The sequence below is a fragment of the Chlamydotis macqueenii genome, chromosome 14, assembly GCF_036417535.1.
Source record: "Chlamydotis macqueenii isolate bChlMac1 chromosome 14, bChlMac1.mat, whole genome shotgun sequence".
NCBI lineage: Eukaryota > Metazoa > Chordata > Aves > Otidiformes > Otididae > Chlamydotis > Chlamydotis macqueenii.
In genome coordinates, this window is record NC_141569.1 from 19,877,684 (window position 1) to 20,019,449 (window position 141,766).

At 50.0% G+C, this 141,766-nt stretch overlaps 3 protein-coding genes and 1 long non-coding RNA gene across 4 annotated transcripts in view; 1 reads left to right on the forward strand and 3 right to left on the reverse strand.

Annotated features, from left to right (window-relative positions):
- Nucleotides 1–28,011: 28,011 nt before the first annotated feature.
- Nucleotides 28,012–37,259, reverse strand: YIPF5 (Yip1 domain family member 5). The gene is made up of 7 exons (XM_086759205.1): nt 37,180–37,259; nt 36,808–36,918; nt 35,060–35,232; nt 33,945–34,090; nt 31,732–31,913; nt 29,178–31,069; nt 28,012–28,262 (listed from the first exon to the last, which is right to left on the reverse strand). The coding sequence occupies exons 2-6, from the start codon at nt 36,906–36,908 to the stop codon at nt 30,907–30,909; spliced, it is 765 nt and encodes a 254-aa protein (XP_086615331.1). The 5' UTR covers nt 36,909–36,918; nt 37,180–37,259; the 3' UTR covers nt 28,012–28,262; nt 29,178–30,906.
- A 9,116-nt stretch (nt 37,260–46,375) lies between these two features.
- Nucleotides 46,376–113,890, forward strand: KCTD16 (potassium channel tetramerization domain containing 16). The gene is made up of 2 exons (XM_086759204.1): nt 46,376–47,226; nt 112,663–113,890. Exons 1-2 carry the CDS (start codon nt 46,395–46,397, stop codon nt 113,112–113,114), a joined length of 1,284 nt encoding a protein of 427 aa, XP_086615330.1. The 5' UTR covers nt 46,376–46,394; the 3' UTR covers nt 113,115–113,890.
- Nucleotides 113,891–130,010: 16,120 nt separating this feature from the next.
- LOC147599018 (uncharacterized) lies at nt 130,011–133,695 on the reverse strand. Its single transcript, XR_015260153.1, has 4 exons — nt 132,796–133,695; nt 131,746–131,978; nt 130,349–130,675; nt 130,011–130,255 (listed from the first exon to the last, which is right to left on the reverse strand). It is a non-coding gene; the product is annotated as an uncharacterized LOC147599018 (long non-coding RNA).
- A 1,771-nt stretch (nt 133,696–135,466) lies between these two features.
- The window catches only part of LOC147599019 (uncharacterized), a 21,300-nt gene continuing 15,000 nt past the window's right edge, over nt 135,467–141,766 (reverse strand). Inside the window, exon 10 of the mRNA XM_086759250.1 lies at nt 135,467–136,158. Within this exon, the coding sequence (XP_086615376.1) occupies nt 136,037–136,158 (122 nt within the window). The 3' untranslated portion in view covers nt 135,467–136,036. The remainder of the gene's footprint in view (nt 136,159–141,766) is intronic.

Genomic DNA, 141,766 nt, shown 5'->3' on the forward strand with positions numbered 1-141,766 from the left:
TATGTTAACCCCTCTCCGCTTTCTCATGGAGTAGAGCTGGCGGTGCATTTGCAGCATACCAACACGCCTGAGGCGCACGCGCATCGCCACGGGCGTAAGACAGAACCCTCAGCTCGGCTTGCACCAGCTTTTTTTGCTGGGAATAAAATAGAAAAATACCAGTGGTGAGTAAATCTAAGTTGGCTCCAGAGTCCAGGAGGGTTAATCTGGCTTTCCTGTGGTACAGCCAACATAAAATAACCTTATTTTCTAGCTAAGTACAAGAGAGCCTGGTGCCTGGCACCTCACAGAGAGTCAGAGACTGTTTATTGAACGTTCTTTCCTAGAGCGTTATTCTGTTCATGATGATCCTAGCAGGAATGTCCTGCCCTTCTACACAGACTCATTTTCTTTGTTTTTGTTCCTCTGATGTCTTACAATATGCGTTACTTATGAACGGAACAAAATCTGGCGTTAGCAGCCTGTTGTAACCCTTTCCTTTTAACTGGCCAAAATCCCACCCAGCAAACCCCTAAATCTGTCCTGGTTGCTGGAACAGAGTAACAGAGAGGGTGCCAAAACGGGGCCTGTGGTAAAGCTGAGCAGCTCTCCAGGGGCAGAAAGGGCAAACATGCATTGCTGTAAGCCTTAAATCTTCAGCCAAAGCCCTTGTAGTTCTTTTGTATTCTATCGCTAACTATAAATTAGATTTTATTACGCTTAATGGCTACAGCAGTTGTGTAGATTCACTACCGTCTCTTTAGGTCATAATAGCCTGTAACGCAGGGTGAATTCTTCCTCCATTTCAGCCAAGAGCAGGTAATGACTGCAGGTCTGGACTCAGGAGGTGCTCTCTGAAGAGATCCTCCCTCTCGTGCACTTCACACTGCAAGCAGAGCTGTGTTCTTTAGAAGAGAGTTGTCTGGGGCTCTCCACTCCGTACCTTTCACTGTGGCACAATTAGTGTTTGTTACTCGTTATAGGAACCTAGGTGTTCACTTTGCCATCAATGCATTTATTGTTGTGCAAATTTCACCTGAAGTCTGAAGAATCGGACAAATGCTGTGACCAAGCAGACAATTAAACTGTCTGATATTTCCCCTTTCCAGAAGGAAATTGCAGATGGCACAAGGAAGGTGAGAATTAGGTCCCCTTGGTTAAGAGCTATCCTCTGCGGAAAACATACAGATCCTAAAACATTTATTTGCAGCAAAGCTTGGCTTTTCAACATGATGAGCTTTGTTTGCTCCTCAGTCCCCACTTGCCTACCTGTGATATGCAATAACATCTACCTACTTCAAAGAAAATTATGATGTTTAATTAAGGACTGTTAAGCCACTTGAGAGGCTTGATGGCAAAGTTTATTCTTTATTATCAGAATAATCAGCCCTTAATGAATAAAAATGCAAATTCCTACCAATAAATTCACATATGCAAGTCCATCTAGCTTTCCTTTGAGGTGATTATTCCATACTAGTGCTGGGTGCAGGCTCTTCCACCTGTTGAGTTCACCTACAGCCATCGCTACCCCAGAGTGTGCACGCATCCTCTGTACCCAAACAACTGGTCATTGCAGTGACGCGATATTTAGTGCATGTTTTCATATTTAACAACATATTATCTTATCAGACCTGAGAAGCTTCCACCATCCTCACACGCTTGAAGTGACCCAACAAGAACAGCTCGAATTCAGGCAGAACTGGCTAGGACCAAAGAGGACACACACGCGTTCACTTTGTGGCAGGAGCAGGCGACTGCAGCACACACAACCAGGGTGCCTTGGAGTCAGGATCAAAGATGATTTCACCTTCCACAGCTGCAGAAATCTGAGCGTGTTGTGCTCTGCCTGCCTTTAGACTGAACACAGCCCAGCCAGTTTAGGAAGGGACAACAGAGAAGGGGCTGTCAAGGGCATCAGTACCCACTGACAAGCTAAGATACAGACCCAAAATACCCACCTACGTTAGCTGCTCAATTCCTGCTGTCAGAGGCTCCCTCACCAGTTATACAACCTGTGTGAACAGTGTACCACTAAATTATCCCTGCCAGCACAAATACTGATCTAGTTAGCTGAATTCAGTAGTCCCACCTAGTCTAGAGGCGCTCCTTGGCAAGTCGAGCCACCGCCTCAAAGGAGCAGACTGCCCTGCTGAGGCTAAATGGGGGTGGGTACTGCACAGGAGATGGGATTAACAGCTACATTTTAATTCTAGCAATGCCTGTAGACCTCCACAAAAGACAAGACCCCAGAGTCAAGTCATGGCTAAGTGTGTGCTGAAGGAAACAAAGCGTTTGCCAAAGACGAGATGAGCAGAGCAGGGAGCAAAGCACAGCTCTGAAGGGCATCGCCTGGGGTCACGGGGCAGCCGCCGAGCTGGAGTGGAAAACAACATCTCCACAATATGTTCTCGTGTTTTACAAGCTGGACCGCAGTGCCTCACACGGTTCCTTGTCACTTGCTTGGTAGTGGGCCAGTACAACTCAAATCACAGCCTCCCTCTTTCCTCTCTGTTTTTACTCTTTTCTTACAGCCTAACACTTCACAGATCATTACCACCACTATTTGGTCACCTCCATCTTCCCCTCAGCATGCATACATCACACATGTACTGTTCTGTACACGCTATTACGGTGTTTAATCACAGAGAATGAACATAAATTCTTGACACTACTCACCAATGTGAACGAGAAAATACTTGCAGACCTGCATGTGCTGCTGCAGATTTAGACCTGGCAGAGGCACTTTGCTGTATTTTCCTTGCATTTGGTGTTGGTGGGGATTCACAAGCAGCACCAGCACTGAGGCAGACAGGGCACAGACACTTTGTTCCAGTTCTGCACTGCTGTAAAGCAGTTTTCTATCGACTACAACACAATTTTCCTTAGCGCTTACTGCGATGAAGCTATTGGAAAGGCAAGGACTTGAAGAAACAAACAAACAAAAAAAAATCAAAGAGTTAAAGATTCTTTAGTTACATTAACTGCACCAATTTTCACAGCTTTTAGCTATAGAAGGAAGACACAAGAAGGAACACTCATCTCCTTTAACTTCAAGGGTTGGGAGGGCCCGCAGTCCAGCTGGGATGATGGGAGTCCAGCGGCACCGACGGAAATCAGCGCCTATTCAAGCACCGAGCACACGGGTTTCAAACGCTGGCATTATTGTTTATTTCGACAGCTCCTCGGTTTTGTTTTTAAAATTCTAGGAAAGTCTCAGCACAGATATAGAAGCATCTGCTTCTGAGCCAAAAGCTAAGAAAACCTGTCTTTGTAGGATGGTCCAGGCAGTGAGAGTCTGATACCTGGTATACAAACAATTAGTGCAAATGCATGTCCCAGAGAATAAATTATTCCCCCTTTTTCCTCCCATCTCCCTATATATAACACCCTCAATTAAAACCCATGCTATTGCAAGAGAAAGTCCAGCTCTCATTTACCTACAGACTTATGTTACAGATTTAATTTGGTTTTAGCTGTACAAAATAAAGTAGTGGTGAACAACGGTTGCAGCTGACATCTTAGCATTGTTGATGGCTTTGCTGTGCGGTCACGCGTCCTGATTACCACAGGAGCACCCGCAGGGCCCGAGCAACAAACCACGGCTGCGCACAACCCCTTCCCCTCTTGGCCCTTGGTAAAGTTCAAGTGTCTGCATGAAGATTTGACAGAAAAGAGTAGAAACCTTAGCTCACATCCCTAGAGCATCTGCAGCTGAGGAGCCAATCATGTCTGGAACTGTAGGCTTAAGCTTTACATGACGGCAGGTACAAAGATGGACAGTTTTTGAAATAAACAGATGGGGCTGTAAAGTGCCCACTGCAGCGAGGCTGTGCCAGGAAATCCTCAAAACAAAGGCAACAAGTAGTACCCTTCTGCTTCCCCCAGCAAATACCCTGACGTTTTCCTGCGTTTGATCGCTGGATAGGAAGGTGTTCCTACAGCAGCCTTCCTGGGCAACATCTCACCTGCTCCTGCCACACACACTAAAGCTTCCCACAACTGATTACGAGCATGCTATTAGTTTTCTGATTGAAGATTTCACTTCCTGACCGCATTTTGCCATTACCAACCCAGCATTCTTCATCAGCGCGCCCCAGAGCCCGATCTAGCCCTGACCACAGGAAACACAAGGGCTCTGCAGACATGGGTGACATTCTGGGTCAAACGCATCTCGCCAAAAAGGACAGAGCAGACTGGCAGAAGTGAGTGGCACGCTTATCCTGCCCCACGTGTGTCTGGACACAGCTTTATCCAGCGCACCGTTAGCCCCCAGAGCACGACCGCCTGCCACCCTCCTCTTCCCCCGCCGGTGGCTAAGGTCTCCAGGACAGGCTGCAGCAGGAGAGGCTTGCTGCACCGCTCTCAGATGGCGTCAGTGACACACAGCTGATGGAAACAGCTGAACATCAAGCAACACCACCAGCCCCTGATATAAAACCCCCTAACAACCATTTGCTGTTTAATTCGAGCCATCACCGAAGGGGCAGACCTGCCTGCGCTCACAGCAACTGCTCAGCATGCCGGCACAGGCAGCAAACAGCCGCCAGCCCACCGCAACAGATACAGCAGCACACACAGCATTTCCTAATTAGCTGTTTTCCTAAGATTGATTAGCTGAGGCAGATATGCAATCAACAGGAATTTACGGAAAGCTGTTTTGCAGTCAGCGCGTGTGGCACTGAAGTCATTCAGATGTTGGGACATCAGTCTTTTGCAGCGACCAGCTCTGCTACGAGTGCCCGTGGCCGTGCGAGACCCTCGCAGGAGGCAGCGCCGAGGGCCCTGCCCCTCCCGCAGCCGGGCGGGGGCACAGCTGGGCCAGGCACAGCTGGCTGCTCCCCTTCCAGGACAGCAGCTTTTTCCCCCAGCATGCTGTTCAGCAAGGTCTCTGATTCTTCTGTAACCTCAAAGCTAATCAAATCAGGCAAAACGAAAAGCTCGCTGTAGGGTTTTCTTTTGTTGTTTTTGGTTGGTTGGTTTTGCTTTTACTTCTTTATTACTTTTCTTCTTGCTTTCCAAAGAACTTCAATTCCCTTTAAAACACAAAGGCATTCCAGCCAGACCTCAGGACTCATGTTTGTCGTTGTAAAACCCTGTGATGAATCCTGGCTTTCTCATTCCCGAGACCTCTTGCCAAACTAGGACTTGCTCTGCGCAGCAGCTGAAGCTGGCAACCACAGCTTTCAGAGAAACCTCAAAGCTTCGCGGAGGCTTAGCTAAGGTGACATTGAGATTCAGCGGCATCGTAGCACCATCTGTTCCCTGATGCAAACCTCCTAGAGGGGAAAAAAAATGCTCTAGCCAATTTTGTGTTGACCTTGGTGCTCCTGCCGCCGGGCAGCCCTGCAAGGACCACTGCAGGGGCCCGGAGCAGGAGATGGGGTTTGTTACCTCTGCTGGGAAAGGGGCATCTCCCCCAGGCTTCCGGATCTTCATCAGACATGTTTGCAGCCTCAGGGGAACCTAGGGTCTTCCTTGTTTTTTTCCAGGCAGTGTTTAGATCAGATTTTATCATTTTTTACCATTTTACCATTCAGCCATCCCACCCCAGACACTGGTATCACAACTGCAGGCTCTTTGGGTCTGTGTTGTGACAATATCACCTTCACCTGAAGCTCAAATTATTTTCGTCGCTCTTGGGGAAAATGCTCAGATGTAATTGTTCTCTCTCAATTTAAAAATAAGTCTGGTTTGTTTTCCTCTGTTCTTGCAACCAGCTCTCCAGCCACAGCAGAACCACTCCTGTCCAGCAATTTTCCCTTCTTACCAATCCCCATACCAATGTGGAAGGTGAACAAAATCTCTGTAAAAGGCACTAAAACTCCATCTTGAGGTGCCTGGTCCAGCCAGGGTCCCCAGCCGCAATCTGTGCCCACCCTGGACCACGGGTCCCTGTGCAGGATGGGGTCCCTTCCCCGGGGAGAACCAGGGGGATCAGCTCACGCTGCCGCAGCCAGCCCCTCTCCCCTGCAGCGAGCCGAGGTCCTCTGCTCTCATGGGGTGGGGTTTTAGGTGGTGGTTTGCTTTTTTTCAGAAGTTCAAAGGTAGATAGTAAATAGCTTGCAAGTAGCAGCATTGTGGGCTGGAGGAAAGCGGTGTAGTTAACAGAATTTCAATGATTAGCTGAGCTCAGGAGATCCAGCCACCTCCTAAGTGACTATGAATATTCAGGTAAATATGTTTAGCTGAAATATTGAGTCATCAGCAGACACCACATGCACAAAATGTACTCCTGCCTATTTTTCATTAATTTAAAACACAGTACTGGCCAGCACTCCTGACAGCTTGCTGTGACACTTCTGTAATATTTCAGGTGTGTTATCTTTTAGGTAGGTTTGCTTTCTTCAGAGTAAAACAGCTTGGCATACAGCAGCTAAATCTGTATGGATAAAACTCGAATCTGGGGTGTGTGCAAGTATAGAAAAATGAGGTAGTATTTGCGTCCTTACCGAGAAAATACATATTTACCATTTTCTCCTTAAATGACAAGCCTCAAGGATTTCCAGACAGCAAGATGGGAATCTGACCCAAGGCATCCACCCTTTCCTAGCTCACGTGTACGATACGGGCAGGCACAGAAACGGCGGGTCAGAGCAGGATGCAGCAGAGCATCGCCCTGCACCTCCTGCGACGAAAGGAGCAGTGGGAACTGCGCAGGGTAAAATTTAAGCAGCAGGCAATGCTTGAGGATTAGGAAACAAAGCTAAAACCAGGCAGGAGGGAGGCAGAACAGCGTTTTCAAGGTAATATTTTTCATTACTTGCCGAGGAATGGGGAGAGATGGACTAGGTTGAATGGAGTTCTATACAACAGCAATGGAATAAAGACAATACATTTCTGGGATGCTAGCAACAGGGAAAACCAGGCAAAGTTAGAGGAGGAGCTAAGCAAGGAAGAAGTCTGAAACAGTGGTCCATAGCTGTTATGAGCACAGTGGAAAGGAACTGAAAGGAGCACAGGAGGAAAGTCGAATCCTCAGGTCAGCCCGTGGAGAGCCAGTTGGCAGCTCAGTACTCTGAACGGTACAGGGACCAGCCGAGACACGCTCTGTGAACTGGCAAGAGGATCTGCCTCATGTATTTCACTAAACTGTTTGAAATAGGCTCTGTATTCTTTTTTCCAAGACAGCACTTTTTACACATCGTTGTCCTAATGAGCGGTTTTGAGTCGTACATCATCTGATCCCTTGACACGTCTGCCCCCAAACAGATGCAACCAATTGCAGACCAACACAGAGGGTTGGGAAGATGATGACTAGAGGTCAACTGCCAGCACTCCACTGAGCTTTGGAAATCTACAGCAGCCCGCACCAGGTGAGAGATGGGTGCTGCAGTGAGTTTTATTTGTTTGTTTTAAAATAGATCATTCCTGGAGAACAGGACCAGGTGCAGCTCCTGCGCAAGCCCCTGCTGATGGTCCGGCACTGCAGGGCTGCTGAGCAGGAGGCAGGGCAGCTTGGGTCCCGCACCACCGCCCCACGCGCCATCCCCAGTGACCTCTCCCACCAGGCAGCACGACATCAGCTTACAGCAGTGGCATCTTGTAGAGAAAAAACATCACTCTGGTGACTCCAGTGCTTGGCCACCCGCATCCCCGCCATTCTGGTTCGGAGCGGATGCTCAAGCTGCAGCTTTACAGCCCGCTCTGAACAGAGGCCAGTATAACTCTGGGACAGCACTAGGAAGCTGGAAAAGTAAATCAGGAGGTCAAGATGTGGCTCAGATCTCAAAGGGAAAGTGTTTAATTCCTTTCACTCAGAAGCCACACTCTCCCCTCAGAGTCTGGCAGCAGCTCGGAGGCTGAAGCTCAGCGAGGCTCTGGCAGTCGGCGCCAGCATCTCTCCCCCTCTCAGCACACCCAGCGCTGGCTGAGGGAAGGGGCATTTGCATTTTTTTTCCTAAGTCACTCTGTTCTTCTAGAAGGGTCTACAGCTACCACATCTCCCCTTGCTCTGTGTTCAATTTGGAAGCCATGCGCTCAGAGCTGGAGAAATCCCTGTTCCTGAAGGACACAGCATTTGCCAACATCAACAAATGGTTTGTGTTTGTTTCAGCAAACCCTGCCATCTCATATTTTTAATGTGCTTATGGACTAGGACCAAAGCTTTCCTTACTAGCTGGTGTAGACTTCAGACTGCCTGGGATCTATTTCTATAGCTTGGCTGCATTAACTTTTCCTCCCAAATCTCTTGTTTCTGTTGCACAGAATTTTTGCTTTTGTTCAGCTGTCGCTGCACGACTCCAGTTCTTTCCAAGGCTGCGTACAGCCTTTGGTCATTCTGTGCTCAGTTCCTTGTAAGAAAACTATCTACTGTACAAAGCCTACTTTGTTCTGGAAGAACATTTTGAGTACTACAAACCCCAAGCTGTCTGCTGCCACTTCTCCAAGGGAATGTTAAAAACACGTGCTCTGCATTTTCAGAGAGGAACTCATCAGAAAGTCACCACTATCAGAACCAAACCTATTTACCTGGTATCGCCTTCTAACCCAGAACTTACTGTCTCACATGCAGCAGCAGGTGTTCCCTGTTTTGGGAAGGAGCAAGATGAGGAGAAGAAAGACGATGAATTGTGCTGACAGGTCTGTGCCAGAAGATGTGCCATGGAATTTCTTTAAAGTCTCCTTTGGCATCTTGAGAGAACTTTATCTTGAAATTTGTTTTATCTTACCAACAGAACACAATTCACACAGAAGCCATATTTACTGTTGGCATTAAATCAATGTCTTCACATCTTCCCTTGTTTTAACAAGGGGAGGTCAGTGTCTATTTAGTGCAGATTTAATGTGTGTTAAACATCTGAAAAGTTTTGTGATGCTCCTTAGTATTTCTTGAAGTACAAGTCATGTGAATACACTCAAACCACTGGCATCCCCTTGCCGATTTAAAGAAATCTTCTGAAGATGAAGACGAAAGGACCTCCCGCTGACATGGAGTGGATGGTGCCTCAGAGTGGTGAGTGCGCAAGGTAGATAAGGCGAGGAACCACAACACAGATGTCTGCCTCCTGATGTGTTTCTCAGAAGTACAAAGAAAGCAAACGCAGACATGCTAAGCAACTGCCGCTGCATCGCAACCCACGAGATTCAGCGGCATCACGAGAGAACGAAACCCCAGACAGCTCCAGACAAGCCGTACGGCCCAGGAGGAGACAGCTGCTCCAGTGGGTCACCTCCTCCGTTCAAACCAGCTGCTCTGTGCCGTGGTTCAAGTGCTTCGTACAACTGACATCCAGGAGATGCTGGCTTGCAAGAACCTGAGCTTAAAACCGTTGCAGGCACCCAGCAACAGGGAGTAGGTGGTGAGTAATAACAAAAGCAAGAGCAAGACGCAGAGTCCTGGTAACTGCGGAGAAAGGGCCTCAGCGCTCGAGTGGGACAGCTCGGAGAGACACGCTCCGCTCCCACAGCCAGAGTCCCAGAGACACCACGAACGCGGTGGGGCAAAAGAGAAGCTGAACTACAGACAGTGGTGAGCACCAACAGCCCTCAAGAGCCAGTGAGCTACTATGCCTTCCTATTAATTACCATTTATTAAGAGTGCAAGCCTCAGAAAAGGAGGGCTTCAGCATTTCCCAACACTCATGCACTTCTCTGCCCTCTCCATATCCCAGGCATCTTCCTCCAGCTCAGCACTTGGAGAACCACCATCTCCTGAACACCCACAGCAGTGAAGCCTCTCCACGGCTTCCTGTGGAAGCGCACCACACTAGGACAGTGATCCCACCCTCCCCAAGAGGCCGTCAGCCTTAGATGTCCTTAGGGCCTGGCCCCACAGCCACTGTGGTTTCAAAGACCTCGACAACCTAATGATGCAAGAAGGCTTGAGGTAAAGTTTTGGCAATAAAGAAAAGAAAACCACACAAACAAAACACACTACCCTTAAATGAAGCTTTAGCATGCATAGGTTATCTTCTCCTGGGGCCTATAGAGCTGCTAGGTATCTGCAGCAACACAGAAAAGCTTGTTTCAGAGGAAGATCACCTTTCCCCTCCCCTTGGGGCAGGGGAAATTGGCACAAGATGCTCAGCACCCTAAAAAGCAAAGTCTGTGCAAGCCAGCCGCTTCCTCACTGGCCGAGGTATCCCAGACCCAAGACGCTCGGCTCAGTACCAGCATGTTCGTCACAGCCTCTACACCACGGAACCTTTGGGGCCAACAGTCACGGCAAGTTAAAGATCCCAACAAAGGTTTAAATTACTGCAAAAAAAGCAACCTCAATTGCATACTGACAACTCTTTGCAGGTTACCTATGTTCATCCTGCTGCATGGGTATTTCATCCCCAAGATTACAAAAGAGAGAAAACTGAGTTCTGCAGTTTCCTTAAAAAGAACCCAGCCCTTCCTCACTAGCTGTGAGCCGGGGGTGCAGAATATCTGTATTACTGACTGCAGAGAAACAGCTGGGTTATCTCTAATCTCCGAGTAAGCCCTGTTGTAGCGCTCCGTGAACATGATCTGCAGAGTCCACAAGCTCCTCTCACTTCACTCAACACATGGATCTTATTTAAACAGGCTTAGTGGTACAAGGAGTAAAGGAGAACTGGGAATAAAAAAAAAAAAAGTAGTGAGGGGGAAGTTCAGAGAACAATAAGTAACAAGTTTCCAAAAATCTTACATTTACAAATTTCTAGCAGTTTCAGGTCTGCAGGGTACAGCAGCGCCTTGGAACACCAGCCTGCAGAAGTGTCACCATTAAGAAAAATGGTTAAACAGCAAACTTGCAACAGAAGAGCAAACCCAACAACTAAGTACATGCAAATTTCCATTAACTTAAGAAAAATCAGGATCTTGTCCAACAGTTAGTAGCTATTTAGCCAATAAGGTGGCCAAGGAAAACAAGGTATAGTTAGGAATGCCCGTAGTCTTCCAAGCACTGGTTTAAGTACAGCGTATGGATGATACTGGGCTTACTTGAATCTACTCCCACTTGGCAGGAAAGCTAATATTTTTTCCTCCCACAGCTGTCTCTATAGATGTCCTGTCTTTTTTTTTAATGTCTGACATCTGATTTAATGCCTATTAAGTGTTCTCAATCAGATATCATTTCTTTCATTTTAGGGGGGAAAAGAGCTATCAAATGTACGTGTGGGTTCGCTCACACCACAAGAAGACCTCAGAGATACTCATGAGAAGTTATTAACACCAAACCAGTTCCCAAGGAGAGCTCCTGCCAGGCCAGCTCTGTGCCAAGCAGCACGATATCGTGGAAGCTGGAGATAGAGCAAATGGAGGGAAGCCCACCCCAGCCGTGGGCAGCGAAGCGCTCTAGGTCCTGGAGCGCTCAGCGGGCACTCTGCGCTTCCGTAGATATGGTAGCACCTACAAAATGTTGTAAGCAGCAGATATCTGAACTCATTTTGTAAAGGACAAGCAGTGGGTTATACAGCATCACTGTGGGAAAAAGCTGGTCCACTTTTTTTCTGATGGGTAGGCTAAGAGGGTAACTCAGAATGTCTCATTACAAACATTTTAAATGTTTCTCTTAATTTTCAACCTTTTCCTTTTAACTTTTTCCAGTGTAAGTTAACTATGTTTTCAAACAAGATGTTACTCCCAGCCTAACAGGTCATTTTGGAAAAGGTCCTCTTCTAAGAGATTAAGTTAGAAGACTTGGAGGAAACAGATCCTTTTAACGAACAGTTTTTGTTTTATAAATGAATATTTTCCAATAAAAAAAAAGAGGTCTTCAAAACTTTCTAGACACTGCCATACACAAAGTAAATGTCCTGTTCACTTGGTAATTAGAAACATAACTACTCCTATCTTATGTTCCCTCAGATTCCAGTAACAGCATGCTGCTTTTCTGTATTCTCCCCGTAGCTTTAAGGCCTGACAGCATCGTTCTGCCCTGCCTGTCCCAAACAGCTGAGCGTATCCATAAAACATCCAAACTGCCTTCCAGGCTGCGGGAGGCGGAAACTCCTCTCGTGTAGAAAATGAGTCTCGCTGAGTCCATCCAGATCAGACACAAATAAGGCCAATGTTATTTGGAAATGAACATAAAACCAGTAAGACTGTGCTGCTTGTTCTCCGACAAGGCTGGAGGGGATCGAGGGCACCTTGCCCTGCCCGGGCAACAGTAATTCCTTTTGTTTCAGGTATGTTTAATAATTTTATTTACATGACGTTCTCAGCAAAAGCAGCTAGCAAGAGGCTAAAATTTGAGGACATGATACAAGTTAAAGGAAGCAAAACTTACCGGAGAGATGTGAATATATCCAGATGAATACACTGAACGTAAAGACACACCCCAGGCTACAAAATACATCAGCATAGCTCACAAAGCGTGACAGAGGAGAAACTCTGCTGTTCTGCTTTTCCAGCCCTGTCTCATAGTTGAAACATGAAGTTGGAGACCCTGGAAAGTCAATCACTTTCCAAATCATGCCACATGTTTTAACTGCCAGCGAAGATTGCAAGATCCTTCTGGCACAGACTTGCCATGTAAGTGCGAAGCTGCAAACGCCTGTACGGCCACCAACAGCGGTAACAGCTTTGGCATATCCATAGAAAATGCTGAAGTGCTGCTTTAGGACAACCCTATTTAGGATAATGTACTTTGTAGTGAAGGTTCATGGTTTTAAAATAGAGGGAAGTAGATTCAGATTAGACATTAGGAAAAAAATGAGGGTGGTGGAGCACTGGCCCAGGTTGCCCAGAGAGGCGGTGGATGCCCCATCCCTGGAAATATTCCAGGCCAGGTCGGACGGGGCTGTGAGCAACCTGGTCTGGTTGGAGATGTCCCTGCTCCTTGCAGGGGGGTTGGACTGGGTGGGCTTTAACAGTCCCTTCCCACCCAGACCACTCTGATTCAGACCAAAACTCCCAGCAGCCACAACACAAGACAAAGGACAATCCCCTGGTTTTCACACTGGGGTATCCGACCGCTCATCCCCCAGTAACCACCACTGGGAGCACAGGGGGGTTCGGCAGCATCAGGCTGGGTTCTCTCAGGGCACCACCAGTCCCCAGTAGGTTTGGGTTTCCCATTTAACAGCAGCCCCAGCAGGCTGGGGGGCTCTTACCCCTCCCACAGCCCTGAATCAGGCTGCAGCGACCCTGGTTGGGGTGCCTGTACCTGCAGCGATGTGCCTGCTCCCCAGAGCTTCTGCAAACACCGCTGCCTTTTGTGAAGGAGAAAGGACAGAAGTTACAGGGCATCAGGAAATAAAATGCTCCGGAGGCAAGACCTCCTGCTCCAGCCCAGCCCTCCCAGCCCAGCCCTCGCCCACAGCGCTGAGCCCACCTCTCTGCGCCCCTTCGTTCCAAAACAGTGATAGAAGAGGAGATGAGGGATGAAGACAAACAGAGCAACCGTGTAACTGCAGAGACATCCTCAACAGTAGATTTTAGAACCTCATGCAGAAATCACAAGTTTTGTTGTCTATTACCCCAGAATGCCACGTCCCACCAACGAGGGAAACGACTACGACAGCCAGCAGCCATTTGCCACGGTCTCCGAAGAGCAATTGAACACGCACAGCATCGGTGACGGCTCAAACAAAACCCAAACCAGAGCCCAGAGTGAGGGGGGGCTCCCGGGCGGGACAAGGCACGCAAGGAGAACGCGCAGAGGTGGATGAAGCCCGGCTTCTGCAGGCACCGCACCACTCCCAGGCCACGCCGCTCTGCGCTCCCATCAGCAGCCTCTCTCCTCCGTATTTTCAATTTTTCACACTGTTGCAATATAAACAGCAATGGCCAAGGGTAAATGTTAGCTCTCAATGACAACCACTGCACATATAGATTTCACACAGTTTACTTTTTGTGTTTTGGTTAAAAGGTCAGAGTAGTGCTCAAATATTTGGAAGAGACATGAAATTTATAGCACCTACGAAATTACAGCGCATAGTAAACACACGCACCCAATTTATTCGGCTGCACACGTAAAGCAAGCCAGCGCGGCTCCGGCAGGTGGGACACACGGAGCAACCTCGTGTGCACAGCCTCGCCCCTCCTGCTCCTTGGAAGCCCCTCCGTCCTCCGGCACAGGCTAAGCTAACGCATGTTTCTATTTACATTCGCTTTATTTAATTAAACGCCGCTTTTCATACGCACATGCTATTTAGCTGACACTCACAGCTCTCCCTCTGAATTGAGGAATGTTTCCTTGCTGCGGCCCCTTCTCCAGATGTTTGCCATTGAGCAGTGATGCGGGATTAGCCCAGCTGCAGGAGAAGTGAGCGGTGTCCCCAAAACCATCCCCACCCAGCTCCAAAGGTGCCAAGGAGGCGCGTGTCCCTGTCCTGAGGCCGGGAGGATGGAGGTGGCAGGGGGGCTTTGCTGCTTGCCCCCCAGCCAGCTCCCACTGCGGGCAGCCCCCAAACCCTCCCTCCAAGCCCCACTCGCAGTGGGGCAGCCTGCTCCCCCCCTAGAGCTCACACTATTCCTCAGCAGGAAGGACACAGGTTTTCCAGTTTCCACAAGGCAGCTTCCCAGCCTACAGCCTGAGGGGACACCGGGAAAGGTTTGCAGCCTCTGACCCTCCTGCGGGGCCATGGAAATGTTCAATCACAGCGTCGCAGCTCCAGAAACCCCAGCAGCAGCACGCAGCCCCGCTTTCCTGTTTGCGCTGAATCCCCAAGAAAGGGCAGGCGTGAAACCCGGGAAAACTGGGGAAATCTCTCAGGGAGCCCAGGGGATGCGCTGCCCCCACCCGTAAGGCACCTACAGAACGGGTGCCCAAGGGTCGGACGGGCAAAGCACGCCGAACGGCCCTCTCCAAGCGCAGCGAGGCACGAAGGGCACTCGCCCAGCACACACGTGAGCGCGGGATGGGCAGAGCTGTGTCCTGCAGCACGGAGCTGCGTGCTCAGCCCTCGGGATCAGCACCGGCCCCGGGGTCTCCCCTTGGGTCACCGCCATGTGCTGGGGTGAGGATGGGCACCCCATTCCTTGGCGGGACCCGGCTGTTTTGGCACATACCACAGCCCAGCTCCCTCCCCGCAGTCCGTCTTCCCCCATGGGCTCCGCAAGGGAGCCGACCTGCCCGGCCTTGCTGGCGCTCACATCAGCAGCTCCAGGAAAGTTTAATTATGATCAACAAAAGGATTGCAGCTGCAGCTTGGATTTTGACATAATGAAAGTCATTTCCCCAGTCGTTCCAAGAATGACTTAAGTTCACCGCTCTTGGCAAGCCCAGCACCGGTTCCCAGGCAGCACCCGGCGTAAGAGAGCGGGCTCGTCTTCCAACGGAGCAGAGCATTCAGACTTAACAGTGTAAACCAGCTCTGCTGAGCTAGTGCACCAAAGCCAGAATGTGTTTATTATTATTATTATTAAGAGAAAAGAACACACTCTGTTTCAAGAATTGTCTTTCACTGCACAGAACTAGCAGCAAAAGCAAAAAAGGAAAAGCTCCAGACCCGGGTTACAAGGAGCGGGGAAGGCAGCCAGTCCCAGACAAACACAGCACACAGAATATGAAGATTGTCTATAAAGCCACTCGGTCATGAGGCCAACAAATGCTTATTAGGATTAGCCTAATTATTGCTACCCTTTGCCCCTACAACAGCCAGCCCAGCAGCCGTAGCCCCCCCCCAGACCTGCAACCACGAACCAGCACCACAAATCCAGCTATAGCATCCCCCTCGGAAAGGTTTCTCAGTCACCCCAAAGATGAAGCTCCAGTTTCTCCTCCCTCAAATGGGGTTTATGACTACGCACTCAAATTCTGAGCAGGGACCCCTAACAGATTCAGGCTCTCTCCGTTATATCCCAGTTCGGCAGCTGCCACCACGGCAGAGCCACCGCAGACAAAGGCGCGTTGGAGCTGTCGCTCCGCAGCCTCCGCAAACGCTTTTCCAGTACCTGACTCCTTCTAGTTACAGAGCAAAGGAAGACTTAAGAATAAACTTCTGAGCTCTCTGCACACAAAGCATTTTAAAAACCCTCATAATTGAAATAAAATGTGGTCATTTTGATGTACATTGTCTCTTTTCCCTTGGTTTATTTTTAGAATTTGAGTTGCCATAACAACATAAAGCGTTTTGCTGTACAGTATATGCTGAAATGAGTGGTTTTCCCTCTGGTGCGCAGCAGAGCCCTGAACCCCGTGCCCCAAAGGGCAGGGGTGCTCCCCGCTCCAGGGCACCCCGGGTGCCGCAGCCCCAGCACCGACCAGCCGCGTGCCACGCATGGCCAGCGCAGACAAACCCACGAGCTGGGGCTGCATCTACCGTAACCCGGGCACACACAGCAGCGGGCACTCACAGAGCAAAGCCACGAGAGAGGCAGACACAGCAGTCCGGCAGAGCCATCCCAGCTGTTTTCTGGGTTGCAATAGCCATGGCACAGCCCCCAAGGAGCCCACCCCAGCTCCCCCAGAAAAGCCCTTACCTGCAGCCAGCACCCTCCTGCAAGCACAGCGACCCTGGGAAAAGGAAGGGGGGGGTCTGGCTGGCTGCACAGATAAGCAGGGCTGGGGGACGGGGCACACCTGCGTGGACGGGGCACACCTGAAGGGGGTACGCAGGCAGGCAGCTGGATCAGATCATCGTTGTGGGTCCCTTCCAATGAAATGGCATGGGCTGGGCTGGGCTGTTCACCTGTGTGGATGGGGCACACCTGCAGTCCTGCCCCTTTTAATCATCAAATCCCAGAAGGGTTTGGGTGCAAAGGGACTGTTGAAGCCCACCCAGTCCAACACCCCTGCAAGGAGCAGGGACATCTCCAACCAGATCATGTTGCTCAGAGCTCCGGCCAACCTGGCCTGGAATGTTTCAAGGATGGGGCATCCACCGCTTCTCTGGGCAACCTGGGCCAGTGCCCCACCACCCTCAGTGTAACCCCACACCCTGCCCAGCCAGTGAGATGCTCTGTGCTGGCCGAGGGCAGGCAAGCCAGCCCCTGCCCTTGCCCGCGGTCTGCTGCCGTCGCCGAGGGGCTGAGGGGCAGGCGGTGCCGCATCTCCCTGCTGCCGTCCTGCCTCGCTCCCAGGCCCCGTCCTCCCTGTTTGCCTGCTCGCCCTGTGTGGGACCCTTTCAGCCCGGGTTTTTGCTAGTGAACAGCGTTGGTGCTGTAGCCACAATGACCTAAGACTCCCCTGCGGGAGGGGAGATGCAGGAGCACCTTTCGCGCTGATGCCGATTGCGCGCGGCTGGGGCCCCGGGGGCTGGTGAAAACTTGTCCTGCTGGACACAGAGCTCCTGGGTGCAGGGAAAGGAGGACTCGGGAGCGGGCAGGGGAGGAGAGGAGGAGGCAGAGCCTTAACCCTGTCACTGTGTGTGTTTCTCCCAACGCAACGAACCAGGAGGGCTTTGAGGGGCTCTGCTGCTGCCGCGCTCCGGCCACCCCAGGGCCCCCGCAGCAGGCAGAGCTGCCTCGGCGTTAGTCCGTGTGTAAACTGTTTATGGTTTCAAAACGTGTTTTATCTGACACGCATTTCTTCTGCTTAAGCAGCACTTTGCTTCCCAAGAGCTGCCGGGTCACCAGGGAACTGAAAGAAGGGAGCGGGGGATGCTGCACCCAATTCAGGTGGCCGAATGATTGCTAAACCGTTTTTAAGTGTTTGCAAACATTTACTCTCTTCTGCATACCTTTGTGCAACCAAAATGACAGTCTTGTTTTCAAACAAAACAACCCAGAGGCAGTGACAGCAGGTTCACGCTCCCGGATGCTCCTGCCATTTCCAATCAGAACGGAAAAGCTCCCCAGCAAAGCAGGCTCCCCCCCGGCCCCCGCGGCGTGCGATCCACGCAAGCACCGCGCGCGGCTGACGAGGGCGCGTTCCATGTTCAAGCAACCGAAGGAGTTTAATTAAAACCAGTGAAAAGAGTTTTAAGTCTAGAAAATACTCATCTTCTCCAAAATTATTTGCTCTGCTTGAAAGCTAACGTTCTGCTCTAAGTCTGTTTCTGTACGTCTCCTGGACTTGAATTATGGCACGTTAATTACGGCCAGAGGCAACGAAGGAGTGTTATTCCTTTGCAAAGAAGATGGAGAAATTCAGTTAAAAATAGATTATAAGACTGGGCTGTCAGGCACAGGCATCCTTCTGCCTCTGCTGGGTTTCTGTTTTCCACAGACCAGGGAGGAATTTGCTCACAGAACATATGGAATTTTTATATTACTCAGCATAATTAAGTGCAACCGGTTAAATGAGCGCAGCGACTGTGGAGGTCACTAGAACAGCCATTAACTTTTCCCTGCTAAGTGAAGTGGCAGTTGGCCAAAAAAAATCATTATTTTCCTCTGCCCCTTTTTTTTTTTACCGTCATTACACAGAATTTTTAGCTTCTTTTGGGAAGGACGAGGAGAAGCTGTGTGCCCGTAACACCCGAAACACTCGAATGTGCCGTAGAACTGTGTTTGCAGTGTGAGATAAAATCTGTTGCGAGCTCTGAAATCAGACCTGGAGCACCAGACCCAGGAGATCCGCTGAGTTCCTGTAGGAGCTGGTGCCACCTGGAGACATCGCCGAGCTTTGTTCGACAGGAAAGGAGTTCAGAAACAACCAAGGCCTGCCACCTCCTTTGGAAGAGGAATGGAGTTTTCTTTAAAACTGCAAACCACACAGCAAATGGAAACTTTTGCTAATTCGCAGATCAAAGGGAGGATTCCTTTCCTTATGCTCCAACATATTAGAAAGTATTCTAAAAATGGCATCACCACTTCCAGTATCTATTTGCTGGGCCACACAGGCGTCCAGCGCCGCTGGAGAGGACGCTCTGCCTTGTTGCCCCCAGCCCTTGTCCTCTCCCGCGGTGTTCGTGTTGCCCTGCCACGCGCCTAAAACCAGAGAACCGATTCAGCTGAGAATCAACCCAACCAAGTTAGAAGAGAGGCAGTCCTCGGCAGGAGCAGTGCCTTGGTCCAGCCCCGCGCCCCGGCACCCTCCGGCCAGCGTCGGCCCTTCCCAGGAGAAGGCACCCGGCGGCCCCGGGAGTGGATCCCATCACGTAGCGAACGGCACAGCAGCTAGGAAAAGTCGGTATACGCAGATTGCCATCTAGTGGCATGTGAAAGTGGGTGTTCGTAGCTTTGGTCCCTCAAGGCGCGTTGACGGTGATGTTGATTGAGTCTGTCGCTGGAAGTCTGCTCCGAAGTTGTCCTACCCTTCCTCCCGCTGCCCGCAACGGTGCCCCTGCCACTGCGATCAACAGGTTTGGAGGGCAAATGACATTTGCTCTGCTTTCCTGCTTTAGCAATCCTGTGGTTTAAATTTTCAGGATGTTTTGGCTAAGAAGTAAGGCCAAAGAGCGACTCCGGGGAGAAGGTTCATTACTGGCGCTCCTTCTGGGTGAAATACAGACTGGAGGTCAGGGATGCTCTGGCTGTGCTCCTACCTGGCGCCAGGAGGTTTAGGGAAAGCCCCGTGGCCTTCTCAAAGCCCTCATGCCTGTGGCCAGTGAGCGCGAATCCCAAGGACGCCGCATTCTCAAGCAGCCAGCTTGAGTTCAGCGACGGCACTGGGTCAATGTGCTACCGCCCGGCTTCCAGTCTGCTACGGAGCACGAGGCTCCCGCTCACCCGCACTGCCAGGTATCGCTGACGCCGCCGTACTGCACCGGAGGAAAGCTGGCCGTGTGCTCTACGTGAGGCAGCCTTGCTAGCCCACCATCTCCATACCCCCTCCCACCTGGGAAGGATTCATCTCGCAAGGTCTGGTGTGCGTGTCTGAGTCACCCCGGCTTGCTGTTACGGTCAGAGTGTGACTCATCTGACTTATTATGGTAGTCTACTTCGAGATAAGAAAAGTGCCTTATAAAGCCTACTTCTGCCCACTGCCTGCAGAGCCTCGGATGATTTACTCATCTATCTTGTGTGCGTTACAGATATCCATCTGATCGGGCGAATCCCACAGCAGACGAGTTGAAATGAAGGCTGAAAACAGTGAGAAGTCTTGAGAACCACAGCAATGTAAACACAGCAGTTAAAAGGAGTTCATTGGTTCAGAGCAGATAAGTTGCTGATAATGGGATAGATTAGTGAGCAAAAGGTAAAGATACACTTCTGTTCTGGTTTTGCTTTCCCATCAGAACTGGGGACTTAGGCTGCGATTCTGCCTTCCCTGCTGAGCGTCCTCCACACAAATCATTCCCCTTTTCCATGTCTCAATTTCTCCTTCTGTGAAATAGAAATGGTAATAGGTAACCCATATATTTGTAAACTGGACTGGCTGAGACTGGTAAAAAGGGAAAAAACATTTTATAGTAGGAGGAACCGAACAGAATTATAATCCACGAAGCGTTGTTGCCGTTCTAAGCTTCATCAAGTGTTGCATCCATGGGTTGGTTACTCTTGTGCTTTAGAGTCAACGCACTTCTCACGACACATCGGCTGAAGACTTGCCACCTTGCTTAGCTGCAGGCTGTAAAGAAAATGAACTCGATGATAACAGAACAACGCTGCAAGGGCCCGAGCTGGGGAAAGACATCAGCGTTTTGCGTTGCCCAGCCCGGTCCAAGCCTGCCATGCGTGTTGTGTGAGGTGCTCGCCCCAAGCCATGAGCAACGGCCACCTCAGTTTGCACGGGGCTGGAGCTGGGAGCGCTGGACGTGCTCCATGTCACAGGCAACTCGGCCGTGAGCAGGCTCCAGCCCTGAGCAGTGGGGTGGGGATGGCGGCTGAATAAAAAATCTGGCAATGAGAAATCTTGGCCGCGGCGCAGGGGGGATTGAGATAGTATATAAGCACAGGCCAAGGCTGTTTATGCTGCCAGAGTTTCTTGGAAGGAACTCGCCACGTTCCTGCATCTAGCAAGCCCATCTACCCAGCGCACTGCACGTGGGGTGTTCGTGTACCAGTCCTCAGCTCCCTGCGATGGCTAGGGTGTCAACCAAAGGTTATATGAAAAAGAACACAGGGCCATGGCAACCAGACCAACACAGCCGGTGGTATCTGCGTCTTGGGCTCATGTATGTTGGAGTGAAGTGAGTTGTTTGGGGGATTACACTTCAGGTTTCCATGGAAAAAACTCCCATCGAACACACTTCCAGCCGCATTACTGTGTGAACTGAAGAGCGGTTTCAGAGCTTCAGCTCGATGTTTTCAATGAGTGTTATCTAGCTGCTGCCAGCACTTCACAATTTCAAAATTTAGCTTAGCTGTATTTTCTCCAGGGTCTAGAGTTCTGCCTGTATTTGCTTTGAAAGTAACGAAGGAACAAGAAATGGCCTCTGCAGTTATTCAATCATCTGCGTAGCAATGCAGAGAGAAAACAAGCAAACAAATGTGCGGGAGGCAGGAGCAGGGAGGGGGCTGAACGTGAATGCTCCACAGCAGAAAAACGTCGGTATCTCCTCAGAGGTGCTGCACACACAGAGCACGCTGGCTCGCTCGCACAAACAAAATAATTAGAAAGAAATAGGAGCAACCCCTCCTAAAAATCAGTGATATATCAAACTCTGCTGAGTTTTAAGTGGTGATATTCTCCAGGTCAGTAAAATTAGTTTTCTCACCCAGAGCTGGACTCCAGGCTGAGAATAAAATTTTGGGTGTCTTGTAAAACTATCTGAAAGATACTACATGCAAAAAGTACAAAGAAGAACCAAAGAGGTGTTTATTGTGGTGGTCTTGGGGGTTTTTCTGCATCCCGTTCATAGGCACAGGCAGACGCCTTGCTGCCGCATCCCCCACACTACACCCAGGCTCGCGCTCCAGCCCGGCATCGTGCCAGGTTTGGCACTGCAACGGCGAGGGGAACACGGGGCGAGGGGCTTTCAGGGTAGGATTTACTACACGTCGCCATGGCCACTATGTACCTGTGATGACTTATTTATGCAGGAAAAAGCCAAGAAAATACTCCTGACTGAACAGTGCTCCCAACATTTGAACAACTTCATAGCCAGGGAATGTGTTTTTCCTCTCCTTCCCTGTGATTTTCATGATGATTTGTTAAATAATTACAACCCACTACTTACCTCTGAAGCTCGGAGACCTTTTGTGGCTTTATTCCCTCCTGGCATCCTCTAAATAAATCACTGTATATTTGCAGGAAATCGTATGAGAAGGGATAGGAGCAACACATGGAAAATGTAACCCCGTTCCACTCACGCGGATGTTTAAGGGATAAACGACCCCAGCAGGCACAGCAACACGCGGGCACGGCGGCACTGCGTCCTCTGTCCTTGTGTGGAAGTCTGAGCCTGCTAATGGAAGTGATGACTGGGTGGGAAAACCATCGCTAGCGGATATGCAGACAGGAGGATCGCTTTCAAATTTACGCTGGGACCAATCAATCATTTATAATTATGATCTTCTTGTCTTTTGTCAATATGTGTATTTAAAATGTAATTCTGATGCTTTATTCAGATATGACAGTGAAATCACCAGAGATTAATGAGTGAAACGAGAGAGGCCAGTTCAATTTAAAAAAAAAAAATCTCCCATGCAAACCTTGATATTTAAAGCAGATAATGTTATTTAAACATTAAATAAATGAACAGAAATAAACTACTCCATGGCATCAGAATTGTTACCTTGATTGAGTAAATATGTGACTAAATAAATGCATTCAGTCCAAAAGATACTGAAATTGAGTTAACAGAAACATCTGCGTCCCTCAGAAAGCTGTTACTGACACAAAGCTGCAAATTCTCAACCTCCAGACCAAACCGACTATTACGGGATAGTTAAGGACCTCTAGTTTAGATAAAAGGATTTACATTACAAGAATTCCTGCAGAGTATAAAACAGCCGGAGGAGACGCGAAAGCCAGCTGCAGCTAATCCGGCAGATGTTCCTGTGGCTGAGTCCCTGCTACTGGAATCCACACCCAGGGCACTCCTTTTCCACAGATTATATTCGCAGAGACCTTTTCGTTCTTTAGCTTTCAAGAACAATAAAAATGCTATGCCTTTTATTAAAGTAAAATGTAATTAAGTGATTTACTTGCTTTACTGAAGTGCAGGCTTTTACGGGAAAAGCCCTGGACTGACAACGCGCACCAGCGCATCCCCCTCGGAGCACCGTGCTCCCCTTCAGCTGCGGCTGGAAACGCCGTTGCGCTGTTTGCATTTCTGCTAGTTTCTGCCGTGCCTTCAAACACCCCGCGCCCCTCCGCAGAGCGCTGCGGCTCCAGAATTAGCCATCCCATGTTATAACTGCTTACCTGAACTCAGGCCAGTTAACTCCCAGATTTGTTTAACTCAGGGCTGGCTACCAAAATCAGCGGCCTGATTTGCAGAGGACTGAGCAAACACTCCTCCACACAACCAACCATCCGAAGGAAACAAGGACCCTCTTCTCGTGTGTTGCGCAATCAGAAGCGCCCAAAGCCACCATCTTGCACGTATTTAGAGACTGAACTAGACCCAAAATACTCGGTGGTGAAATTGTATGTCTGAAAGGCTCTGGGAAGGTTAAAACACAGAGCGCTATTTTTCCAATACTCCAGCCTGGCTATTTCAGCTGCTTCTGCAAATAACATCTCCATGGCTGATGGCGGTAAATGAGGCCATCAAAGAAAATTTGATGCATGTTCTTCTAATAAAGGTGATGAAAAAACAGGCAGCCTATGCTGAGACAAAAGGAAGAGTAATCTGTGATCAATAAACAAAGCTGCAAACAAGACTAACAAGAGTTTTTATGCTTACATTAGAAGAAAAAGTAAAAGCAACGCATGCGACCATTACTTAGCAGGGAAGGAAAGGAAGTGCTGCGTGACGATAAGGAGGTTAACACACCCTCTTTGTGTGAGCCCTCACCAAAACACCAGCTTAAACCCTTAAAAGGTTAAGACTATTTCTGTAAATGGTGTGTCCATGGAGGGTTATTAAATGATGCCAAAAGATTCTTGGGAACCGGATAGAGCAACTGCTCAGCCACCTGCAGTCATCCTGAGAGCATGTGCGGCAGGCGCAGGGACGGGGCCACAAACGCTGTAGTCACAGAGCGACAAATAAAGCACTTTTTAAAGAGGAAGGCCTGAGGAAAAAATGGTAATGCCTGTAAGGAGGCTGGAAAATAATTAAAAGAATCAGTCTGTAAATACACAGAAGAAAAGTGAAGTGATCTCAGCCAATATGGGACTGTAAGAGAGAAAGCAGGTGAAGAAAACCTAGTTATCTTATTCCGCAGGTAACTGGTCTTATTAAAAAGAGAAGGAGCAGGTGTGATATTGTGACTTACTCAAAACACAGTTCAGAAAAATTTACTATAAAGGTTGAAATGTGAGTGCAAAATTATGACTTCATCGCTATTAAATGCAGGTGATACACTCCACGCTCAGTCTGCGCTACTGACTATTTTAGTCAACTTGGGGCATGAAATTTAAAGATGAGAACAAAGTGGAGGGCACTGCAATCGCTTTGGAGATGGGACTAGAGTTCAAATTGAGCTGTAGGAGCTGGAGAAATGACCTGAATTGTTAAGATGGAATTCATACAGCGCGCAACGCTATTGTAAAGAAGAAACGTCAGTGCCTGTAAACAAGGGGGTAACCGCAGGCTCAGTGGCATTTCTGTAGAAGACGATTTGGGGATTGCAGTGGACAGCCAAACAGTTTTTTCAAGAAAAGACGGGAATGACAGGGGAAATTAGAATGAGTTCTCCATTATGTAAGAGGCTGCTGCCAACAGGAAGAGAATAAGCTATCTTTCATGTCCATTGTGGATAGAATAGTAACAATAAAGTGCATTAAAGGGAGGAAGAAATAAGCCTGACATCATGAACCATTTTCTAATCACAAAGTTAGCAAAGCACTGACAAGGCGTTCAAGGGAGATTGTGCCATTTCCCTCCAGCTGGAGTTGTAAAGGACAGGTCAGGCCTATCTGTCAGAAATGGGATAATCTGGCCTTTACACCAGGTGATGGACTTCTCTGGTGCCAGCCAGACCCAACGTCCCCAGCCGAGGGCAGAGCAGGGTGTGGGAACAGGCAGCCTTCACGGCGGGCACTGGAGAGGCAGCCACGGAGCTGGCGCCGGGAACAAAGCACAGGTGTTAATCCGGCGGGCGGCATTAGAGAACTGGTCTAACACTGGAGGGCTCTGTGTTCAGCCCCGCACGCCGGGTCCTGCCTGCTCTCCCATGGTGGAGAAACGGGCCCTACTGCCGGCTGCACGTGCCCACCCCAGCCCCATAACGGGGACCCGGAGGAAGGGGCTTCCCCCAGGGAACCACCCTTAAGTGCTCCCAGGAGGGTGATGAAACACGGCATCCATGTGACTTTCAGATATCAGTTCTGAGGCCTCACTTCAGAAAATCTGGATCCAATTCCATGAGCGTGGCCACTAGCCTGATCCGCCGAGTGCGACGAGATGGTGACAAGCCAGCCAGAAGCTTGCGGTTCCACGGTGTGTCTGCTGTGCAGAGAACCCCATCTCACTTTCCTGGAACACTCTATTTCAAAAGATAAAAATACTCTTTGTATCCTCAAGGGGAATGTTAAAATTTCTCAAATCCCATGCAAAACGATTAAAGGTAATTCTGTACCTTGCAGGTTCAGGGCTTTTAAAATAAACCAAACAAGTATTTGGCAGAATTTGGCTAAATTAATCTGTAAGAAAGCAGAGTGGCAAGTAATGTAACATCTGCTGTTGGCATTAGCTAAGTGCAGACATTGCCTTCTTTAGATCTCCTAACCTTGTCTGAACCAGTAATTTTTAATTGGGATAAACACTGGAATGAGAAAATCATCCTGAATTTAAATGTTTCCATCTGTGAATCAATAAAGCGACCACACTTCCAGCAGAACCTTGCCAAGAAGCTAGATTATCTTTTCCTATTGACAATTAACATTTGAACTAGCCACTAAATCAATCAGAAGATGGATTCATATTAATAAACTGAAGATTAAATAAGGAAAAAGGGACTGAACTCATTAAAATCCTCCTTAACCTGTCATGAGTCTTTAGTGTTTGTCTTGATGGTAAAAGGACAACATGAGCTTCAACTTTCCTGGGCAACTGAACGTAAGCAGGTTAATACAGTAAGTGTTTAAGATGGATTTTCATTTCTGCAGATTGTATCTTTACCAAAAGTCCTCTACGAGCATACTGTTCAGACTCTGCATTTCTGAGGTAAGGAGCTGGCATCAATCTATCAACACTGAAATCCTTTTCTCTGTGGAAGCGGCTCATCCAAGCAGAGGCTCGGGAGACTGGGCACCGCTTGGGTCTGACGTTGACGGGAGTAGCGGTACTAGCCAAGTGTTGTAGCCTGTTGGGTTTATTTGTAAATGAGGATATTTGTCCAGCTTTGCCTGACATAATTATTGGCCAAATATTCATCTTGTTGATTCAGCTAAGCCTCCTGTTGAGCTAAATAGGAATTTTGCCTGAAAGAACTGAGGAGCTGGCACCCACCCGAGCAGGATAAATCACGCCCCAAGTAAGAACGTCTGGATTTTACCCTGAGGCCCAAATGGCCTCGAGTTTGGACTCACACAAACTGCTGGAGATCAGCCTTCGCTGGTGCTTGCTGCCAATGGGCCTGGAAAGACTCTGCTGAAAAGTTCTGGGACCAGCGCTCAGCTGGACCATTAAACTGTGTATCTCCAGTGACCTCCCTCTGACAGGCTCACCAGCGGACAGGCTATGTGGAGGAAACCCTGCGCAGATCTCGGAGGTGAGGTATCCTCCTGTAATGCATTGAGTAACGTGAGATGCAAACCTTGCACTCACAAAGGGGGAAAACACGCCCTGTGCCACAGGAGCCACCTAATGCATTGTGCTAGGGTACGGGCAGTCCAGAGAGAGGGAATCTTCCCGACTCCTCTTTTAGGAGAAGAAAACACAGGAAGGTAAAGAGTGCCTTTGGCAGGGTCTGCTTCAAAGCCTGATGGTGACTTCACATCACTACGGTGGCCGCACGCAGGAGAGACTGGCTCACGGGAACTGGGGATGTCTTTCTGATGGGAGCACAGAATGCTTCCTACCTTTGGCTTCAGCTCTTGCACAAAAGCGGATGCAAATTTCGTGACTGAAAAGCAAATAGGTCAGGTAGATCAGTAGGTAAGGCAGGGATCAAAGAAGATTAGATTTTCCAATGACAAGTAGATTGTAATTCCAAGAACGATTGGAGTTTGTGTAAAGAAACAAGAGCAACGCCCTTCTTCCTAAAGACAAGTAATTACAGTACAATTTTTGAAAGAGGCCTATTCCAGAACTAATGTCTAATTTTAGACAATCTTCCACTTCACCATTCCTGATGAGGACCAGAGAATCCTCGCCTTTCTAATGTCAGTACTTCCTGCAATAAGGCAAAGAAATAATAGGAGAAAAAAAAAAAATGCCCTTAAGAGCACAATGCTTGCAGTCCTTCCGAAAACATGGACTGTTGTTTGGCTAATGGCCTGCTGGCTTTGATTAGGAAAGCACAGAGCTGGCAAACACAATTGACGGACTTTTCAATTACAAAACCTCCTCCCACTGTCAAACTGTGTCCCAGAGAGCTGGTCTGAGAATTCATCTGTGGAGAATGACCCCGTTATGTTTTGCTGGAATGAAGATTATCAAATGCAGCCGGACTCACACAAATTACAGATGTCTCCTTATTCCGTTCCTCACCTACAAAACAGGACAACAGCATCTCACAGAATGCTCAAGGATAACCACGACAAAGAATATGAGCTTCTCACATCTTGAGAAATTAGGGGTTGCAACTCCTGAACAACAAAAAATATTTTAAAAACTTGTCTAATCCCATAGATTGTATAAATAATTTGTTTCTGTTCTGAGAGGGAAGCTACGTAACTAAATTTTAAAAGCACAGCAAAGAACATGTCAGCTTACACAGACAAAAGGTGCCCATGAGACAGTGCTACAACACAACACAATCCACGCTAGAGAAGAACTTGCCCGTCTGTATCAGCCAACAGCTGGAAAGGCAGCGTATTACCCAGAGAAAAATAATTGTATGTGCTTTTGGACTGTGTACAGAAAATGAAGGGACCTCTGGTAACGTGAAAAATAAAAGCTGGTCAGGAATATTACAGCTTTGTACAAAGAATGAGATGTAGCAAAGGTTTCCCATTGCCAGGAGGGCTACCCAGCGCACACAGCATCTCCGCTAATTTGACAGGCCGTGACTGAAATGAATCCCTTCCCCACTAAACGAAACAGAAACCCAGCTTGACAACATCAGCTGTCTGGCTCTCCGGGAATGTAATTGCTATTGATGTTGTGGGAGACAAGCAAGGAGGGGAGGAGGAGGGGGAAGGCTTCCTGACGCTGAGCTGCGCCAGCCCGGAGTCCTGCCTCACCGTCCGTCAGCAGCACTGCGGTACAGCAGAAGCATCCTTGCTCATCAGATACGTTGCAGGCCCACCCAGTGGAGAAGCAGGAAACAGCAAGCCCCGGTTACTCCACTCCTTCATCTTCTGCTAAAAGACTCAGCACCTAACATGAACAGCAGGCACAGAAAGCTTCTCCAGCTAAATCAACAGGCACAGTGAAAAGATGCGCTCTCTTTTCCAACCCCGTTTCAGGGGTATGACACGTGTGATACCATACCCCAAAGCACTGTTCTTCTAGCTAATGTGGTTCCTAAAAAACATTAACAAACTTCCAAAAACTGGTATTGATACAGACTTGCACCATGCATTAGTGAGCGACTCACTTCCACTGACTGCTCTCGGGCTGTGACGCAGCCCAGCCTTCAGGTTATTACAGGCAATCAATAGAATTGATTGTGGAAAGGCAATAAACAGTCAATGGAGCACATTAATTAACGTACCAGAAATGTGGGATATTTAAGACTCCCAGTCTAGACGTAACATTGTGTTTTTATAAAGTCCTCTATGAATTAAAGCGTTTGATTTTCTGCTCCCACCCACTTCTCTTCTGCCCCCAAGACACCAATTAGAAATTCACTGCTAAATTCTTTGCAATGTGAGCTGAAGAACACAAAATGGTCCTGAAACTCACTGCTCAAACCCCACTGCTGGAGTAGAGCATGCAGCATCCTCCACTGCCAGAACAAGGACTTTGTGAACATATACAGCTAAACAAACACCTTGCCACACGGCCTTCCCAAACTCAGCAGTTGCACTGCCAGCGCTATACTGAGACAATCTAATTTTAATGTTTTTCCTGCACACTTAGTTTACTCATGCTGTGCTGACATACGAGGTTATTTTAACAGTTTAACACATAAATCACCCTGGAAGCTACCTACAGAATCAGTGCAAGCTGTAAGAAGTGAACCACATTTGTATATGCAAGGTAAGCTTAATTAGCCTGCTTCACAAAAATACAATATTTGGATATTAGAATCAGATGTGCTCAAGAAAGTATCTGAGCTTTTATACTTACCAGAGTAATTCTGTATTTAAACAGGCCTCATTAGCAAAGGAAATCACTGTAATTTATTTGCACAAATACAGGACATCATGCTCCGTCAGCAGGTAATGTTCTTCACTAAAAGGAGTAAGAACTTTGTGCGCCAAGGCAGATGTGGTCTACTAATCCAAAGAAAGCAGAACTGTGAAGTACAGAGTAAAACTTTTTGCTAAATAAAACCAACTCACCACTTCTATTTAGGATGATAATTTGTAATAAAACATCAAAGCAGAAAATTATCTGGGCTCTAGAATTCACTTCTGGAAGGAAATGGAAGTCTGTCTACGAACAGACCATTCCACGGGCATGACAGATGAACATCAGACTAACACCTGCAGTAAATTCAACGCAGTGAAATCCCTTCGATTAAATCACTGAAGAAATGGTAGTTATAAACCAGCACTTTCACTTTGTTACAGTGCTTGTGTTTTTCTTTTCCAGGGCAGAGAATTACTATCTACACAGTAACCTTCCCTCCCTAGTCTGAGCTAAAATATGTCTGTATCCTTTTCTTGCTTATTTTAAGAACTAGCAACTGCTTATTTGAAGAGCAATCATTTTGGCTTTCCCAGTTCTTACATTTGTAATGCTTCTTGTAAGTGCCTAACATCACAAACCAGATTACACTTCTCATGTAAGAGTATTTGTGACTGAAGCAAGTACCAAATCCACTAACTGAACACCATTTCAAGTGATTCCCCTTCAATACTGAAGTTTCTATTTTAATAACTGAACTCCATTAAAAAAGAAAGATTAGAAAAATCAAACACCTTTTTCAAAATTTAAGGAAAATTTAATCAATACACCTTAAATTATTTTACAGTAACTACAATACTGACAAGCATAACATTTTCAAAATGGTGTTTTTCTTGGAAGTACTGCAAAAGAGATTACTCTTCATCTACTAGTATGTGCACCCTTGGGAGAAGAAACTCTAATTGAAATTATCTTCAGATATCCAAGTTAACATAGAGCTACTTAGACATCCAAACGCAGCCATATTTCAAGTGTGGCAAAATTACAGATCCCTTTAACTTTTAAGCATCTGTTTTCTAATTCATAATTTAAGCCTCGTAAGTCCTGAAATACTATCACATTGAATGAACAAATAAATGAGACGAAAGAGCTTAAGAGTATATTTGCTAAAATATAGAAAATACTCTAATTGCTTTGTTCATTTGTGCATTTTGCTTTTGGTAAGAGGGGACAAGAAACAGGTTCTTTTTTATTGCAGATTTATTCAGAGAACCCCAAATCTACGTCATCTGCAGTTAACTTTTTCTGATAAAAATCTATCAGTCTATAACTGCAATCCTTCTCCCTCCCTCCCCTAAAAAAACCAAACCAAAACAAAACAAACAGAACAACAACAAAAAAAACCCCAAACAAAATCCCCTAACCCTCAAATAAACAACCAAAAGTTACTTTTCTAAAGATACAGGAATGGGAAAGAAATTGCATTAACCTGATACGCATACTTATTAAAGCTATAGACACCTCAGGTCAATTGAAAACAGTATTCAAAGTCCCAAGAAAGTGAACACGAGACATTTGCTTTCATTGTTCCAGATGATTCAAAACAGGTCTAGGTTTCATGACAGCAACACTATACAGTTGTTTGCAGCTGTTTCTGGTCCAACTAATGTTCCAAGTTGATGTTTTCATTTTGGCCCACTGGAGTCCAACAGTTTGGACAGTTTATTCAAAACACAGAAATGAGAGCAAAGACTCCATACAATAAAGCACAGGGGTATGCTACTAGAAGTTGTTGTCCTTCCATTGCTAAGGCAGAAATAAAGATTTTGGAAGCAGAAAAACTGCACCAGCCAATGATGGCAGCCGTGAGAATAATCCCCATCATCCCCCTGTAAAGACAGAAGTAAAAAGAGAATTCATGTAAGACTTGTGTATATATGCTTACAGAAGTCCTAACTGGACTCCTTCTAAGATCTTTTACAGATTCTAAGATGAATTTTAGCTTTTATCTTTGATTGTTAAAATTAATTAGTTCCAGTAAAGACTTCAGAATGATATTGTTCAATTATGACAACATAACACCCCCCCTCAAAACTAGCTTTGTGCATATGAAATGTAAAAGTGGCGAGTACTGTAACTGCAGCAAGTTACTTCTTTTCAGTTCCTAATTTCATATAGTTAAGAGTAATCACACTAATTTTCTTCTGTTTGTCAAATTCACATTTGCACCTTAAATTGATTACTTTTAGACTTTACAGGTACTGAGACTTGTCAGCTTTGAATCTGACTGAAAACAGACTTGATAGTTATTTTAGTCTATGTATTTAAAAGCTGTTAGCTGACTTATAGATAAAACCAGTATTCACCTATCTTTCATGCAGCAAACACCTGAAGACTGTTGACATTTATGTTTTCACACTTACTACAAACTCCTGTCATATTCAAATTATATGCAGCTTCATCACTGAATAGGAAAATTCCTTTTAATAACTTCCTTCACCATCTCACAGGGAAGAAATCTATTACCAAATTATAAAAATTATGTACTCACTGCAATGAAAATACAATTGCGAAAGTGGAAAGCAGGATCATAGGAAGAAGACAGTATCCGAGGACACTGGCAACACAGCCAAACGAGACTCCCGTCATGCTCATTAAGTTCAGGAGACAAAACATCCCTAAACATCCGATTGCACTTATTCCGTACACATAACCAAACTGAATTTTACCAGCCTGAAAGTCAAGCAGAGTAACGCAGGTTAGTTACCAGAACAAGCAACGCCTCCCACAAACAACGGGAAAAGGAAAGTGTTTACAGAGCATCTTCACTTTCTCCATTGTCCCCCTCCCCCAGTTCCAATATTCCAATTCAACAGGCAGGATTTTCCCACCACCTGAATGCCAGACACCTGCACACTCCAGGCACCCAGGAGGTACATTTATCCTAACTTTACCTATCTCGACAAACACATTTTGATCAAATTGTTATTGTTTGATTTGGGCTGCAAAAAGCCTATGAATTCTTTACAGTTTAATCAACTAACTTCTCCTGCTGATTGACTACTTGCAATAATATTCACAGAGCTACTGTATAACAAAGACCAAAAAATTGTAATTCATTAATTTCTTGACAAATCCAGAGCTACAGTCCTTCAGTTTGTGATAGACTCCACAAAGTTACAGCACAACATAAATTATAAAAAATCCCCAGAAACAGCTGAAGCCGAGCTGTACAGCACTGTATATGAACGGCAGAATTAACTCATGTAGATTTTTAAAAGTCAAAATCAGAACTTTGCTTACTAGCAAGTACGTAGAAAACATGCATGCATTATTCCAAAATGTATCTTATGTCATCATGTGTTTTTCCAAGGATGAGACTGATCTTCCCTTGTAACATCTGTCAAATCGCGCACAGTGCCCGGTGTCCACCCCTGCAGGAACACAGGGCCACACGGCCACTGAAGCTACGAAGGTGTGCAGCTTCAGGGTCTGTCTTCCACTACTAACTTCCAGAATAAGGTTACTTATAACCCAGCTCTCTTGTTCCTCAAGCGCTACAGAAAACAATCATGTCTCCTTTCATCTTTTTGCTAGGCTAAGCTTGTTTTCTTTCGCTACATTCAATGTTTTTAAAGAAAACAAAGCACACAGAAGAAATTGATAATTTCATAGGAAAAGAACATTCAAACATATCTATTATAAACATGCTCATTAATTCCAATAGCCTAGTTTCCATGAATAAAGGTTACTTATAAAAGTAGGCTTAAATTCCCCCTGGTACCAAACCACTGTTCTAAGTGCCGCAGCGATGTGAAGTTCTAGTGCCTGAAGTCATTCAGAGAGAAAAACGGCCTAAGAATATTGATGCTTTCAAAGACAAGGAAGATTGTTTGCTGCTACTCTGTCATTTCATAATTGACACTTTTGAGTCATTACAGCACAATCTTATTCCAATTAAGCTCAACTAAAACACCACCAGGATTCAACAGCTGCTGACCTATTAAGAAGTATAAACAATGTGAAAGCAGGTTTACTTTAGAAGTGTTTTTTTTTCACCAGACTGACACTTGATGCTGAAAGTTACACGTAATGTACTGGTGCTTAAGAAATCACTTTTTAAACACGAATTTCGAGTTTCCTTGCCTCCTGAATATCAGTAAAGAACAATGAATAAAGAGTATCGAGCAAAGAAATACAAAGAAACAAATCAGAGAAATAGACTCAAATATCAAACACAATAAGAGTTAAAAAATAAAATAAACTCCTAAATGAGTAAATGAAATAAATATTCAAATATTTAATGTGTTCATTGTTCTGATTCCTGTAAGACAGAAGATAACAGAGACACTGCAAAAAGACAAAGTATGATTCCAAAAGTAAAACATCTCAATCTACAAAAACCCCCCAAACAGGTAAAAATCTGAGAACGTGGGTCACACCCATTCCTGTGACAGAAGGGAGCCATATTCCCCAAAAGCAAAGTCTGAAAAGAAGTGTGAATTACACCGAAATAACTGCCATGCAACAAGGAAGCACAAAGCCTGGGATGCTCCACTGAAGTTAAGTGATCATGAACTCATTAACTTCAATCAGCGGTGTGTGAAGTTCCAGCTCCTCTTCCATGCAGCTACAAATTCTTGGTCAGGATGTGTTTGGCCTCCACGCCAAGAAGTCCCTTCCAATAAATGTACAGGTAACCTGGCTTTTTTCCCAGTGTTTCCAAGAACATTAATGCACACACAGTGACAATCAGTATCTTACCAGCAGTAACGTGGCTCCAAAAGCCAGACAGAAGACCATTGGCCCAGCCAGATCAGTCTCATTCATGATGCTGCCGTCCGCCACTTTTAACGGGTGTAGCACTGTTAGTGTCTTCTGCCAGATGTGGTCAAAATTGATCCCCAATTCTACAAATTACATCAAAAGAATTATGCACATTTATTTCATTTTTTCCCTTCCTATTGACCCCATTGCTTCACTCTTAGTTTTCCCTGCCTCTCCACTTCTCAGTCTCCTCTAGACACCATCCTATGGGGACCACAGGAACGAGTCATTCCATCCTGCCCCTAGCTACTGAGTGTGCTGCCTCCACAGATCCCACATCTCGAACGCTCAGAACGACAAAGTGGTTTCCAAAGGACCAGGTAAGAGCATAAGCGCAGTGTTCGGGGCCAGCTATCACTCGCCTACCTGAGGCTCTGGGAAGCATCTATGTAAACAAAATAATTTTTTGAAGAATACAAAAAAAGCACAGGAAGGTGGAAGGTACGTTAAAAGGTACAGGTGATAGGTATCACGAATACCTCTCTCTCTAACCAGTAACAGTTGAGGGTTTCGTCAGTTGTTAGGTTCTGAGCAATGATGGATATAAGCTGGAAACCGAAACCATCGATCCAGACACCAACTACATCTCCATTCTGGCATTCCGCACGGGCTGTATTCTACACAGGCACTTCCACAGTGCTCGGCATTCCTCTTTAGCAATGAAAGATTTCAGTTCTAACCAAAGAATCAACTGAAACTAACTGCGTCGATTTAGTTCTTAAGAAGTGTGCAATTTAAGCATTATTTGCAAAAAGAGAAATATGAAGTGTTTTGTCTCAGGTGCTGTAGGAAATCAGTTCACCCATTTAACTGATTACATCTTCCACAGACCAGCTGGTATGAAGTAATAAAGCACAAATTTAAAACTGCAGAAGTTCACACAAGAACCTGTGTTTCACATACTGAAATACAGTTAAATAAAAAAAAAAAAAAAAAAAGAGAATTTCAAATCAACCGTGCACTTCCAGAAGTAGGGAATACACACCCTGCTATTCAACTTCTTCCCAAATTGGGAAGAGTTTTGGATTTTGGCCATAAAGCAGAAGTTATACCTTCTAATAGAGGAGGCTCATCCTCAAAATTACTTCCATAAAAAGACTGTGCTGAAGTTGGAGTGTATGTCTGCGTTGGCTGGTAAATCTGCCCTGTGTAAGGCTGCTGCTGCTGCACCATGTCTGGAGGGACAAATCCGCTCTGTTGAGAGTACTCGTAGCCTCCATACTGCCTGCAAAGAACGACATCGCATTACGGACAGATACAGACTTTCACTGTAAACACCTCCCGGCAAAAGCAAAGCTTATTTTCAGAAAATAAGTTGCAGCAAACAATCCCTTCTTTCTTCTTTTATAAAAAGCCACATTAGATGATCCCCACATGGCCCCCTACTCAGATCCAGGCCATTTAGGCACACGGCCACGTCCATCAACTCAAACCCTTATAAACAACACGCTGTGAGGCTAAACAACAGAATTCTTGCTATACATGCTAGGATTGCTTTTTCATTTTAAATCAGAGGCCTGGGGAAATGAGCGTTATCCATTGACTGAATTACTGCTACAGGCTGTAGAGCTGTAAAAGAGTAGGAAAATTTTCCATTTCAAACTTGTTCAAATATTGTCCGTTAATTACTACGGACATCTGGTTTGATGCAGGCAGTAGTCTGCTCTTTAGGATGTTTATTTGCAAACTCACTAACAGAGAACCAAGTTGTTCATACTATCACTTTTGTTACCCTTTATATTTAAAAAAAAAATAGTTTAATTTTTAAAAAAACAAACGCTGTTTTCCCCTTCACTTTGGCACCATGTGTACCAGGCAACACTATGACCTATCAGGAGTTACGATACAGACATTAAACACATTATGACACCTACCTACGGGACATGATGCAGAGGAAAAAAAGGGTGACTTTTCAGTTTCTATTTCACATATTCACAATTATTTACTATCAAATAAATTTATACTGACTTTAGAATACTTTCTGTTATAATTTTTACGCATACATATGTATACTACTATCTTTAAAGAAAATAAATAAATCAAAGCTATTCTCTGTTCCTAAACAAACTCATAAGTTATTCTTGACAGTAACCATTTCCCAGTCTGACTACAAAGATTTCAGTAAACATCTTCAAAATATTTAACTATGGAAACCTGACATAAACAAGGAAAACTCAGAACTCCTCCTTTCGTCCCTTGTGTTAGTAGATCTCAGCCTCATCACAGCCCTGCGATCCTTTTCGGGACGCAAACAGGCACCAGCCTGCTCCGTCTCTGGCAGGGATCAGAGAGGTCACGCAACCGACCAGACCCTCAGCCTGGGTACGGACAAAGGGCTGCTCAGAACTCCCCTGGCCCAGAAACGCCCGCGACACTTCCCCACCGGAGCCCAGGAATCGCTGCTGACATTGCAGGCTCACTCATGTGACACTTCTACTGCCTGAGTGACTGGAGACAAGCTTACAGAACAGTGGTATTTGTTTTCCCAAAGATGTGAGCATTATTCACATAATTTAAATTACTCATATAATCGCTCTTTCAGTTTTCTAATCTTTGCTTTAAAACACAAAAGGTAGCCAACGTACAACTGCTTTATACCTCCATTTACGGGATGTACCCTATGCTCTTCACAGAGCAGAGCAACGGGAACTCAATTACAGCATCAACAACCGGCGGACAGGCCAGGCACGTTGTGCGCAGCCAGACTGGCCCGGGCGCGGCCGGACGCGGGCCCGGCGGCGGAGCAGCGCGGCTCGGGGCTCACACCGGCCCCGCGCGGCGCAGGGCACGCCCGAGGTACCTGCTGTACGGCCGCCCGCTGCAGTCGTAGGCCTGCGTCTGGTCATCGATGCTGTAACTCGTCTGGAAGAAGTCGGTGTTGAAGCTGTCAAACCCCGACATGGCCAGCTACCTGCAAGAGAACAGCCCGGTTTGCTCGGCTCTCCCAACCCAGCGGGAGGGCTCGGTCCCTCTCTTCGGGGAGACCCAGCGGCTCCGGCCGCTCGCTTCCCCGCAGGGCCCGGCGCCGGGCCCGCCGCGAGCTCCCGAACGCGCAGGAGCCGTATCGGGAGGTCCCGTCCCGTCCCGTCCCCTCCCCGCCGCCCCCGCTCCGGCCGGCCCCGGCCCCGGCCCCGGCCCCGCTCGCCCCGCGGGGAGGCGGCGGGGGCCCCACCTGCAGCCCCTCCGGGCCGGCCCCGCACCCGCCGCCGCGGCCCCTCCGACGTGTCACCCAGCGCCGCGAGCGCTTCCGGGGCCAGCGCGGCCGCGCATGCGCACGGCGAGCCCAGCGCAGCACCGCCCCCGGGCACGCACCGCCCCTTCCCTCCCGCCCCCGCCCCCGCCCCCGCCCCCTGCCCGCGTGGCGCCCGCCGCCGCCCCTGCCGCGCATGCGCCCCGCCGCGTTGCCAAGGAGACGGGGCGCGGGGCGGCGGGAAGATGGCGGCTGGGAGCGGGATGGCGGCGCGGGCGGCTGGGAGCCCCTGTCCGCACCGCTCTGCGGCCGCTGGCGGGGCGCGGCGGCCTCGGGCCCGCCCTGCGGCAGGGCTCGGTGCCCCTCTCAGCGCTAAGGGCGGCCTGGCGTCCGCGCAGCCCCCTGCGAGGCGGAGCTGGCATGTTTCCCGCCATTGTGAAGCCTCCCTGTTAGAATTGAGGCTTCGGCGCTTCACGGCTTGTGCCTGCCTTTGTTTGGCCTGAAGGAAAGCGAAACGTTCGCTTTAAATACACGTGAAGATTAAACTTCATATTTCACTGGGCATTAAAGCGTTAGTGGTCAGTAACTCCTTTTAATGCCGTGCCTCATCTTATGTGTTGAGAGTCAGATACGCCAGAGTCACTGATCCGTCGTGAGGTGAAGCTGTAATGCATGTGTAACTGCAAATTATTAGTTGTTTTCACTGCTCTCTCCTGGTAAAGCCACCAATGACATGCAAAAAAAAAAAAAATTGTGGTTGTAAATCCTTCCATATCGCCCTGTGTGAAAAGCCTGCAGGAGACCAGTCGGCAAACCTTGCTGTGGTCACGTGGAGCCGACGTGATAGTGTAAAAACATTTCAGAAAAGCTGCCCTTTTCTTCAGAAGGCACAGAAATGGACAGACAGGGCTCTGGTGACAGCGGTAACGGTCACATGTCCCTCTAGTCTCTGTCACTGCTGCGTTTGCAATTAGTGCTTCATCAGTCCGGGGGAGCTACTGGGGAGCAAGGAGAGAGGCTCAATTTAACCGGCACAAGTAGAGCAGGAGCCCCGAAGCGATGCCCACTCCGTGCTGCGGCCTCGTGCCCGGGCTCGAGCTTGGTCCCGCTCAGCCCCGCGCCTCCCTGCCACGCCACGGCACCTTCATTACAGTTTGTGTACACAGGTAACATCAGAAGTATTTCAATAAGAGTTTAGCATTAAAGCATTTGAGGTCACAGAGGAATTTATTACTAAGCAACCTTTTAGTTGTCAAAAATATCTTTCTTTTCAGGACTTTTTTTCCTGTTATTCATTTAAAAAATGGTGTTGTGAACCCTTGTATAAATGTGGAACAGAGCAGGGATGAAATGCCGTTTGCACAATTAAGACAGAATTCTTGTTGACATCAGTGAACGTAAGAGAGTAGATTTTGGCCCTAGAGATACTATTTTGCATGATGTTCACTTGAGATGTTTTTCTTTTTCTCAAGGCCACAGCTTAGTTACATGAAGTGGTTTTGCCTGCAAGTTTAGCACCTTCCCCTATGCTCCGTCTAGATCTCCTGACGGGAACTGCGGGTGCTCTGTTCTCTGCACGGGTGGGAGAGTTTATGTGGAACTGAAGGAAATGGAGTAGGTGATGGTGCTGCTGGCTGAAAGGTAAATCACTGCTGCCATTTTATATTAGACCTTCATACTCTTTCACATGTCCACATGAAATAATATTTTCCTGAGGCTAGACAAAAACTTTGCTGGAGCTATGAATCTTCTTGTCCAGACCAAGTTAGCCTGTCCCTCACAAATAAGCTGCAGGAGCTGGGGATACTGTGGAACTGAGAAAAACATGACTGGGACTGTGAAGACGCTCTCATGTGAAGATGCTCCTTTTCTTCTAAATCCTCTTGTCGCTCTCTCTGTTTATCCCTCTAGTTTCATAATTTTGCTCCCCCTCCCTTTTTTTTTTTTTTCATGTAGGGCCAGGGGAAAAGCTGTACTAGAACTGATAATTGGAATTTGTGTTTATTAACTTCCTGAGGTCCTGGCGCTGAGCTCAGGAAGAAGTGAGTGTGCACTGCTGACTCAGGTGGGCTTTGTAGTGGGCATAGCCAGAGAAAACACCGGCTGAGGGAGTTTGTCTGAAACTCCAGAGTGAAATGAATCGTGATTGCCACTCTCATTGTCACTGGATCGGTACGCGGTAGTGAGGGCTAGAAACGTGCTAGCTGCGCACACCTGAACAGTTGCAATCCCATGCCTGATGTAGCCTGACTTCTTAGGTGCATGCTGGAACCTAACGCTTGCTGCTTGGCCACACACGCTTCTGCAGGTGTGAGTCCCTGTTTTGAAGCATGTGTGCATTTTCTTTTTTTTTTTTGTTCATTTTGGCTCAGGGCATGATTACAGTTATTTTGTTACAAACTCTCATGTATGTAATCTTCTAGTGAGATTACTTTATTTAAATTACAGTCCTGTTACAAGCCTCTCCTGCAAAACGTATCTTGTGGTGCCCTGTGCACGGTATCTCCTGAGAACAGCCTCCCAGGAAACGTGTGTGTTTGTGGAACTGAGAGAAATAATGGTGGAGGAATTGTAGTCACAGGTAATACAGAGATCAGTAACTGTGGTATAAGCTGCTGCTTCCAAATTTATGCTTTAGATAAACGAGTGTTTGAAGACTGAGAAGATCTCAGCTTTCATGCACGACCTGTAGAGTGTGCAGGCTGCCTCTGATGCTGATGCCTTAGTGCCACTTTGCTGAACTGTGTGCCTTTGTTGCAGTTCACTGGGCAGTAAAATGAGACCCAAATCCCAGGCAGCGGGCTGTTTAATTGTCATCTGCTGGGGCAATGCTCTTTGGCTAGAAATCTATTTGGATTTGCTTAGATTATTAGAGTTTACTCACAGCTTAGGTTGAGCTTTCATTAATTATTTCTCTCTGCACTAAGCATCTCAGCATTGCTTTAGGGTATCAGCTGGTTCAGCTTTGCAGGACGTCTGTAGCAGCGTGCAGTTTGAGAGAGGCCGGTGGGTTCAAGAGAAGGCCAGGCGTTGCGGCTGCGCAGTTGCTCCTTCCTGCACCACCTGGACAGGCCATTATGTGAGCAGCCGTCTCGCCGTGCGGGGGGGTACAGCCTAGGGGGGCACCGACGCTCCCTGGCAAACACCATCCCTTTCATGAGGGGCCAGCTCCGGCTGCACCTGTGGTTACCTGGACAGGGGATCTGGTTTTGCAAGAGGCCTTGAAATGGCTCCAAGATGGGAGGAGTAAAGATGCTCATAAAATCAGCATGTGGTTACACAGTTAGTGTCATAATAATGCTACCCGGGGAGAATCACACTTTGTTTTAGCTGCAACGTTGGAAATGTTGGAGGAAGGAAAGAAGTCGGGGAGGAAGAAGTCAGCTGAAGTGGGCTTTGCTATGGCAGAACCTGTAAGAGAAAGGAAGTCCCTTACAGAAGGGCGACTGAAAACAATGGTGTCTGTTTGAGTTCAATCCTCAGATGCCGATATGAGCGCACATGAGGTCTCTGCCTGTACGCACTGGGTCTGCGAGGTGTCAGAGGCCCCCAGAATTGTTTGTACAGTGGATTGCTTTGTTGAACAGTGTCCATGAAACTCTAAAGGGTTTGTAGGCATTCGATGTATCAGTTCTTGGTCAAAATGTTATCTGATGTTCAGTGATTGTTATCTAAATCAGTGGAACGAGATTCCCCCTTACTGTCAGTTTTTGAAAGCCTTGAACCTTGTGCAATGCATTTGTTCTGGATTTGGTGTTTGACAGAAGGAGCATGCAGTTTTATTTGCAGAAACTGGGCCAACACTGTGTGTGTTACATGATGGAAAAAAAAAATGTTACATGTCTTCTATTTGAATTATCTGTCTTGCACCATGCCCATGCTCACGCGCTGAGCAGCTGTGGAAGATGTTTTTCCCCTTTGCCTTTTTTTGATGAGACTACACTATGCACTTGAGTTCTGAATAAAAGATCAAGGGCAAATCTGTATAATGCTTCACTGTGTACTTGTTAATAAACCCTACTTTATGGCGCTCGCACTCTTTTGCTAGCAGACCATTTTTTTTTAGGGAGATTCTGGCATTTAGTGTTTCTTTATGCTTTTTCTTCAAAGCGAAAGATTTCTTAAGGCTTCTTATTCATTCACACACCCTGCTGCATTTCAGCAGATGAGATTTTCACTGTATGTAATTCACACTGCAGGCTCAGTGGATAATGTGTTATTGTGGCTCGGTATCATACTTTTTCTTGCCTGGCTCACTTCTCAGGAACTCAGTTTCTAGGGCTACCTGAGTGATGCGAAGACTACTCCACTCTAGGAATGATATATGCCTTTTAGAAAAGTGTCTGGGTTAAAGGTCTGTAGCTCTGCAAGAGCCTGGAATTCATTCCTGCCAGGGCTCTGTTACCGTTCCTTGCTGTGGACTGAGATTGGACTGGCAGTCTTGTCTGGAAGCACCAGCATTGCCTACGGGACATGGTGTCTGCTTCTCACGGCAACCAGGGGCCCCGCTACGCTGCTCTGACAGTCAGCCAGAATCGGGCCCAACACAGCTGCTGGGGCCAGACATTTCTTTTTCTCTTTGCCATGCCACCCTTCTCAGAAACTGCACTCCGCTCTCTGGTTTGATGGAGTTGTGCCCTGGCAAAATGTTATATTAGCTCGGTATTTAGATACGAGACTGCTGAGGAGCACTGAACGTTGCAGGATGTGTGGCTGAAGGATCCTTAGGTGGCACCTTGAAGTCATTTCTGAATCAAAGCTAAGCCTAGAACTGCGAGTACTGGGTTTTTTTCCTTCCTTTTTTTTTTTTTTTAGTTTTAACTATTGTGTGTAAAAATCACCCAGAGTGATGAAAGTTCCCATGTGGCTTTTTAGCTGAAATATTCTGTCCCAAATCCAACCTATATATTTTTTTCTTCCCAGAATTACTCCTTCAATTTCTGCTGGAAATCATTGCTACTTCTCTGAGTGCCTTGAAGTTCTGCACTGTGTTGCTAAATGCTGATAAACAGCTTCTACATTTCTCATTGTGCGTGGGCGACTTGATTCATATTTATAGCTTGTGTATTCCCACTGCAAGATGTAAGGTTACACGTGTACGTACCATTGCTACTACAGACCTAGCTGAATACTACCCTTTCTTTCTAACATTCATTACCGCTTCTTTTAAGACACCTACCTCTTTTTAGCACCCACAGAACTTGGTGAAGTCAGTTGTCCCATGATTTCCTGAAAGCACAAATGCTAATTTAGCACTTTGTCATAAGGAGTGACCTCAAACCTGTGAATGATGTCACAGCGTTAGTGTATCGGGTTTAAGCAGAGCTCTGCTCTGACTTTGGGAACATCCACTTTAAGCTCAGGCTAAATTTCCCCCTAGCTGTATTGAAGGTTACGTAGGCATCTGTTAAAAGTGGAACATGCTTCATCATCCTCCCTTTGATAGATGCTGCTTTTCTTTTCCATCAGAGAACTCTAGCTGCTCATCAAATGAGCTGTGCTGGTTCTGCAGCTGAATAGGTAAGAACCTTTGTGTGGCCCTGACACATATTTTACATTTAGGTCACCCATGTGTTCGGCCCAGATTTTCAAGTTTCACTCTTCTCAGGCTGCATTTTGATGGGTTTGGTCAATGGCTTGTATTGAACAGGGAAGCATTGTGTGATGCTTTTACTACTGAAGTCATTTCATCAAAGGAAATTATATTATGTTACAGTGAAATGATTGGAACATCCTGTGTAAAGAAATGAAAGCAAGAGTTGAATTTCTTTCATTTATTATTTGAAAAGTGCAAACGCATTTCTAAAGCTGTTGTGATTAAAATTCTAAGGTTTTTGTTCTTTTCAAAGGGCAATTCTGATTATAATTTTCCAAAAGACTTAGAGCTTAAATATCTCTGTATTCTCTAATCACAGGTAACTGTGTCAGAATGCTTCACAGAAGCTTGTCAGGAATCACAATTTTTGGTAAGGCTCTCTTATCACCGTGCCATTCCCTAAGCGCCTGCACATCAGACTTATTGTGTTGTCTCCACTCAGCCCCAGAAGTTCTGGCCAGGTGATCTTCATCCCCCTGCCTTGCTGACTTGGATCTTAATCATACTGCATGACCACAAATGGCTGCCGCGCTTGTTTGAACAAGGTCAACTTTTACTGTGCAGAGTGAATTGATTCATCAAGCCCTGCCAATATGACATCACTGGCTTTATGAAAATTGATTTTAAAATTATTACAGCATACTAACTAACATTAATAACTAAAGTATTTGAAAAAGCTGATGCAATTCTCCTCGTTTGAACAGGGGCAGCGCTAATGAGCTTAAATCCCAAAGGAAGCTAGCGTTTCATCCGAGCAGTCACAGAGATGTTAAAGCCCATATGCATTCACTGTACCAGACTCTTACAAAAGTAATGAAGACAGCTAAGTTAACACATTCTCACATCACACCGTTAAATCCTCCTTGTAGGAGTTACAGAGCACTTGGCAAGTACTTCTTCAGCTGCTCTGCCGGAACTGCAAGGAAGATGCACAGTACCTTGTCTTTTCTCTTTCCGAGGTACAACAAGCAGTTCTGTAGTAGTACCAGATTCTGTTGGTTTGAAAATTAGAAATCAGATCCAGAAGTAGGAGACAGAACCTTGTCTCAGGAGCCCAGCAGTTGCTTCAGAAAAAAAAATGAATTGATTAAGGTGAAAATCGAGGGTTTGATTAACTGTTCAACTCTCAGGTTTGAATTAGAAAAGTCTGTAAGTATACAGATTAATGATTTTCTGCCTTAGCCTTGAAAATTGTACTTTTAACATTAGCATGTTAGCTTTTTTTTAATTTTTTTTTTTAAGTATTGCCATGTTTTCAGAAGAATCTCAGTGAAGTACCCACAACTTAAGTGCAGCCAGGAAAAAAAAACTGCACATGGTAACTTCCTCAGACAAAATTTCACTCCAAAGCTTCCCCTCCAGGTTTTGGTTAATGTTGGAGTAAAAGGATTTATTTTACCGTACGCTTATCCTTCTGAGTAGCCTGTTTTGCCCAGAACTGATGTGTGCCAGGCACAAAGCCGGACTTCCCTGTTACCGTCGCATGACCAGCGGTGAAATCGCTGGTGTGTGCGTATTGCGATTCGGTGAGCTGTTGAAGCAGCTTCACCGCTTAATTTCAGCGGATGCTTTGTGCCGAGTTATTTAAGCTGAGGCTGAGCGGAGCGGGCCGGGAGGGGGTCCGATTGAGCAGCCCGGAGCCCACATCCCGCCGCGGCAGCAGGCTGCACCCCAGACCCCCTTTCCCCGGTGCCGTTGGGCTCCCCTGGTCCCGCAGCGCTTGACCCGCCGAGCGCGGCCGGGCCCCTCCTGCGCGATCACCGCCGCGGACGCGAGGTGGCGGTGCCGGCGCGCGCACGGCGCGGGGCGGGCGCGGAGCCGCGGCTCCCGCACTCCCCTCCCGCCCGTTAAAGACCCGGCACATGCAGCCGGTGCGGGACCGCTCCCGCCACGCCGAGCCTCCTTCGGGGTCCCTCCTCGTCCCTCCTGCAGGGGCGGCGGTGGCGGGTCACCTTGGTGCTGGCTCCTGCCCTTTCTGGGTCGCAGCCGGGGAGATGAGGAGTGCCCGCAGCGCGATAAAATCCCGGTCCTGCCTGAAAGCCACGGGCGTGGGTGCCGGCAGCCCCCACCCGCCGGGCGCTCGCACCCCGCCCGCCTGCGTCGCCGGCTGAAGGCAGCGCGCGGAGCCGGGAAAGGCACGTTTCGGCGGCGGGCGGGCAGGGGTCGGGCGCTGCCGGCTGCGGGGGGGACGGAGAGGAACGGAGCGGGGAGGAACTTCACCCCAACTCCGGCGGAGCGGGACGCAGCGCGTCCCCAACCCCCGGCAGCGGCCCGGGCCCGGCGCTGTCCGCGGTGCTGCCGCTGTCCGCGGTGCTGCCGCTGTCCGCGGTGCTGCCGCTGTCCGCGGCGCTGTCCCGGCCCCAGCGCGGGGCGCGGGCGCCCACCCCAGCCCGACTCCTTTAAGATGATGCAATCGGCATCGCCCTCCGCGCTCCCCTCCCCGCGCCGCTGAGCAGAGCCGCGCAGCGCGGCGCAGGGACGCGGGAGCGGCCCCACGGCCCGGCCCGGCGCAGCGGGGCGGAGCGGAACGGGGCGGCCCCGCAGCGGCCCGGCCCCGGCGAGGAGATGGGCGAGCCGTCGGCCGCGCTGCCCGGGTGGCTGCCGCCGCGGGAGCCGCCGGAGCCCGCCTGCCCTTAGCACAGGCTGCGGGCTTTCTGCAAGTCATCTGAGCCAGCCGAAAGGCGCACCCCGCGCTGCCCCTGCCCCGCTCTCACAGAGCCCACTCGGATTTACTCGGGGTTTTTTTTTGTTGTGTTTTTGCTTTTTTTTTATTTTTTTTTTTTTTCCTTCTCCCCCATCGTGCTGTATGTATTGGTTTCCCTCGTCACCTGCCATGGTTAACTTTCCTGTGACTCGGTTTAACTCTTGAGACCTAGATGGATGTTGCTAGGAGCACTTTTCTTGCCTTTTCTGTCCCTCACTGGGATCGGATTTCATACTAACTGGACTCTGTGTGCCTGTATGTGTGTTCTGAGTGTCTTGAGATTTTGCTTTCCTTTACAAGAGCTATGCATTAATTGTAACCAAGGTAAGACTCACTGTTCTTGTTCCCTCATGTGCATGTCTAAATTAGATGTTTCTTTAAAAATGAAGTACGTATTTTCTTTTAAACAGTGGAGTCATATGTAGTCCGTCCACTTGTGAAAAAGAAGCATAGAACTTGCAAAAAAAATAATAGACCTATTTAGCAACAGATCTAGCTTGGCTTTCTCAACTGATCTGCTTTTTTTTTCTGTTGCAGCTTCTGTTATGCTTAAAAGAATAATATGTGTCTTATTTTGTTTTCCCTTTTGGCAGACCTGTGAATGACCATAGGCTTGGCTTGACCTTGATTTTGATGGCTTTGTTGGAAGATCTAATGATGTGATTACATTTGTGAAGTGATTGCTCTCCAGCCTCTATGGCTTAGGGTAGAAGCCACTTCTGCCACACTGTCACTCATGGACAATTCAGATTTTTTTTAAACAAACCTTTTGACTATTTTTTTTTTCTCAGTTCCCCTTTCCCCCCTGTTTCTCCTTAATATTGGGAGCCTTATTCTGCACTTTGATGTGATTGATAGTCCTGCTGCTTTGTGCTGCTGATTTCTGTTTAAAGTACCATGGCTCTAAGTGGCAACTGCAGGACCTACCTTCCTCCTCGAGAGCAGGGGACCGGGCTGCACTCCTTCCCGGAGGTAGTGGAACTAAACGTGGGTGGCCAGGTTTACTTCACTCGCCACTCCACCTTGGTTGGCACCCCTCACTCCCTGCTGTGGAAAATGTTCACCCCAAAGAGAGACACAGCCAATGATCTGGCTAAGGACTCCAAGGGAAGATTCTTCATCGACAGAGATGGTTTCCTGTTCCGCTATATTCTGGACTATCTCAGGGACAAGCAAGTGGTTCTGCCTGACCACTTCCCAGAGAAGGGAAGGCTGAAGAGGGAGGCTGAGTACTTCCAGCTCCCGGACCTGGTCAAACTCCTGACTCCCGATGACAACAAGCAAAGCCCCGATGATTACTGCCACAGTGACTATGAAGAGGTCTCGCAAGGCAGTGACACGAGAATATGTGCACCCTCATCACTCTTACCGCCTGATCGGAAGTGGGGATTCATTACCATCGGGTACCGGGGGTCGTGCACTATTGGCAGGGAGAGCCAAGCTGATGCCAAATTCAGGAGGGTCCCAAGGATTTTGGTTTGTGGAAGGATTGCTCTGGTCAAAGAGGTCTTTGGAGAAAGTTTGAATGAAAGCAGAGACCCAGACAGGGCTCCTGAAAGGTACACCTCCAGGTTTTATCTCAAGTTCAAGCACCTGGAGAGGGCTTTCGACATGTTGTCTGAGTGTGGATTCCACATGGTGGCCTGTAACTCCTCGGTGACGGCTTCCTTTGTCAACCAGTACACAGACGACAAGGTCTGGTCCAGCTACACCGAATATGTCTTCTACCGTAAGTACAAGATATTTCTGAGGGAAATGTAACTACCTGTTTTAAACTGCTCTCTTCTGCTGACTGTACAATTCTCAAAGCACAAAGAGTGCAAATTTCCTTGTGTCCGCTGCGGACTGAGGCTTTATTTAGATCTGGAGGGATGCGCTTCAATTTAAGCTTTCGAAATGTAAAGCAAGGCTGAACGGAATGGCTTGGTCCTGGCTAGGGGGCAGCACAGACTGCCAAAAGCAGCCCATCCCTGAGGCTGAGGGACGCTGCTGGCTCCGGCTGTGTAGATCAGCCATCTGACTGCCTTCCATGCTTCCCCAGTACGCGTGGGATGCAATACAAGCCTTGCAAACACACTGCAGATTTAATTACAGAAAAATCTTCAAATGGGATTCAATTTACAAAGGTAATAGCTGCTTGACAATAGTCAAGCACAGTCAACCAAGCCATCTGTCAACAAACCTGACACACTTCCACACAGGGCAGGGAAAGCAAAATCCCGGCCCCCTGGCTGCTTTTCAGCAGGAGACCTTCTCGGAGCCAGCTGCTGTGCTCTGAAATGAGGGCTCAGAGCAGAGAAAGGCAAGTTGCTGTGCCTTGTTATGCAACATGCCTACCGAAAACAAACTGTCCTCACCATGTATCTGCCCTGCTTACCCAATCACATCAGATCACATACTGCTGTGGTAATTTTAGCTGATGGCTCTAGCAGGCTCGTTAACTTTCTAAGCTGATATTCAGGTAGAGGCACTGTTACCAATGGTAACATGAGGGTAATTTTGATTCTATAATTCTGTATCAGAAAATTATTCCACAACTGCCGTGCTTAAATATTTGAGAGGTTCGTGAGGCTGTTTTCTTCCATTTTCATTTCAAGAGGGTGAAGGATGGAACATTTCCCTGTTCCATTTGTGGAATGGGCTTTAGCCAGCTGCTGCTGTGGACAGCGGGGTTAGGGAAGGATCACGCTTTGCGGGCAGACCTGCTGCGCGGAATGCGGCACTCACTGTTAGCAGGCTCCGTACCGTGAGAGCTGACAAAAGTTTGAGATGAAAGATGTACGAGGAAGTGAACAGTAAGTGTGTGATACTGGATTCAGCGCCATCTACTCGTGTCTCAGCTCAACAGGCAGCATAATCTGCTTATGTAATGATGCTTAAGTTAGCGTCCTGAAAAGCCATCTGTATTTTCTATGTGCATAGATTTACTTAAAATTAGTTTTCTAGCTGGATTTCTTAGCAAAATGGCTCTAAGGTCATGGATCCGCTTATATTCCAACGGATGATTTCTATTATTAGGCTTCTTGTGTTTGAAATCATAGTGTCTTGAACAAGTTATAGGAGGAGAATTAATGTAGTTAAAGGAATGGATTCAAATAAATTGTGTTCGCATTTTATTTAAAATATGGAAAAAGTCTAAGTTCTTCATAGGCACAATGGTTTGCTAATTGAAGAGAGGATGAAGGCAGGTTTTGCAAGAATGGACAAACACAGACTCCTGATTTTCATATTACTCAGGTTTTTACCTTCAAGGAACTACAGCTAGGGTTAGGTAGCGAGACAAGAGGCATCTTACAAATTTTGGAGAGTGCAAGTCTATAGTGGGTGTCACAAAATCTTCTCTCACCAGTGCGGGGAAAGCCCAATCCAGCTAAAGTTCCTGGGAAGACTTTTATCCAGTTCAACAGGCTTTGCATTGGGCTTCTGTCAGTTTTGTGGGGTTTGACACCGATACAGCTCAGAGATGGATTTTTCACAGGGCTCTTCCCTGGGTAAAAGCTAAAGCAATGACCGCGATGCCAGATCACTCTCTTTTATCTCGATCCAAATAGGTCTGTCCCACTCTGTGCCATTCGCTGCTTGCTGCGGTAGAGCCGCTGGTGAGCTGCGGAGGTTCTGCGGCCACGTGCCTGGGGTCTGGCTGCGGTCAGCCAGTCTGAGAGCAGGCACAGGATCTACAGAATCCACCTGGAGCCAGAGAAACCCCTGTCCAAACCTCCCAAAGTCATTTCACTTGAAACTTTGAGGGCCAATACAATTGACATCTGGCTTTCTAGCGGAACATTACAACTTCTCTGCAGCTGCTTAGCCATAATTATTTAATTAGAAGCTGCCAACTGTGTCTATGTAAGCACTAACTCATCAGGCTGTTGTGATCAGGTTGATGGGCCTAAACACGGGAGGTGCCTGATACAACTGGCTGGGCAGAGGCAGAGCGGGCAGAGCAGAGCCCGAGAGTGGCTCCTGCTGCTACGTGGCTGGGGGACTCTTCAGAGCAGGGAGAGGGTGATTGTTTCCAGAGGACAAAGAATAGAGGGAGGAACATCCTTTTGATACACCAAAATCATTGTACGCTCCAAATACTGCTCAGAAGGCAAATGCCTGCGGTTGGCACGAAGATAAAGAGCATTCTTCATGTGCAAATCCTTTTGAAAGCAGATCAGATGGACTGAGGGGGGTGTGAACTGTGCAGCTACTCACATGGGTACAGTGTGTGCTCTCAACAAAACTGCACAATTAATATTGCATGACATTTTCTCCCTTTGTTCAAATTTAGGTGCTATTAAGGTTAATGGGAGATTCATGTTTTCTGTGGAGGAGGTTTTCTCGAAATGCAGGGCACGCAGAAAGCGTCCAGTACAGCAAACTTGCAGCTGTTTTGCTGAGTGGGTGGCAAGATGGGCTGCAGAGCCAGCACTCAGGATGACGGTGCAGTCCTCAGAGTGCAGCTGGGCTCCGCTCCAGCTTCAAATAGGCCGATGCAAAGGAGGGTCTGGAGCCAGGCTGCGTTGCTACATTCGAGCCGTAATTAAGCAGTTCTTTGAAACGCAGCTCCTGCGCAGTGGGCAGGCAGGAGTCACAGCCCAGCTCCTGCTCACAGGTGGAGATGAGTTAAGAATGTGAGGTTCTGCCCATGCATTTTCTTTCTCTTCAGTTTCTCTTATGTCAAAGAAGTTCACTGGAAGTTTATAGTGGCTAAGGTTGGATTTCTTGGCTTGAATAATTTTGTGGGTTTTTTTTTTCCCCCTCTGGTTATTTTGATGATCTTGAAGTCAAACCTCGTCTCCAAACACTCTCATTTTTGAAGAGGGTGACAGCCTGTGCTTGGATCTTCAATTTTAAATGTTTTCAACCTTTACGAGAGGATGAATCAAAAATGTGCACTTGAACATCTGGTAAACGTGGTGGTGGGGGCGGGGGTGTTACAGCATATGGGCTGGCTCAGCCTTTTGTAGCCTGGCCCCATTCCTGACTTCGCAGCAGCAGCAGCACACTCTTTCCCCACCGCCCAGAACCTACCAACCAGCTCTTCCTGCCTGGTTCCAAACTTGCGGCATCGCCAGGACTGTGGGTGACAGTCCTGCACATGGATGTTGCGATTGCCAGAAGAGCAAAATAACAGGTTGGACTCGGAGAAGGCTTGAGCTTCAGACAGCAAGTCAGCAGCGTGGCAGGCTGCATGCATGCGTCTGCGGAGCGGCTAGGAACCGAGTGACATGGCACTGGGATGGGACGGGACAGGGAGAAACTGCATGTTGCTATTGCCCCCAAGCCCCCTGATGTCACGTCCCTTCTCTCTCTGCTTGTCAGTGGCTGAGGCTGCAATAGGCTCTCAGAACAGTTCACAGTACAGAGGGGAGATCTTGACCCTAATATATCACGCCAAACCCCCTTCTTTTACCCTCACGGCCCCCTGCACAGCTGGGTAGCACCAATAAGGAGCGCGGTTGGCACTGCAACAAGCAGGTTGCCCTCTGCTCAGCTGGAGCAATAAAGTGGGAGGAGAGGAGAGGTACTAGGCAAAAAGGAACAAATATAGAAGAAGTACAGATGGAGGAAAAAGAGAGAAAATTCACACACAATCTGGAGAAGAAACTAGGGAAAAGATGGGGGTACTGGCAACCACACCGAGACACGGTGAGGGAGAATGTTAGATATGTCAACCCTTCAGCTTCACCCAAATGTTTTCCCGCAACAAGCAGGTGGAGAGGGGTTGGCAAATGCTCCTTCAAGTTCGCTAGCAGAAAAGAATATGGGGATTTAGACAGACGACTGTCCCTGCCCTTCCTGAGGCTGTGTTTCACAGTCTGAGCAAGCATGAGAAAATCAGGACAATGGTCTAATTTGCTTAAGACTTGCCTTGCACCAGCTACTTCCCATCTGCACACACAGAGCAGCTCAAGCACCTGCAGATGTTCAAAGGAAACTGTGAGATGTTCCTGGCACTGTAGCTCTGAAGGACAAAAAATTATTACCAAAGCTCTTGCTCCTGAAGGACATGTGCGGCCTCTGCTCGCTCTAGGGACTTTTGTAAGTTTTGGCCTTCTCACCTTACCCTTTCAAGAAGATGCTGGGTGGGTGTGCTTTTCACTTGCTGGTAGGAGGCTGGTGTGCAGAGATGTCTGTGAAGTAGGTGTCAGATTAGCCTGGCATAAATAGATGACTCCTCTGGGGTGGAGCTGTGCGGGACGGAAGAGAAATGCCAGTGGTGCCCCTGCGAATGCGCTCCGATGGCCATTCATGGACATGGATCTCTGGGATATTCCTGGTGTCCTTTATACAAGATGATCCACCTGGGATTAGCGCGGCTAGCTGCGGCCCGTCGCTGTGTACGTTAACAGAGCCAAAAGATCCCACACCGATGTACCTGTCCCTGACTCATAGACGGGTGGTGTGGTAGGAATCTGACTAACAAACTGATGCCTTGGCACAGTGACACCCGCAGCTGTGCTGTCAAACGGGTTAGGCGGGGAAGAGGAGTAGCACCCCTCTTTTCAAACTGATGCTCTCATGTGTTCTAGTACTTGGTTCTGTCTGGTTTTAAATCAGCAAAGATCAAAATGACCACAAGGTAACAAAATAAAGTCTAATCCACTGAGTAATGCAGCTTCCTTTCCTGTTGACAGGAGACGTTTCTGTTTCCAGGTAATTATTGTCATTATCCGTGAATCTAGTCCATCCTGCCAAACAAAATTCTCTCTCACAAGGACGCTCGTCTGCAGGTGGTGGGGCTGCGATCAGCCAATTCTGCCAGCGTATTCATGTCAGAAGGACCTTGCTCCTAGCTTTTTTGGTCAGAGTTGAGTGACAGATGATTTTTTCCTAGTTTGTCACAGTAGACTGAAGATCCTGCAGTTTTTGATTAGATTTATTCCATAGATGAAAAATGCTATTATTTATTGGAAACCGATAGTGTCAGATCTGATTGTTAGACTAGTCTAGGAGTCTCCAGCTCAATGGATAACTGATGCAAAACTTGGTTAAAACGTTGGTTGGATATAAGACTCTGAGTTCATTCTAACAACGTATGGATAGTGATGTTCAGCAACCAGCAAGGCTTTTGGGTACTGGCCTTTGTCTCTACCCAGTATTCATGGCATGGCTGGTTATTTCCTAGCCCTTTGGCTATGATCTTCATTGCCCTGAGTGTTTGAGATGAATGTTTACCATGATTTTACAGATGTGTTGCCTTGCTGCTCCAAAATACCACCTGGCAATACAAATCCTCCCTCTGTCACAACCCCTGTGCAGCAGCGAGGCAGATTTCCTGCCGAGGAAAATCCTTACCCCTCTGTCCCACATCTGGTGGTCCCTGCGGCAGCAGGGGTTTGTGTGCTCAGGAGATAAAATCTGCACTGCCTGAGGAGATCATTGTGTGGGTTCTGATCTGGTGTTGGCATCTGCCCTCTCTTTCCGAGCTGTCAGGAGAGCTGCGTGTGCTTCGTGCGGTGCGGGGGTCGGGGAGGCAATGGAAACCTTCGCACAGGGTTCAGTGCAGTGAGGGCCTGGCCGCGGGCACAGGCTGCTTCGCGTCCCCGCTGCGCCCGGCCACCACCTCTGCTGCCGCGGGACCAACAGGTATGGGCTGGAGGCAGACCCTCACCTGTGAAGCCTGCGCTGCCGCTGCTGTTGCTCTGAGATCCAGAAAGAGACGGTAATGACTAAAGGATTAACCAAGGAGGGCTGGCATTTAGGGAAAAAAAAATCAATGTATTTTAAACTGCAGTCTTGAGCTGGATGGTTTCCAGGAACAGCATGCATGAGGTCCCACAGCGCTGTTTTAGTAGACTGACTGATCAGAGCAGGGCTTTGCTGTAATAAAAGTAGCAGTGTACCTGTGAGATATTCCCCCTGGTGTCCTGGGGAGGCGTGGAAACAGGGAATGCCCGGTCTGCTGCTCTGGAATGGCAGGATCCCAGGTGGCAGTGACCCGCTGTCCCTGGGCTGCTCTCTGAGCGGTGGAGTGGCTCCCACCAGCCGGTTTTCTGCAGCTTTGTTCAGTCTGATGAGGTCTGGCCTTTCTCAAAATTTGCTGAAATGTAGTTCTGGTTCTTATGGAAACAAAATCCGGAAGAGCAAAGGAGTGTAAATAAGAAAATGTAACACAGATATTTGCCATTCAATGAATATCAGCAACATATTGTATACACACACAAACACTTCCTTGCAGCAGGTTGGTTGGTTGTTTTTTTTTCCAGCCATCCTGGATTTGTTTAAATTTGTAACCGCAACATTTTCTCAGCTTCTTCCCCTTTTTTTCAGCTCTTCAAGTTCAAGGCTAACATACAGTAAATATGGAGAGATGAAGCAAAATCTAAATTACATCTTTGCAAAGGGCAAGAGTAGCCTGTTATGAAACTTGCTCAGAACGGTATTTTCTGTAAAGGAAGAAAATAGAATGAAGTGAGTTAGACTTGGTGGAATTGCTTAAATTGTCACTAAAGCGTAACGGTGAATGAGTCGGCCAGACCAAATAACCCCGCCGGAGTGATTTCACCCTGCTCCTTTCAGAAGACGTGCTCCAGTTAATACAGGAGCACAATAAAACAGTGCTGCCATTACGATGCCTCCTGATGTTAACCCACGTGCTTAAGGAACAGTGGAACTCGAGCTTCAGATCTGATGATGGAGGGGGGCATGCTGTTTTGGCGATTCCGGAGGTGCTGAACGCCTGCAATGCCTCTTAAGAGTCCGTAAGGGTTCAGCTCTGAACGCAAATGTGTAGTAGAAACGCTTAGTGCATGAGATAGCATCGCCCTCGGTCCAGCGTAGGCGGCCGGTGTTTATTTCTGTGCTGATGACCCTTACTAAGGCCCTCCTAGGAACTCTGGACTTTTGGAACGAATGTCCTCTGGTTTTATCCGTGCTAGTAGCATCTGGGTAAATGCAATAGAGACGAAACAGCAGTATTCTGGCACCAGAGTACTGTGTAGGCTGTTTTCCTTAGTTTTCCCGAATTAGCTTGTTAGATTAGTTTTAGAACAACATTTAAAGAAAGTGAGAAGTCTAGACTTGTGAGAACACTTTTTACATTTCAGTAGCTGAGTGTAAGCAGAGCATTGTTGAAATACCGTAGCTGTAAACTGTTCAATTAGACTGGGATCCTGTTGAGCGCTTCCCATTGACCATCAGTCAAGTCCAGCGCCCTTCCATCCGCGAGCTGGCGCTGGTGTGAGCACTCTGCTGCTGTTATAACCGGCTGGGCTTGGGAAGCTGCTTCATCAATCACTAGTGGTACAAATTTTCCAGTGCTGCTTCTGAATCTACTAAGAAAGTAATTAGCAATTTGTAGGAGCTCATTGATTATCTGCTAAGGCAGCTAAAAAATTCCTCTACTGAAAATATAGTGAAGAGAACTGTGGCCTGGAGTTCGTTGGAAAAAGACTACAACATTGTAAACTCCTTAATTTCAAAGAGGAGAATGAACCCGAGTTCTGGTGTGTGTTGCTAGAAGAGCGGAATTGTGTCAGAGGGAGCAGCAGCCAGAGGGATGCTCTCATCCTCGCTCTGAGCTCAGACCGCGGGTGGGGATGGAGACCCGGTGCTGCTCTCTGGGCCTTAGTCTTTGGCCAGAGCCTGAAAGCCAAATTTAAAGAAAAAATTCTCTCTCTGCGTATTTTGGAGGAGACTTATTTCAAGACTTCAGGTTGAATTTCCATCAAACTGAATCAGAGTATATTTTTACACCAGAATTAAATCAAGCTGAAATAGAACCCAGTGGAACATGCTGATTTTGACTGAATTTTGCACTTTAAATATTCTGAAAGCCAAGATCTCGGAGCAGAACTTGAGTGAGCAAAAAGTATGGCATCAGAGAGCCTGAAAAAAAATGTTTGTTTGGGTTGCTACAAAGGGAATTTTACTGAATTTTTCTCAGCTCAGAGTTTTCACTGGTAGTGCGGGAAACTCAGTGTTTGGTTACACAGAGGAGCAGAAGGATTGCAGAGGCTGATCCCGAGACTGGGAAGTGAAGAGGGCTTTTTGTGAATTTACTGTTTGCATGCTCAGATGAAAATGGGATTACTGATTATCAGTTAAACTAAATACAGCATCTGTATCCATAATGGACGCTTTCACACAGAATTTTAACAGTTTTCTCTTGCAGAGTTGTTGTTAGTGCGGTGTCCTATGGCAGATGAGCGTAGGCTGGGCACCAGATCACCGAAGATCTAAAACCTCCTTGCTTATAACATACAAAAATCAATAAGAAGGAATTCGATAAATTGCTGATTATTTTATAAGTATGTTGGCTTTGTTTTTCTTTGGTTCACTCTCTTAGTTTTTAGGTGATCATCAAAGTCAGTGCGGGGAGCAGGTCCTTGAGAGGGTGCCTGCTTCTTTTTTTATTTGGTACCATGTTGCAGAATAATTGTGTAGGAAAAAAATTACCACTGTCTTCTTGCAGAATTAAAGAGGGAGTTCCGAATTAATGGCCCAGTAGTGGTCAGTGGTAATATAATGTTAATGCATAAATAATACTATTTATTCTATTATTTATTACCTTTGTTGTTATATTACCTGTATATTATATATTTACAGGCAGAAGAGTAAATATGAGGAGCTCAGGTTAATAAGAAAAGCGCTGCTGAGCCCGCAGAGCTGCACCAGCTACCACAGCTGCAGGCTCAGCCAGGCATTTCTGCAGCACATTGTCCCTGCGTGGCTTCCTGCCCTGACTACAGCGGCCGCTCCCTTGTGCTTTGGCTAATTAGAGAGGTTTGCCATGGACAATATCTCACTGTTTGATGTAGCAAATAAATATCATGTACTTTATTTAAGTACAGCTGTGCGTTCTTGAGAGGTCATCATTGGAAGCATGTTGCTGGCAATTTCTTGGAGGTTGGGGTCCTTTTGTCTCGTTAGTTTGATCTCTGCAGGCTACAACCCAAGTCTTGCCTCTGCCGATTCACCTCTCTGTCTATCAGTGTTGGACAGAACGACTTTCAATCCTGCCATCACCTCTCAAACCACAAGACTTGTTGGTTAGAGAGGTTTTGTACCCATGGCTCGAATAAATTCTTTCATTCCCCTGGGCATTGTTTAACCTAAACCACAGGCAGCCTGAGGGTGTCTTTACTTTCCTCGGTGAAGCCACAACGATGGAGATGCACAAGCGCGTGTTTCCTGGCTGGGGGAAGAGTCGTTTCCAGGTATTCTTGATTTCATTCATTTGTGAGCATTCAAGAGAAGGAATCTCCTATTCTCTCAAGTCAATGCACTTATATTATGTGAGGATTAAATCATTCCCTTCCTTCAGTTCAGACTCTGCAGATAGAAATCTGCTCTGCCTTACTTTGAGTAGACAAAGGATATTTAAATAAAGATGCTGATAAAAATGCTTTCACCAGTAAAGATTTGGTTAAAGAATCTGTTGCTTTAAAGAGTCCTGCAGGTGAAGGCAGAAGTCAAAAGATGCCATTTCTTGCAGAGAGGTTGAAAAGCTGGTTTAAATTTGCTCTGTGGGAAAAATTTCCACAACCCAGTGACATCCGCATGCTGGGGAGAGACCAGGTCCCTGCCCGCTGCTTCACCGTGCTGCTCTGCTGCAGCCCCAGCCCGGCTTTTTGCTAAGGCCAGCTCACCTCTTCCAGGCAAGGATGCTTCTGGTTTCAGAAGTGCTATGAAGATTTTCACAGGTTATTGTGAAGATGAACATTTAGTTAGCAGTAGGATTTTTTTCTGTGCACTTGTTTTGATGTCCTTCGTGATAGAAATAAATAAATAAAATAACCTTCCTCCCAGAAGGACAGTATTGTGACATTATTTGGACTTAAAATAGAAATGGATGTCACAACTAGGTTTTTTTTTCTGTTTTAAATCCGTTAGTTGGTTTGGATTTTTTTTTTTTTTTTTTACTTGCAGGATGGGCAAGGAATACAAATGAGTCTCCCTCCCATTATAAAGATAAAACAAAATTTCCCGGGTATGGGATTAGGCAGCCCGTGGAGACTGGCAGATCTGTTGGATGTCAATGGGGAGAATCAAACCCTGCTCTAACTTACTTCCACTTTTAAATCTTAAAAATACTTAACTTGTACCTAGGAAGCATCTGTATTTACTTCATAAGGATTTTCTGGGTTTAAGAAGTCAGAATAACCTTTCCTGTGCCAAAACTCAAAGGACTGGAGAGGATGATCTGTTTGAAACTCTTAGTAATTGCATCCTTCCTTCTCCAACAGCAGCCCCCGGGTCTCCAGTCAGGCTGTACGAAGCAGGTGGCACATTAGCAGCCGAGTGCACGTGGGCGCGATGGCTGGTTCCTCTGCCGCTCCCCGGGCATCTCTGCAGGCTCTTCGGTTTCACCAGACGAGCCGAGGGATTCAGACCTCCTGTCTGAGGCTGCGCCGTTCCCCGGCCAGGAGATGTTTCCCGTCCCCTTGGACTGGGTGTTGCGCTCCGTGCCATGCCCAAATGAATTCACCACCGTGGTCTAGAGTGTGAGTTTGTGTATTCGCAACCCAGCAACAACGGACTTGGGACCAAACCAAGTCTGGGTGCAAAGAGGCAAACGCCACGGCTCTCCCAGCACACGTAACTGCTGGCAGCAGAACTGAATTCTGTTCATTTCTGCATTTCTTTTCTGACTTTTGCTGGTGGCGTTGGTACAAAAGGCATCGTACTTGAAGTGCATATAAATACATTAGCAGATTTTCTTTGCAAGACGACAGTCAACCTACAGACAGGGAACGAAGAGCAAACCTTCCCACAAACCGTTTTGGAAGCAGCCTCTCTGCTGTGCACCTGCTAATGAAAATCATTTTCTGGATGAAAGCTAAAAGCTACATGGCACATACTAAATAAATAATTGCAGGGAAACATTGCACATAGATTTCTTGGGAAACAGAACTTAATTAATTTTTGTGAACATGCCTAAGTAGATCCATTGATCAGGAAAAAATGGATATGTGCTGTGTTTAAGATTTTCTTGCTTGACAGTGTTTTGCCTTCCTCCCCTCCCTCAATTTCATTCACTTTTTATCCTGCAGTGGTAAGGGAACACACTTCTGCTTTCCTTTCTTGAAGAAATTGATCCTAAGAAGCACAGGACATGATGTATGGTTTGTAACTCTACAGTATTGCTAAGCAAAAATAAAATCACTGAAGAAGGCTGGGCAGAGATTATATTAATTTCCATTTTAAAATGGATTTTTTCCCACTAGGACCCATAAAATATGCAAAGGCTTTCAACAGCTTCTCTAGAAATAATTAGTTAAAAGGTGGTATAAATCTTGCTAGGCTAATTTAGCAAGGTAGGTTTTTTAGACACTTCACAAGACACTTTTTTGCCATTGAACCCAAACGCACCCCTGAATTCACAGTACCAACCACTCTGGGTCCTGCTGGGATCTCAGCGTCTCTAGTCCCTCACGGAGACAAACAGAAGGCACAGAGGCGGCGGTGGCGGGTGCCTGGCAGAGGTGCACGAGGAGCAGACCATCCCAGCTGCCGCCGCGGCCCAGCAAAGGGCACTGGGAGGTGCTGGGGACTGGAGCCTCATCACAGCGGTGGTGGGTCTCTCTCTTCTGGAAGGGCTTTGTCGGGGCTGCAGCTCTGCAGGATGGCAAACACGCTGCTGCTCTTGAGAACAAAATATGCTCCACGAGAACCCACAGAATTGTTCCTGTTTATTTTCAGTCTTCAGATGTCCTACCTCAGTTGCCTTTTTACATTCGGGCTGCGAGGGCAGGTCCCGGAGCGCCGCTGACGGCCCGGGCCCGTTTCCCCCACGCCAGGGTTAGCAGCAAGCACCTCGACTCATTTTGCTCCAGGTTGGCTGCCTGTCGTTCCCGTCTCGCTGAAGTACAGCAGCACGCTGTTTGGGGAGCGAGGAGGCTGCTGTCCTTGCTAGCGTAATTGTGCTTTGGCATATTGGTACAGCATTCAAATCCCAGCTGAACAGATGGTGTCAGGATTTTAACTTATGCTTACGCGATGCAGATGGTCCAAGGAGTGAACTTGTACACCAGTTATTTTTATTTTGAGCAGGTTAAGAACAAATTGCTTTTTGGCTATTGTTATTATTGCTCTACTTGTCAGTTTTTCTTTCCCTGTGGCTACGTGCGTGCACGTACGTCTGTGTCTGTGCACATGTGCAAGTCTCCTCATAATATCTTCTCCTTGTAACGGCCCTATTTCTGCCTAAAACTCCCCTCTCTACACATTTACGGTTTCCAGTGTCCCTTTTGTTTCCCTTAGAGCTGTAGCCGCTCTCCCGGCGAGGCGCGGGGAGGGGGTGGCCTGGGAGGGCTGCGGAGCGGAGCCCCGCAGAGGTGCCGGTGCTCAGCCCAGCCTCCCCCGGGGAAACCGTCCCCGTCCCCTGAGCGAGCGGGTCACGTGCCGGGTTGCATTTTTGTCATAATTTACAATCTTATTTAATATTTTATAGAAAAAAAATCTACTGCTACAAATTATTCATGTCCGCCTGAATATTTGACACCTACTAGTTTTCATAGGAAGAGAGCGGTGTTTCGCAAAAGCACCTGCGTGCGTTTCCCGTTCAGTTCCTCCTGTCCCGTGTCACACACGCGGGGGAAGGACTCGTGAGCACGTGTTTCAGACAGGTCTCCTGTGTGCCAGCCAGGATTCTGCTTTGGCTTCCAGTCTGCTGGGGGCTGCAGTTGGTAGCATCTTCTCAGGGGGCGAGGCTGGAGGTGGCTCGTTGATCTCCCTGCTCGGCGGGGGTGTTTGCTGGCTGCAGCTGGTCACGGGGGAGCTTGTGCCTGTGGTGTTGGTGTTTAATGTGGAGCCCAGTCCACAAAGCAGGAGAGTCCCGGTGCCTCCTGCGTTTGAAACAAGCTGTAGGTAGGCACGATCTTTAGATGGGGGAAAACAACATTTCCCGGGGGTGAAATCAGTGAGTAAGTGTCTACCCAGCTTACTTCTAACAAGGGAAGGTATTTCTGAGGTCTGACTGTGATCAAGGGACTGGACCAGTGGAAATAAATCTTAGTCTGGTACCTGTCCTTGCTGCATTTCGCATGGACATCCCGGCAATGCCGGCTGCAGGGAAGGTTTCCACGAAAGACGCTGCAAACATATGGCGGAGGGGCAAGGACGCCGGTTGCAGGTGTAGCTATAATCAGGTTCGTTTATTCCTCCCTCGTGCCTGCTGCCATTACTCATTCCTCTCGCATGCAAATGTGCAAATTTCCCCGCTGCTCGTTAAAGCCCACAGTGATTTAGCAGACGCTGGTTCTGTCCTTAAAACGCAGCGGGTCTGGGAGCACAGCGCTGATGGGCTGGAGGCACCTTCCCGCAGCGGGGACCTGGCACCCGGGGACCCCATCTCCCCAAGTCCCCACTCGGGGCCCTCGGTCGCTTTTTTTCATGGTTCCTGGGAAACCGTGGTGGAGAATGAGAGCGGCTTTGGGGGCGGCTGGGCTGGAGGGTGCAGCAGGGGCTGGCGGGGGCTGGCTGGGAGCTGGCGGGGGGCTGGCACGGGGCTGCAGGGACCCTGGGCAGCCTGCAGCCCAAGTGCTGCTGGAGCCATCTCCAAAGGCTGCAAAATGCCCCATCCCTGCAGGGCTGGCATGTCCCCCCTTGCTGGGGCAGCCACGCTGCTGGAGGAAGGGCTTTTGAGATTCCCTGGAGTGCAAAAAATTGCCCTCCCACCTATTTCTGATAATGAGTATTTTCCCTAATTATCCTGGATAGGATGACATTGACCGAGAAGCCTGTGCCATAGCCAGAGGTGTTTTAGCTAATTCGGTTTTCCTCGCAGTACCCGGGCAGGACGGGCTGCGTGCAGCGCCGGGGCCGCCTGGCACGGTGCCGGCAAGAGGCACGCATCGGCCTCTCCTCTGCTCTGAGGCTTCGGCAGATGCTGAAGCACTAATGGGGACAGGGTGAGTGGGGAGAGTGATGAATATTTCATGGGGAAACATTACAACGCTGCACGCAAGAGCAACTGACTGCATCGCATCCTCGCAGCTGCCGCCTTGCTTGAGACAGTGAGTGCTTCCTCCGCGGTGCACTGACGGGGAGCGAGGCAGTGACAGCGCAAAGGCACGGTGCACTGATCCAGGCTGCTGCCCTCTCCCTCATGAGCATAAATATTTGAAAGTTTGCCTTGTTGCTTCTGAACAAGGGGATCACAGAGCTCTGAAATATTAACTTCTTTCACTGCATGCTGGGTTTGAAACATTGCCTTCGGACCACGGCCCCTCTGCTCTGTGGGATGGGCAAGGGGTCTCCCGCTGCCCCTGCAGTTTTCAGCAGTGATGACCCCGTCTCTCCATCCCCGGTGGAGATCTCAGAGCGGTGGGGCCTTGGTCTGCCCGCTGGTGGCCGGGTCTGGCTGCAGGGAGCAGGTTATGGCTTTGCGCCGTTCCTTTTCCCCGCTGGGAACCGCCGTGGGGGCTGGCTGCCGCCCGCTCTTCTGCACGCAGGTGAAGCTGTTACTAAGCTGCTTCGCTCCACCTTGCCTTGAAATCAAACCAGGGCTTGAAATCAGTGCCTCTGCTTATGTTATACAGCCGTAAACCCAAACCTGAACTCCAGTATTGTATTCCAGGCGTCCGCTGTGCTGTCTGGTGACATAAACCATCGCCCTGGGGAAAGAGAAATTCCCCTGTCCCCGAATCTCCTGCACCCGACCCTGCCAGGTTTCCCCACTGCATGGAGAAACCCAGAAAAAAATGTCAGTGATGAAGACGTTTGCAAGTTCTGTGACCTGACTTTGAACATATTCTGGAAAGAAAAAGGTTAAATGTAATAAGTAAAATATGAGCTAGGATGTGTGTGCTCAGCTGTGTGACAACTTTAGTTGCACGCAGTATTTCTTGTTTGCAGACGCAGCTTTTACAGAGCCACGGCTGTAGGACAGATTAAACATTGTTTGAGAAAGTGATCAGAGGTTTTGTTTGCAATCACGCTGCAGCTCTTCTCTAAATATTGGAAGCATTTTAAATTGGCTTGTATTGATAATGGCATTGTAATGCCTTCTCTTGCTTCTACAGATCGTCAGTCTTCTAATGTGCTTATTCCCACGGGATGGAGTAACTGAAGAGAACAGATTAAACTAAACCTTAAAGAATGTTTTGTTAGGGTAAATCATATTTCCTTTAAAACGGCTTTGCGTGAGGTTATTACGTATTTGATTGTTTGCATTTCTTACTAGTTATGTAAACAGTGTTCATGGCTGAGCACGGTTATCCGTCTGACTGCACTGCTCTGAGGGCCAAACGCATGAATATGTGTTACCCAAGCCAGGGATATTTCAGGAAAGGCTGTTCCCTCCATGCCCTCTCCGGGACCAGGGTGGGAGGTCTGTGCTGTAGGGGGGTCCCGGCGTGCCTCTGCCGTGCGTCTCTGCGCCCACCCCTCCCCTTTTGCTGGCCGGGCTGCGCAGGAGCTGGCACACGTCTCTTCCGGGGCTGAGGGGAGGCTGGAGCCCACAGACCTCAGCAGACACTGCAGTTTCACTCTGAAGCATTTTCTTTTCCTCCTGTCTGAAAACGCAGACCAGGAGGCTCTTGCGGCTGTGTTGAAGTGCTCGCCCGTGTTTTTGCCTGTCGTGATACGCTCCATCATCTTCTGTGCTAACTTGTGCGCAGTGACACACCACTTCGGAAGGACAGCTCAGGTTTGATAAATCCGTACAGACACAGTTTGCCAAAAGCTGTTTGGATGTACAGGCGTCACAGTTTTACTGAGCTGTTCTGAACACGTCCACCTGGATATAACCTCATCGAAAACAATGCCCTTCTGCAGGACAGGGACACGTCCCATATGTCCCCAGAGGAGGCTGAACCCACCTGACGAGCCCTCGCTCGTCAGCCCTTACCGCTGAGATGTACTCACCACAAGGTCCTGAGCAAAACGCATAAACCTCTTCGCGCCTGCGGATCAGGAGGCTCACTGTGCCCGTTTGCCAGCATTCCTAAAATTATTCCAGTGAGACCTTGAAATTATTTTCAGCCTTCATAGCTGAAGTGTTATTTGGTGTGTATGGCACACCCTGACCGCAACGCGCCAAAAGACGCATGCATTTATTTGAGCCTCCCAAATTCACCAGGAACACAGAGCTAGCTTCTACAACAAGGAAAGGTTTCCCGTGCGTGGGACCATTGTGTAAATGGGGTATGATAAAACACCTGTCTTGTCACCGTGTCTTCTCCTCAATAACTTATTGCTGGGCATTTAAGATCATCCTGTGCACTTTCCCTAAGAATGCACCGCTGGCTACTCAGACAGGAGATACGGAACCGTGAATGGATTAGCAGAGCTTTAGATCAGCACAGAAGGACCACTTTCACCTGATCTCCCTGTTGGATTTACAGACAATAGTGAGCCGTGTGCCCCCATCCCTGTGCTAACACCTTTCTCCTCCGGCAAACCGGCAGAAGAGCAGGAGCCTGGGCTTATAAAAGCGGTGGCTTGCAAAGCAGCTGCGTGGTCTTTGACCGGATCAAAAAGCCCTCACTGGTAACCCAGCCCCCAGGTGTAAGCTTATGGGGAGTTCCTGCAACTCAGGGTGAACACTTCTATCAAAGAAACCCGAAGTCCCCGAGGGCAGAGGCGCCCTGTGCTGAGGACAAGCATCGGCTGTCACAGAACGCTCAGAGAAGTTACAAGAGTTGGCAGTGCTGATGCACACGAGATGTTCTGTTTATGTTTATTGCAATAAAGAGGATGATAAAAATCTCACATAACCAATATTTCATCTGATCAAAACCTGGCTTATTTGTTCATTTTTATTGAAGCTCTGATCTCTGGTGAGAAGATAATTGGCTCCAGCAGCAGAAGCCTATTGCATTTAAAATCAGTGACAGCTTTGTTCAGAGGAAGCAGTAGGTGACCCCGTACAGAGTAAACAAACAGACATTCTCACTTGTGTACCAATTACGTGTTAGATAATTTACACTCTGAAGTATCCAGTTTGCGTTTCACTAATTATTGTGCTGTCTCCTTACATATGTCTCCACTTGGCTAATTGCAGTTTTTAAAGTTTTGATTGCGCTGTAGAACACCAGCAGGTCTGCAAACCTGTGAGTTCGGGGCTGTGCCAGGAGAACCTGCGTGTCAGAGCCGCAGGTATGGGTGGGTGTGTTTAAGGTGGGTGTCTTGTGCACGAGACAGGAACGCTCCGTATTTCAGCAGAGCTCGGACCGGGAGGGCAGGGCAGGGCTGGGTCCGTGCCTGTTGGTTCCTCTTTGGCTCAGAATGAGCTCGCCCCTGCAGTGCGACCGGCGGTGACGGCGGCAGCCCAGCGCGCGTGGCGGCAGCCCCCGAGGAGACAGCGAAACGGCCTGAGTCGCTGGGTGCCGTGACGTTATGGGAACCGAACAGAGCGTCACCACGGAATGATTCCTCTGCTAAAAATCTGTCTTCCTTTCCTAGAGTCGTTTATTTGTGATAAGTGCCCCAGCCTTGCGTTTGTTTAGCAGCAGGACAGCATTCGTGTATGCCACTGGCACTGGCTGAGCTGCAGGTAACTTCTGGGGCCTGGCAGAGCTGATCTGAGTCTTGTGACAGTCCCTAAGCTCCTCCAGCTGTTGTTAATGACGAGCCTGTCTTCATCTATTTATTGGCAACAGCCCCAGTACTGCTTGCAGCCCAACTGGTTTGGCCTGGCTGTGGTAGAGGTCAAGCACCTGTGGAGGGGGAGCAGCAGGGGCAGAGCACTGGTGAGGCGTGTGCAAGGTGTGACTGGGAATGTAGTTGGAACGTGGGCTTCTTGGTTGTTTTGGGTGTTTATGTGTGGATTTTTGGACTGGTTTATTTTAAAGATACACTTGAGAATTGTTTTGTGCAGACTAGATCCTGTGTCTGTTCTTCTAATCTGGAAACACATGTGCCAACTTAAACACATGTGCCAACTTAGTAAAACTTAAATGTCAATGCATGATTCAACTACATGGTCGGCTAAGTTATTCTGCATATTGAAGGTGCTTGCTGCTTAAGCAAAAACACAAAGAGCTTAAGCAGTGTAGAAACCGAACTTTCTGTGAAGATAACCTGCAGGATGTACAAATGTCTCCTAAGAAAGTCTGAGCTAAAGGAGCCATGTCTCTGGTGCTATTACAGATGGAAGAAATAATTTGTTTTCACATCAGCTTAGGGTTCTGCTCCGCTTAGGAGCGCGCATAGGATAAAGCTGATAATCAGACACCCAGCTCCTTTCCCTGGCACATAAAACTGCGCTGCTAGTAATGATTAGCATAATGGAGACATGCTAGTGTTCTACTGAGTTATGGAGAAGTGTCAGCGAGGGATGTCAAGACAGCTGTGCAGCTACCAGCTGGCTCCCCAAACCTGTTGGGCCGCTGCGGTTTCCCTTTGGAGGCCGCAGGCCGTGGTCCGGGAGCCTCTGTCCCGTTGCGGTGGGCAGAGGGCTTGGCTGGGCAGGGGGGCTGCAGTGGGGAGGAGACCTCCGGGCTGGGCCTCAGTGGGGTGTTCCTGTTGGACTGGAGAGGATCGGGGAGGGTTGTGAGGGGGTTTTGCTCTCTGTTTTGTCTTAGGTGTCTTTGGTTTTAGTTTTTGTGAAGACTTATTCAATTTCTCATTCTCAGGAACTCCACCCAGCATCTCTGCTTCCTTTTCCCAGTAGCCTGACGGCTGTAGTGCCACTGGGTTGACTGGAGAAGAGGAGGGTTGCCCTTAACCTGAAGGCATCGATGTAGCGGTACGGCTTAGGTACTACAGCGTGCTCTAAAGAGATGGGGAGAGACACAGGAGGTTAAAATACTCATTTTATTGAAGAGAACAGGAAAGAAATCACGCTTTTGTCTCTCTTTGGTTTTGATAGAAGACAAGCTGCTGGCTCCTGAACTTGCAGGATGGCTCGAGTGAGACGCTGCCCGGCTGAACAGTTTATAAAGCCGAGCTGTGAGCCCAGCCAACGGCCCTGCGGGGTCACAGTCGCTCTGCGGGCCCCTGCCCCCAGGCTCGGGCTTCTCCCGAGCGCTCTTGGTTGTGATGAGGGCTGAGCCCCCCACGTTTGCTCTTCAGCTTCTCTCACCAGCCTGGGTCTCCCCACTGCCTTGCCAGCTCTCCCAGCTTTCCCTCTAAACCACATCTTCAGCAGGAATTTTTTTATTTTTTTTTTTCCCCTCTCCTAAACAAAGTCCAACAAAGTTGGACTTTCTCAAAAAAGTAGTTTTGTTACAATTGTACCTTGCAGCTCGGCAGCTCTCGTTCCCCCTCAAATGTGAGCATTACTCAGATAACACTGTTCACATGAAAAGATTTCTTGAAATTCTGTAAGTGCACATTAAAATGCAAATCGGTCTTCTTATTAAAGATTTCTGGAAGTTCTCTGACAACACATTTAAATGCAAATCACTGAAACGTAGACTTAATATTAAAATCCAAACAATTATTTGATCCACATGCTGAAATTAAAATGGGGCCGTGTTATGGGTGTCCGTAAAACCAGTGCCGTTTTAGCAGCACACGGGAGGCAGCTCTGCACAGGGCTGGGCTGCCTTTTGGGGAGCAGGAGGGGCGGGATGGGACGTGGTGCTTGTGTGGTGCTGCGCCAGATGCTGTTTTCCAGGGTCACAGAGCGCTCGTGTCCCACCATGGGCATGCCACAGGGCCAGGCTTGTCTTTGGTGAGAGAAAAGCTCCTGATGTGGATCTGGACTAGCGGAATGAAAAAGCCCAGCTGGAATTCATAAGAAAGCATCCCTGATGGCATCAAGTCCTCTTTTTGGGAACTCTTTTTGTCCTCTTTGGATGTCATCAACATAAAAATATGCACGAGGGGAGCGAAGGCAGAGCGCTTGGGCTCTGCCCGTGCCGAGCTGGACTCCTCAATGCCTAGGAAACACAAGTGGGACCATGCGAGGCAGCAGAACAGACTATTACACTGCCCTTAATAAATAAGAAGCTACAGCTAGATTTTTAAGTTTTTCCCCAAATTATGCAGTCTGAGGTTAAAGCTCTACCCCCAACCATATTGATGGTAATTACCCGATGGAGTTTTAATGGGCGTGCTCTGAGGCCAGCTCTAAAAGCTCTTGGTGTTCCGGGATGCAGCTCAGCTGAGTGCATCTGATCAGGTTTATTTTAAAGTACAATAATCCATTAGGAACAACGAGCTTTAAATCTCTTTAAAACTGAATGAGGCCCTTCTTTTCTTTTGCTGTGCTGTGCTTGTGAAGTTCCTTCAGAAAGGCTCAAGGGGAGCAAAGGTATTTTTCCATCACTCTTTTTTTTTTTTTTTCATTTTTTGCCCATCTCTGAGTTTATTTAGCTGCTTCCCCTCAGGCTCAGCTTTCCCTGTTAGGTAACCTGGAGCAGGGGAGCCTGTGTGCGTGCCTTCCCAAACCGCCTGAGACGGTGGAGTTTGTGCCCTGACTGCCAAGTGCTGGCCGCTGCGCTAAGAAAAAGGTTTATTTTCCTTTCCTAGTTTCTGGCCTTAGACTGTCTTAAAGATGAGATGCAACATTTTCAAAAACTGCCGTACTCCAAGTCTACAATGACGTTTGGAGGGCACTGATGACACTGGGGTATGCCAGGAATTCCGGATGGGTGTATCTGGGAGGATGCTGCCCACAGCGCAGGCTCAGCAGGGCGGTGGGTGGGTGGTTGGGTTGGAGAGTGCACGGGGCAGAGCCAGCCCGGCCGCAGGGAGGAGGGTGACACGTCCCTTGGGGGCTGTGTCCCGCAGGTGTTGCTGCTGTGGGTAAGCTGACACGGGATAACGGTGAGCTGGCACAGCAAGCGCCGTGGAATGAGGTCCTGGGGAAGCGGGGCCATGCCTGAGGGACACTGCGTGGCTGCAGAGCTGCCAGGAACGCAGCGTGTGCTCCATCCGTGCTTCTTGCATCTAGCCCCCGTATTTTACTGGTGCAATTTTCTTGGTCTGATGTTGGCATGCAGGCTTCCCCTGCTGATCTCCTGAAGGGAGAGGCATGCCTGAGCCCATGGCTGGGTGACCGCGGGGCTGTTGTGTCCTCACCCCAGGGTCCCCTGTTGCTCGCTGCAGAGGGAGGTCAGCATGGAAAACCTGCTACCGGCTCGCCGATAGACTCTGTGCCAAGCTGGTGGCAAACATGTTTCTACCTCGGCACAAATGAGCGGTACGGTGGCAGGAAGAGCGTCACAGCTGCACCTGTGAGGAGCCGGAATGGAGGAGCCAATAGGAATGGTGACATTGCTCCTCGTGGAGCAGCATCTAACAAACCCTGGGTGTGACGGATGCTCATCGCTCTTGGTTGGCTCAGACTCTACGTTATGAACCTCTGCTGGGCAGGTGCTGTGCCTGCCCTGGCCACGAGCGTTCCCGCCCAGGAACGGTTCGTAACTGGGATGCTGTGACTTCTCACACAGTGTCTGTCCCGCTCCTTGGCTGGAGGCAGCGTGTTCCCACAGTGGATACACAAAACATGGACTTTGAAAGGAGATGAAAGATTAGCCAACTTTTAGCGTGGATTTGCTAAACAGGGAGGTTTCACAGACGCTTTCATCAGCAGCGGCCATGGCACAGGAAGGGTCCCATGCATCATCCAAAGGAGCAGAAGGGTGTTGACTCTTGAGCTGTTGATTCACAACCAATTGGAATTATTTGCATTATCCAGCTTTAGACAGGCTGAAGGGAGAGGGAACAGGGCAGGATCGCTCCTGGCTTAATCGGCCATGTTGGTTTTTATTAATGACTGATGTACAGCTGACATCGGAAGCTTCTCCAAAAGAAAAGGGGATTCTTTTCTCCCATGAGCTGGATATCCCACAAACCAGCTTTGCTAATGCCAAGGCTTTATTGGGATGTTTGTATTTGAGGGATCTGGACCTCTGCTTTTGTTTGGATCTTTTATGTGACTCCATGTGCTAATCAGGGCTTTTTAACTTGACTGCCACTTAATGCTTCTTGATGATGATGAGCAAAACTCAGCTATTTTACTGCTGAGTGTGTATCATCAGTGAATTTTAATTGTAAAGGAAAGAGTGGGTTTTCCCATGTTTTAAATGATTATTAAAAAAACCCAACAGGATAATGATGTTGGACAGATAGCAATCCAAACAAAATTGAATCCAACGTACAAAATTAATCTGGTTGTTCCCCCCTCCTCCACATACTGTTTGTATTACGTGAAAATAAACGTCATGCCCAAGTAATTTTGGATGAAACATAAGGACAGAGTGTGCTGTAGCTGGTACCTATCAATATTTGAAAAAGAGAAAGAGCTGGGGTTGCTGATGTACTGCTCCGTGTGCCTTCACTTACAGCAGAGATCTGTATGTTCCAGTGACATATACTGCAGAAGTGCATAACTGTCTTTTTTTACCTTCTTAGCCACCAAGGAAGAATAGATTCTGCCACTGACTGTGGGCGACAAAATCCCTGACATGTGCTCTTTATTATGAGCTTACGAAGCCTGGAAAATCAGGGAATCGACAATCCCTCAACATAATACGTGTTAGCTGCAGCGTGTAGTACAAATTATATTGGAAAACTGCATTATTCTTGAGCTCTTTGTCCATGGGTTTTGTTGCAAAGTTGGTGCTTTCTCACTCAGAAGAGAGACAGAAATGAGAAGTGTTAAAGCTGAGCCTGGGAAGGCCCTTGTGCCTAGTCGTGGGATTTGGGCCAGACCCCCATGCTTGTTAACTCCTCCTGGGAGCAGCCAAGGTGCGGCTAGATCCAGCCTTGGCCCCGGCTGCGGAGAAGAGTGCGGACCCTCGATTCTGTCACAGTGGGTTTGTTACAGCCCAAGGCCCGTGAGGGACCCCAAACAAAGAAACCCCTGGGCAGTGAAACCCTTCACAGTCCGAGCCTGCCCTCCTGCCCATCAGCCAGTCCGATAGCATTTCAGGCTGGGGGCTTCTCGCACTTCGGCTCCCCCTCTCCAGACAGGCCATCTCCTCCTCTTCAAAGTTTGCACCTGGACGCCTATTTCCTTGTCTCCTGGCTCAGGCTGACCGGCCGGGCTCTCCCCATCAACGTCTTTGTTGGTTGTCTGTGACCTGATTTGAAGGTCTTCCTTTCCCAAAGTCATGGCTTTGGTTCCCCTTACCTTGTCGATCAGGATGTCCCTTTGTTACCTCCTCTGCATCGCCATCCCTGCTCATGAACAGAGTTCATTTAAAATCCACTTATGCTCAGTTTTGAACAAGGCCTACTCGTGCTAAGCTGTAAGCAAATTACAATTCAACCACACTTAATTCTAGTTTAGCTGACCTCTAAGCAATCACACAATTAGTTCTAACATTCTGTAAGTTAACTTATCCCCAGCATAAAGTATCTGTCTTCTGTGGGTGCTTAGATCTGTCTGGCAAACTTCAGCTTTGCACTGGGAGTGCATTGCTTATCTCTGTTCTTCCCCCTGCTTGGGCCCCCCTGTTCTCTATCAGTACGGGAAATGCCTTTTGGTGATATTGGGAATTCATAGAAACTCTGGAAACAGTTGTCTTCTGGGGTGCTGGCACTGAAACTGCTCAGCACCCTCCCTTTGAGCATCACCAGCTGCCTGCACCCACTCGCCCAGCGTAGGGAGGGACAGACAAACCTCTGCCAGCCGAGGAGGGCTCCGTCACGGATACGGTCATGTGCCGCTTTATGGGCTTAACATTCAATTCTCCGTCCTCTTGGATTGCATTTCTTATGCTCCTTGTACAGTGCCGCTTATGCACTCGTCGTTACGCTTGCTCCAGCCAACCTGCTGCCTGCGGAGCCAAACGCTGTGGGCGTCCGTCGGCGCCTTGTGCTCTCCCGCCCGGGCCGCGGTGGCGCCGGGGCTTGGCTGCTCGCCCCTTTGTGGTGATGCTGTCCGTGCTCGCCCGGGTGAGGCAGCACGGGAGCTTGGACCCCCCGCTGCTTTGGACAGCGTTTTGTTTTCCACATCTTTCTGATGCCTTTGATTTTTATTTTTAATTTTTTTTTTTTCAACATAGAAAGGAAACCTGAAGCTCCAGATGGTGAGCTGTGCTGCCATGCAAGGTCCCTGCAAGCCAAGCAGAGGCCGGTCTCCTGGGACACTGCATGTTGCGTACTCTATTCTCTCTCTGTTTTTTGTTTTTATTCTCTCCTTTTCCTGTGATCTTTTTTGGTCCCAAAGTCACCCCTGCACATGTCAGTTCCCCGCCCCCCCGCTTGCTTTTGCTTACCCTGCGCTGCCGTGGAGGCTGGTTCCATTTCCCTTCTGAACGTGCACTCTCCGCTTGACCCAGCCTGGGAAATGCCTGTACTCGGCTTGAGTTGGGATTTCTGGGGAGGGGAAAGCCAACAGCAAAGCAGCAGTGGCCAGTTCAGCCTGCCCTGCCTCCCCCTCCTCCTTGCCGGGCAGAGAGGACATTTCTCCTAACAGAAGTTGTCCGGCCCCCTCCACCTGCCCTGGAAATGCTGCCCAAAGGCGTTTTCGGTAGTGCTCCCCGAGCAGCAGTCAGTGTTTAGCAGTGGCTCCTTAAGGCTGCTTTCCGGGCTCTGAGGAAAATTCCTACAGAAACAGTTTGTAGGAAATGTGTTGGAAAATTAACTTCGTGTTCATCAACACATCATTAACGGTTTTCTCACCCTAACAATCAAAACGCCCGTGATTGTTTCCATCTTGGAGAAAGGTGAAGGCTGGCACCAGGCAATATGTCCTCTCATCATTTACTTATGGCAGTGCCGCTCCCAGCGGGCTGCGGCTTCCTAATGAGCGGGGACAGCAGAGAAAAAGGCATCTGGCATGTTTATGAGCCTGTTTACAGCATGGAGTCCAAAGCCAGGCACTGCTGGAAATAATTTTTTAGATTTTTAAATTTTTACAAGAAGCAGCCATCATTCATTAATCCCTTTTGCCATTTTCCTTCCTTCTCCTTCCCAGTCTCCTTGGCCATCCAGTGCAGCTGATGATCTCCTCCTGGGTTTTCTGACATCTCTTTTCATTCTGTGTCAGCCTTCTCTGCTGCATGAAGAACATAATTTTGGTTTTTTTCCTTTTTGGATGCTGGTCTCTGCATGTGTTGTTAGCTAAAGATGCCAAAGCTTAGTTTTCCTTTTACTTGCATGGGATAAATGTGAAGACAGACACCCCCCCACACACACGCAGGCAATTTTTGATGAGTCTTAAGTGAGCTGTCTTACAGCCTGTGATTCTCCCTGTCGCTTCCTATGAATAGTGACAACCAGAATGATCAGATAACTTGGCTGATGGTCCCCAGAGCAAAGTGCTGAAGGCTGGCAGCCTGGGTGTTTGAGGGGATGGACGTGGGCTGTGGAGCTCTGTTCCAAGCCAGGTCGCTGCTTTTAGCTGTTGGTATGGGAGGCTTTTCTCCAGTAGCCTTGGAGAGGACACCCTTCCCGCAAGGGTCTCCAGGAAGACAACCCCGAACCCCGTTTCAGGTGAGAGGAGGGAGGTAAAGCAGCAGCTTACTTTACTGAAAGTAAAATGGGCAAAGAGAAGAGCTTTGCAATTATGGAGATGAGGATTTTGTTTGCACAGAAATAGGAGAGACTGCATTTTTAATCCTTGGGGTAAAGAACTGGCAAGATCTGGATATAGCTGGGACATGGGAACACAGGGAGACCCAAGCTGAGGATGACCCCAGAGTGTGAACCCGAGTTACTCCTATGATCAAGATGTTGACCATAGTGATGGAGAAAAGAGTGTGGTGAGAGTGAGTGACCTCTCTGGTGTTTCCCTAAACCTGAAGGACAGACCTGCTCCGGGCTGGGAGGGAGGCGGGGTGGAACCGGGGTCTGAACTGAAGGAGAAGTGTCTGGAGCTGAAAGGTGCATCTGTGAATCATCAACACAGAGCTGTTAATTAAAGATGTGTTGGTGGATGAAATTATGCAGAAACAAATGAGAAGCAAAGACAACCGCGGCAGTTTGCAGAGAACTGCACAGAAAACTAATGAAGGTGTTGAAGAGGATTCTCGAAATGCCAGGCTGCACGTGGAGTTCAGAGGAGAGGAGAGAAGAGGAGCTGAGTCTGTGCCAAAAGGGATGATGGGCATGCGTCTTCTCTTGTGGGTGCTGGGGGTCATGAGAGGTGGTGGCCAGTACCAAGACTGATAGTTTAGGGTGGAAGGGAAAGATGGGGCACCTCACAATTGAGGCAACATCTGTAAGCAGTGCTTTTAGTGACCTTGGAGAAAACGAGGACAATGGAGAAACAGTGGAAAGGTGCATGGGGCGGTGGGGAAATTGTTCCCTGGACAATGGGCTTACCAGTGGCCAGTCTGGTGGGAGCAGAGAAGTAGAGTTGTGTTGGGAAATGGTAAAAATGAAAGAGGTGGCACAGGACTTCAGGTGGAGGATTTCAGGCTGGCCACTGAATCGCTGTGGTGGCCTGGCCCGCCGGGATGAGCGGGGTGGGCAGGGGTGGGTGCTGAGCACCGTGCGCTCGTTTGCATTTAAATGGTGTTTTCCTTTGTGGGGGAACATGGCTAAGTAATCTCCTGTTTTGCTCATTCTGCCATTAAAGAGGAAATAACAATAAGGTGACCAAAAAGATTAATTTTTAAGCAGTAATTGCCTTTTTGTGGATAGTGCCGATAACTCCCTAGCACCTTCCAATTACGGCGTTTGTGTGCCCGCCTCAGCTCTGCAGCTGCACGCCTAGAACAAGCTCTGCAGTTCTCAATGTACCCCCGCCCCCCCTTGCCTGTTGGGAAAGTGAGCGTGAAAGTGGGGTTTGTCTCGGATGAAGAAATCTCCTGTTGTAGATCTTGTTACCAGCCCTGTTTCTACTGCCTGCAGGCAGAGGACATGAAGGGACATTGCGGAGAGCGGAGGCGCATGTATTGCATCTGCTGCTGGGCTTTATGTTTTGATTTTTCAGTTTCTTTGCTTCTTGGAGGAGACAGTGTGTCCCCAGCATGGCAGGGACGGTGCAGGCTCTGGTGGGACCTCCCCATGCGGAGAGCCAGGGACAGCCACCATTGCCGACCCTTCGTCACTTAACCCGGAGCTGTGGAAGTCCCGGCGTGTAACCGTCTCCCTCTGCACGAAGGGCTTTCCACCAGTAAAGGCTGCGGGAAATGTGCAGTGTACGTCGCTGAAATGTGTCATCAGGATCTGATTCTGACAGCAAAACGTACGTAGGAAGGATCTGTTCTAGGAAAGTTCTAATGATGCCTCAGCCTTTCTGCAGTCAGGCTTTCCACAGGCTGTTGTGGGGCTGTGCTCGTTACCTGCAGCACCGGGGTGGCTCTGTTTATAGTCTGTGTTTAATGCTCGATAGCGTGCGCTGCCTCGGCGGTGTCTGTTGCTCCTTCTGTCCGTTGCTCCTTGGCGTACGCAGGGCCCCTGTTGTCCCCAGGGCTTGGGCACTGTGCTGGGGACAGAAGTGCCTGCGCCTTGCCTTGCCTGGGCCGGGGCAGCCCTGGGACTTGGTGCCAGGCCTGGTGTCCCCGAGGAGACTGTAGACGTTATCTTACGCCTTGGCTCAGACATCTCGGGCAAGCCCAGGTCAATACAACCAAGGTGAACACATCCTCTAACAGCCAGGGAACTCTTTCCTGTAACTTCTGCTTTTATTTGCATTTATAACCCAAGCAGGTGTTCAGGACAAATGGATCTAAAACAAAATCAATGCCTGGTAGGTGTTATTCTGGAAAGGCCACAAGCAGCACAGTAGACCTTATGCTTAAAAAGACTTTGAGGACATCAACAGACTTGTAATAAAGCCTCTTAAAATTTAGGCTCACTTTCTGCATGCTTGCCATCTGGTCCTTCAGTTCCCTCCTCTGCTTGTGCTACCCTGACCCCAAATGGGGGCAGGCCGTGCTGTGTGTCCTGGCGCCCCCGTGCCCCGAGGCAGCGTTTGCCCTGGAAATGTGGTGCCAGGCGAGCAACGACGGTTGGCTTTCCTGAAACACAGACCTGGCACCACGGCATGGAACTGGATGATCTCTGAGGTCCCTTCCAACCCAAACCGTTCTCTGATTCGCACCCAGAAATACCAGTTTGGTATTTGCCACCAACTCCAGTTTCACCCCGAGGACACGGCCCTTCCCCATGGTCCCACAGATCCGTTGCATCAATAGTTTCCCGTGGAGCATTGTTCTGGTTTTGTTTAGTGAGGGGGGCCTAAGGTGGCAGCTTCTGTAGGAAACTGCTAGAAGTCGCTCCCCTTTGTTTACTGGACTCGGCCGGGCCTAGGGCAGACCCACTGCTGGCCAAGGCCGAGCCAATTGGTAGCAGAATGTCCCGTGATAACGCCTCTGCGATAACGTATTTAAGAAGGTGGAAAACAGGAAAAAAAAGGAGGAGAAGATGTGAAGCAGCTGAGCGGGGGCAGAGAGGGGGAGGCGCGAGCCTCATGGGCCTTGCACCCCTCACCCTCTGGCCTCCCACCGGGCGGCCGACTGGGCCCAACTTTGCCCAGCCTGGCTGCAAGAAGTGGAGAGGAGATGAGAAGTGAATAAGATGGAAAAAGGATCCTGAGAGGCGTCTGCCAGCCTGTTGTGAGGAACGGCTGCAGACGCCAAGGTCAGTTCAGAAGGAGGGGGAGGAGTAACGCGGCTCCTGGCCAAGATTCCCCTGCAGCCTGTGGTGACGACCATGGTGGAGCAGGTTGTCCCCCTGCAGCCCATGGAGGTCCACGGAGGAGCAGAGATCCACTTGGAGCCCGTGAAGGACCCCACATCAGGGAAGGTGGATGCCCGAAGGCAGCTGTGGCCCGTGAAGGGCCCGCTGGGACAGCCGTTCTGGAGGGACTGCACCCCATGGAAGAGATGACCCACGCCGGAGCAGTTTCACAGAGGACTGTGGCCCGTGGGAGGGACTGCACACTGGAGCAGGGGAGGACTGTGAGGAGTTCTTCCCCCGACGACGAAGTAACGGCGTGAAACAACACATGATGAACTGACCATGACCCCCATTCCCTCTTCCCCCCTGTGCCGCTCGGGAGGGGAAGGTGGTAGAGATAATGTTAAGCCTGGGAAGAGGGAGGGGTGGGGGGAGGTTATCTTGTTCCCTGTCTCATTCTCCTGCTAGTTTTAGAAATAAATGAATACTTTTCCCCAAGTCGAGTCTGTTTTGCCCGTGACGGTAACTTTAAGGATTTCTCCCCGTCCTTATCTCAAACCTTGAGCCGTTTTCCTTATATCACCTCGCCCTGTTCTCTCGGAGGGTGGGGGAGCGAGAGAGAGACTGCGCAGTCTGGTCCTGGTCGGGGCTGAACTACGCCAAGTATCTTGCCCTGGCGCAAGACGGGAAGCGTGCGCTGCCCTCTACTCACCTCTTCCAAACTCTGATCGTTTTCTAGACCTGGATTATTGATAAGACTTAAAATTGAATAAAATAACTGTAATTTATATCTCTGTACATAAATTCATCTGAGACAGGATAGTAGTGATCGTGTAAACAAGTTACTTTAGCACTCATTTGTAGGGTTCAGAACACATGACCCAGGACACCCGACGTCACCAGTGAGGAGACCGGTGCACGTGCAGGTGTGACATGCGAGGGAGAGGAGTGGCACAGCTCCTCCGTGCAGCAGGAGAGCCAAGAGCTGGCACCAGCGCGAACAGGAATTCTGGCGGGGGCCCCTGGGGAGAGCCCCTGGCTGCAGGTGGGGCTGAGCTGGCAGTAAATGCATTTTGAGGTCTCAAAGCAGATTCTGGACAAATTACACGAATGCCTGCGAGGGGAATGACTTTGTACGCGGACCGGTGCAACGAGAGCCGGAGCTGACCCGAACAGGGGTGTTGTGCACAGCATGGGACACGCACAGCGCGATGCTCACGCGGGCGCATGCTGCGTTGGCAGGATCCCTGTGGGTCCCAAGGGCAGCGGTGGTCCCAGCGCCCCAACCGTCTCGCTGACATGCCTGGAGATGCCCTGTTTAGCAGACGAGCTCGTTAAATGTGTGGTTATTGCACGTGTGTTTATGGCTGCCGTGATTACACACAGGAGCTCTCTGTTCACACGGCAATGATCATCTAGCCCTAAAATGAGAATAGATTTTCTTAAAATTATTTTCTGTGTAAATGAGGTGACTTCATTCTTGTCCCTGTTGTGGAAATTGGTACGATAGACATGATAAGCGGGAATGCTGTGTGCAGTATATTGCCTGTGGGAAGCATTGTGGGTTATGGTAGCGCTGGGATGTATGTGTGAGGGCTGAAAGGAGCCGAAGAGACATAGAAATGCACTTTGTCAAGTGTGAGTCATCCCAGGATAGTATGGATATATGCACGTAATGGGATTCTCAGCTCCTCCGCTCGGTGTCCTTTGTTCTGGGACGAGGGTTGCATTACGATGCTGCTGTTCCCGCACTCATTACATCCCTCGTGCAGAAGCCCAAGCATCCCGTCTTCTCTGGCTGCCTTTCCTCCATAAAGTCACCTCGCTGAGATCATCCTTCAGCCGGTGATTTACCTGGCTCCTGGGCTGAGCGCTGCGAACGCTGCAGTTCTGCACGTGGACACATTGCCAGCACGTCTGCAGTTGTGTATATCCCCATTCTCACCGGCATTTTAGTGCTTCCATTTTTACAGGTGCTAATACCTTCCTGTCATGGGGAAAGCAAGCTGCTTTTAGGGAAAGAAGGAAGGACAGAGGACGTGGGGGGCAGGAGGGATGTCCACAGGCTGAATGCAATTGCTCCTTTTTTACAGCCCCATCATTTGGAGGCAGCGCATCCCTGACAAGCTGGTGTCTTCACCAGTAACACCTTCAGCTCCTCCCTGGATTTCTGAGTGCCGTTTAATTTGGGCATCAAGCTTTGCTCCCTCCTGTGATGGACGAAAGCCGTAGGACAGGCTAAGACGTGTCTGTACAGCCTGCACACAGCCATGCTGCTCTTGGGATGATCCCAAACACAAAACGCACGGAGAGGCTGATGCGTGGTGCCCTGTCCTGGGAGCTGCCTCCCAGCCCAGCGCCCACAGCCAACTGATCGAGCTCCGCGGGCACCCAGCAGCATCTGATTTTGGGTGGGTAGAGCCCCGCGAGGGGTGCGGGGAAAGCCCATCCGCCCATCGTGCCCGGTTCCTGCACGCAGGAGCAATTTATCTTCTTGTTTGGTGGAATTTCCTTGCTGAAGAAGCTGCAGTGAAGCGTATCGGAAGATAGCAGCAATCCTTTCTGCCCGGCGTTGCAGGGACAACAGCCGATACCAGCCCGGCTCCCCAGCTCCGCTTCGCTGCTCCCTAACGAGCCAAACAAATGGGGCGTGGGTACGATCTGCGCGGAGGAGCAGAGGTACCAGCAGGAGTAAGAGACCCAGGGTTTGTGGCTGTGCAGCCAGGCTCGTGTGCCTGCCGGTCCCTGTGGCACCGGGGTTGCACCCTGCCCATCTAGTCCTGCGGACACAGCTTTTTCTGAGTGCCAATTATGCTATAAATAATTATTTGATTACACAATTTTCACTAACTGCTTTGTTCTCCATCTCGTCTCTCATAGCTGGGGAGCGTTTCAGGGTGAAATAATTGCATGTTCAGGGAATTTGCTTAGAAGCTGGTAATTATTAATTTCCTCCTCGATTCATTTTCCATGTGCGTTTGCTGCACGATGGGCTCTGCGAGGAGCGGCTGCGCTGGAGAGCGGATAACGGAGATCACGGGCCGATTTCTCCCCAGCGCGGAGCCCAATTACAGACGGCGACTTTCCCGCCGCCTCTGAGGCAGAGCGGTGACATGCGCTTTGTTTTACTGCAATTACATCATCGGAGTCCAGTTGGCCTAATCGCTTCTTGGTCTTCACTAGTTCTCTGCGTATTTTCTGTGCCTTTTCAACTGTGTGGTTATGTAATGTAATTATCTTGTATCTTTTATTTGGTGACTCTGTTTTATTAGTAATGATGTGCTAATTATTCTGGTTCTGTGTGTGTGGATAATCGCTTCACATTATGATAGTAGCTTAAAGATCACAAATCCTATGGAGCACTCATCTTACGAGGCACCGCTGACTTGCCCCGTAGCCCAGTGGAGAGTTTAAACTCGGGTTTACAGCTCCCGCTGCCCAAGTGGAGCTAATGTACAGGCGTGCTGAGTACGATAAAAGCCCCATCTCCGCCTGCCTCCAGACCTCACTGCAAATGCCCGATTTCTCTTTCCCACAGTTAGACCTGTTCTGAACTTCCGAACTGTGAGACAAAACAGCCGATTTCTTACATCTCTTTTAGAAATACGGGAACGAACCTTTGGCGGACACTCGAGCCGGTGCAGGATGAATGTGGCAGGGGAGACCCAGTGCTCCCTCATGGCCCTGCTGCCGTGTTTCACTAAAGTGTTGTGTTTCACTGAAACGGTATGCTGTAAAACACAGAGCTTGCACTTCATTCTCTCTTCAAGGAGGCTTTATCCGACAAGCACAGAAGTCAATGGCCCTTGAGGACCGGGCTGTGTGAGGAGGACGCAATACTTGATGGTGGAGCGGGGCTACCAGGGGGCAATCCCACCCGCAGGGCCGGGGCCCTGGCCGTTGGCACTTCACTCCCGTACCACCTTGGGGTGATCTTTGGAAGCAGGGTCCTGATGAAAGAGAGAGCTAAACTTGTCCTGATAAGCATCGTGGGACGGCTCTCAAGGTGATATCTTGCCACAGATTTTCTAGTGGCTTCTTTGACTGCCAAGTGGAGTGAAGAGAAGTTGCACAACATAACTTATTTTCCACATTTTACGCTCACAACTACGTTGGTGAATTTCATTGTGTTCGGATTAAAAAAACGAGATAAGTCAGTGTCACCATTGTTTATATTTAGTTTCTTCTTGGATCTTCCAGCTGGCAAACACCGTGACTGCATTTGCATAACTGTTGGGATCAAGTTAAATTTTAAAGAAAATGCCACCATGACTAAGATCATTTTAGAGGAAGAGCAATAGTTCTGTGCATGATAGGGAGAAGTGCAGGGGCTCCTGGGGCAGAAGCGCTGACGGCAACAGGAGCAGGAGGGGCTTTGGAGGCAGGTGCCAGCTGTCTGCTCTCCCATAGGAAACTGGAATTGGTTGTGTGCAGGGAATCATCTCAGTTAGAGACTCCTCCCTGCACTGAAACGTTGAATTTTATTCGCTCGTTTTATCCATCTAAATCCCTTGTCTAGCGAGTTTCACAAATGCCTGAATTGTAAAATGTTGTCTTTGCAGCCGGTGCCCGCCGTGGCCGCAGTGGTGCCCGCCGGCCGCCAGTCCCGGGGGGAAAGGGCCGATTGCTTGGGAAAATGCTGTGGTCTCTCACGGAACTTAAAATTTTGTACTTACGCTCTTTTTCTTTTAAACCCAGACCAGTACCTCAGCTTCTTGAAGATACGTGTGGAAACACTTGACTTCTCTCTTGCAGAATACAGAAGAAAGACTAAACAATCTGATATGAGAGGAAACAATTATCAAAATGTATGGATAACTGCTGAATACATAGCGGTGGAGGAAGATGCTTTGCAATGTGTTCTGTAACAAATAGGAAACAAATAATTGTCTAAGAAGGATTCAATTACCCTGAGTGAATTTACTTAAACAGGCATTAAATGTTTTACCCAGAGTATATGCTGTCTTATTTTTTCACTTACATGTGAAAACGTTCCTTGCTATATTCGTGCACGCTGCCTTCGGATCTTTAACGTCAGTGTTTTCATTAGCTACCTGTAATTAAATATTTATGGTGCAGTGTGTTGACATTTCTATGAAATATTGAAAGCGGAAAGGAAATGTGTTTTGAGGGAGCAGGGGATCAGGCTAACAGAGCTGTGGAGTTCAGCGTGGCGCTGGAGGGGCTGGTTTTGTGCCCCACCAGGACGAGCAGCTGATGGTCGGCAGCGTTAGGTTCTGCTCCAGCCGAGGTTCACGGCCAGACTGGGGGCTCGGACCAGCCATGGGCCTGGACCAGCCGGGTGATGAGAGCGGGGAACGTAAACCACAGCTGCCGGGAGGGCAAACAGCCGCCGTCTAACTTGCCTGCCTGGGCTCTGCTGTTTTTCGTAAATTAACGTTTTCTGTCGGGATGTGCGCTAGTTTATCATGGACCGTGCAGCGTTTAGCATTTGTCCTCTTAAATCCCGTTGTCAGTGTTTGTAATTCAGGCTGGTAAAGCAGGCGTGAAATACTTGTGTGGTAGGCGTTATGGGGCCATAACATTTGGGAGGTTTGGTTTGGTTTAATTGGTGACATGAAATAGTCTTTGTCAGCCTTGCTCCAGCAGAGCCCTGGCTGACCTCCTCGCAGAATAGCCCTCCCCGTGCAGCAGAAATAAATGATTCCTTAAAAGTTAGTCCTGTGTTAATTCAAAGTCGTAAGTGGGAATTTCTGAGAACAAAGGAAAATCGATCAGCGACCGAAAGAGGATGCGTTTTTGCCTTTTTGTCATTGATTTCATTATGATTGTGTCAAGTGTAGTTGATATGATGTAAGGCAAAGAATTCAGAAAACTGGTTTGGTTTGTTTTTTTTTTTTTTTTAAAAAAGGCAGCATCTCATTTAGGCAAAAAGCTCAGTAGCTACTACAGCAAGGCTTTTTTCTTTTTAAAGAAGTAAAGCATTTTTGTTTAAATAAAGGAAAGAGCAGACTATTTATTACTGTTCGGGAATCTGGATGGCATTAGCAGCTGTGTAAATTAGTTTAACTTCATTGACTTCCGCAGAAATAAACCAATTCATCTCTGCTGAGAATCTGGTTCCATGGGACTTAATTGATTTTCAAGCTGACATTTTTATTAGTAATAACATTTAAGGTTCAGATAATACTCATCAAATATTTGCTTGTAGTCTACACAACATCCTTTCCAGGTAAATAAGGCTGTTGTATGTATATAAATCTGGAGAAAGAGATAAAAATCTAGATGTTATGTTTATAATTAACCAACAGATCAGTTGTAGAAGGCGAGGTTGCCTGCCCTGAACGGTGCAACGAGAGCTGCGGTCACGCTGAGCAGGTTGATTTGGTAAACACAAGCACCAAATGGATTTAATTGATAAGCAATGCAGAATGTATTAATATTCAGGAGATGTATATTTTATCTATATAAAAATATGTATAAGACACATGTTAGATGATGTATATGGTTTGAAAGAACCTCGTGGTGCTTCTGCTGGTGCCGTTGTGAGGCAAGCATCGGGATCCCACGGGATCGCCGCAGCAGCGGCCGGGCTGCCCTGCGAAGGTTTCCCAGTGCTCCCAGTGCTCCCAGCCTTCGTGGGGGTATGGTACAGTGAGCCACATCGGTGGAACCGGGTGGGAACAGGAGAGAATGTCAGGAAAAATGACAGCATCTGCCCTTACTCATTACTGAAAGGCAAGATATTGACCCTCGCTTGCGATTTCTTGTTTTCAGAGAGAACTTTATTGTGTTCTGGCTTTCACTGGAGTCATTCCGGCAAAGGAAAGATGGGGGTTTTGGGGGGATTTTGGGGTTGGTTGTTTTTTTTTGTTGTTGTGGGGTGGTTTTTTCATTTTTCTTCTCCTAAATGTCTTCGTTTGGCAGCAGCAGACACTCCCGGTTTGTAGACAGCAGAACAGGAGGGCTCCCCGCCACCACCCTGGGTCTGGTCCCTGGGTCCGGTCCCTGGGTGGTGCTGGGCGCAGGGCTCACCGCAGCGCGAAGGGCTGATCCGGGCGGCGTGTTTGTGATACCTGTCAGGATGGAACGTGGAGAGTAGCCTTTGATAGCTTCATTTTGTCTCCTAGCTGAGGCACAGGAGCCAGGCGGCGTTCATATTGGGTGACCTCATTATACCAAACGAGCCCTGAGATGGCCATAGTGCTGGCAGGCTTGGACACCACAGAATTAGCTGTTCAACTTCCTCCCGTTCGTGATTTGCCAGAACAGGCAGCCCGAGATCTCTGCAGGGCTGGGTTTTGTCTTCGGTTCAGGACCTTTATAGTATCGTATGCAGAAATAACAGAACCGGGCAATAGAGGTGGGTGCCAGGTATTATTCTCCCTTCTGTTGCTACTGTATTAAATGCTGCTGCTCCAGAAACAAACGTGTTGTGCACTGGCTTGGTTAAGTGCCAAGAGCAGCATCTGCATTTGCATTCTGTGAATTAGAAAGCAATCTGTTGCTGAAGGGGAGCTTGTGTATTCGTTTCTAGCTCAAAGTACCCGAGATATTGCACTGAAAATACTGCGTGTCTAAGGCCCTTCCTTCCTCATGTCTCCGATAAAAATGGCCGTACAGGTGCTCTCTGAAAAGAATCATTTACAGCTTCTTGTGCCGCTTGCTTCATCTTGCTCTGGAGAAACAGCTGTCCTAAGATGGTTCCCAGAGAAAACTTTTGGTTTTTTTTCCTGTGTGGAGCTTTTCTTAGTAAAACGAAATGTTTGGATTGTTTTTCTGTTCAAAAAAAGGCAAAATTTTGCTGAGATTCTCACTACCGCACGTAGTATGGCACGCGGCACGGTAAGGTCGAAGGTGCGCTGCTTGCGGCAGAGGTGCGGGGTTTCGGCTGACGGCACTGGGCAGGCTGGTTTGGTGCCAGCCCTTGGCTGTTTGTTTCAATCTGCTCGATGGACATCATCAAAGTCTGAAGCTCGTTAGGACTGAACTGAATTACCATCCTGCTGCAAAACTGGGTGTCGCCTCCCACCTGCGGGAACGGGGATTTTGGGGATGCTGATACACAGCTCCTCAGGGCCTGGGCTGGCCGTCAACGTTGTGAGCCTGACCAACCACCCTCCTGAAATGCGCTCTCCCTTTTACGTTGTGCAATATAAAATTGGTTAAGCTGTTCTGAGTGTGAGGGGTTTGCACAGTGCTCCCTATGGAGAGGGACCAGGGGGGTTGGTCGTACACCCGCAGCCTGCTCCGCTCTTCCTTCTGGGAGCCTGAAGATACTGTGACGATGACGGCCCTGGAAAGAATGCTCGGGCTCTGCTGCCAAGAGCTCCAGAACTGCTGAGTTTCTGTGTGAGCATATATAATTTGTAAAATAAGTGCCTGATCCCGTAAATACCATCTGGGAGAGCGAGTGCCGTTTCGGTGGGTTGTACGGATGCTCTGTGCTGGAGCGATACCGTACGGGACCTGGATACACGGGTGGAAAATAGTGACTTTTAAACTGCGCCTGTTGCTGTTCTGTCCTGGAATAAAACCCACGGTGATGACTTTCCCCGCTGAGCCTTCAGCTGACCACGGCTGTCGCTCACGGCCTTGCTGGCCATGCCATCCCCAAGATGGCAATTGTGGGCAGCGTGATGAAAAAAGCCGCGGAGGGTCCCGGAGCTGCCGCTCCGAGTGGTCTAGCCCGACCGCAGGCGTGTGCAGAGGAGTAGGTTTTTCCTCCCACTCTTTCAGATAAAATAAGCAAACCATTATGAGCAGCTGAATGCGCTGGACCAAGAGGAACACAGTAACAAAAGGGAGCGGTACCCAGTGAAAGCCAGCCCAGGGCATTGGGCACCTTTTAAATCATTTGCCTCTTCTGTGTCCTCTTTGCCGTATCAAAAGATGAAAGCTCTCTATCTCAGCTCAGCCTTACTAATTAAACTGCTCCGCTCAGCTCCCGCCGCGGCAGCCGGATCAGCCCCACCTCTGCGTTCAGCTTCTCCGCCACGCGCTTGAGGATCAGACGGACTGCGGGAAGGGTTTGAAAGCACGCTGCATTAGCTTCCTGAGCGTCCCTTGGAGCCAGGGATTAGAGCCAGCCACGTCCTCGCTGCTTTTAAACATCTCCCTCTGAGCCCGCCTGACCTTCAGACAAAGGCAGGGTTAAAACAAAGGGTAAAAGCTCCAGTTTGGGTAAATTGCCATAGTGTAGCTGGGGGCGGCGGAGCCTCGGTGGCTGGGACCAGGAGAGAATTTGGCCTGGAGTGAGGAGGCAGTAAAGGGAACAGCCCTCCTGAAAAACATAAAAGTTAATGGTTATGCAAAAGCGGTATGTATTTTTCAGCTCTCCAGGATTAGTGCTCATAACTTCCCCATAAAAAGTGCAGCTGGCCAATATTTTTTGCTTTTTCCTGAGTGAATTGAAAATGAGGGCATTTTTCACGCTCTCAGAGGAAGCTGTGAAAGAGAGCTGCTCTGAAGGAAGCCCTGGGGCTCGGCGGGAGCTGAGCTGGGCTGCAGGTGGCCGTCGCTGGTACCTGCAGCCGCGCGCTCGCCCTGCGCTGTCCCTGCGGCAGAGGTGGTGTGGGGATGCTGCGGGGCCGCCCGGGCAGCCGACTCCCCTCGGCTCTCCTGCTCTTTCAGCCATCTACTCCAAACCATGGGGCGGGGACTGGTGCCCTCCTCTGTACCCTCTCCACAGCAGGTCTTGGATCCCAGTATGAATTTGGCCCCAGCAGGCTTCAGCTGGGCCGTTGGGCGCCATCCAAGGGCTGCTGGGGCTGGTGGAAGGACTTCCATGGAGTCATACTCTAAGGGCTGGATTTCTTTCACTGTGAAAGAGCAGATCTTGATTGTAGTGCCTCCTTTTGTCAGCATCCCTGGAGGTTTTATTTACTTCAGCTGCTTTCTTTGCAAACGGTGCCGACTCATTTAGCTGAATCCTTGTCAAGTTGCTTGAGCTAAAATTGAGATGCAAATGCACGGCAGCTATTCCTGGTTTTTCAGCTGTAGAAAGCAGGCAATGGAAAGATGCACTGCTGTAGTTCCCTTTAAGCACATATTGCTGAGAAGCAAACACTAAAACATCAAAATAAAGCCTTTTTTCCTTCTTCACTCTGTTTAAAGCAAGAATATAATTATGCTCCGTGGATCCCACCAGAGCACAGATCAAAGCAGCTGAGTGGTTGCTCTTGGCACTCTGGCTGTGGCTGAGTGCGCGCGGTGTTTGCACGGATGCCACGGGATGCAGCTGTCACCATGGGGAGCAGCCCCCACGCCCAGGGAGGGCTGGGGGCTGCGTGGGCACCTCTGCCCCGGCCACCCTGAGCACTGCGAGGAAGAGGAGTAGCAGTGGCCCGGGAGAGGTGGGGTGGCCCTGCCCCCAGCTGCTGACACCGTTTTCCAAGGCGAAGGCTCATACTCAGGGGAAAGCCCGCGGGCTGCTGGTAAAATGGATGCTTATATAGAAAGCTGCTTGTAGCTTCAGTGGTTGCTTGGCTTATTCCTCCTTTAGGATAAAAACCTCTCGCTGAAACCTGGGGATGCCTAAAATGCAAGTTTAATGACCCCATACTTCCCAGCAAGACAAACTGGATCCTGAATCCGAGCCCTCAGTTTGGAATTTGGCAATGGGCACCAGGTCACTTTTACCTGTACAAGAAGGAGACTGAGCAGAGGTAAGACTAGCTGTAATTTTTTACACAGGAGGACTCACAAAAAAAAAAAAAAAGACATTTTAAAATTGAGAGCATTTTCTATTTCCTCACAAAAGTGTTCCCCTGTTTTAAAAATAAAGTAGTTCCCTTCTTGCCTTGCTTCTGAATGCAGGACCCTCGTGCACGGCAGGTCATAGCACCGTTTTGTTTCTAACTGCAGAAGAATTCCTGTGCCTGATTCTCGCTGGTAGCCGACAGGCTTCGTGCAGTTGCTCCTCCCGGTGCAGTCAGGATGTTGGATGAACAGAGAGCTTATGGCAGCGAGCCGCAACACGGCTGAGCTGTGTAATGTGGCACAGGAGGATTCTGTGCTCGATGCCAGCCCTGGGTCAGCACCCGCGGGCACACGGCCGGCTGCGGGCAGAGTTCCCAGGAAGGGAGGAAGGAAAGGGAATGGTCTGAATGAGGAGAAAGAGGGTGGCTGTGTGGCATCACACGGGTCCTGGCCATGCTGGGCTTTAAAACCCTGATTCTGAGAAACCCACCTGCACCTGGGTTGATGCAACAGAACATTTGGCCAAGACTCAGCCCAGGTCTCGGAGTTCCGCTGTGGGATCCTCAGGGATCCGCTTTGACCCATGTGCCACACAATAGAAAACCGGCTTCGCACGTGCCCTGTGGTGTAGTGGTGATGGCAGCGGTGGGTCTGTGGCTTTGCTCAAGATGATTTTGAAGAATGACTTCTGATAGCCATCACGGTGACCTCACCAAAAACTGCAAACAGAAATTTGTTATGCTGCAAAAGAGGAGTCTTCAATAGGCAAGAGTGTGAGAAAGAGACTGTCATTTGTCTTGGGTTAAATTCAAAATTTTCATTTGAAAAAGAAAAAAAAGCTTTCATGAATGATGTTCTTTATCACTTGCACTTTTTGCCAGGCTGTGGGAGGAAAGCTCTCAAACCGTGCTATAGAAGCAATTTGATTGCCAACAAAGTAGATTTAAACCCAAAGTTTCTCTGAAACGAACAAGGATATTAATTAAAAGATGTAATTGTGGAGCTCCCTTAGAAAGTAATGATAGGATGCATAATCGTTTCTCAGTGATTCTTGTTAATCAAGAAGAGAGCCAAAGAAACAATATTTAATCATAAAGGTGAAGATTTTTGAGGACATAGTGATTGATAAGGACCCAAGTGTCATTGATTATCACCGGGAGTTTTACACACACGAGTCTTTTGTGCCTTTCAAAATCTGCCTGAAATGGAAAAACCATGAATCCTTTCTGGATCTGGGCAGTAGGGAGGGGACGGTGATTTGTATGCCGTAATTGCGTGGAGGTTTAGCAATGGGAGGATTTGAGCTTCTATCTGGGCACCTGCAAATCTTGAACGCCTGCCATCGCTGCTTGTTTGCTGAAATCAAAAATGCTTGCCAGGCAGCTTGCCTGGAACAGTTTTACTTTAACTAATGTAGGCAATCCTCTGTCTGGTTTAATCAAAAACCTCCTCCGTGGACCTGGAGGTTGTTGTTCAGAAGAGTACCTGTAACAAGAAGTACTTTTTTGTTTTTCACCGCTCCTGGAGGAGCACGTAATCTGGCACTTTCTATGGCCTCCAAAGGCGCAGGATTAAATTGAAGGGCTTGCACCTAATCTTTGAGGTTTAAATAGCTACCAGAGTAGTTATGAAGATGTAGCTGCAGAGCCGTTACAGGGCTCCGCTCTGCCCCGTGCGTGACGGGAGGAAGGAGGACTCAGGTGCGTCGTTTGTCACGGCGGTTTGGGGTGGTCACAGCCCCGTGCGCTTAATTACAGCCCCATGCACAGGCTCTGACTGGACGCAGCTACTAATAAAAAGAAAACCAACAAGTAATTGCTCTATAATTATTTTTAGGAAAAACTGTCTCCGCAAGAGCAGCTGGAGACGGCGATGAATCTCTAACCTACAGCAAGGCTCGGCTGAAATCTGAAATGTTAAATTGTAGTGGATCCACCAGGTTTCTTGGGGTTGAGGTGGTTTGCTGAGGCCTCTGTGGCCTTTGCGGTTGCCCAGCTGAGCAGAGGGGAGCAGCTCCGTCCCCTCAGAGCGATTCTTCCCTCCGAGGAGCTGCAGAACGAATCGTCTGACCCGGCTCTGTGGCAGCTCCTGGTTCCTGTGCAGGGTGGTCCATCCTCTCCTGGGTAATCCTTATGTCTCTGTTAATTCTCTCAGCCCAGTTTTGCTTCTGGTTTGAAATGTATTTGTTGAGCAAGCAGTAAATCTGTCATTCCAGCAAGTGCCTAATTGAGCTATTCAGTCCTGGGAAGACTTTGTTTCCTTTCGGGAGATAAATAAATACCATCTACCAGTGTGTTTCTTCTTCCTCCCCCTGCCATTCATCCCTCTGTCAAATGAAGCCTCTCCAGGCAGTGCTGTTCCTCATCCGTTCTGCGTTCCGCGTTGGACGTGGACAGGCTGATGCGCAGGGCGGCAGCAGGCGTGAGTCCCCGCGGCAGAGCCGGTGCCTCTCCAGCACAGGGTGGGAGCAGTGGGATGGGTCCAGCCGCTCCCGTCGCTGCTCCCTGCCCACCCTGTGTGCTCCCATCGCTTGGGGCCACTGCTGGGCTCTGCAGAGCATGGGTCCGTGTGGCCCAAGTCAGAGCAGCCCTAGGCGTTGTCTGAGGATAACAGGAAGAAACACGAGCGTGGGCATTAATACTTGTGTCTCCTCTGCTGGTTCCGTTCAGCTCAGTTACAGCCTGAAACGGGGGCCAAGGTCATTAAATGCGGCACTTTCTGCAGGAGGGGCCAGCTCGCGGGCTCGCACAGACTCGCTGGGTTGTCCTTTCCGGGCACGCCAAGGTGTGCTCTCCCAGGCCGGGGCTGTGTGCGCTGCTGGCCTCTCGCCAAGCCCCTGGCTGTGAGGGGTGCGGGATGCGGATGCTCAGTCTCTGGGGCCAGCTCTCCCCGCTGCCCACACGCACCTGTGTGGAGCTAGTGGAGCTCTGTAGCTGTGAGCTGGAAGCTGCCAACAGCCCTTTAAAAAAAAAATTAAAAAAAAATTATTCTTACTGCTAATTAGATCAATAGGAATCTTATTCAGCAGTTATTGAAAGAGCCACTTGTAAAGTAACGGGGCACGCGCTGGCTGAGCACCTCAGCGTCCTCTCGTCCCGCTTGGTTTCCCGTGGGCAGGAGGAACGGTGGGAATGGTGCTGGGGCCGCAGCACAGGACGGCTTCAGGGCAGGCTGCTCCTTGCACCCTGCGTTCCTGCACAGCCCCACGATGCCGCAGAGGCGAGGTACGCTGGGTGCCTGCCCCTGCAGTGAGCTACGGCACTGGGCTAACTGGAGAACAGCGCTCTTTGCCGTTACAGGAATTTTCAGTGTCAAATATTTTACTGTTAATTTGAGCACGCGAGGCTTTCTTTAATGCTGTTTAGAGCTTTGAAGTTAAACTGCGGTTTCATCAGTTGCATGATAAATCACTTCGTGGAATTTCCCAGATGTTTTAAATTAAACTTGTATTTTCCTGACAGAACGTCAGGCTCCCTGCTGTGACGGCAGCTGAAGATCTCTCTCCGTTTACTGGAAATGTAAGCTCGCAGTCCAGCTCCCGCTCTCCAGGCGTCGTGGGGCTGGGCAAGGCCGTCCCAAGCTGCCTGTGGAGCCTGCGGAGGCACAGAGCCATTCTTGGTGGCTGCTCCTGGAGACGGGCTGGCGCTCCCGGCTCAGACCACAACCCATTTAAATTTTGAAGCAGCGTGGACTGCTGCTGGAGCGCTGGGACCCGCTTCCAGGGTGGTTTTGTGCCCTGATGAGGGACCTCTTCTCTGACCCCTCCAGTGTGAGCGTAGCTGCCATCTCCCATTCCTGCCGCACGACATCAATGCCCAGATGGTTCACGTGTCTTCTGAGGAGTTGCTGGAGTGGCTTCAGAAACACGTTTGATCGTTATACCATGAACCTGAGAGAGACAGAAGTCTTGCTCCAAGTGAAAATCTTGATGTTGCCAACCAATTCGTAATGAAGAAATGAAAATAAGCGAAGGAAATACTGCTGTGAGCTTTCCGGTGCCATGGGGGCAGGGGGGGCCGTTTGTGCCGGTGGCCGTGCCGTTGGAACGCAGATGGAGTACACGGCAGGTACCCGCTCGCGCTGTCGGCGACTGTGCTCCGGGATGTGCTGGGGCACAGGGACAGCCCTCATCCCGCGGGCCCCTGGGGACCCCATGTGCCCTCCTCGCCCGCCGCGGCGTGCAGTGGTGTGGAGGGGGGTGAAGGATCAGCACCAAAGAAATGGGGACATCGTGCTGCAGGCTGCTGCGTGCCATGGAGAGGGCAGGTCAGCTACAGCGCCGAGCCTGGTGGCTCTTAATTCGGTAGTCACGTTGCCTTGATTTGTTTAAAAGTTGCCCGCTGGCCATGAATGCCCCAAAACATGATTGTACATGGAGAAGATGTCAGGATTCAGGCAGGGTTTTCGGGAGATCTATCTGGAGTGGCAGCGCTGGCTGGCTTGGAGCAGGCACGTAACTCGGATGTGCTTATGCATTTGGATGGCTGCATGATTTGCCCTTGACTTGCAGTCTGGAAGCGCGGGTTGAAGGGGAAGCAGGCGTTGCAGCGGCAGTCCCGTTTCACGGCAGCACTCTTGCTGTTCCTGCCTGATGTATTTGACAGAGTTTTTGTCTCCTGTGTAACCCGTAGCTGGGTAGGCAGCTGCAGCCGTGACCCAAGGAGCTGACGAGGTAGCACTAGAAGCACTGGTCTTCAGCTGCTGAAGTGGTGTGATCCCAGTGCAGGTTTGTCAGTGGATGTACTGTGGTACAGGGACCCATTTGGGGGTCATTAAGCCCCAAACATAAATCTCAGTGATGGAGACCAGGCAGAGTGACTGGCCTGCCTGTCATGCCGGCCAAGCTCCTCAGCTGTTCCTTCTGCAGGACGCGGGGACCTGCCTCCACATCACGTGGCCGTAGTGCACAGCCCCGGTTCGTTAGTTCAACCCTGCCCTAGCGATGGACTGAACAAGGGCTAGGTACGTGGTGGGCCAGCTCTCCTCCGTTAGCCTGGTTCTTCTGATGACCTGAGCTCAAATCCTGGCTAAAGGCAAATCAGGGTCCTGTTGCCTCCTCCTGACCCTCTCCTGCGCACGTCATACCGCCATCCAGCACGACTGCGCCGTTAGTCGTACGGCAGCGGGGCAGTGCGGGGATTCACGGAGGAGGATGCTCAGCCTGAGCCGAGGGCTTGCTTTCCACAGGAACTTTCTTTCCCTAAACGGCACCCAGGTGCGTGCTTTCAGACTCGGGAGGCAGCATACGTCTGTCACGGAGGCATAGGGGTGTTATCTGCTTTTAGCAGCCTGCCCGAGCTGTTTCCAGCAAAAGACTGAGCACGGCCCTGGGAGCGCTCCCTCCCACCAGATCCCCGTGCTCATGCGGAGGCTGAGCGATGCTGGGAGACAAATCCCTTTTGCTACTCTTTTCTGTACCTGTTCATTCTTTTAACTTCAAGTTCGCCCCTTTGGCTGTGTGCTGGTGCAGAGACGGAGGGCGGCAGGGGCTCTCCGCCAGCGCGGAGCAGGGGGGTGCTGGGTGCGCGGGGCGGCAGCGCATGGCACGCAGCCTCGCCAGGATTCCCGTGGACTCCGCTTCACGTGCTGGGGGCTCTGAGTCTGCTCCAGTTCTCTCTCCAGTCCTTTCGTAACAGCTCCAGTGAAGCCATCAATTTTTAACGAGACTGCAACTGCTCGTTTCCGAGCTCCCTGGACGCGGGCGGCAGCGTTCCGCCGAGCGCAGCCCTGCATATAAAACTTCTGCGGGCCCCCCCCTTTCTTGTCCTAGGGATGGATTTGACTCGTTACATACACCCTGAAACGAGGGTACCAGAAAACATATGTTAGACCAATAATCATATCATAAATATGTATTTGCACTGGAGTGGGCAAATAGATATGCTGAACGATTTTTTTAAAAACAAAATAAATTCACAGGATAAATTATTCAGTGATTAATATTTGACCGGTTGCAATGCAGGCAGAGTTATCTTAATATGTTTGTAGGCCAGAACTCAGTAACGTGTCGCGTTTGTGCAGTATTTTTACAGCTGTTAAATATTAAGGGCCCGTTGGCCATGTGCTCTGAGGCCCCATAAATCATCTTGGCTCTGCGAAGGGGCCTTGGGCCGTAAGTAAATTACATGGCTGCTTATTTGATGGCCCTCGTACACAGGAAGAGAGGTATAGAAAGGCTGAATGCGTGAATGAGAACCTGACCTCACTGGCTCGGGGCTTGCAGGGCTTTCCGGACGACAGACTCCCTGCGCCAAGCGGAAGCTCGGCCAGAGGCAGTGCGTGCTGCGGCACAGCAGCTCCCTGCCCGTCGTGGGGACCCCCGCTGCCCCCGGGTGACCACAGCCCCACCGCCATGCTGGGGCAGCTCCGGGGCCGCTCTCACGGTGAGGAGGTGTCTCAGGGCAGCTCCTCCTCTGGGCATCAAACCACGTCTTCAAAGTGGTAAAACTTGGAACAGTTTTTAGGCTTGGCGTGTCGGTGGCCTGTGTCCCTGCAGCCCTGCCCACCCCTCGCTCAGGACCAGACATCCAGTTTGCAGATCACGCTCAAGCAAGTCACACACTGCCCCGGCAACGGGGCTTCGTTCAACAGAGTACCTCCTGCCGGCTTCGTTTTCAAAGCAGTGCCTGGCGACCGGTAATGCAGCGCCTCTTGAACCTCGGGGCTGGGTGGGATCATTTCGGAAGGGCCCGGTAGGGCGGGGGCCAGAGAGCATTGATGTGGGCAGCACTGGGGGTGAAGCAGTTCCCCGGGAACGCGCTCCCCGGCATCCCGATGGGCGTGCGCTATGATGGACGGTGCTGCCAGGAAAATCTGTGCTCACGCCGCTTTGCTGGGCTCCCGCTCAGAGGCCCAGTGGTGGGACAGGACGTGGCTGGAGCTGGGTGAGGTCTTGGTGCTGTATCTGCCCTCTCTGATGTGCGAAGGGCTGGGCACAGGCGGAGCAGAGCACCTCCTGGCCATGTCACTGCTTTGGTCGGCCTCCGGGCCAGCGCTGGTAGTGTTTGCTTTAGCTTTATTTTCACTTAATATGTGAGAGAAATACATTAAATTCAGTGAAATCCATAGGCTGGCAAAGTGAGAGCGATTTCACCCGAGATGTCACTGTGACATCATAACTAGTGGGGACCGACCTGTAGCTGGGAATTATTCATGTAAGGGACTGATACAGCAAACATCAGAGCTACGCCCAAACACTGCGGGGCTGTTTGTCGTGCTCGACTGCAGTAGAGACGGGTGGTTCCCTTGTCCTAGGCGGTGTTTGGTGATACGCTGATCTTCCACTAGTGCTTATCATAGCCGAAATGCAAGTACCCATGAAATGAAATTTCACCGTATTAATTAAATATTTTGTGTTAGAGATTAATCTCCCATGTTGAATATGAGTTGGTTGTATTTTTTGAAGGCAATAGGCTGAACTTTGGGAGTGTGAAATGTGATAGTAAGCCCCAGGGAGCGCATAAATCCTGCGAACCTGTGCACTCAGCCACAAGCATCCCACAGCCAGGGAGCCTGCGACTTTCCGGGACCGGCCATGCCCCCTGCACCCAGGCCATGACGGGTCACAGTCCTGGTTGCCCACACAGGTCTGCTGCTGCCCCTGTCGTCCCAGGGACCAGCGCGTGCCCCCCCGGCTGTGCTGAGACCCCAGCCCACCTCTCCTGCCCAGCCCGAGCTGTGCCGAGGCTGTTGGCTGGGCTGGGCTGTGCGCGCTGCACTGCGCTGTGCGCATGTTATTCCGCACTCATGCGGGTCTAACAGCTCCCATCAGAAATTGCTCTCTGGGTCTGCCGTTTGTGGCAAGGGCTGCAGAGCAGAGCTGTCTGGACACCGGCTCCCCCCAGGAAGCAGGAGATGCCTCTGGCCGGATTTGCGCCTGCCTGGCAGCGGCATTACAAGGGTGCCAAGCCGCCAGATTCCACGAGAATGGTGGAAACCTTAGCTATTGTTACAGTGTCCTGGTTCTGGCTAGGACAGAATTCATTCCCACCGGAGCTGGGGGAGGAGCTGGAGCTGGTGGCCCCTCTGGCTGGGCACCAGCTGGGACAGGTCACTGGTTACCCACCAGCTGGGACCGGTTACCCAAATTAGCCAGGGGCTGGTCCATCCCATAGGCCATCCTGCTCAGGGTATAAAGTGGGGATGGTGCTGAGGGGTGGGTTTGGCTGCTGGGGAGGGAGCTGGGCATCAGGATCCCCTGGGAGCTGCTGTGCTGTGAGTTGTGTGCTTAAGGATATTCTGGGTTTGTTTGTTTGTTTTCCATCTCTGTTTTCTGTTCTTCTGTTGTTCTCTTAAACTGGTTTTATCTCAACCCATGAGTGAGTTTTGCCTTCTTTTCTTTCCTGATTCTCCTCCCCATCCCACTGTGGAGGGAGTAAGTGAGCAGCTGTGTGGTTTTTGGCTGCTGAGTGGGGCTGAACCATGACACATGGTAATGTATTGAGATCAACCTGAAATATTTAGACTCTTTAAATTATAGTTTAGGCCTTTTTCTTCAATGTAATAATTGTATTTCTATTTGTCTGCACCTCTTAACAACTGCATTCCCTGCTTGCTGAATCCCGCTTCCTGGCTGAGCAGCGATGCTGGGCTGGGGCTGGTGCAGCGCGGCGGGCAGCCAGCCCCCCACCCTGCTGCGGAGGGAGCACTCCTGTCAGCTCCCAGCCCGGCTCCGATGGCTCAGAGCACCACGTTTGCGTCTCCTGGCTGATCAATAACTGAAGACCATAAAACACTAAAACAAGCCTCTTGAACAGCAGGTCATGCCTGCGTTTAGAATAAAATTTATCTTTCCTGAGCAGCGTAAGTGGGTTGCAGCATTTGGTTTCCACTGGATAAAGCTGAAATAAAGTGATAGCCAAGGCCTGAGGAGCTGGTTCCTGTGTTAGCATCAGAAGATGACTCCTGAAATCTCGCTCTAAACCCCTTCCTTGTGCCTGGGAATTAAATTGAGAAGAAGATAGCTGAGGGAGATTTTTTTCTTATTATTTTTAAGACTATGGCCTACTGAGATACAGGGGAAAAAGGAGAGAACAGACCTGGGGAAGCAGGGGTGGGGGCTGATTTAGGGGTCTGCTCCAGCACCGAGCCTCCCCGCCATTGCTGGGATGGGGTCACTCATCCCGAAAGTGGGCTCCAGGGAGGTGGGGGTGGGACGTTGGCCACCCTGGCAAGGGCTGAGCTGGCTCCTGCAGCCCTTCATGTGCAGGATGAGGCTACCTTCCTCCTCTTCCTCCTCTCCCTGCGCCGAGTCCCTCACTGCTGGAGAAATCCCATCTGCTGTGCTTGGGTTGGTTGGCAGGACCAACCTGTTAGGACATCAGGATGGAGGGATCTTTGTCATGTTTTGTGTTTTCCTGTGCTGCTGAGCTGCATCACATGTTAATAAGCTTCTTGACCAAATTTCTGTGTTTCCATGGCCAATTTGAAGGCAAAATGGCCCAAGAAGGGTGTAAGAGGGAAGGGAAAAAGGAAATGTGTCAATAAATCAGTATGACTAGAGCAGCTGAAGACTCTGCTTCGCTAAAACTGCGCTCTTTTCTCGGGAGACTTTTACCCTGTAACTGCCCGCGTGGCTTTGGTGGGAGTGCTGCTTGTTACAAAGCCGGGCTGGTGCGTCTCCAGCGTGGGCTGTTGTCCTGCGCGACGGCCTCACCATGGGTAGCGAGAAAGGCCTTCTCGAGGTGATCTTATTCCTTGGACATGGCTAGATGCCACCTGTGAAACCACCTCTTGTAATTACTCTGCATTTTGATTTTCTGTGGGGGACTGCCTTTGCAGGCGATGCTGGTAGGCTCTGTTTGCCCTCCTGCCTGTGCTCCCTTTCCATCTAGAAGATGTAACCCACATCGGAACAAACCTGGCCGTGCTGACGTCCCCAAGCTGCCGCCCGCCCATGCAGCAGGGGTGCCCGCCATGTCCGTGGGGGCTGTGCATGTGGCCGAGGCAACACGCACCTGTACAGCATTCAAACAGAAACCCCTGCACTGACCTGGGACTGGTGGGAGTGGAGATGTGGGGAAAAAAGGAACATTTGGTGTGAAGTCCCAGCTTGGTCACAGGCCAGCGCAGGTCTCTTCATACCTAAGAACGAAAATCCTGAGTGTTCCTTGGTGCCAGGGGCTGCCTCTTCCCCTTTGGTGGTGCTGGCGCTGTGTGCAGGGGGTTCCTCAGCCCCAGCTGGGTCAGGGTGCCCCTTCCCCTCTGCAAACCCCATGGGCAGCACACAAGCACAAATCACTTCCAAAGGGACCGCGCAGAAGAGTACAAAAATTGGTGTCCTCATCACTGTATCTGCTGAACTACCCCTGCCTGAACCGAACGGCGGCAGCTGAGCAGCGTTATGCAAGGTGGAGCTCTGTAGGTGTGCTTTGTTTTGGTGTCACAAGCTGCACGTGAAACTCCCAATGGCATGTTTTCCCAGCCTGTTTGGCAGACGAATGCTATTGCACCCACAGCGAAAACCCAGAAGCGCCCTATGTGAGTCAGTGAACCGCGTTTCGAGGCACAAACAGCAGGTGAAGTGATTTCACGGTGCCAGAAGTAAATATGTAAAAAAAGATGTAAAAACACCCATAATGTTCCTCTTTTAGTCTGAATCTTTCAGGCACACGTGGGAAAGTATGTTTTCCTGCAATGTAAAATGTTTAGAAAACATTGCAAGGTGTTTACTGGAGCTCCACTGAAATAGCTTGCCCATTGCGGCAGCCGTGAGGCAGATCTGGCGGCTGCTGCAGTAATGGTGTTGCCTGTTCATCACTTCATCTAGGCACTTACAGGCGTTTCAATATCTCACAAAGCCTTTATGTATGTGGGCATGGCAACCCCTCAGCCGGGATCTGTCCTCACCAGCATGAGGGTCCCACTGGGAGCACTGGTTCGTCACCCGCCCCACAGCTGTGGTGCAGGATCCGCTCCCATGGCAGCGGATGAGGAGCTGGAGTTGGAGGCAAAAAATACCAGGACCCACTGGCAGCTGAGGAAAGAAATATATATATTTTTGAAAGTTTTGTAGGATTGCAGATCTAGTTCAGTAAATTCCTTTTTATTTTCTGTGGAAAAAATTACAAGGAGAAGCCAGTGTGGAAACCAATGGTGAAGGAGATAACCCACATCTCAGTACATGCCAGAAGCAGCATGGGTCTGAGCACCTGCAGGACTTACGGCTGCTTCTCCTTTTCTGGGAAGGTTTCCCCGAGTTCTGTGGCTGATCACATTTCTCCTCCCTGAGTCGTGACCCCTCAGCGTGCAGGCGGGCAGAACCAGTCTGGGTCCCTGCTCAGACCCAAGACCAACTGGGCTGGACTGGGTCTGCCTTGGCTTCCGCTGCCCCAGGGGCTGTTTTTCATGGACTGCAGAAAAGGTCTGCAATTGCTGGTTTCTGGTACATGCTGGAAGCACTGGAATGCATTACAAGCACTCCTGATCAAACCTGAAACAAAGAATAGAAATGAAGAAAACAGATGTTGTATGTTCAGTTCCTCCTGGGCTCCACCACCTCAAGCAGATGCTGCTGTCCCAGGGCTTCTCTGAACCCTCTCTGCCATCCCCTTGATGCGGTGGTGTGGGCTGACTGCCGTGTATCCCTCTGCGTCTCGCTTCTGCAGACGCAGGTTTCCTCTGTGGCATCGGTGGGTGACGTGCGAAGGGACCAGTCACCCCGCGGCCGCAGCCGGGTTGGTGCTGTGCATAACCCGCTCCTGCTCCATCCCAGCCTGTTGGTGCTCCACTGGGGAGTAATTCCTACCCCAGCCTAGGGAGCCTGACCTGCCAATCCTGAAATTAACTCTGTGTATATATATATATATATTTTTTTTTTTCCTCTGAAGATTTCTTCAGACTCAGCCTGCCTTCACAGTCTGCCTTATTAGCTTTCGGATCGCTGTGCTACGTGGTGATTCTCCAGAAGTAAAGCGTCTCTCAGGTAGAGCACAGAAGCACACCGCAGTGCTGCGGCTGCGGCTGGTGTGCTCTTTTGAAGTCTTTTTCAGGCAGTAGCAATGCTCACATTATTTCCAGAGGGATTAGGATCAGGTCTTGACATAGCTGAGAGCTTACTTAAATTTTCAACGTTTCTGCTAGGTCAGAGGACAGTTAGTCCAATTTTTCCGTGTTTGACACTTTTCACATTACAGCTTGTAGAGAAATCCTTCTGTTATTATTATTTTGAATACATCTGCAATGCTCTCAGATTCCCTGAGAATATTTTTTTCATCCACAGAGGTACTAGACTTGCTGAGATTTTCTGCGTTCTTATGGAGAAGTTATGTGGAATTTAATAACGCTGATACCAGTAGAGTCTCTGCAAATGACACTAAAACCCTCCAGAGTTTAACAGGAATCTCTAAAGACTTTTTGCATCCTCCTGTAGAAAGATGTGGAAGAGAACATCTAATAATCTCTTAGATTCAGCAGGAAAAAAAAAAAAAGGTATTTTCTTCTTCTATAAATGCAGGGCATAGCTGTATATTAGTCAACCAAAACCAGTTTAGTTTCCCCAGACTGATCCAACCCAGTGTGCCCACCTCAAAAAAATAAAATTATCCTCTGGACGCATCGGGGACAGACCTCTGCCCAGGACATGCCGGTGTTTAGTTCCAAGCGGTGTCATGGCCTCGGGATTTGTCAGATGGCTCCCACGGCTGTGGACCGCAGAGGATGCAACGTCCCCGCCTGCCCCTCTTTGCACCGTCTCCCCCTCGCTTCCCAGTAAGAGATTTCTCTGGTCCGCTGTGTTCCAGTGCATCCCCTCCGTCCCTGCAGCACGGGCGCTGTTTTGTTTTCCATCTCTAAATGTCACTCCCTCCAGATTTCGCTTGGATGTACTCCCACAGAGCAGGATCTCAGATGTGGCTGATTCATGTTCTGGAATGACTGGGCTGGAGGCTGCGTCCCTTCTGCACGGCGCCTTCCTTGGAGTCAGACGTGATGGGGCAGATGAGGCGTTGGTTGGCTTCTGCATTTATTTTTTATGCATTGCAGAAATAGAAGTAGTTGGGTGTTCCACTCACGCGAAGGCTGTGTGCAGGAGAGCTTTGGCGTGACCCACCTACAGACCTGCCTCGCGATGGGAGAGGAGCCCTGCTGCCGCGTTGCTGTCCCTGCCGGGCTCAGCACCCCCTCGCCCCGCCTTGAGGCTTTCTGCCTCGCAGAAGAGAAGAGCTGCTGATCTCGGAGCACTCCAGATTGCCCAGGCGTGGGTAACTTAATTGGTCTTGAAGTTGGTGCTAAAAATGTTTGGAATAAAGTGCTGGGTTTTTTAAAGCACTATCTGGAGGGTCTCCCACTGCATCCATTTATTTGATGCGAAAGTGCTTTGGTCTAGATGCTAAAACTGATAAACCGAACCATTCATTTCTTAAAGTTCAATTCGCCACTTAGAGGCTGGAAAATAAACGGAGCTAAGCCACAGCAGCGCTGAACAGCAAGAGCTGGGATTTAAGGCAGAGCCCGCTGTGGCTGGGAGTCTTTCTCTCACATAAAGGAAATTTATCTCTATAGAGCAGAAGGCTATTTTATGAGGTTCAGACAGGAAAAAGAAATGAAAACTTCCAGAGAGAGTGTCTTAAATAGCTCATTAAAAAATGGCATCTGCCCCTGTGGAGAGGAATATCTGATGCTCAGAAATGTGGCGGCCCCGATGCACAGCTCCAGCGCCGTCCGTGCCGCTGGCTGTGGGTTTGTACCTGCCCTCCTCCATCCTGGCAGCAGCTGCCTTTGCCGTGCTCCAGGTATTTCACAACCGACAGCCCCGCAGGGCTGCCACCTAATCTAGCCGCCCCTCACTTTGATTTTCCGGGTAGCAGCAGTGTTTGCCTCGGCGCATAGAGCCGCGCTGGTGGGCAGTGGGATCTGGCGGCGCGGGGCTGAGCAGCCGTCTCGTGGCCCGTGTGGGTGATGTTCGGCGGTGCTGAGGCACAACTTCGGCCAGGCCGGCAGGAACAGGCGTGGAGGAGCTGCCTTCCTCCCTCTCCTGCCCTTTGCACGGCGTCCGACGCGGGTGCTGAGTTTTGCTGGCTCGTGGGCCGGGTGAGCCAGGGAAGGGGGCAGCCCCGGAGCCCCCTCCTTGGGACGGGAGCTGCTCACCAGGGCGATGTGTGGCTCTCCCGGGAGATGGCAGGGCCAGCGTAATTCTCCACAGAAGCCACTGGCAGGACCCAGGGCTAAATATATTTATGTACAGTATCCATTTATATACGAGGAGCAGGTGGAAAATGAAAGGGAAAGAGAGTATGTGAGTACAGAATCAGGTGGAAAAAGTTTAACTTAGGTCTTTTACAAGGAGAGCTGAGTTTGCTCCAACTGTAAGCAAAATAAAATGCAATGAGAAGACAGCAGAGCTGTAGATTGACTCAAAGCAATACCTTACTGGCTGAAAGCGGCACTGTTAGCAGAAACTCCGCGTTTAAGAATTAGTTATCTCTTTGCCTGGGGATTTTTCTACTTGACATCACGAAATAGCTTGTCAAGCTGGCACGTGGCTGAGTGTAGATGCTGAATGACGGCCTCGTGGTCTTGGAGCGCGCCAGCACTCCTCAGTGCCTCTTGCCTCCGAGAGTTAGATCCCTGCTGGATGTCCCTGCTCTGCCAGGCTCTGCAGGAAGCATCCAGCCTGGTGCTGAGCGCTCTACGGGTATTTAGGTCATTTGATTTTTATGTTAAAATGAGTCTGTTGGGATTTGGGGGATTTGTTGTAAAGCCAGTGAAGCTGAAGACAAACCGCACTGCTGTGCTGCCCAGTAAACCAATTCCAAACGGCGCTTCCTTTCCCCGGGAGTATTTGCACTTGTTTGTGACAAAATCCGGCGGAAGCGTGAGTGTAGGTTTGGGCGGTGGCTCGGGCAGGGCTGCTGGAAGCTCCGGATTTCAGCCCCGGAGCGTTGTGCCCTTGCAGGTGCATCTCTCCCGCTGCCATCATTAAACCATTGATCCATTGCAAACCTGTGAATTGAGGCATCATTTAAGCTTTCCTTTTTTCTGCCTCTAAAACCAGTTTTCCAGTTCCACTCCAGAGTCTGTGACACCTCTTTAGACAACCCATCCCCATGCTATAATAGAAAAAACGGGCTCCGCTTTGCCTTCTGCCTTGTCTGCTGTCTCCCTGTGTGGCTGGGATTGGAGGTGCCACGTCCTTTGAAGACATTGGTGTCAACAAACGAGACATCGGCGCTGCCTGGCAGTCCGCGGAGTGAGCAAATGGATTCACTCAGCCGCATCAGAGCTGCCGTTTTGGGAAGTTGTAGAGGTGGAGCCCCAACAAGGGGCTGCGATTCCTTGTCTCAGTCCTTGCCTCACATGGTTTTTAAATCTGCAGCTCCTGGTTTTGTTGTACCTGCCGAAGAGGCAGAGGGAAATCAGGAACCAGGCTCCCGTTCCTCTTTTCTACTCTGTTTCCTGAGATTTCTTTGCAGTGATGTCATTTGTGGTGGGGGTAAAGGGGAACACATGAATTACTCTACATTATGTTCAGAGTAATGACAAGTCTTAAAATAGCTCTCAATTAGCGATTGATTGCAATTAATTGGAACAACATGGGCTGACATTATGTCTTCTTATCTCCAGAGCATTTTTCAGTTCATGTGTTCTAATTTTCAAAAATTCAAAATTGTGGCTCCCGTATTACCATCACCAGCTGTCAGCAATTTATAATATATATCTTCAAGAAGCAGGAGTAATACATAATTTGGCTTTGCTCATTAAAAAAGGTGTCCAAAACAGAGCTCAGGTTTGAATATAAATTGTGGTTTGGACGTATGTACGCAAACATATCTCTCTCTTTCAAGATCTTTCATAGTAGATCGGCGCTGTGTGCAGTCGTGGGTCCAAGGCGTTGGGGTGGGCTCCCGCCCCGTCTTGGTGCCGAGGCTGGCTGAGCGGCGCTGGGGAAGGTGCCTGGCTGCGCGTTGAGGTGCTAATGCTTTGTTGGCACCCATCTAATCCTGGATTCCTCTGCTGTAGCTGGTGAGGAGTCTGCAGTAGTGCTCATGCGAGTAATTCTAAAATTAGGGCACTGGGAGGAGATGTGTTTGCTGATTATTCAGACTAATTTGTTTTTACCTGTGTTTTAGTTAATGAGTGATTGGGATTTCTTTCTTCATAAACATCAGGAACACCTCAGTGCAAAACAACTGCGGGGGTTCAACCCATGACCTGCTGGCATTACTCCCCTGGTTTCTGGCTGGTCGAGTTAACCTCCTACCAGAGGGTTTCACGCTTTGCTAACAGGAGGGCGGTGCGGGTCCCAGCTCACGCCGTCGTTAACGCCAGGGGATTGTTCAGAGCAGACAAGGAAAGCCCTTGCTCTTCAACCCAGGCTGGCTTCGTTCAATCAAACTTCACTTTCAAGCCTTGAGCATAAATGTAAAGTAGCAGAAGGTAACCGAAAAGGCCGCATTGTGGTAAGGTATTGATAGAGCAATAATAAACCCAATGAGGTACGGCAAAGCCTTAAATTCAAGGGGGCAAGGCTGGACTTGAAGAAAGAGGCAGATGCTGGTAGTGGCAGCTAGCAATTCTCTGTGTGTCACACTTAAATGAGCTAGAGGTGTTTGACAGAAGGGCAGGAAGAGCAAATACTGTTGGCAGAAGAAGACTACTGCGTCAGTTTTTCTGTATTGGTGTGATTTTCCCAGAGGAAGATACACTTAATGGCACAGTCCTGACGGCCAAATATTGTTTCTCATCACCGTATTTGGGAAGGGGAGTACAAAGCAAGGAGGGCAGCAGCACTGAATTATCCCTTTAATTACTTCTTCTTGTATCAGAAGTGCTGAACAGTCAGACCTCTTCAGCTCTTCCTACAAACCAGGCTATTCATTTCGCTTGTCTTCTCCAGGCCAAACGCTTGCTCAACTGCCAATGAAAAATACAGGCGAGGACTGGAAGAGCGTTGCTCAGCTATGCTTTGGCGGGGCCTGGCCAAAGGCTTCACTGAGTGCATGAGAACTAAAAGATGGAAAGGCAGGTAAATCTGGGTTGTGCAAGCTGAATGATCTCCACAGTGCTATCAGGGGAGGGTTTGGTTAAGCAGACAGCTATGGTTAGGCTGATAGAGGCTTAAAAAAAAGGATTGATTTGGAGAGACCATAATCAGAAACAATTAAAAGTTGACATATGACCTGAATTAACGATGGAGACACTTGCTGAGGTATCACCCCACATCTTCATGGTAAGAGACAGAACAGAGTTCTCCTGAACAAGGGAATAACTCACTCAAGGGTCGCGTCGAAGCTGCGGGGCTTTGTCAGAGCCTGCCGAGGCGACTGCATGGAGTCTGTCTCTGGGCTGAGGCTTCCCCGCGCATTTTGCTGATCAGAGGGTCGGAGTGGTGTGGCTGCTGCATCCCCCGGGAAGGATGCTGATGCACCAGTAAGGATGCTGATGCACCAGTAGGGCCAGGTCCTGTGTCTGGGGTGGCTGCTGGCACCGTCTGCTTGTGCAGACGGGAGCTGCCTGAAGCCGCGTCCTCCTCCCAGGACCTGTGTGCTGCTTTGGACAGATGCTGAGCAGCTGGGTACGGCCAGAGCAGGGGACTCCGGGTAGGGTAACAAATGTTTACTGCACGGCAAAGCAATGCCCAAGAAAAATCAATTGACCACAGAAGGAGTTTTCCTCTGATAAAAATGCTTTTGTTACAAAGTGCTAGGAGAGGAGGCTGTGACGTGGGTACATCACAGCTCTCAGAATTGGTCTGACAACATCGGGGACCATGGTTGACCAGTTTCTCTAAGTGCTTTCTGTTTCTTACCATACTGCCGCTCACACTTTGGGCTTCTCTTTCCACTCAGAATTTTAACGTCACCACGTGTTACTTTGAGAAAGATCTGTATATAAATATTTTGGCTCATTTAATGTGCCTTCTGGTATTTTGACACCAGGTCTCATGTTTTCTCCACCATTTGGAGAACTTTTTATTTTCAAACAAGCTTGATACTCTTACAGAAGTTCATTTCCAGAATTGAGGGTTCTGGGAAAGATCACGGGAATGCTGACAAAAAGTCAAAGTACTGGGAGACTCCTGGTAGAAACGCATGTGCTGGCTAGGGGCTGGCTGAATGCTCTCGCACGAATCCTAGGCCTCACCAGGCAGAGACCATGGGCCAACACTCCTGCTTTTTACACTGGGTTGGCAAGTTCAGAAAGTTTAAATGGAAAACCTTTAAAACAGGGAGTTTAAATGAGCAGAATGGACTAGGAAGGAACCAGGTGTCTGTGGAGAGCAGCTCAAGTCCTGGAAAAATTGCATTGGCTTGCGAACTGGGCCTGGCAGCAGCCGTTGCTCCCGATTCCCTTCCTCCCATTCCCTTCCTCCCGCCTCGCTGCTGTCTTTGAGCATACGGCAGAGTTCAAACCAATAACACTGCTGTCAAGTCCTTCCCTGGTTTTGTTTGCTTGCTGAAATTTTACTGAGATACTTGATTCCAAATGCAAATAAATCCGCCACACGGCCATCCTGCTGCCGGTCCTGATCCCGGAGCCAATTACTGGTGTAGCATTTGTCATTGTTCCTCAGCTTTACCTTGGTAATTTTATTTAGACAGGGGCATTTTCTACTGATAAATCGGGCTCGATTACCAAGTCAGAATGTATTTATTAAAACACCAATTAGAGCTTGGTCTCTCATCAATCACACACCTTTAATTCATGCATGGATGCAAAACCCGTTTGAGGTGCGTGCGTGAATGAGTGATCTAAATCAAATTGTCACTTTGCCGACATCACCTTATCTTCGCACCTAGAGGCAATCAATATTTTATTTACCATATGAATAATGTGTGATGTTTTTAAAAGCTTCAACGCTTCATTTTTTGGGTGGTGAAAGGAGAATAGTTGCTTCACAAGGTTGGAAGCAAAGGTGAGCATGGAAGTGAGGGCACTGAGGCGTTGGGGAGCTGGCCTGGGGTGGCATGTCCCAGTGCGGATGTCGTCACAATCACCATGCTCTTTTAGAATAAATCAGTTTCGAGACAACAGCGTTCATCAGTTAAAAATGCCTAGGAAACGTTCGTCCCTCTCCCCTGGGACCTGCCAAAGCCTCCCGCATTCGGGTACGCTCCCCTGCGCTTTCCGGGGGCCTGGGGAGCAGGGGTGAGGGTTTCTCCCCAGCTGGATAGTTTGTTAGAGGATTAAACCTGGAGCGATCACCTGGGACAGGGAGAGGCTGAAACCAGTGCCAGGCCTGGGAGCGGACGCAGGTGCGCGTGAACCAGCGGCGGCCGGCCGTTCCTTACGGACAGCGTTTAACGTAAGTAATGCAGCGGAGCGAGCCCTCGGCGCCCTCCTCGCAGGGCCTTCCTTCCCCGCTTGTAGGGTTTGCTGTGCGAGAGGGAGAGGAGCAGAGAGAAGCTGGATGGCTGATGGTTTGTGTGTCAATTATACATCAGAAGCTTTACTGCTTCTTCAGAAGCTCCTAATAATAATTATTATAATTAGGGCACTGGGAGAGGAATGTGCTGAGATCAGGGAGAAAAGCAGGAAAGCCAGGCCAGAATTAATTAGCCCCTTTTATCCAAGAATCTCGAAGCATTTAGATGTTAATTAATGAATTCTGTGGTTAGATCAGCACGGTGCTCGGTTTCCCACTGTCACGGTGGCCGGTCTCGGTGCTCAGCACCCGTCCTTGCGTGGCTGTGGGTCCTGCGTGGGTGATGCCACTGCAGATGCCTTCCTCTTGCTGCAAAATGCAGAGAGATAATTTTTTTTTTTTTCCTATCAGCTGTCTGTCACCCTGACAGCACCCAAAACCGAATGAGGAGACCTGTGCAGCGATGCAGCCGGGCAGGTTTACGCTGCTGGGAACTGTAAATCCCTGCAAGCCCGCGAGAGGCGTGTCCCCTGCACACCAAAGGCTGATGGCTTCCCGTGGTGAGCACAGGCTCTCTGCTGACGTGGACCCAAACTCAATGAAATCTCCCCCCCACGGCACCTAAATTATTCCAAGGACTCCAGCAAAAATGTTCATTGCAGGGCAAAGTGGCGCCCAAAAGAACAAATGGACCCTGGCAGCAGTTTTCCTGTAGTAAAAAGGTTTCTGACATGCGGTGCAAGCGATGGCCCAGGTGTAGGGTCTATGTCTCTCCTGGCCGCCTAGCAATGTATGGGTCTGCTTTTGAGGTGGGATTTAGGGAGAGAACTGGTCTCTAGTCCAGAGATGCTCCTGCAGCAATCACGTGCCCAGCTGGGGCAGCAGCGCCGTTAGCGAGGCAGAGCAGTCCTGGTACGGAGCGGGAGGGAGCGCAGGCTCGTCCCCGGGGGCTGTGCAGCCTCTCCTGTGCTTGTGAGTGCGCTTTCCATCGCAGTGGAAGGACGTCCTGCTGGGATGGCCCAGCCCAACCAGGCACAGCCGCAGCAGCCTTGTGAAGGTGTTAGCATGGGGACTCCAGGCTGAAAGTCACCGACTTGGGACAAGAGGAAATGGCCTCAAGTTGTGTCAGGAGAGGTTTAGGTTGGATATCAGGAAACACTACTTTACTGACAGAGTGGTCAGGCACTGGCACAGGCTGCCCAGGGCAGTGGTGGAGTCACCATCCCTGGAGGTGTTAAAAAAACGCCTAGACGTGGCACTTTGGGACATATTTTAGTGGACATGGTGGTGTTAGGTTGATGGTTGGACTTGATGATCTTGGAGGTCTCTGCCAACCTTAAGATTCTATGATTCTATGACTCCTCTCACATTCCAAGAAGTGAATAGTTGGGTGAAATGTCCTTTACAAGTGATCTGAGAAGTGCTGGGAAAAACACTTGAAGAGCACCGCTGGTGTCCAGGCAGGGGGACAAGCGATTTGCCTTCGCTCTTCTTTTTAATGCTGTGATAGTTCTTGTTTTTCTAATTGATTTCAGTTCAGTTTGAAGCCACTGCTTTTAGTTACTAGCAATCCTTGTTTTTCAGTAGTGCTTTACTGGTTTCCTTTTATGCGCGGTGGCCCCGGAACACATACAGATATGGAAGAGCGTGCTCGCAGCCCAGAGATGCTGACGTGGTCCCAAACTTAAACCCGTGGCCGCTCCCGCCCCGGCTGAGCTTGCCGGAAGGGTTCGCGGTTTGACCGCTGCTTTTGCTGCTGCTCGCCTTGACCCCACGCAGTTCCTGCTGTTGAAAACCTGTTGTGTCCAGCAAAATAACGTGTAACATGTGCGCGTGGAGGGTGGGAAGTGCACAGTGCACCGCCCTGCTTGTTTTGTTACGGTGAGAGGTGAGGTGAGGTGAGACAGAGTGACTTTACAATTCAACTTGAGATTCATCAGCAGCTTCTGATTACGCCCGGATGCGGAGGGGTTTACCTGCAGGTGACGTGGCACAGCCCTGAACCAGCGGCCCTTTGCCTCCCGTCCCTTTCCGTGCTCCAAAGCATCTGTTAAAAGTGACTCTTTAAAAATTAGCCAGACAATGTATTATTTTGCTGTGGCAGGGGGTGGCTGAAGTGTTTTGGTTTAACGTCGGTAGGGAAAAAAAAAACCCAACCCAACAGTCTGAGGCAAACAGCAGTGGATTTTTTTCTCTAAATCCTGGGCTCTTTTGTGTCCCTGTGCCAAGTGACCTGGCCATGCAGCGGGTGACCTGGCTGACCCGCGAACGCAGCTCAGCTCCTTACCCGTGAACAGCCGGGGACCGAGCGTGCCGTGCTGCTGGCGGCGCAGCTCTGAAGCCTGGTGCCCACCTCCCCCGCTCCCCACGGGCTCTTTCCTTGCTAACTGCTGCTGTGAACCGGCTGCGTTGCTGCCGCGCGTGCAATTACCCTAACTCCCAAGGCTGGCCCGCGTCTCTCCATCAGACTGACCTGTCGTTTTCCCTCGCTTTGATATCAACTAATTGATGTCATACAGAAAGTAATTTAGTTACTTAAAATGATAAAATTAGATCTTGCATGGAGTGTCTAGGATCCCCGACTTCCTTTCCGTGCTGGAGTTGTGTTGTATTTCCTTGCCCATGGGCTCTGAACGCTACGGGCAGCAGGAGTGCAGCCTTCGCTGAGCTCACGCAGTTGGCGGATTCCTGTGGCTGACAGCTGGCTTTAGATTTTGGCTTTTAGATATGTTTTGGCCAGTCTGCCCCCGAAGGCCCTGGTACCCTCTGCTAGTCCCGTGGCGGCAGAGCCCTTCACCCAGCCAGCGTCGAGCGCTTTGTCAAGGCGCGGGGGGAGCAGAGCCTCTTGCAGCTGGAGCCTGACAGAGTCAAGATCAGGCGAAGGGAGTTTGCGAAGCAGAAGATCAGCCAGCCGTGCCCGCGTTTCTCATTGTGCGCCTGCAACAAAGCAGAGCTCAGCTTGCTTGACGTGAGATCAGATAATTTTCAGAACCGGTTTAACTAACGGAGCCAACTTCCCAGCGTGGTAATTACTCTGATCCTGGCTGGCACGGATGTATTTTTCATGTATTATTGCTTAATGCAGGAACCTTTCTTTTCTTTCTTCCCCTGGTATCTGAAGATAGCCTAATGAATTTTTTTTTATCCCCTACTTCATTAAATGCTAAAGGGCAATTCAATTTTCTCCGTAGCTTTCCCTCTCTCTTTAGATTTTCCTAATGTACTGCCCTGGCTAGCCTAATGTGTTGTTCTCGTAGTGATTATATCGAGGTCTTTTCAGCGTAAAGCTGAAGCTCGGTTTGTAGCTGAAAGCGAGAGCACGCGCCTGGCGATGGCCACGCGCCCCTGGGTCTGCTGCATGACGCTGGGCTGCGGCCAGCAAGGGCCGGGGTGGCAGGAGGACACTTCCCCGCCATTTACAGGTGCCGAAAACGTGTTTATCAAAAAGAAATCAGTTCACCTCTTCCCCCTTCCTTTCCTGCGGAGCAGAGCAGGGGCTCAGGACGCTGGTTTTCGCCCTCCCTGCGCTGCGGCAGCTGCTCAGCCGGGCGGGCGCCCTTCCTCGGGGCTGTTGGGAGATCTCAGCCCGCGCGTGCCACAGAGACGCTGTGTGCCCACAGCGTCCACCGCTGGACCCCAGCGCTCCTGCCGAGCCCCGCTTCCAGCTCCCCAAGCGCTGTGGCTGGCGGGGGGGTCTCTGCCCCGGGACCTCTCCAAGCCCTGCGGCTGTTTCCAGCACCCAGATCCCACCGGGTTTTGCTGTCCTGCCTCATGAACAGACGAATTTCTGCCTCCCGGCTCTCCCGCGGCATGCCCGTGGTTGGTGAATAAGTGACATTAGCATCTATTAGGTCTTAATTAATTTATAAAAGGCTTGTTTTGTGCTAAGGACGTCTAGACTGTAGGTGTGCCTGATAGCAGCTGGTGGGTCCTCCTGCCCATACAGCCACCCCTGAGCAGGATCCGGCCCCTCTGGCATGCCAACCAGGAGCCGCCCGGGGGGCTCCCCGCTCCCAGCATCTCTGCCTGTCCGCAGGGCCGGCCTGCAGCACCCGCGCCGCTTCCCTTCCGCCCGATGAGTTTTTGCCGTTCAAGCGCTGAGCGTTGGGCACTGGACTGAGCGTTGCGCACTGGACTGAGTGTTGGGCGCTGGACTAAGCGCTGCGTGCTGCGTCCAGGGAGGGCAGGGGCTCCGGAGCACAGGGAGCAGGCGGTAGCTCAGAACCCTCACCGAGCTGTAACAGCAGCTGCAACGAGGAGCTGCAGATCACTTCTGTTTCTCAGAAGCACGTGTGATCAGGGGTTTACAAAGGCTCAGTACGTAAAGCCTTTGTCAAAGCCAAGCAAGTATAAAATATTTCAATTTAGCCATTATTGACTTTTTCCAGACAAGGTGTAGCATGGGTCTTGAAGCCAGTCTATAAATTAAGCTCAGGCGCACAGCTCACAGACTGAACGGCTCCTTCATCATCGACAAGGGAGAGGAAGGAAGAGATGAGAAGGGGCTTCCTGACTTCAGGTTTTGCACCTGTTTTTGTAAATTATGTGCATTGTGTTCATGGTTGTGAAAAAGACAGAGAAATGGAGAGCAGGGTGGTGACCACTAGCGGTGCAGCTTTTAACGTTTTGCTGACGTGAGCTTGCAGACCCCCTTCTCCAGGGGCTGCTCCCAAAGTGCGGGGGTTCGAAATTGGCAGCAACAGTTTTTTGGTTTTGTTTTTTTTTTTTTTGTCTCATTTCTTTGATGAAGACCTGTTTCCAGAGTGGTGGCAGCAGGTGGTCAGCAAATGGAAGAGCTTCCCCATCGGCCTCACCCCCCTGCCACCCTCCCCGCAGCCACCCAGGAGCGACCGGCATGGCTACGATGGCAGTGCCACGCGTCGCCCGTCGCTGCTGCCAATCCCCGGGCCAGCGCCGCGGCTCCGACCGGCCTGTTCCCCGAGAGATGTGCCACAGGCCCTGGGTGCAGCTCTGGCTGTGGGACCCCGCGTCCTTCCGTGGGCGAGAGCAGGGGCTGGGTTGCTGGTCCAGAGTTGCAAAGCTAAGCCATGCTTTTCTAGATCTGGATAACGGTACCGATCTGTGTCAGATAGAAGTAATTACATTCTAGTGGGATGATGGATGCTTCCAAATGACATTTAAATCCGTGATTATTGCAGTGGTTTGGTCAGGGAACAGTTGTTCCCAATGCCAGCTCTTCCCCTTTGTCATGGATTGCTGCATTTGGGCAGGTCTCCAGCAGAAAAAGAAAAGATCAAGCCATGCGCCACATGAATCAGGAAATAAATTCGGTACAATTCGGGGGTTCCCACCACCGATGAGTTATGCAAACGTGTTTCCCAAAAGCCTGCAGCGGGCAGGCTGCCTCTGAGGTGAGGGGAGTTGTCCACAGGGCCTGGGCGGGCAGGGGGGACGTGGGGCTGGGACGCCCGGCAGGACGGGGGCTAGCAGCTCTGCCTGCGCCGTCTGACGGCCAAAGCTGGCTGTGCTCTCGAGCCTCAGGGCAGAAAAGATGCCTGGAGAAATTAGGGGTGCTACAGCTCTCAATAATGGAAAAGACCGTTCCCCAGACGCTATTCCCTGGAGATGGGGAAGCCAGGCACCTTCCGGTACCCAGTTCTGGTTTTTATAATGGGCTGTGCGTGTCCTTTGTGTTGTGGGAGATGTTTATTGACAGAGAAGCCAATGGTCACCTGAATACTGCCTGACGTGTTACTTGGAAAAGAAGAAACGGTCATATTTAATTGAATGAAAGTATACAGACCGTGATGATGACAGGCGAGAATAATAATGAACGTTTTTCTGCACAGTGGGAGCAGTACTGTCTGACTGTTTTGTTTAGACACAAGGAGCATCTTGGCTTGTTGTTGTGTTTCATGCTGTGGGGAAGCGTGTGATTTCCAGGGCCCCCTGTGGGGGTGTCGCGCGGGGATGCTGACCCCCAGGCTGCTGTGCCTTCGGGTGTTTGATGGGATGCAAGCAGCCCGGCGTTCCTGGGTGAGACCTGTCGGTCCCCGCAGCCACCTCGGGTGCAGCCTGGCTTCCTCGCGCGCCAGCCCGACAGACCCTTCCTATACGGACGAGCTCTGTCCCCTCCGGCCCAGCCTTGCCGTTATTAATCGCAAACCCAGGGAAGATCGGTGCCAAGAGGAGCTGTTGGACCCGCTGTGTTTTGCGGAGGCAGTAGCTGGGATGGGAAGGGGCAGCAGGCTGTGCCAGTCCTGCCTGCCAGGCGCTGCCTGCCTTTGGCAGCCAAAAATTCGTAAGTTGTCTGTTTTGAACTGGTACCCTTGGCCTCATAACCTCTGTTCACATCTATGAGTTTATTGGCCTCAAAGGAGCCCCACATGCAGGTAACGCTTGGAGGAATGGAGAGGGCAGGACAAAATCTGAAGTCCTCCTCCTGTTTTTTCTCTGTCTTTCCTCAGACAAAACTTCTGTGGGCTTCTCAGGATTTTCTCTTACAGGAGAAAAAGCCCCGTGGGATGTGCTCAGGGTTTGGCATCGGGTTGGTAGGTGGACGTAGCAGCAAATCATTAGACGCCTGAAAAGCACTTGGGTTCCCAAAGCAACGGTTGCTTGCTCTGGCTGACAGCCTGACTGGATCCTTGGGTGACCGCTCCTCACCAGGGGTCTCAGCACTTCCTGCCAGGCCGGCTGGCTGTGTCCCTCCCGGCTCCCATGGGCCCCGGCGGGCAGCGGCGAGCCCGGCGGTGGGCGAGCAGCCTGTTTCTGGGTGCGGGGGCATCAGAGCTGTTGGTAACCCCGAGACACTCTCTGTTCCTCTTGCAGGTGAGCCCTCCCGGTGGTCCTCGTCCCACTGCGACTGCTGCTGCAAGAACAGCAAAGGCGACAAGGAGGGAGAGAGCGGCACGTCGTGCAACGAGCTGTCGACGTCGAGCTGCGACAGCCAGTCGGAGGCCAGCTCCCCCCAGGAGACTGTCATCTGCGGCCCCGTCACGCGCCAGCCCAACATCCAGACTCTGGACCGGCCGGCCAAGAAGGGGCCGGTGCAGCTGCTGCAGCAGTCCGAGATCCGGAGGAAGAGCGACCTGCTCCGGACTCTCACCTCTGGCTCCCGGGAGTCCAACTCCAGCAAGAAAAAAGCGGTGAAGGAGAAGCTCTCCATTGAGGAGGAGCTGGAAAAATGTATCCAGGATTTCCTCAAAATCAAAATCCCAGACAGGTTTCCAGAAAGGAAACATCCCTGGCAATCCGAACTGCTGCGGAAGTACCACCTATAGGCTCAGGGTGGGGAAAGCACACGACCTTATTACCGTTAGGGCAAGATTCTAAGTGATACGAAAATAATTCCCAATAATAATTATTTCTTAGGTCACCAAAAAAAAACCCCAACCAACCCATCTCTATAGTGCTGCCTAATTTGCCTATTCACCTTAACATTTATAGTCATAGGGTAACGATATTTTTCCAGTCCTGGAAGCACAATGACAAATGCTTTTATTTGTAAACTCTGAGTCTTACACAAGCTGATACCTTAAGGGCACAACCGTTCCGCCAACGAGAGATGGATGCTCTTGTGCGGGTGCTGCTGGTGGCGGTGGGATCGTGGGCAGTGGCCGGGGGTGTCTGTGGGCTGCATGCCCTCTGCGTTCTCCTCGTCCTGTGTTCGTGTGGAGGGGCGTACGCAGCTGGAAGAACCGAGCTATGCCATGGCGGTTTACCTTACGCATGTGTGTATATATATGTGCATATATATATGTGTGTATATATATCTCTGTGTATATATATATGTATATATATAGCAATATATATCGCTTACAGATTTTCTGGCTCTCTCCTTATAACTGCACTTTCTCAGAAAAGAGCAAATTTTTAGCAGTCTGTGGATGTTCTGTTCCAGGGCTTGGAGGCTGAACAGCAGAAAGCCCGTCTCGCTGCCTCTGCACCGCTCCCCGCTCTCTCAGACCCCGTGAATGCATTTCGGTGCAGACCAGGGAGCAGCGTGTTGGTCTTCGTTGCCATCAGCAAAACATTCCGTTTGGTTTTGATGATCTTCCCTCTGTGTCCTGCCTCTTGTTGTGTTTTCCAAGGCTCTCCGGTGCCGGTGGGTTAAACTCCTGATGATCCCATTTGGAAAGCTGTAGGAAATCTCCCGGCCGGATGCGGTGGCAGGCGGCGTGGCTGTACTGGTGAGGATGGCTGATTGCTGTGGGCTTGCCAGGCACGTGTGCTGGGAGCGTTTGGCTCCAGCTGGCAGGGCGGGCAGGCCCGCGCTGGGTCCTGGCCAGCAGAGAGGCAAACACAAGAAATTATCTGCCTAACGAGCCACCTTCAGTGCTTGGGCTGGTGGGAATGGGGTACTAGAGGACGGGAGAAGCCCCGTTCCAGCCATGTGCGTTTCAAGAGAGCGTGCGAACCCCAGAAGACAGTACCCATATCCCTCCCGCAGGCGCCTGTCTCGGGGTCGGTCCTGTTGGCAGCCGGTAGCCAGCAAACCGCACCGCGTGGCCCGTGTTACCCACTGCGCGCTGGCCGGGGGTCCTGGGAAAGGCTGGTCCTGGCACCGACTGGGGCGCGGGAGCTCGGCGAAGGGGAGCGGGTCTGTGGGGTCCGACAGGCTGTCGTTGCCGGGGAAAGCCTGAGCCGCCAGCACGGAGCGCAGAGTGCCCAGAGCCGGGCGGTAGCGAGCGGTCAAAGGTGCAGGGCCAGGAGCAGGTGAGCTCGGGGGGCTCGGCTCAGGGCTCGGCACAGGGCTGGGCTTGGGCGAGCCCAGGGAGGCGACGGAAAAATGAATTGCTGCAGCTAAGCTGTTCTGGCCAGAGCTGGGAACAACCAGGGAGGGCATTTGAGATAAATGACTCCTTTTCTAAAGGCACGGGAAGAAGGAGGTTTTATATACATGTGAGAAATAGGGGAAGTGATAGTGCTGCTAACACAAAACACTTTGACTCTGACTTATTTAGCGTCCTACGGGTTCCAGGGCTTCCCCCCCTCTTAAGTTTCTTAAGTTTCACCCCCCCTCACCTGTGGGAGGTGATGTCAGGTACGCACAGGTTATTTCTGTTGGTCAGCATGCAGGTCCAGCACGGTGGTATGTCCGTGCTTGCGGGGCTCCATGGCGCCCATGCGCCTGGCTGTGACGCTGCTGTTGTGTTGCTCATCGCTCAGCAGATGTTGTGCAGGTGTTTACTGGTGAGGATGCAAATTTTACCAGCAAAAAGAGAAGCTATTATTGTCCAGAGTGATCCATAAGCACGGGCTGGCTGCAGGGAGGGGAGAACCCTCCCAGCGATACGTCTGGGTCTGTGGAGAGCAGGGCTGGGCCGTGGCAGCTCGGCGTTGCCTCTGCCGAGGCTGTGCAGGTGAGAAGGGCGCCGTTTCTGACAGCGAGCGTGCAGCGTTGGTAACGCAGAGCCAGGATTGTGAAACCAGGGATCTGGCCTGGGAAATGCTGGGCTCAGGGAGAAAACTCAGCGCTTTTTGGGATGGGGCTCTAGAACCACTTCAGGTTTTAAGACGTTCATTCACGCGTAAGCTCAGGCGTGGTAGTTGTGCAGCCTTCCACTTCCCTGCTCAAAAGGCAAGGATTTGCACATGGAAATCAGTGTTCAACACAAGGTCCACAGATTTGGCACCTCTTATTTGTTGGTTTGCTTATAACGTTTTTCTTTTCCTGCTGAACATCTCTTGCATCCTTATCCCCCGGCTCCGGCACCAGGCAAACAAAACCGGGGAACAGGCAGGGCTCTCCCTCGGGATTTCCGGCTGGGTCGCGGTGCGGGGTGGATCGCCCCTCTGCCTCCCCAACAGACTGCGGCTGAAGCCTTGTCCCTTCCACCGGTCCAGACCATTCCCTGTCTCTTTTTAATGTCACATGTGTTTGGGCTATAGGATGCGCGCGGCAGAGCGGAGGAACGGGCGCTGGAGGTGTGTTTGTGCGTGCGTGTTCCCAGACCGACGCGCGGGGTGCACAGGACTGTGTGATGATTAATAACTGTGGAAAAATTAGACCAAATGAAACGCTCCCGAGTGGGCTTGATTTATGTGGCCTTCATGTGCTCAGTTTTAGATGAGGTGGTTGTTACTCTCCAGTGCTGCAGAAATAAAGGTCTTAAACTTCAGTGATCGCGAGCCGGCCAAGCCTGCTGGGGAGCAGTGCTGGTCGCTGGTCAGGACGGCGCGGTGCCCAGGCGTGTGGGTGGGGTGTCAGCTCTGGGAGACCTCTTCCCCAGATAACGTCATGCACACGTCCACATGCATATATGCGTATATACCAGTACCTACACATGTATATATAGCTAGCCAGATATATACCTGCACCCAGGGGTGAAGGGCATAGGCTTACGCATTTTTGGCAGGGCTGTTCTCCCACGTCCGCAGGATGTAGCACCGCTCACGATGCCTAGGGCGTTTTTGGTCACTTATCAGTAGCAAAACACAGTGAAACTCAGTTAACAGAGTCTTTATTCTTTGTAAAATATCTGGGGAGCAAACTGGGCTCTGAGCTACTTTCCACACATAACAGACAAAGTGTAAGCGCCGTTGGATCTGATGTGAAAGCTTGCATTGACCTCAGCAGGACCGAGCCTCTCCCAGAAGGCCTTTTCTCAAAACCCATGGGGTGTGTGCCCGTGAGGAGAGCGAGCCGTTGCGCTGTGGTGATATTCACATCGCTGCCACTGCTCGCAGTGTTCATCGCTCTGTGCACGGCGCGCAGGTCTGGTTGGGGGGTGATGGTCTTGCGTAGCCGGTCTCTGGTTGCCGTGGGCTGTGCAGTCGCCTCGCCTCGGCTCTGCTCAGGACGCTGGGCTGCGGGAGCGCGGCAGGCGTGCGTACGCCTGCACGAGTGCACGTGGAACGAGTGCCTTGCGGGCGGGTGACACGGCCCCCCTGCAGCCCCCGGGTGCGCGTGGTGTCCGAGCACCGGCCCGGCCCTGAGCGCGGCTGGTGCCTGGGCTCGGCTCAGCTCCCGGCACAGCCGCATGCGTCCCTGCTGGCCTCACCAACCCATGCCTGCTTACGCCTTTCGTGGTCAGGAACGCTGCTTTTCCAAGGGCTTTGTCTGTGCCCAGGCGCCTCGAGGCTGACCTGAGCAGGTCTCAAAGCTCGGGGGAGACAAGGGAGAACCTGTGAGTTTACGTAGATAGACCCCTGGGGACCAAATTAATTTTTTTTCCTAGATCATCCACACACACCGCGTAGATGCTTCACAGCGTTCTGGGGGACGTGTTTTGGGTCTCTGGTTCTAGTTTTGTGAGTCCATTTGTCAGTTTTAGTCACAAAGCTGTGGGCTGAAGGAGAAAACAAGGTTGGTCTTCGCTGGTAAGGACCATCACGTAAGAGAGACTCCAGCCGTGTCTCACACCGCTCTCCTGGCCCTAGAAAGGCTGAGGAAAACTTTCCAGGTCCTTACCCTGCCCGAAGCCCTTTCCATCACTGCGAGAGTGCACGTGGACTTGACTTGCAGAGTACTTTGTGCATAAGGCCCCATGTGTATCATGGTACAAAATAATTGTCCAGTCTTATGGATAGTTTATGCCCCAGCGGGGTTTTGTAGATTAATAGTAAAAGAACAAAGAAGCACTTTTAAATTATTTATATTATAAAAAGACATTCTTTATTTTTCTTGGCATCGATATCACTTAGTTAAAGATCAGTTTATAAGTATGATATTGCAGATTTTAAACTATAGCAATGGTAAAGCAAACACAAAAAAGCAGAATTCAGAGTTAAACAGACAACTTACCAACGTGAAGCAGAAGGACGGCAGGGCCCAGCTGGTTGAATGGGAATTGTTGGATTTCGGCGGGGTCATCCTCCCTTTGCCCGTCTCCTCCGGCTGAGCCGCCCCAGCCCCCAGGAGCGGGCGCGCGGGGCAGGGAGCGGGGCTGGCCGCTTCCCCGCGTTGGCAGGACGCACGCCCCCCCGGGCGTTTTGGTTTACGTGGCGTACCCGCGTTCGAGGGGCGAGTGCTGCCAGCGCAGCGTTCTCCCAGCCAGCGCAGGTTGCAGAGGGGGGTTGGTGATTTTGCGGTCTGCGCGGGGCCTTGCTGGTGCGGCGTTTTCGGACCTCATCCGCGCGCCCGGCGGCTTCGCGGAGGCCGAGTCCGTCTGTTGCACAGTGACGTAGATTAAGTGGCACCCACTGAATTACCTCTCGACTTTCCAACGTGGTTCACTTGTACATAAGTGTAATGTCAAATTGTTTACAGGTTATTTTGTGCGTAATTGTGGAAAAAAAAAAAGAAGTTTTAACTACAAATTTAAAGGAATCAATTTTACTGGAAGGTGTTTAACCAAATGAATGTGCTTAACGCAGTATAGCCATCCTTGATTATGGTCTCACACGAATGCATGTATCTCCGTGTGTCGGTCCCCACCAGTGAGGTTGTTGGCAATATTCTGCAGTCTGTGAATAGCAAATATGCATAAACTACTGTGACTCTGGCAAATATAACTCGGTAACTGTTTCTACTGTGGTATGTAAAAAAAAAAAAACCTTGTAGCTTTTAGCCTGCTGTATTTCCCTGGTACAAATGACACCATGAAAGAGAGAGACATGCTGGAAAAAACCCACAAAAGTCATAGCTGTGGCCTGTGTGCAGTCATTCAGGCGGTGACAGCTGCCAGGTAGCTGCGGTCCAACTGCTAAAAATGTCTATTTATAGGGCTGGGAGGCAGTAAACGGACGCGTCGCTACCGCCTTCTGCTCCGGCGTCACTGCTGGCGGAAGAGATGACCTTTCCTTTAGGATGATGACAAACAAAGCCAGCCGCCCCACACCGGTGCTTTCCGTGGGCAGGTGAGGTGTCATGCAGGACGCCGGTGAAAAGGCCAGCTCTCCGTGTTGGGGCACGGGGCGGCTGAAAACTGCGCTGATCGTGTCTTGCCGTTCAGACAGATTGGTGCCTGCACCCTGTGAGAGCACAGAGGAATAAATAAGTTGGTACCCTTCAACTGTCACATATACACACATATATACATATATAGCTGGGTACGTACATGCTTTCTCACCCACGACCATTTAGCAGCAGCTCACGTTTACCAGTTCCCTGCGGGCTGGGGATTGTTCTCCCTTGAACGTGGTTTGGTTTTGGTTTTTCTCCATCATTTATTTCTGGGTTGGGGTGGTAGTAACAGTGCAGTGGTCGCAGGCTGAGACGCTGCTGCCTCACAGTCTTGAACAGAGATTCTCCGATGCCGTGATTTGCCAGTATGGTCACCAGCAGCAGAACTTCTGCAGAAGCCGTTGTGCCATCAGGGGTTACCTGCCAGAGTGTCTCCAAGAATATTTTGAAACTCTTTTATCCTCGGTCGTTTTAAAAACAGCTTGGCAAGGGATGGCTTTGCTACAGCTGGTGGCTGAGCCAGGGACGGAGATAACGCAGGGCATGGCAGGAGGAGGAGGACAGAGGGAGAGGCAGGGTGCCTCTTCGGCCATGGAGAGGCACCGGCTGTGGCCTGTCTCAGCGCTGGTCCCCTCACCGCCCAGCCCGGGTCTCGGGTGCCCAGTGGTGCCCAGCTGGGAGCCTTCGCCTTCCTCCGGGAGCACAGACAGAGAGAAGGGCTGCGTGGGTGGGAGGAAGCCGTTTGCAGTCCTCTCCCCTAGCAGATGGCAGACTCCTAATCCAGGTGTTTTGTCACATCTCCTGCCCTTCTGCTCAGCTCTCCGGGGGCACCGCTGTCGTTGCTGCTGTGAGTGTCCCAGCTCTCAGCGCTCCGCCAGCCAAACATACGCCTAATGCAACTGGAACCGGGAAGCATCGCTGTAGGCAAGCTGGCTCTGAAAAAGCCAGAAAACCAGGAAATTGCTCACTTGAGGGGCTGAGTATCCTGGGATGATTTTTACATTATTATTACTTTTAATGTGTGGTGCTTGGCTGTTGTTCAGAGGAAGCCCTTTCCCGTGGCAGATGGAAAGCAAAGCCTTTCTGGAAGTTACATCTCCTCAGATGGCAAGGCGCAATGCTCGCTGAGCGCCGCACGGCAGTCACAGCCTGCGATCGGCCGACGCTGGGAGAGCCACGAGCCAGGTGACAAAGCGATTCCCATCCCAGCAGATGGGCCTGCTGTCACTGGTGACAGCACGCCAGCGCCCGCGGAGCCAGCAGCGGGGGCCCTGCGGCCCCTGAGCGGCCATCACAGCCCCCGGCGAGCTCCTCCCAGATGAACAGCCGGAGCCAGGAGATGGGCAGGACGGGCAGGGCTGACTGTGCTATCGCCTCATTGTGTCTGGGGCAGCGTTGCGGGTAGTCCTTGGGAAGCCGGGCTCTACGAACAGGCCTCGTCACGGAGGTGTCGTGACTGCGCTGGCCAGCTCCCCAGTAATGAATCCCAAGAAAAGCTGAACTGTTATGGAACATATTACTGTCCTCATTCCCTCTCATGGGGAGGTTACAACAAAAAAAACCCACTTGTTCTTCTTTCCTGACTGCTGAGGTGGGGACAAATTCCAGCAGTGGGGAGGGAAAAGAAATGTTCGGAGGCGTCAGGCACGACTCAGCCCAGGCTCTGGGTCCAGCTCCTGCCCCTGTCCGGGTTGGGTCCCCCTCTCCACCTCTCCATCCTTCCAGCTGGCCAAGGAGGGGGACACCTTGGAAGCACCGGCAGTCGCTGGTGTGGTGCAGGGCACACTGCTGTCCCGGGCAGGGGCTCAGCTCTGCCGCCTTTTCTAGGGCAGGAAGCTGAATTTTGCTATTCCAGCACTTCTGAGAACTGGTTCCTCTTCTTTCTGTGTTGGGGCAGGTGTGAAAGAGCGACGGAGGTTCAGGTTAGAATATCTGTGTGGTAATTACTGAGGATTTAATTGCCTTCCCTGTGCAGCACTGTATGATGTGCATGGCAAGCAGGAGAGATTCCCTTTGATACCAGGTGATATCAGAAAATAATGTTAATCCGCCTTACAACTCTATCATTAAAGGAGCTTATAGACAGAGGTATCTATTTGCGTATGCACGTGGCTCTTTCTCGCTGGCTGCGTTGCAGTCGTTGTAGCCTGTGACCAGAGCGAGCAGTGGCCCGGCTGGACTTGCCTGGGCCACGCAGGTAAGTGGCGGTGGGAGAGCAGGAGTGGCCAAGCACATCGCTTGCCAGACCTTCTCAGAGGGGGACACCTCCGCCCCAACGGCATCCCCGTGAGACGCCATGTCCGGGCAGGGTCCGTGCAAGTGTGTGTGGGCTGGACAGAGGTGGGAATGAGTTGTTGCTGTGCCACAAAAGCAGAGAGGAGGAAGAGCGCAGCAGCTTGCTCGGTGGTGTCCGGAGGAGAGGGAAAATCCCTTCTGCTCCCAGGCAGGGCTCGGGTGGGACCGCGGCGGCTGTGACGCAGACCCTCCATGTCCCTGCTGTACCGTGGGCTGGGCAAAGACAAAATCCGTGGCAGAGAGCTGAGGCGGTGGGACGGCCACACGCCAGAGCAGAGAGCAGCAGACGCTCGCTTCTCGCTCGACTTTTCCCTCCGGTTGAGGGAGCAGCGTGCTGAGGAGCTGGGGCTGCCCCAGCCTCCGCTGTCGAACGGTCTGTAGGGGAGACCCCTGTAAATACAGCAGGTTAAAAACTGGCAACCCAACAGCAGATCTGTATTTAATGCAGACGTTTCCCATGTTTTGTAGTATTGTTTTATTGATAAATAAAAACCAACCAAAGACAAAAAAAGGCATCTGGTATTGTATGTGCGACCTGGACTGTGCCACTCGCGTGCGCTCACCTGCAAAAGGGGGATGGCCCCCGTCCCGGGGCAGCTGCACAGCCCCTGTCCTCAGCTTCACAACGGGGTGGCCACAGGAGACCCCATCCTCGGCTGTGGGTCACACCGAGGAATTTGGTGGTCAGCCCCCACGCTGTCGCTGACAGTGCTGGAACCAGTGCGTACCACCCTCAGTCAGACGGTTTAGCTTAAAATTTGGGGAGAGAGTCTTTTAAAACTACTTGTTGACCATAGGTTATTAAATAGCTGAATACACCCCTGTTACCTGGCCAGCCATGAGCTGCTGGGATAAGTAAGGAATTCTGCATGGAAGCCGTGCAGATCTCTCACCATCACCCACCCCGCTTCTTGCCCAGTGCCTGTTCCACCCCCAGCGCAGGAGCTGCAGGGCTGGAGAGGACGCTTTGTCCCGTGAGAGCACGGAGAGGTTTCCTGCTCATTCCTGAGAGCACACAGCATCTCTGCTGAGCTCAGTCCCTGTCCCACTCCTGGATCAAAAGTGTGAACCAGGCGCTGGATTTCAAGACAGACTGGAGTTTTCTGTCACATAAGAAATCACTTCAAAAAATAATTAAAATATCAAAAGTGTAGATTAGCAATGTAAATCAGAACAAAAGTACTGCGTTCAAGGACACTGAGTGCTAACCAAACCGGGCTCCAGCTCTCAAAGCCACCCCAGACTCACGTTAAAACCGGCCGTGACGCCGGGGCGCAGTTCTGCAGCCCCAGGCCCAGGCCACCATCCCCTGGCAGGGGGGTCCCCGTCCGCCCGAGCGACACCGATGGGCTGAGGTGCGGCCCGTGCTCTGCTTCTTCCTGATCCATCACCTCAGCGCCTTCTGCGCAGTCACAAACATTTCATTTTCACTATTAATGCCAGCATACCTCTTGTACAGAAGTGTGGTGGCATGAATTGATTCAGGGCTGAAAAATAAGAACCAGTCCTAAAACAGAAATCTTTCCTTCACAACTGGCATTGAGGTCTCACTTCTTGGCCACTCTGCTTTCCATGCCTATGTATGCATATACATGAGCATTAATGGAAAACCAGGAAAATGCGGTGAATTTTAGGCATGACTGAAGTGTTTGTTACACTGCATACAGCATCCGCTCATTCCTTGTTTAACCACAACAGTAAGAGACAGCAAGACCTCTTCAGCTTAGCAGAATTTTAACAAAGGAAGAAAAATACCTGGAATTTGCAATTTGGTCCCTCAAAATGAAGGGAGCAAGGCCCCAAGGGTAACTTCGCTCGAGTCCCTCCCAACCTGAGCGAGAACACTGTGTATGTTAAAGAAAACAGCCCTCCTGCTGCCGCCTGCTCTCCGAGAGCAGCACTGGCACGGCTGAGAGGAGAATGACAAAGCGGCAGCGCAGATGCACGTGGAGGTGGGTGCGAAGCCGGGGGAGAGGGGGATTCATCTGCTGTGGGCGGGAGGCTGGACCAGCCGACCTCCAGAGGCATCATCCCACCGGGCTTGGCGTGTTGGAGAGGGAGAGCTTGGCAGAGGAGCAGAGTCACTGCGGGAGAGGCGGGGTGGGGGACCACAAGGTGGGGAGCCAACCAGGGACAGAACTAATGGGAGCTGGGAGACGAGAGCGGCCCCTCAGCTGGAGGAGCTGGGGACAGCGCTATGGGAGAGCTGTGGAGAGCCGTGGAAGGGAAGACAAGAGGTGACCTTGGCGACTGGCTCCCGTGAATTGCTTGGCACGGATTTTTGTTGTGGAATCCGTGTGTTAGTTGCTCCACAGTGAACGCCGAAGCCATGGTCCTCCAAAGGGAAGGCCAGAACTCATTTAGCCGGGAGCCTGAGGGCGGCTCATCCGCCAGCTGGGCGGTACCCGGCGTTGGTAGCCTGCTCTGAGAGGGCGACGCCAGGAGACCCTGCGAGGTGACGGCAGGGTCCCCTCCAAACAGAGCCCATCACCCCAGTCCCTGGCCCTTTCCAGCTGCTGGCAGGTGCAGCACGCCGGGCACTAAGCGCCTCGGTAACCCCACCTCGGCGTCACTCAGCCAGGGCTTTCTCCAAACACAAACGTCAGCTTTCCTTCTCCAGCTGGAACAGAAGCATTCAGATACAACCGCTGCCCGGCAAACTCCCACGTGGTGGGGCACGGGCAGCTGACCTGCGAAGCGGCTGGTGACGTTGCCATGAAAACCTGCTCCCACCCCCGTTAACTAACGAGAAAACGTCCGCGGAGCTCGGCGGGAAGAGGAGCCGCGCGCTCGCCAGCGGCTGTGAGCGCATCCTGCTCCGCGCCGGGACTGTTGGTGCAATACTGAGTCATGAGGCAGGACTGCGATGACAAAAATATCGCTAATGACTGACAAATCATCCCAAAACGAGCAGGATTTTTAAAGCACAGCAAGACAAACAAAACTTGAAGCAATTTAACTGCGTGTAAATTAGCTGCCTCCCAAAGAAAAGCTTGAGAAAAATGGTTTCATCAGAGACTCGTTAAAAATCACTAAAAACATTAACACTATAAACATCGTCTCTGTGGCATTAATTCTGCATCGTTCCAGGTGCGTTTTTATTACGATGCCCGTGTTAAGGGAGGGGGAAGTGAGGCGCAGCTACTAGGAGTGTTTTGCCCCAGAGATCCCAGCAAACAGCAGCCAAGAGGAGCTGAAACCAACATCGTCAGGTGTGCCTGTGCCGCAGCGGGCTGCCACAGCCAGATCCCTTGACCACATTTTATGGAGTCTTTGCTGAAGCAAAGCGTTCCTCGAGTTGAAGATTTAGTGCTGACAGAACTGGAAGGCAATTCCTGTGATTCCTGCAAACGTCCCTTCAGCCACAGACAGAGCTGGGCCAGCAGAAAGAAGGGGGGAGAAACGCTGCTTGGGATTTAACCCCTCAAACGGCCTGGGGAGTGTTTGCAAAGGTGTCTGAGCGTTAAACACTGCTGGACTGGCAAAAATTACTCAGTGCACTTCAACTTTCAACGTGAATGCACTTTAGGAATGGCTTTGCTGAGCTGCTGAACGTAACGCGATGGGGCGATTCCCGCGTTCGCTCTGATGTCCTAGCGCTCGTCTGCAATCCCGACATCCCGGAGGTCGGGGCGCTGGGCATCGACCGCGTCGTGCTGGCAGGGCAGTGGGTGGGGAGGTGGGAGCTCTCCTGGGCGGGAGGAAGGTGAGGAGCAGAGCTGAGCGCCGCGTCCTGGGAGGGAAGGGAGCCAGGCAGCGGGAGCCTCTGTCCCTGCGCTCTGCTCTGCCACCCGTGGCAGGGGAGATGGGGGCTGACCGAGCGCCGCCTTCCCACCGCGCAGAGCTGGTGGTACCGCGGTTCATCTGGCTCGCTCTGCGCCCCCAGCCCTGACTCCTCTGTGAGTTCTGTAGGACGGCAGCACGCCACGACGACAGCCAGCGGGCTCCAAGCGCGGAATGGGCTGCGCACGTTGACGGCAACAGCGATGCCTCGGCTGTACCGCTGAGGATAAATCCGCAGTTTCCTTCTGCTTATTTAGTCGCCAGCATTAACCCCAGGTTAGATCAGCAGCCCGCTATGGCACGGTCCCTTCCCAGGCCATCTGAGAGGGTGCGGATGCCACATATAATTCCTGCTTTCTCTGTGATCTTGCCTGTGTGCCTTGAAGTTGTTATTAAGCTACTCTAATTATTTTTAAAAATCCAATAAAGACACCTAATATGTGCAATTTTAACATAATGCATTGGGAATAGCATGTAGTTTAGTGAGATTACCAGTGCTAAAATAAATGGTACTGCTCATGTGGCTGTGAGCTTTTATTTGCATCGTTACACCAAAAGAACAGGTCTCGCTCTATTTATAATTAGTCATTAGGACCACTACATCTGGCTCCCTTCCTTCCTTTGCCGTAAGATGCTCTCTGACTTACCGTGAGTGTCGAGAACAACCACAGAATTTTGCCTTTGTTGTGCTCTTGCTGGTGTCTGGTGCGGACACAGACAGAGGTGGGAGCCGTGCCCGGGCGGGCTGTGGTGTGCGGCGAGGAGAGCCGCGTGCGGCAGAGCCGTGTGAGGGAGAAAAACATCATTTTTTTCCTGTTGCTGCCAGATCTCTCCCAGGCCTTTCAGGTTAATGAATTAATCCCATCCAAACCGGTGAGAGCTGAAGAGAGCACGGCCTGAAATAGCATGGCTTTAGGCGAGACAATAACAAATACAGAGAATGCAGGCGAGGCTGCGGCTTTGTAATAACAACGATGCGAGCGCGATTGCCAACGCTCAGTGCAGCCAGGCTGTGGAATCACGCGGCTAGGCGGATACGTACAGCCTGGGTGGGGGGCGGTGGAGGTCAGTGCCCACACAGGCGGTAACAGAAGGATTGAAAAACACATTTCTGCTCTGATAATCCCCCAATTAACAGCGGTACGAGCCTGGGCGCCTCCTCCCATCCGTTCAGCCCAGAGGCCTGGCCATCAGCCCCTTTACCCAGCTCCAGGCAGGGCTGGGACGCAGGCTGCTCCTGCACCCGCCGTGAGGGTTGCGCCCAGGACCAGCCGCTCCCAGCCCCTGCCGCAGGCAGCCACTGGTTCCCAGTGCTGGATGTGGGTGTGCGGGCACTCGGCTTGCGCATGGGTCGGCACGTGGGTAACTCGCTCCACGCCAGCGCGTCCTAACTGCCGCAGCATCGCGAAAACGTCCCCTCCCCATCAGCGCCGGGATGCTCTGGCTGGAGGGGTGAAGGAGAGGAGCAGCCCCCAGTGCTGGGTAACCCCCAGCTCGGGAGAACAGGGACCGAAATAAATTCACTGCCAAAACCAGAGACCCGGCTGCTCCCGAGCACCGCCAGCTCCGGCGGGAGAGGCGCCGAGTCCTTCTGCCGTGGCCCTGGGCCGTTAAACCCCACGCAGCCGCTCCCGGTGCGTGCCACGAGGCTGCCCGCCAATTGTCACCAGTGTCTCTGCTCGCAGGAAGGAAACCAACCAACCAACCAACCCATCCCCCAAAACAACAATTGAAAAACCAAACCAAACCGGCCTCTCTTCTTTCCTGGTAAAAGTGTTACTGCCTCCCTGGCTGAGGCAGCAAGGTTTAGCCCCACAAACGCTGAAATCCAGCCACTCGCAGCCACGCTTTTCCCCCAGCTCTGGATCGCAGGGCTGTTTGCCTCACCGGAGTTATCCCACCCACGCCCCGCTCCTGCCACAAACCTGACGCGCTGGTCTGGTTAGCCGCAGAAATCACCCCAGCCTCACCAGCCTCTCCCTGCATTTCTGCAGCTTTTAGACAACTTTATAAAAATAAAGATTTGCTTTCATAACTTCACATATTTTTACCCATTCACACCTTCCTGCCCTGTCTAATCCCTTCCCTCATGCCCAGGGCAAGCCTCGCTGAACACGACCCATCCTCCACGTCTTCACCTCCACTACGGCTCCGCGCTGCTCGTCGCGCCCCCGCAGTGCGGTGTCAGTACTTATCTCCACTCACAAACATGTTTATTTTTCCAGCACTATGGATGAGAAATAAAGTCAGCTAAACTAAAACCTGGCAGTTTAATTGCGGTTGTACAATACAGCTCCCCAGCACAGAACACGAGCGAGAGCACGGCCTCCTCCTCCCCTTCCGCATCAGGTGATGTTACCGCGGCTGGGATCCTGCCGGGATCGACGCAGACCTGCGGAGAGGAGCGGCAGCTTTCCACCTGCCTTCCGCTGCAGTGACGTGTTCAGCTGCATCCGGAGCATCCCCACCTCTCCCAGTCTGCGGGGAGGAAGCGGGCAGGCGAAGCATTCCGGATGGGCAGCCAGGGTGTTCTCAAAGCGGGGGGAAGCATCTGGCTCGTGCCACCCCAGGCAGCCTCTGGGAAGGCGCCGCAGGCTCCTCGCGCTGGCACTGGCGTGGGCAGGAGCTGGCTCAGGACTGGGTACCACACCAGGGCCCACTGGTAAAACGCACTTTAGGTTTCTGACTACAACTTACCCAAGCTAACACTTAAACACAACCAAGAAAAAAAAAAAAACAAAAAGCTTTTTTTTTTTTCTTTCAAGATTTCTGTCAGCTTTGAGGACTGGCCTGTCACTGTGGTATCTGCGCTGCCAGCGGTCCCTGTACGTTTAAAGTGAAGTAAGTGCTAAGGGTTACATCAGGACCGGGATGCTGAACCCAGCTTCAGTAAATTAAACCGGGTCTGCTCCTTTGGGTGGTCTCTTTGTCAAGTATCATACCATTCTGCAACATCAGCTGTGGTGAACTATCAAGCTCCCGTGGGGCAGCAAGCGGCTTGCCTGGCCCTGCACGCGGAGCCCCGGCGAGTCTCCTCCTCCAGCCGGAGCCAGAAACAAGGGCGTTGCAGGGGACGCGGTCAGACCCCTGCGCCGTTTATCCCAGCACTAATCTGTGCCCTGAGACAGGAAAATGGATATTCCCTTTAGGTCTACATGACAGGAATACAAATGTTATTCTGCTTTCTGTAAATGCCCTAACACTGATTTAAATCCCTTCTGTAGGGACACAAGAGGTGAGCTCTGGTTTCCAGCCACCATTTCTCCAGGCAGACCAGATGTTCCTCCTGCAGTGGTATTTCAGCCCGGGTATAAATGAGCGTCTCCTCTGGGTTAAACCCGCAGAGGCAGCCCAAATCGTGTGTTTGAATGATAGGAAAAAAATTCCCCCAACTCCTTAAAGTTAATGATCTTCATTTTCATTTTCTACAAATTCCTCTCCTTGTAATAGCCGTGTGCTAAATCTTCATGAGATTTTTATAGTTTCACTGAAGGAATATTTGCATAATTATTAGTGCATAATCTACTTTAACGGTCCCACTGATTTTACTATTACAGCTAAACGTACGTGGTGTCAGAGGCAAGCATACAACGTTCTGGACGGTTCTTGGGCAAATACAGGAAGAAAGCGTGCGTAGAGTCCCCTCAAATCCCTGCATCAAATGTTGCTTGACGCTTGGCTTTGGGGATTTAGGAGCCAACAGAAAATGGTCGGCTGGGTGCTGTGGGTAGGTTTTACGCCAGCAGAACAGGGTCTGGGCGCCTGCTTTCCCGTTTTGGAATCTGCCCCCACGGGACTGACGTGAAAATGTATAAAAAGGAGCTCCTAAAATAAGAGGAGTGTGGATGCTGTGATGACAGCAACTATCTAAGGAGGCAGCACGGAATTTTTGAGGGAAAGCATCAAGCTTCTGCTATTTTCCAACCAGATCATACTCTCTCTCTAAAATGTCATTGCCAGAGTTTTTTTAGGCTGTTCTAATAGATTCTGATAAACGTGCTTCTCCTTAGGGCCCGTCAGGAAGCGAGGGGACGGATGCTATCTTCAGAAGCAGACAAAAATGTTCAGGACAATCTGCCACTCTGATGGATCAGAAAAACAATGGGCTAAAGCTGATCTGCATGAAACTTTAAAAAAATATTTAAAATTCCTACAACAGCAGTTTAGGTTTGGATCATACCTCTTCATGAGAGCCATAGTAAAGGGCTTTTGACTCGTAAAACCTGGGAAATAAATAAGAAAAGTGAAGCATCTCAAAAAAATGTAGGCAACAGGGGCGGTGTGAGTAGCGTTTGGAGGCAAAATGCTTTTTCTGCATTGCTTTTTGAAAATCTACTTATTCAAATAATATTATTTACTAAAAATACAAACATGTTGTAATTGAGGGATTCCGCCGGCTGGGAATGCCTCTTCTCCCGCAGACCCGAGCTCAAGCCCGAAGTTAAGCTCTTAATGCCCTATTACCAGCAGAGTGCTTTGAGCGTAAAATGCTCTGTTCTTTAAATGATATATTGAATTAACTTTCCTTATGTATTTTCAGACAGAAGTTAAATATTTCCACACAGCTGTAGACAGCAAAAGACAATCAAGTGGGATTAGCTGAACGTTTTATTCTCCATTAACGGAGAACTCCGGGGCCCGAGAGGGGCCAGCGTCGCACGGCGCTGCACCCGTTGCCTGCCGTGCTTTCCTTTCACCTAAATTTTCCATTGAAACCCAGGAGGACGGCTTACCAGAGGGGACTTCTGCTTGGTAGAGGCCACGCTGATGGTGAGCATCCTCGTGTTCATTATATTCCTGTGCTACTCCGGAGATTTCAGCTTGCTGAGACACTGCACGCGTTTCCAAATTTGTTCTTGCGTAACAGCTGACAAACAGCATTAATTGCTGTCCTTTCAGCTATGTGCAGGCAAGAGCAGGAGAAGTTTGGGATATTTTTTTAAACAGAACCTGTCAGAATAATATGATTAAACGTTGCTGTCATATCCCAAAATTGTGCATACTGTAATCCGCAAGTTTTTTCAACACTTTTGACGGCGCCTTGTTTCCATAATAGCGGATAAACAACCGTGTAGCACAAGGCTGTAATTTCACTGATTGCTCCTGGCAACCTTGTACTCCCTGACAGCTCCCGCAGCTCCGGTGATTTGTCACTCGGATCTGAAGATGCAACTCTTCTGTCTGACACGGGCTGGTGTTTTACATACAATCCACTCACATCCCCAAAATAAACAAACACATAAACATGGTATAGGAATCGTCATAGGATGCTTCATTTTCTCCCATCTGCAGCGGGTCAGTAAAGTGCCTCATCAAACATTTTGGGCACCAAAGGGTGCTCAGCGCGCCCGGCAGCCAGAGGAGAACACGATGGGGTGCGCTTTGCCCTTTGGGAGCGGTTGTGGAAACCACCGCTGCCACATGGGCGTGGGAAATCCGGCCCTTTTGTCTCTTAGACAGACAAATGTGCAGCGTCCTCCTTTGTAAGTGATGCAGCTGTGAGAAATTAGGAAATAACTTTTAGATAAATAGATTTATTGGTGCGATTTGGCTTTACATGGCTAGATGGTGTGTTTATGAAATACTTACGGAGTTTTCCTTTGCAGCGATGGAACGAGAACCAGTTAAACAACGTGTGGGTCTTCGTTAGTGCTGTTTCACATGCAGGTTTGTTTTCTGTCTTGTCCCTTCATTAAGTTGGCCCTCGTGATAAATTGATAATTAATTAATAATTATCTCTTCTGTATAAAATCAGATTCCTTGAGTTAGCACCACTGGTTATGAATTTAGGATTATGCATAAACCTGCGTGCATGTCTCTGCTCCATATTTAAGTCATTCCGCTATTCATCCAAAACCTCGTCAGAACAGATAATAAACCACTTCATGAACAGATGTGCCACTTATTCATCCAGTTCTGTAACGATAATGAAGAAAATTTAATCTGGAGTGCCTATGGAAGATGATCTAAAAGACAGATTGGTATGAATAATAAAGACACTGCACAAGAATGTAAGATGGGACGTGAAAAGGCGATCATTAACTGCTGCACAATGCTCTGTTGGCAGCCCAACGGCGCACAAAACCCAGCCCCTCTCGGGTGCTGGACTGCACGAGGAGCTCCCGTGTCTGCAGATGTAAACGCTCTGAAAGGCTTTCACTAAAGAACTGTAAAAGATAATTTCTCTTGCAGCTGGAAGCAACATCTGACATTGCAAAATGCTGAAAACACGTTGAAAAGAGAGTGGAGATTTCAGATCATTCAAGGTGAGCAGGATAACACGCATTGCTGAATATTTATCAAAAAAAAAAAAAGAAAATGCAGAGACAAGTGGAAATTGGTGAGGCCAGCTTGCTCTGAAGAGCCATTTACCCCTCGTTAGCTAGATATACATTTATCTGTTTCCTCATATATGCAGCTATTGATTCCTGTCAATAGAAAACAGTCAGGAATGTAGTAGAGGCGGGGGACACTTACTGTAGGAGAACGTTTCAAAGCCTTTAATGGATCTGCATGGTTACACGATTTCTGTTAACACCCCAAAAGTTCATTTAAAATCCCCGAAGTGTCTTTGAAGAAAAAAAAGCCCTTACGTTCAATGTGGGTGAAATGCCCCAGATTGACAACTGTCATCGATTTGTTCCCAAGGCAAGAGAAGCACAAACTGTGCAGTGCAAGCTCTCAAAATGATACACAAAAAAAATAAATAAATAAAAAGAGACTGCTTGGAGGAGGGGGCCATGGTGTAGGACATCATCAGAAAAAAAATTTAAGCACATGGACACCCTCAAGACCCTTTGAGCTTCAGAAGAATTACCCGGGCATCTGAGCCCTCCCCAGCCCAGAGCACTTGCCTAAGGAGCAGAGAGAAGCAGCAGAGCATCCCCTGCCTCGCTGCCCGCCTGAGGGCTGGCTACCAAGCCCCCGCGCCGGTCGGTGCTCCCTCCCGCTCTGCCTCACGGGACCTGCTCACAGCCACTGCCCACCTCTCAGCAAGAGCCAGACCTCGCGTGGAATCTCAGCAGTGCGGGAAAATGGAGAAGGAATTTGGCGTGAATACACGTTCACATCCGGACAAGGCGCTACCGTGAATGACTTGTGCGAGCGCGCAGGAGGCCGTCCTACCCCGGGGACCCTGATGTCCCTGCGTCCCCCAGCGCTCTGCTCCCGCGCGTCCTTCGCTGACAGAGCCAAAGTTACTCCCTCTCGAAAAATGACCCTGAGGGGAAACAGTCCTGTAGCAGTAAATCTTTTTTTTTTAACAGTTTGTCAACAAAGAAGTACTGTTGTTAGCACCAAAAATATTGCCAGCCTCCTTCAGCATCTGTCACAGCAGCAGCAGCCGACAGTGCCGCAAATTCTGGGTTAAGGAGACAGGAAATCAAACGGGTTTGAGAGGGCGATGTGGAAATGGGGTTTCTCCTGTCTGTCCAGTCCTTGAGTCTGAACCAACCGGAGCACACGAGGGGAAGGATCCGGCCCCCCACACACGGGCCTGAGTTCGCCATGGAGTAGGACCCGGGGTCTGCTAAGGCAGAGTTTCTTTGCTCTCTGTTGCTTCCTTGCAAAACTTGGGGTCAAATCCCGGTTTACAAGCTTTCCTTCAGTTTTCCTGCTGATGTTGATGGAACTAGGGTTGGCTTTGATTCACTGAGCTCCTATCTTAGCGGACACATTTCAGATTCAGGGTGTCTCCCTTGCTGTTTCCCAAAACAGAGGGCACACAGCCGTGTCTGCGCGGGCTCAGACGTAGCGTGTGAGAGCACAAGGAAATCACCAGAGTTCAGCTATCAGCTTCTACACACGTTTGCTGGGCAGCACCCAAGGATATCAGCTGGACCAGAGTCCCCTTTGCCCAGCACTGTGCCTGTGCTGGTCTCTTGGCCGGGGAAAGGCACTGGGTTCCCAATCTGCCTCCCATTGCCCCAGGTTGGCTGTGGTAGAGGCCACCTTTTCGACAACAGTTGTCAGAGATCACAGCGGGGGCTTGAGATGGCTTTTAAACCCAGGAGAGGGACAAGTGGGAGAGCCATTACCTGGACCAGTCGGTGCTTCTTCACCTCGACCCAAGTGAAGCGCGCTGCCCCCAACCAGCAGCATCTAGCCGAACTTTGCTGGAGATGTGGAGAGCCACCAGCGATGTTTAGTTTCCTTGGTGATCACTGTCAGCTCTAAACCACCAAAATGAAATGAAAATACAAATGGATCAGAATTAGTTATATACATCCATATTAATTATATGCCTTCTCTAACATCTAGCCTTCCATCGAGCAGATTTTAGTACTTTTTGCTAGATCTCAGCTTCTCAAGGACTAGCATGGATTGGTCAAAAGGGTAGGTATTTAATCTTCTAGAGACAGAGCAGATATTTTAATAGTGAGACTGTTTTATTCTTGGGATACCTTCACTAGAGGAGATACATCTTCCCAAGGACGAATAATTACTTGAGCAGCCTACAGCAATTTGTCAACGAGAATGACCCTGGGACTAGTTGAAGTTCATAAGGTGCAACATGAGTCACCATCAGAAAATAACAGAGCTATTTCTCTCACTGACACAAGGTGAAAATTCAATAGCAAATTGGTATGAAATATTATGACTCAGGCTAAATCGGAGCTGAGTAGATGAAGGATTACAGTTGTTGCTCATTTAGGAAGCAAATGTAAGACTATGTATTTTGAGTGCTTGAGAGGAATTTTGGTATCTTTGGTAACATAGATATAAGGATATAAAAGAAGAACATCCAAATGGTTTTCATTTATTACTGTAGTCGTGGAACTTGGAAAGGCAATGAATAATCCCCAAAAGCGTTTAAGGACTCCACTTTGAAAGAGCCGGTGGCTCAAGAGCAAACGCTCCAGTGGTCCAGCAGCCACCGCAGCGCCGCGCGTCACGCCAGAGGAGAGGCTGTAGGAAGCGCACGGGGATCGCGCTGTCTGTTCACCTGCCTGACAGATACTCTGTGCTGCCGAGCAGCGATGCTGACTCGTGATGTGGCACGGCTCAGGACTCTCTCTCCGGGTGCAAGCCCTTGGTGGGCACGGTCTTGGCAGGACATCCCGCTGCTGCAGGCCGCAGCCTTCCTGCAGGCTGACCTGCAGCTCCGGCTCTCCATCAGCTCCACGTGTCGCTGATGGGACATGGCAGGGACGGGCAAGCATGGAGCAAGTGACCCCTTTGGGCTTTTTTTCCAGCTCCCGATATTTTGGGGCAGGAGAAGGGGAACTGCTGCGGCATGGCTCGCTCCTTTCCCAAACAGCTGGGCAGGATCTCGCCAGCTTTCTGGCGGCTCATCCCTCGGCCGGGAGGAGCCCAGGCCAGGCCAGGGAGCGAGGCTCAGCTCCCCGCCACTGCCGGGGGCAGGCAGATTTCGCAGAACTACGCTGCAAAGCCTGACGGTGCGCTGACAGAGCAAGCGAAACGGCCGCTGATCAAATATGCACTCTGATGGATTACACACAATCTTAAGTATTATAGGAGAACGTATTTCATCTAGACAGGAAACTTTAAGCAGGACACAACAGACATTTTTCTTGCAGTATTAACAATTCACCATCTGAACTTTATCTTCTCCTTGGATAATAACCACTAGATGCTGGGTAAAGGAACAATTGATTTAAGATCTCAATCAAAAGAAAGCATTCCTCTTATCTGTGTAGTGAGGCAATGCAGCAACAGCCATCTGGGGCTGTTGCACATTTGTCAGTCCATTAAAAGCACAAACCCCAGATCCATACATGGAATGTAAGACACTTGCAGAAACGACTCTTGCAAAAATCTTTACTGGTTAAGAGCTTGCAATCTATGCCTTTCCCTCGATTTCCACATTTACTAAAAAGGACAAGAGAAAAAAAAAAAAAACCGATAATTTTTGTACTTCCTATACCAAAACTTCCTTCCCTCCTTCCACGTGCTTTTGCGTGATGATTTAGTTGCTGCTCTGATAAGCAGCGATGTGGAGCTCGAGGTACCCTTCCCTCTGTCTGCAGTTGGCTGGGACGTCCTCACCCACCTTGGTGCAAGTGCAAGGGACTTGGGTTTGGAAACTATGGGGAACCTGGTGCGCATCATGTTTATTTTTAACGCGACTGTCCTGCAAAGATAATTGTGCCAAGCTGAATGCACGGCGCACCGGTTACGTTTCTGTTCCAGTTACCATGGTTGCTAATACTCAAAAAAATACCGGAGAAAGGAAGAGAATTTTTCTTCCCCATGCTGGGAAACGTCGCCCAGGCTCGTTGCTGCCCACACGGCACAGCGATGCCGCCGGTCTGCGCGTCAGCCGTGACAGCTCGCGGAGATCTGCCCAGCCAGGTCTGGCGGACGGAGCGCGGTTTCTCCTGGTTTATCACCGCGCTGGCAGAACAGATCTCACCTCTGCTTTGGTTTTTTGCAGGGATAAATCTTTCTTACTCCAGCTACCAGTAGGCATCTGTAGGAGCAAAGAGAAGAGCGCTTGCATCCCAAAGGCTGCTCTGGAATATTTGATCTGAGCCAGTAACGGCAGGCGGTACCGGGCAGACAAGAGCAAGGCGAGGCGAAAGCAGAGAAGAGCAAACCAAGCGCAGACTCAACCCATGCTGTCTTAATTCCATGCTCCTCTATGATAAGCAAATAACTCCCTGAGATAAAAAAAAAAAAAAAAAAAAACAACCAAAAGGCGTAGAACTGTAGAACCTGCCTGACCACCTAGAACCTAGTGAAACACTGCAGGTTCCTCCATGGCAATTTTGAATTTTATTGCTAACACTTCAAAGAAAACTGTTAAATCTATCCAGGAAAAAAACCACATTTCTACCGAAATAGATTTTCCCTGTTTTCATAAAAAAATATTTGGACCAGCTGTTCCTAGGCACCTTGGCATGTCATTCCCTGCTGCGGTTCCCAGACCTAGTCATTTAAACACCTAAACGACCGTTTGGAAGCCACTGCTCTGCAAGCACTGTTATTTTTTCATCCACGTTCCGGTACGTGGCTGACCAGAGGGCATCATCGCAGGTGGTAAGTCACAACCACACCTGTGGTTAGATATTTGAATCCTGCTGCCACAAAGCAATACACTGGACAAGGTCTCAAAACGCAGACAAGACAGGACACTGTCACACGTCTGGGCCACTCTTCAACCCTCTGCAATGGATGCTTCTTGGTATTGTCCATCTGTCCCCAGGCCTCACATTCTTATTCTATTTTTTTTTACTGAACCTATTAATGAAAAAATAATGTATCTTTACATTACATGGTGTCACCTGGTGCTCCAGGATGGCAGATCAGCCCCGATCAGACCCTGCAGCTCTGCAGCACATCATTCGATACGCGGTGGGTTGGGCTGGGAAGGATTTTGCCTTGTGCTTTAGAGAAGTCGGCCGAGGCTTCGCAGTGGTTCCTTTTGGATTCTGAGTCTGCCAACAGAAAAAAAGGCAATAAAAATACCTGGATCATTGAGGTTTCAGTGAAAGAGAGTCATGGAACTAAGACCTACCTGGCTCTATTGTTTCTTACTGAATGAGTATCTGGTTTATTGCAACCTATTCATAAAGTCATCCATCATTCTGCACAAAATTTGGGATGAATTCATGTGGAAAGTCATTACAATATCCACCTTTCATTATTCCTGTCTTTATGCCCAGTCAGCCCAGCTGCAGAAATAATACAGCCTGACGCCAGCGCCAGTGAAAAACAATGTTGTGGGAGGAGGCAGCCATGGCCACCGGCAGGGGACACGTGCCGCAGGTCCAGGGGAAGGTGAGGAAATTGTGTACACACAATCCCCTGTCCCAGTTACGCCGCTCACAGGCAGCTAATAGCCCTGTAACGATGTGCTGAGAAGAGCTGGTGAGTGCGTACAGACCACTGCAGCCGCAGGATGTCAAGATGGAGCAGGGAGCTGCCAGCCGCGCAAAGGCTGAGACGCCGGCGGAAGGCTTTGTCCCCGGCCATTTTCGGTCAGAAATGCTCTCCGCTGATGTCACTCATGAAAAACCCAGGAACAGCAGAAATAAACAGGGGCAAGGCGCTCCTCCCTCCCGGTGCCGGCAGAGCCAAATCCCACAGACTGGAGCCCACGCCGGAGGCAGGGCATCCTCCGAGCCGCCCGCTGGCCTTTTCAGACCTGCTGCTTTGGTTATTGCTTTTAAGCTTGTTCGAGCAGAGGCTCCTTTTCAGAGAGCAGCACTCCCTGGCAAGATCTGGGGAGAGACGGGATCTTGACGTCTCTCTTCAGACGTTTTGGGATATAAAAACCAAGTTATGGGTAATACGATATTCCACTGGCAATGTGCAAAGCGCACATAAGAATGGAGGGCGCTTGAGAGCCGGGCCACAGACAGTGCTCCAGCATCCCTCGTGAGCAGATCAGACAGCGTTTCCGTAAGAACTTATCGGTATTACCACAGCACCTGCTTCCGTTACTTCCAACGAGCAGGAGCAGTCACGCCCGGTGTGCACGGCGACACGGAAAGGGAGCGGTTCGTGACAAGGCTCCCGTGTTTGCTTTCATGCGGGATTGCACAGGGTTCTTTTTTTAATTGGCACTCTGGGGTAAAAGCAAAGGCAACCTAATGACAGGCTGAAGAAGGCAAAGCTCCATAATTTAACAGACGTGTGCCACGTCCTCACAAAGAGGAGGAGGGTTGGGTGGGTACCAGAGCTGACGGAGCGCATCGCAAGAAGGGATGCGGATCTGAGGTGCATATGCCTGTATCTAGAAGTGCCTTTGGCTACTTGAATTATTCAGAATTGGCAGCAGATTGTCTTGCAGTAAATACCCTCCTACACAGAGGAAAATGCAGCAGATATTACATTTTTTTTCAGTGCCAATACAGAATTTATTGCTGCCTTCACACCCCATGAGGCACTGCTTCGGTCGGAGGCTGCACGCGCAGTTGGCCCGGGTTAAAGCCCTTTCCAAACGCTGCTCTTCTGTAACACAGAAATTACATTTTGGGGTAAAAGGCAATCCATTCAGTTCTGCCCACCTGAAAATTTACAGTGCTTGAAAGTGAGCTATCGTATTTCACCAGGTCCTGCATCCTTCCTTCTCACAGGGTGTCCGACAGAATCCTGCCCCAGGATGGATACTGGGAGCAGCTGGGATTGCCCGCGCTCCCGGAGCAGCATCCTGCCGCGCGTCCTGTCCGGACCTGCGCTTCCTGGGTGAGGCACCGCCTTGTCCCCCTTACCGGCACGGTTCTGTGCGCGATGCTGGCGTTCAGATGCTCATAAATAATGATGACACAGCTCCAGAGTTTAAAATACGAGGGGAAGAAATAGAGAATAGCCACAAACCATTTACTGTCAAATCAGCTCCAAGTGCTTTTGTAACTGTCACTCGTGTTGTGAGATACTGCTCTGATCGAGTGATAAACACATCCAACCATAAAAACACCATGTATTTGCTTTTTAAGTCACCTCCAAGTATTTCAGGGCAGCAAACTTCAATAGAATACCATTGCGCTGCGTGACATACGAGCAGCTGCAGCTCCTGAGTGCGTTTCCACCCACGGCAGAAGGAGGCGAGGTGGGACTGGCCCCTCACAGATGAGGAACAGAGCCTCATGAGGAGACTTGCCAAGGTCCCAGAGACAGGCTGAGCAGGATGGAAAGCTGCTCCAGCATCCCCTGACTCCAGAAGAACCCAGACTTGCTGGTCCCTATTTCGTTGTGAAGCCGCCAGAGCTTTGCCATGGGGCAGCAGAGAGGGCATTTCGGAGCAACCCCAGTCGGCGAGGGAGGAGAGAAGATACCACAGGGAAGAGGTTTCTGGATGACAACCTGACATCAGCTAATATTCTGTACAACCCCTGCTCATTCTCCCTCCAGCCCTCTTTCAGCAGGGGCCCACATGCACCAGGGCGAACAAGGACAGGGTGGGTCGGGTGTTTCAGTGCCTCACTATTACACCGATGTCTTGGGACTGAAATCCAGATGCTCTCACGCTCATCTTCCTCTTTTTGTTTCTGCCTTCCTATTCTAGCCAGCTGGACCTCAGCTATTCCTTGCAGCTGTATTCAGTTTCTGATGTATTTTCCATGAGCAGAAGGGGAACTTGTTTTTTTTCCTCCCATCAGCAATTTTCTACGGTAAATAAGAAAAGGAAATGGAAAACCTTGTAGGAAGTCCCAGGCTGCTGAGGCTTTTTAAATGGGCTCAGAGCTCAGGCACGGGGCAGACTGATCACAAACCAGATGTGTTGAGCCAGTGCAGATGATGGCATTTCAGGACCAGCATAAGGAAGAAGGATTCATTAAGTGACAGGAGAAGACTGAGCCACCAGGTACAGGAGAGTCAGGATGCAACAGCAATGAGAATATTCAGCAAAATTAAGTGTGGTCATGGGAAAGATTTCCTTTGCATGAGCACTGCCACCTCATTCCAGTGTGCTTGCAAAAAATGGTAGGTGATTAATTGGAGCATTTCCATATCCCGCTCCCCAGTGAGGTACTGAAAGGAAACAAGTATCTACAGATACGGGGTGTCAGCCACCCCAAGGAAGCTTCAATAGGGAAAGGGATGGAGCGAGGGGCAGCATGTAGTAAAGAGACAGGCAGAACAGGAAATAGCCCCTGCATCCGCTGAAATATATCCCATTGCTCGGGTTAACGCTTCTGAAATGTAACATGTGGAAAGTACCCTTCATTTGGCAGAAATAAATAACTGAAGTCAAATAACAGGTTGCTGCCGACAGAAAGCAGCACTTGCCAAATATAACGATGCCTTTCCACGCCGCGTTACTGCTCCGGAGGAGTTAATCTTTGCTCAACGGCCTTTTACCATAAAAATACATAAAGATACCCTGCAGTGCTTTCTCCACCGGGAAACCTACACGTCATACACAGCCCTCCAGACTGAGACCCATGTCCCTCTGTCATTTCTCCGCTCTCGTTTGCCCACAAGTGCTGCAAGGCAGAGCCAAAAAAAAAAAAGAGAGAAGGAACAGAAAAGCCTCTGCTGCCTGGGGCGCAGCCTCACTCCTCACGGACAGCGCGGTTCTGCTTGCCGAGCAGCTGGTTCCTTCTTAATGCTTCATTTACTCCTGATTACCAACTGTGCATCTCCTCGTATATCTCCAGCCCCAAAAATTCCGCTTTCCTGGGGCTGGGAGCTGGCTCTCAGAGCACCCGGAGGACAGATCCCACGTGTTCTGTTTCTGTGTAATTATATTACTCATGAATAAGCAAAAGGAGGGTTTACTTCTGTCTAAAACCAGGCAGGTAAGCAAGTGTTTCATATCAGGCACGGAGACGAGCTGTCCGTGGGATTTTATCTGGTGCTGGAAAATCTGGAGCATGCTTAAACAGCCGCTGAGCGGGGAGTCTCAGCGCACAAGGCACAGCTGCCTTCTCGTGGGGGTTTGTCGATCCTCTGAGCCAGGCGGGGAAGGATCAGATTCCCAGGGGCAATCATCCAGAGATCTGAACTGAAGAGGCGCGATTTCGATGTCTATGTCATTCTGAAAACCTTCCCATCAACCCGGGACTTCACTTCGGCTCCTCAGCATCGCTAACTGGTTCTGAAGCCGCCATTGATTTACTGCTCAATTTCTGAGCGGTTCGAAGCGTTTCACCCCAGCATAAATGCTGTTTGTTTGAAGTAGAAATTGAATCTGATTGGAAAACTTATTTTAATTTGCAAAACCAGAGGTTAAAGGGGCAGAGAAAACTAAACACCTCAAACCTCCGATGGACGCTTTTTGGCATTGCAGTTGTACAATAGCAGCTCCTGTACCGATTTAAGGAAAGGAAAAAAACCAGAGCGCATTCCCAACCCTTGCATCACCGAGAGGCGTTCAAAGGCCCTCCCAGGACCTTCCCAGCACGGAGCGCAGGGGTCTGGCTCGGGAGGGTCACGGTGCGCGTGCTGACACAGGACGTTACCACTCACCCGTGCTCGGTGCGGTGTTTGGCACCACGTGATTCAAAACAAATGGACTCTGGCCGTGGAGCTTATACTACCCACGGCGATTTTCAATGACTGGAACAAAGCCAGCCTTAACGCCATCTCCCCTTTTAGCCACGAGCTGAGGCGGCTGAGCACTCACCACCGGAACACAATGAGGGAGCGGGGAAGGCTCCGTGTCCTGCTCCAGGACGTCTCCGGTGGAGGGGAGCAAGCTGCAGATCTCCAGATCCATGGCCTCACGTCGTACTTTAAACCACCAGCACAAACCGGGGCTCTGCGTCTCTCCCAGCAGTTCCAGACCAGGTTACCCTCTCGTGCCATCGCTGCACCGCCGTCCACTCGTGTTTTCCGTGAGGATGGCGCAGGCTTTCAGAACCAATTCCACCGTTACCAGGCGAAGTAGCACTGTTATCAAAATATAGGAACAAACTGGCTCTGAAACGAATTGATGTGGTTCTCATCTGAAGTGTGCAGGCACCTTGCTGTGTCATTTCCCACTAAATACTCACTTTCTCTCTTTGCCATTTACCCGTGTCTGTACATTTGCATTCTTTGGTGTTGCATTATGTTTGTGATGAATTTTCACTTGTACGTTGTAGAGACATCTCGCTTTCAGTCCTCACACGAATGCTGCTTCTTGTTTCCTCATCCAGTAACTCAAAAGCAGAAACTGTAATTTTCAAGTGTAAAGGAAAAAAATACTTTTGAAGATCGTGTTCTGTGCAGAAAAATTCAAAGTACATCACGCTTCTTCCACTGGGAGATGCTTGATCACTGGTTTCTTCTTTCTATTAATCAGCTGTAACCAGTAACACTGAATTTGAGATTCCTGAGTGAGGGTTACAGACCTAGAACGGAAACACCTTGAGCCGCTTTTCCTCGGAGCGACGGGGTCCGACCGCTGCCCTGGGCACGGCGTGGCGCCGGCCGTTTGAACAGGGGACGGGCCGCGCAGGAGAGGCCGGTGCGTGCCGAGGAGCGGGGCGGTGCGCACGTAGGGGACGCGGCGGCGGGGACGGGGCTGGCAGCGAGCAGTTCTGCTCCTGCTGTGCTGCGCATTGCGATGGCTGACTGCGCCGGGGCGGAAATCGCTGTTTGGGATGCCGTTAG

Bases quoted from the DNA above. Each gene is read 5' to 3' on its own strand.
- YIPF5 (XM_086759205.1), bottom strand. From the start codon at position 36,908: ATGTCGGGGTTTGACAGCTTCAACACCGACTTCTTCCAGACGAGTTAC. The intron at 34,091-35,059 runs GTATAACTTCTG...TGTAATTTGTAG, and splicing joins TGAGCCTCCTCTATTAGAAG to AATTGGGGATCAATTTTGAC. The intron at 31,914-33,944 runs GTAAGATACTGA...CTTGACTTTCAG, and splicing joins TTGGAGCCACGTTACTGCTG to GCTGGTAAAATTCAGTTTGG.
- KCTD16 (XM_086759204.1), top strand. From the start codon at position 46,395: ATGGCTCTAAGTGGCAACTGCAGGACCTACCTTCCTCCTCGAGAGCAG. The intron at 47,227-112,662 runs GTAAGTACAAGA...TTCCTCTTGCAG, and splicing joins CACCGAATATGTCTTCTACC to GTGAGCCCTCCCGGTGGTCC.